Source organism: Stomoxys calcitrans, chromosome 5, assembly GCF_963082655.1.
Source record: "Stomoxys calcitrans chromosome 5, idStoCalc2.1, whole genome shotgun sequence".
In the NCBI taxonomy this organism is placed as follows: domain Eukaryota; kingdom Metazoa; phylum Arthropoda; class Insecta; order Diptera; family Muscidae; genus Stomoxys; species Stomoxys calcitrans.
The window spans coordinates 161,144,527-161,266,422 of NC_081556.1; the positions used below are offsets into that span (position 1 = coordinate 161,144,527).

The 121,896-nt window shown below is 39.0% G+C and overlaps 4 protein-coding genes across 4 annotated transcripts; all 4 read left to right on the forward strand.

Moving 5' to 3' along the window:
* Positions 1-13,348: 13,348 nt before the first annotated feature.
* Positions 13,349-54,233, forward strand: LOC131998026 (mucin-5AC-like; the record flags this gene model as incomplete). The annotated part of the gene is made up of 2 exons (XM_059369986.1): positions 13,349-14,723; positions 54,049-54,233. Coding segments are annotated over 2 exons (1,425 nt in total), but the record flags the coding sequence as incomplete, so codon positions are not given.
* Positions 54,234-54,238: 5 nt separating this feature from the next.
* On the forward strand, positions 54,239-55,477 carry LOC106084591 (putative uncharacterized protein DDB_G0287457). Its single transcript, XM_013248404.2, has one exon. The coding sequence runs from the start codon at positions 54,439-54,441 to the stop codon at positions 55,021-55,023; it is 585 nt and encodes a 194-aa protein (XP_013103858.2). The 5' UTR covers positions 54,239-54,438; the 3' UTR covers positions 55,024-55,477.
* Positions 55,478-56,721: 1,244 nt separating this feature from the next.
* LOC106084589 (probable nuclear hormone receptor HR3) lies at positions 56,722-93,304 on the forward strand. Its single transcript, XM_013248402.2, has 9 exons — positions 56,722-56,867; positions 89,586-89,813; positions 89,892-90,057; positions 90,137-90,300; positions 90,665-90,768; positions 90,827-90,973; positions 91,079-91,322; positions 91,393-91,543; positions 91,639-93,304. The coding sequence occupies exons 1-9, from the start codon at positions 56,741-56,743 to the stop codon at positions 91,757-91,759; spliced, it is 1,452 nt and encodes a 483-aa protein (XP_013103856.1). The 5' UTR covers positions 56,722-56,740; the 3' UTR covers positions 91,760-93,304.
* A 21,682-nt stretch (positions 93,305-114,986) lies between these two features.
* Positions 114,987-117,609, forward strand: LOC106084572 (uncharacterized). Its single transcript, XM_013248356.2, has 3 exons — positions 114,987-115,060; positions 117,055-117,128; positions 117,319-117,609. The coding sequence occupies exons 1-3, from the start codon at positions 115,043-115,045 to the stop codon at positions 117,542-117,544; spliced, it is 318 nt and encodes a 105-aa protein (XP_013103810.1). The 5' UTR covers positions 114,987-115,042; the 3' UTR covers positions 117,545-117,609.
* Positions 117,610-121,896: the final 4,287 nt, after the last annotated feature.

Genomic DNA, 121,896 nt, shown 5'->3' on the forward strand with positions numbered 1-121,896 from the left:
TGTGCTGTATTTCGCTTAACTGGGACTTTATTACGGGACTTTTATTGTTATGTGTGTGCTTTTTTCATGCTGCCAGCCTTTCTCTGCATTTCTCTGACAAACGGGTTTATCGTATGTATGTTGACATGTAGCTCTAGGTATTTACGGGTTGTGTGCGAACCATCAGGCAGAAGATACTTTTCACAACTACAACAACAACAACAAGAGGAATTACAGCAAGTAAGACAGACAAGCACAACAGCAACAGTGTAACAGTGGTAAACATTTAAAATTTACAGTGTCTTCCAGTGCCGGCTAACAAGCCACCGAAATGTTGCCAAGTTTATGGAGTATCTCGACTTGTCTGGTAAGAATTTGTTTGTGTCTTGCCTGAATGTGATGGATTTCCTTTGAAAACTCTAAAGATTCCTGAAATGTTATGAAACTGCAATAAACCAGATAATACATGCATACATTAGGGTGGGTCAGTTGGAAATAATTGTGGCTGTCAGCACTCAAATTGAAATGTTGACATTTTTTTTTAGGAAGCTCTTAAGTAAGCAAGTCTGCATAAGACTCTAATTGCCTGGGTTCGAATACTGTTAAGAACACCAAAACAAATTTGTTGGCTGTGGTCATTGCAGATTTGCCCATGAACATTCCCTTTATGAAAGGGGGAAAACTTTACACATATCATTGAGTGCTGTCCAATTCAAGTTTAAGCTCAATGATAAGGGGCTTCCTTTTTAGTATTGACGAGTCCGAACGGCGTGCCGCAGTGCGACTCTTCTTTGTGGAGAAGTTCTTTAGGAGACGATAACCATAGCTGAAATTTGTTTCTGATATTCTCGCCAGGATTTGAACACAGGCGGGCATGTTAACCTCCATGGGCATTCCCTTACTAAATGCTGCTAACATTTATGAGTATTTCAAGCTCCATTGAATTCAAATATGAATCAGCCACAACGCATTGGTTGTATAAAAGTTTCAGTTTGTTTCTTAATGGAAACTCTGTGGAAATTTTGTATCTGCTTTCATTGTCCATCATTGTCCATTGAATTGTATATCTGACTGACAAAATTTATTCAAATATCAAAGAGCCCACCTTAATGTGCACAATCTTCTATGCATGTCGCTCAGAACTGGTCAGAATGTTGTTCGCATCCAACAAATGGTATGGCCATATTTTTTGCTGTCAGTTAAGATGGGAATCTTGATTCCTAAAATATAAGTACCTTGAAGGCAATGAAAAGTATTTGAATACCTAAACTCATTTAGGTTATCGCAATGAGTTAGAGAGTAGAGAAGAAGTTCTATCAAGTGCCCTTACTATGTAGCTATGTATGATGGTATGATGTTTGTGAAATAATAATAAAAGAGACATTTGAAACAACAATCGTTGAAAAAAAAGGAAGAGAGGTGAAAATTCGGACCCGATCGATCTTAAATTGTTTGGATTATGTTTTTGAAGTCCTTTTACGATTTCAGTCGACAAACATTTAATTTAATTCTAAGTCATAAGGACGGTCAGTAAGAGTCGTGTGGGATTATACTTGTGGCCTCTAAAGGCTGAAGAGGGTAAATGGAGAATTGCTTCGGCATGGTACGATTCGACCCATTTATAATAATATATACATATGTCTATGAAATCACCCTTCTTCCAGATTGATGATTAAGGTAGTCAGCGCAAACGTTTAAATAAAATTTGTTATCATTATTACAACTATTCCATTAAGGAACAGGGACAAACTTCTCACATAGCAATGAGTGCTGTCCAATTCAAGTTTTTAGCACAATGAAAAGGGGTTTCCTTTTTATTGCTAAGTGCTATACGCCTTCGGGGAAAAATTTTTACATGGCTAGTGCCTCACAAATGTCACCAGCTCTACCAGGGGATAACCACCCCTGAAAAATTTTTCTGATGTTCTCGCTAGGATTCGGATCCAAGCGTTCAGTGTCATAGGCGGACATGCTAACACTGTCTTGGTGGATCATGATTTCTGATACGCCATACATCTTCATCAAATTGAATAAGGTGCTCTGCATACACAAAGACTGTTGAGTACGGTGTAGAACTCACTTTTGTCTTGAAACAGGGCTCAGTAAGTCTTTCTTTTAGGTTAGGTTTAAGAAGCAGGAACGACACGAGAACCTAAAGTTGATCTTATTCTGACTGCCAGTGAGGGTTCTATAGTCTCTTCTTAATCAATATTCTCACAGCTTCTGCAGAAGTCGTTACTTGCAACCTTCAGTCAGTCAGCATTTTTTCCGATCAGAAAGAGATCTGTCATGGCGAACACAATGACGAAGACGTCTATTCTAGCCAGTGGCAGCAAAGCGTTAGATCTCTTCAAGTTTAGATAGGGTGACATAATTTTGGAGTGTTCAAAACCCCCGCTTTTGTGACCATCTGCCACTCGTTGCCCTTCGGACCTGATCCTTAAGACTAAGCTCACATTTCCAGTTCCTTTGGAATGCATAAGGTAGTTCCTAGTCTCGCAAGTTCGTCTGTGCTACAATTCCCTATGATATCTCTGTTGAGGGATCTGCGACAGTCGAGAGCGGTTCTTGAATTCAGAAATATGTTCCCAGAGATGTAATGGCTGTCTGGTTTTCTGAGAAGATATTTATGCCAATTGTCATTATGACATTATATCTTAGCCATATCAACACTTCTTTAATTGCAAAGATCTCCGCTTGATACACACTACAATCGTCGATATGACCCGTCCTAGTACTTCAAAGCCCACCTGTTCGTTTAGTTTGGAATCACCCGAATAGACTGCTATGCAACTTCAGGCAATGTGTAATCTACACTGACTGGAGCATCGGATATTGTATAAAGGATATAGCAGCCTCCGTAGCAGCTAAATGACAAAACAGAAGCCTCCTTTAGCCTCACAGCAGTGGTCACAGCATCTAGCCACTATGTCCTGAGGCATTAGGTGAAGCATTAACCCATTAACGCCTGACCCACTATTCCCGTGTCCGATTTGCGTTATACTGACGTAGTATTTCTTTTTTTAAAATTTTGAAAATAATTTAGTTGCAATGCCATTATGTTTTTATAACAAGAAAATCATTTGCTTAATATTTTATGACCATTTAGCGAAGAAAAGTGGATTTTAATGACTTTGGCATGAATTGTCAAAAGTAGTAGGCATACCGCCATTAATTAATTTTTTTTGGATGACGCTTTAATGACAGACATTAAAACGGTTTCCTTAAATCTCATACTTCTGAGAAGTTTTAGAAAATTTTATGTTTGACTTTTTTTTGATACAAAAAATTTTGAAAAAATTTTTCTGAGGATGCTTAGCCCACCCCTCAGAGGCCTTTCAATGCTTATGATGAACGTTATACCAAAACATGGGCCGATATAGCCCATTTACAATCGCAACTGACCTACACTAATAGGAAACACCTTTGCAAAATTTTAAGCGCTTAGCTTTTTTCCTTCGCGTGCTTTCAACAGACTGACGGACAGGGATAAATCGTCTTAGAACGCCAAGACGATAAAGAATATATATACTTTGTCGGGTCTCAGATCAACATTTCGATGTGTTACAAACGGAATGACGAAATTAGTACACGCCCCATTCTATGGTGGAGGGTATAATAAAACCGAAATGGTTACCCAGGTGAAAATTGGTAAGACGAAAGTTAAATCATATATTAACCCAATGATCATGGAACCCTTTTGTGATGAGTCCGATCGGCGCGCTGCTTAACGTTTACTCTTCGTCTTACGTGGTTGAATACATCAGCAATTGTTTATGATTCAAAACCCTTTGACTGGCTAGTGGATCATGATTTTTAATACGCCATGAATCTTCATCAACACCTTTGTCTTTGGGTATGAATGGCACCTAAATCAATTCGACAAAGGTGTTGATGAAGATGCATGGCGTAGCAGAAATCATGATCCACAAGCCAGTCAAAGTGTTTTGATTTATAACAGCTGGAAGATTTTCGTAACTTTTCGCTATCCAAGACTATAGAGGAAGACTTTCTATGGAATATTGTTGTTAAATCAGATTTCCTCAGAAAAAAATGAATTTTTTTTAAATTTTTTTTTTTGTAAAAAAATTTATAAATTTTTGTTTAGGATTTAAGTTTTCTTTGCTTTATTTACCTCTTTATTTTAAGCACTTCATAAAACTTCTCCCAAAAGATAAATAAACACACAATGAAAAAATTACCCCTACCCTAACAGGCAAACAAATTTCAAATTTCCTTTTTAATTACATGACCAACGTGTTTTTCTCAGTGTCATTTTTAATTTCATATACCATTTGGCCTGAACAAGAGAATTGTTAGGAAAACACATCTATGGTATCTAGCGGGGTGAGAGGAAGAGTGAACTGCATGCTATTGGGACTCTCTTTCTCTCTCTCTCTATTGAGAGTGAGATGAGAGAAATGAATTGCCTTAACTGCTTTAAGGGATGGAAAATTAACACACATTAAGGACGGACAGACAACTGTGTACACTCGTGACTTTCCAATGTATGCACTTGGCATTATGCCTACTAACCCTATTTTCCAGCTATCGAGTCCTATTTTCATGTGTCGTTGTTGCTGTTGTTGCTGCTCTGTTTTCTGTTGATAAAAAAAACACCAAACAAAAAATGAAGCACTGGAACAGGGACATGCAAGCAATTTGCACACGCACTAAAACGTTGTTAGCGAGAGGGGGGCTGCTACACCGCTGCGAAAATCTTTATTCTGTGGTGTGTGTGTGTGTGCGTGAGTGTGTGTGTCACTGGAGCATTCCTTAAGACCGTATTGAGGACAACGGCAACGACGACAGCTGAGAAAGAGAGAGAGAGAGAGAGAGTTGCCTGTATTGGGGGAAAGTGAAACGTCTATGAAAGCGTGAGGGTGAGTTTGCCAAAAGAAAACAAAAACGAATTGCAATGCCCTCAAATGGGATGTGCAGTGGCTAACCGCCGTTCATGCCACCACCTTCATCCCGGCCATGGGGCCGCCATGCCGTTGTGCATTGCCACCGACCCGAGCGTGCGACTGTCGTGTACGCAAAAATCCTGGAACTACGGAAAACTGGAAGAGCGTTCGAGTCCTTCGTGAGATTCCCTGCGAGTGCACAGCAAACATGCTGCATTCCGTTGTTTGTTTCCTTGCCATAGAGTCGTAGTAAGCGCTAACTGGAAGTGAAATCAAAACAAAAACAAAGGCCACATTACACAGCCTCAATGGACGTAGTGTGCCACCACACCAAAGGGACAAATCAAACGCAACAACATCATCGATAAGCCAAAGACAAGCTGACACGGTCAGATGCATATTTTCGCCATACGGAATCGGTCAGCAGAGTCATAGTGTAGCTTCCTCCTCTAGCCGTGACAAACAATGTGGCAACTCTTAAGGAGAAAATATCGATTTTCCGCTTCCTTCACTTCCCTTCAGTATCTGCAACACGGGACGAACGTATGAACGAAGATTACGGCCGCGTTTCGGGCGCTCGGCGGTACAGAGCAAAATTGCCAAGTGGAGAACGATGAGGCACGAAAGATTTCCAATTACTTTGACACTGTTTGTGCAGCGTCCCCCTCTCACCATCGCCGCTGTTCGCGCGAGTGACTTGAAATGAATCCCGTTTCCTCCCCCCATGCTCGTCCTCCCCCACAGTGACGGAGTGCGCACACGCTGTGTCTCCGAGCGTGGCTGCAATTCGCATTGTTGCAGCAGGATACACATCCACATCCACAGAGCCAACCAGCCATCCATCCATCCATCCAGTCTGCTTTGGTGTTTGTGCAATACAGAAAAGTGAAGATTGCATTTAAAAAGTCAGTCAGTCAGTCAGTCAGTTAGCCAACCAGTCACACACATACATCAAAGACAAAAAATAAAATAGAACAAATCTCTAAAAGCCCCAAAACGATGGAAATAACACTCAACACTCTACGAAACAATAACAAACAGCAACCAAATGAAAATTAATAATCGAGAAAAATCATTTCGCTAAACTAACCGCGATTCCATGGACAACAGCAACAAATATCAAGAAAGCAAAAAAACGAAAAAAACAAACGCAAATAGTTTCGATTGCTACAAACACTCGGTTTGCTATTCAGGAAAATTCTTCTCGCCCGAAAAAAGTGTATCTCTAGCTGGCAGAAGGCCTCCCTCCGAAAGACGCACAAACGGACAAACCCACTCTCACTTTCGTTTGTTGTGGAGGTCCTGCATCTAAAAAGGACGACGAACAACAACAACAACAACTTAAAGCAATTTCTTTGATTTAAAGCAATCACATCTCCTCCATTCCCTGCATTCGGCAAATAGTCGCCCCCTAACCACCCCCGCCTATGCGTTTTCCCTAGTCCCCCACCAAACTTCTTGTCGGACTTAATTGTTGTAAACATTTTTTTATAAGTGCACTTAAAAGGCTGATTTTAACAACAACAACAACAACATCTATAACAAATATGATTAACTATTAAGTTTTACTCGAAATTTAAAACCAAAACCAAAAACCAAAAACAAAAAAAAAAAAAAAACACAAAACTCCCAATCAAGGAAAAACCAAAACAAAAAACCAAAACTTCAACTTCAACAATCAATCAAAATCGAATATTTCATCATCAAAACAAATCTAGTGAATGCCGCGATTGTATTCGAATTTCGATAAAACGATTTACATTCAAAAAAAAAAAAAAAAAACCAAAACAACAACAACAACAAATATTTATTGTGACCCTGTGTGTTTGTTTTCTTTTTGTGTTTTTGGAGGCATCCATACGTTCGTACCTCCTCTGTGCAAAAACCCCAAAAAGCATTCCATGAAGTTTGTGTCCTGCAAAACTACCACCACAATAGCTATGAACACAACTACAACTGCAACCAGTGTAAATGCATAGATGCGAATGTATAGTAAGTGTTTTTCTATTGCAGTGCATCGGTGTGAAGAGCGTGCTTGTGTGTGTGTGTGTGTGTGTGTGTGTACTTTGAGTTTGCAGAAATTTGTGAAAATCCCAGCAAACCAAGTCGTATGCTGCTTCAGAAAACTCCTTCAACAGAGCAAAACAGATGTTTCGAGTACAGTAATACCTCCATAACTCATACATCAAAATATCAATTTTATGATATAGATGTCGTTCATTTACAATTGGAGTATTAAAATATGACCAATAGTAAAATGTTTAGTGCGAACAAGCTCTCTGCCTCGAGTTCCAACTATTTTTTTTTGTACAGCGCATCCATGTGTTTCTCAGGCGTCCCCACTTCTTCGCTGTCCTTGCGGGTTCCCGTCTAGCACATTTCTTGCTATATCATCGCGCGGTCGGTGTATGATATGACCCAACCAAATCCAATTTCTCTTTCGGATTTCTCCATCGACAGGGGAAGTGTTTGTTCATATTTCCAATTCTTCACTTGGAATACGTTTTGGCAAGAAAACTCGAAATATGTATCGTAAGCTGCGATTTATAAAAAATTTGATTTTGCGGGTAGTCGCTTGTGTCAAGCCTCATACAGCCATATAATAAAATGGAATTCACACTACTGTTGAAGATTCTGACTTTTGTATCATACAACGTATAAAATAACAATTACAGAAACATCAACAAGAAATAATGTAACTGACAACTCCCCGATGACGACCTATGGATTCAGAACATGGTTAACGATTGGAAAAAGTAATGTTAGAACTCTCTCAGAATCATCCAGACTTTACCAAGTCCAGAACGAGATGTCAAACTATAACCTAGACTTTCTCGATTTAAGTGAAGTGGCCGAAAGCCGATGGGTACCACTTCATCTTTTCAGCCATTCAAATTCACCGAATAAACGAGTCGGTCTTTTATTGTCGCCGAAAGCAATTTTATTGGTTGAGTTCAATTATTTTTATATCCATAAGCACATATTTCAATTGACTATGACAGACCATTTGGCCCATTAGCCGAACTTAGGGTAACGTTCCAAGCGCCTCGATCTTCTGCGCTACTTCTAAAACCTCCGACACCAAGTTTTGTAAAGTCTTTCATCACTTGGTGTTTCCATCTGACCTTTGGTCGTTCCGCTTTGCTCGAATACCTTGCCTCCAAAAGACTTCTTCACTGGAGCTTCTTCATTCATTCTGACTATATGACCTAGCCAACGCAACCGTTGTATTTTGATACGTATAACTATGCTAATGTCGTCTTACAGCTCACACAGTTCGTGGGTCATATGACGCTGATACTCTCCATCAATGCAAACTGGTCTATAAACTCTGCGAAGAATCTTTCTCTCAAACACTCCAAGCACTGCCTTGTCTGCTTCCACAAGTATCCATATGCCGTCACTATATAACAACACCAGTAGTATCAGTGTCTTGTATAGTGTAGTCTTCGTATGTCGAGAGGTGGCCTTGTTTCTAAACTGATGCTTAATCCAAAGTAGCCAATGCTTAATTTGTTTGCCAATATTAGTCTTCGCTTTATTTCGAGACAGACAAAGTTGCGAACTATCTCAAAATTGTGGTTCGCAACCTTCTTCATTTACTTTATCTGCTTGTGGGAGTTGAAACCATCCATTTCGTCTTATATCCATTTGCTGCCAGAACCATTTGCACTCTCTTTCGATTCTTTCAAAGGCTGCAGTTATGATGTCTTTATCGTCGGCGAGTGGCATGTGTTTTCTTGTGAGTAGTATGTCATATCTATTCAAGTCTCCATCTCGTATAATCTTCTCCAGCAGGATATTAAAGAGATCACACGATAAGCTGTCTGAGAGATTCTTTCCTCTTCTTACTGAGGAACGAGTATCTCCAAGTGTCATCCTGCAGAGTTGTATTAATTTAGCAGGGATACCAAACTCAGGCATGGTTTGCAATAATTTTGAACGTAAAGGGCTGTCTAATGAGGATCTGTAGTCAAGTTGACATATCCTTCTTTTCCAGGTTTTGGTGCAGTGTGACTATCTTGTCTAAGGTGGATTTACGGATTTAATTAGTTCAGAGGGCAACCCATCGGCTCCTACTGCCTCGTTTTACTTCAACATTCAATACCATCATCAGGAATTGGTTCTGCGCTATGCTCTTCGCCCCCATCGTCGGACAGTAGCAGCTGGGAAGAATGTTCTTTCCATATCATAAGCACACTATCTGTATAAGTTACCAGATTTCCTTATTTTTCTCTGCAAGATGATGTACCTGCACCAAAGCTACCGTGTTGATGTTGAATTCTTTTATTTGATATTTATTTATACCTCCACAATAAGACAAAGTTTTATAAAGGAGTTTTAAAGGAAAGTTAAAAAGAAAAAAACGACTAAAATTCAGAAAAATGTATGAAATCTTCATTTGAATCGATAGTACGGTCCTTATAATTTAATTTTTGAAGATTATTTCATGCATTGAAATTGACCGTGACTGCGCCTAAAATAGTCCATCCGTTTAGTCCAATTTTGGCATACTCTTTGAAACATTTCGGCCGGTATCTCACGTATAAATGATTCAATGTTGTCTTCCAATGCGTCAATTGAAGCTGGCTTGTCTGTATAAACATGAGCTTTAACATAGCCCCACAAGAAATAGTCTAAAGGCGTTAAATCGCATGACCTAGGCGGCCAATTGACCGTTCCCAAACGTATAATAAAAAGTTCACCGAACTTGCCCCTCAATAAGTCCATTTTTACGCACGCTGTGTGGCATGTGGCACCGTCTAGTTGAAACCAGATGTCATGCGAGTCAAGCTCTTACATTTAGGGCAAAAAAAAGTTGGATATCATTTCACGAGAGCGTTCACTATTTACGGTTACGTTACGTTTCGCATCATCTTTGAAGAAGTACGGTCCAATGATGCCATCAGTCCATAAACCGTACCAAACTGTGACTTTTTCTGGAAGCACTGGAAGCTCTTGCAATGCTTCTGGCTGATCTTCACTCCAAAATCGACAAGTCTGCTTATTTACGTACCCATGAGCTTCGTCGCAGTTGGGCCAGTCGAGTATGCCGTTGTCATCGGTTGTGTGTTCTACTTTTCAATGTCAAACTTCCGTGCAGTATCAGTTCATACTTTTCTCAAACAGGTGCGAACTTTTGCTGCAACAAGGAAATGATCCGAATCTATATTTGCTCCTCGGATCCATCTAACATGCTGGATGAATGCCTTACAATCTATTACCCGCAACTCATTATCGGACGTTATCACGTGGAGGATACATTTTCCGACTATTGAACCAAGGATGTTTTCCTTCCTAATCTCGCATTAAAATCTCCCAGAACGATTTTAATTAGTGTCATGGGGCAGCGGTCTTCCTTCGGGGCATAGCCACAAATAAGGCCAATGTTGGAAAGTCTGGCATTATGCGGATCGTGGCTAGCCTCGCATCTATCGGAGTAAATCTGCGACTAACCACAAATCCATAGCCAAATTCATGACTCATGGCAGCTACAGTTTATTTCGTAACCGTTTGGTGTTGTAAAATTTTAATACAGTATTCGTATTCTACTCTCCTTTCATTTGATACCTATATTGTCCCAATCGGTCCACTTTTGATTTTGGGTTGTGTTTTTGGCATACGGGGGAGGGTCCGTCCCCCTGCGGATACCGAAGAATTATATCGCTTATATTTTCTTCCAGACCAACCTACACAATATGCGAAAATTTCGAGAAAATCGGATCTGCCGTTTTTCAGTCTATAGGGAACCGACAAACCGAGTCCCATATATCCGCGATTGGCTAATGTGCCCATTTTGGGAGTTTTTGTGGGGGTGGGGTGACCCCCTATACCTCGACATGTATTTGTATGGCAGATTCGTTATCTACTCCCGGTCCATCGCACTTTCTCTAAAATGAGTCCGGACATTTCAGGACCAGATCTGCTGATCAGGGTCCACTTGGTAAAAATTTGCACGATGAATAATATTACCTCCGACATGTATAGCAAGATTGGTCGAAATCGGTCCACAACCAGATATAGCTTCCACGATTTCGTTTCTTGAGCTTCTAGAGGGCGCAATTCTTATCTGTTTTGTCTTAAATCCAAGTGTGGACCGAATTGATTCATAGCCTGATATACATAGCTCCCATGTAAGCCGAGCTCCCGATTGTTCTACATCAGCCTTAAGAGGACACAAATCTTATTCGATTTGAAAAAAATGTTGCACATAGTATTTTGTTGTGACTTCCAACACCTAAGATAAGTGCTGTATAAAAACCATGGCATCTGCCTATGGGAAAATCATTCATATAACGTGACTAAAACGACTCATGGTGTTTTCACTTACTTGTTATCTTTTCACTATGAAATGCTTGCCAGATGAGCTCCAGCAACCGATAGCAGCCCTTAACCGACACTTTGCGCTACCAAATGGAACGCTAGAACTCCCCGTCTGTACAAAGATACTCTTATTAAGTCTATAGATGTACGCAATGTACGCGATTCTCCTAGAAATCGGGCAATAAACACATATGTCTGAATAAATAGCTGCAACAGCTAATTGTGAACCAATTTCATGTAAAGTGAGAGGCTAGGAGACTTGCTATGTCTAGTTTGAAGAAGGTCGGTTAATTGATATATGCACTGCAGCTAACTTGAATAGCTTCCCACTCCAATTACTACACTAATCACAAATATTTTCTCAAAATTGCTGTAGAAAGATGTTGTGAAGTACTCCCTATTTTATAATACACACGCTGAACCGGGCTAGCAGCGCTGCAACTTTATTCACTCTCGTTTTTACTTCTATTGGATATGACAGAATATTTGTCTGTTCTAGTCAACTCAGAATAGCTTTTCAAGCGCCTCGATTTTCTGCGCTTCTTCTCGCATCTCTGAGTTTTGGTAGTTCCGGTTTGCACTGCCTCGCCTGCTTTCACATATAACAACAGTGTAATTTTCGTCTTTCGAGAAGCGGCCGCTTCTAAACTGCTTGTTTAATTTCAAAACTGATGTCATTCGTTTCAGTTACGGCAGTGCCGAGGTAGTTAAAGTTGCTAACTATTTCAAAATTGTCTTTTCCAACATTCTCCATTTTCTTCATCTGCTGGGGTGTACAAAGCGTTGTGACAATTGATTGGCTTAATGCCCTTTACTTCTCAAAAAAAAAAAAAAAAAAACACCGAGTATTTTCTTGCACTTGTGTACTTAGCATCAAAGGCCTGCGCAAGACCATTCATTTTTGCTTTCAAGACACACTAACTATCATAGAGTAGACGATAAGTTCAGTTATAGAAGAATAGCTGAACTCTTCGTTTCAAAATACAACATTGTATGAGACAATTGAGAACTGAGTAAAACCGATAAACAAGACACCAAGTAACGAGATGAGTGAATGCATAAAATGAGCCCTGCAGCAAAAAAAAAAATGATTGACTCGGATTTATGTGAGTGCACGTTGTATGTATTCGTGTGCATTAGGCTTCAGATACAGTACTGTTTTTTGTATGCTTTCGTAGTACGAAATTCGTACGAAGGCAACGTGGTTGATTACGCAAAAGCATGGGTAATGGGAAAACAAACAGTTTGCAAACGATTTGTGTGATCAGTTCATATTTTAAAAATGATTGCCAGACGCTTTCATTTACAGCGAGTAATTTCTCATAACTCACTGTAGCGGCTATGAATTCGAGACAAAAAAAAATACTCCCAAGTACTGAATGTTGATTGTTTTTCGTGATTATCTGCTCAACAGCAACTTGTTCGTGTTACTCCATCTGGCTCTTCAGTAGTCTGAAACACCATGTGGGTGCAGTGTTCACAAGTTCAGCAAAAACACACACCAATGAAGGATTTGTGGAGGGCTTTGCTTAGCACCTAACATGTTGTGTTAGCCCTGGTAAAGACGTCTGTCTGCAGAATATTACAATTGTTCGTCATGTGATGAGAGAAACCGATTTGTAGTTCTGCGCAGTGCATTTCACATCAGGTTCCACTATCCGCCTTCGATCCAGCTAGATCTGCTACATTTCTTTCTAAAATATCCGAAAGCTCATCTGTAGATGTCGCTAGTGACGCAACGCAAACGACTTGTGTTAGCAACATTTTGCATTAAAACATAGAAACATTTCTCGAGCACATACACAAACAAACAGCATACATATGTATGTGCACATATGAGAATATTGCCAGTGTGTTTTAGGTGTTGTCGCAGCATAAAAAGGACAAATCGAATCGTGAATATTGTTATTTGCATATCGTACTATTGACATTTTTAGGATAAAGAAAAACATGTGGCAGCAATGGTCGGTCGAATCACATAAGCGATCACCATGGCCACATGTCTAGTTTAAGCATAAAATAGACCAAAAAACCCGGAACAAAGACAAGACAAAAATAATAAGCAAAGCAAAAACTCTTCCCCAAGGGAGTAAAACGAAAACTTAACGCACAAACTTTCAAAAGACTTAATGCTCTGAAACAACAAAGTGGAGTCGACCACAGAAAGTGAATTCTCATCGCCCTCATCATCATCACCATCACCAGCATCATCGCCGTCTACGACGACGGCCAGCGCCACAATATCACCTTCGTCATCGGATCACTGGCACACGGAAGCAGGCAGTTTGGAACACGCTCTTCAGGACAAGACATCAGCGAACTCTTCAGACATTGGGAATATTGAGGCAAACGAATCGCAGTCCACCGAGACAGGGTTGCCAAACAGAAACACGACGGAGAAAGCAAATCTGGTGCTGATACAGCAGCCTTTGGGGCCGCTCAAGGCAACCGCGTCAGCGAGTGGCGTTGGTGGCGGAGATGAGAGCAACGTAACCACAACCATAACGACGGCTGCTAACAGTGAAGTTTTGTCGACGGCAGCAGCCAGTGGCGGACTGATTAGCAGCAAAGTTCCCTCAATTTCGATATTTCCCTTGCCCGCCACCACAACGGTGCGCTCAATTTCCACCGCGAATAAGGCCACTTCCCCTCCGTTGGCCTTTATTACGTCCACCGCTGGAGCGAAGACGACCACACTGGTGAGGAGTGTTCCCAGTTTGGTTTTGCAGTCGCAAAGACCGCAGCAACAACACCAATACCAGCAGACCGACAAATGCACAATTTTGAAATTCGATGTCGTCCGTAAGTCAACCAATCTCCTCTCCTCATCGACGGCGACATCTTCGGCATCCGTGACACCGCATGCGGTTGCTGTGACTGCCTCCTCGTCATCTTCCGCAACGGCGCTGGGCAGTGAGACCACACTTGTCATTCCCAGCTCTGCTGTTCACATCACCAATCAGCAAGATCTCGATGAACTCGACGATCTTTCTCAACGCCAGCAATTGCAGCAGCAGCAACACCAACAACAGTCACACATTATCTCCAATCAGCCCATCATAGTAAAAATCGAACCAACCCAGGCATTTCACATTGTCGACGAAAACGACACCAGAGTCCTTAGCCTGCCGCTAACCGATAGCGATAAGGTGGGGGCAAGTTGGATTGATCTAAAGGACATTGCTGGCCTGCAAACGGCTTCGGGGACCACACTCCTGGACGTTTGCTTTGAGCCGGTGCCACCACTCACGGCCACCAGCAACTCATCGGTAACAACAGTCTCCCCAATGACCGTGGACATTCCAACGGATATTCTGGTCAAGCGGCAAACTGTCTCCAAAGCCATACTGTCTTCAGCGTCGGCCGGGTCCGCCTCGCCAGGGCCCGTCTCAGCGCCAACATCATCGGCAGTGGCATTGGCCACAAAAGCCGTTTCCACAGTTACATCAGTGGCATCAACGTCCCGCGAATCATCATACACTGCAGGACACAGCACCAGCGGAGCAATGACAGGTTAGTATCGAAGTCTTTTAGATGTAAGTTGAACGCACCACAGTGACTGTCATCACCACAACATTTCAACACTCGATTCGGTCGCCAATTCATCGAAGCCGGCAGCTTTTACAAAGGCAAAACTTTGAATTTTGATGAATTGAGTGACGAAATGTAAGTGGTTTTGGCAATGAGCGTGGTTTATGCGCTCTTGTTTCTACCCATATATAAAGTGTGACGTATCGTAGACCGTTCAAGATGGCTTGTGGAGATCTCCAGTACATTTAAGAATACTCACATGAGCGAAAGAATGTAAATGAAAAATACTCAAAAAATTTCATAAAATCACTTTTTTGGAACATGCATCAAAACTTTTCCGTGTTCCTCAATGGAATGTTCGTAGCCAAATTTGCGTTGGCATTAGAACCCGCAGACGGACGGACATGATTTGATGAAATTAGAATATTGTGACGATGAAGAATATACAGGGGTGCATTATATACCCACTTAGCGGATGTTCTTGTTTAATTTGTACGGAGGAAAATGCTATCGCCGATTAGCTAAGCGGCTAATCTTATCGCTGTTTAGTAAAACATATGGTGTCATCATTCAACTTGATTGACAAAACTAAAAGAGGAAGAACGCAACATATTTATTCAATGATTTGCCGTTCAGGAATGTCAAAATTTCTAAGGATTTTAATAAAATCACATTTATGAACTCTGAGGAACATTAAATTAAAATTAAAACAATTAAAAGCGTGCCAAGTTCGGCCGGGTCGAATCTTATATACCCTCCACCATGGATCGCATTTGTCGATTTCTTGTCCCGGCATCTCTTCTTAGGCAAAAAAAATAAACGATTTGCTTTGCTATTAGAGCGATATCATGTTATGGTCCGATTCGGACCATCATTAAATTATATGTTGGACACCTGTGTAACAATTCAGCCATTTCGAATGAGAATTGCGCCTCTTGAGGGCTCAAGAAATAAAATAGAGAGATCGGTTTATATGGGAGCTGTATCAGGCTACCATAATAAACACGTATGTTAATGATCATGAGATGATCCGTCGTAGAAAATTTCAGACAAATCGGATTATAATTGCAACCTCTAGAGACTAAAGAATTCAAAATCCCAGATCGGTTTATATGGCAGCTATATCAGGTTATAGACTTATTTGAACCATATTTGGCACAGTTGTTGAAAGTCATGACAACACAAGTCATGCAAAATTTCAGCCAAATCGGATAGGAATTGCGCCCTCCAGAAGCTCAAGAAGTCAAGACCCTAGATCGGTTTATATGACAGCTATATTAGGTTATCGACCGATTTGAACCATACTTAGCACAGTTGCTGGAAGTCATAGCGAATTACGTCGCGCAAAATTTCAGCCAAATCGGATAAGAATTGCATAACACAGCTATATCAGGTTATGGACCGATTTGAACCATACTTAGCACAGTTGTTGGAAATCATAACCAAACATGTCGTACAAAATTTCAGGCAAATCGGATAAGAATTGCGCGCTCTAGTGGCTCAAGAAATAAAGATCCAAGATCGGTTTATATGGCAGCTATATCAAAACATTGATCTAGGCCCATTTACAATCCCAACCGACCTACATTAATAAGAAGTATTTGTGGGCGGACGGACGGACAGACAGATGGAATGTATGTACTTTATGGGGTCTCAGACGAATATTTCGAGTAGTTACAAGCATTATACCCCCGACCTATGGTGGGGGGTATAATGACTTAATTTGTTTGTTATCTTGTCAACGTTAAAGTGCAAGCATTTAGCGGGAACAACTTTTTACTTTGTAGGGTCAGGCATAAATACTCCCAGGTATTACAAACGAACTGCTGTGGTTAGTTTACTCCATCCTACAGTGGTGCGTCATAAATGATCCACTGGTATAATACTCCGTCTTCATTTTAGTTCCAGACTGGTTTAATTAGTCTAAAGGTCTTTTCGGAGTGTTTCATTCCGGCGAAAAACTTGTCCATAAATTTGGATGTCAGATCCCAGAAATCTTTCTTTTGTGGCTTACATTGCCATGATGGGTTCACTTGTCCTTTTCGAGGTGGGTCATCACCAGACGTGACTGAATATCAGATTTGTATTATTGTAATCCAAAATATTTCCCTTTATTTCCCTTTAAGGGGTGGTACCCAACATTCTTGGGCCATCATTTTGGTACATATTCGTACTCTCCTCCCATATAACACGCTAACGAGAAGCAGAAGAAAGTTTGAGAATAAGTAAAGATAGAGTTTGGTTCCCCGATCAGAGCTAGAGATGAGAAGGCTTTACGCCTTAACGCGACCCCAATCGAAACCTTCCCGTCCCATTCACCTCCTAAAGATATGTCTGCAAATTCATCCACCACCTTCATATATTACCGTGTCCAAACAGGTTACCTCACAACTTTGTAGAAAAGTTTTACAAGCATGAAATATTAACAAAAGGAGAACAATCGCAGTAAATGTGGAGCCGGGATGAATTTTAACCACACCAAGAAAACAGTTTGTTGTCTCAACCATTTTTTTTTTTGCCAACCACAACTTGGTTGTTGTGACAACCAACGTTGGTGTTGAGGTTATCGTCTAGTTTATGTTATGCTACCAAAAATACAAATTGCTTTAAGCGTGCGTCCTCGTTTTGTTGCGCTGCGCTTATTCGTTCTTTTCTGCTTGCTGCTACTCTTCCTCAGGGTTTTCTCTCTCGACTTATTACGCTTTAAAATTAGTTCTATTAGATTAGTCGGTGGTCGGTGGTCGATGGGAGATTTGAACTCATGATGTCATGTTTGGCAGTCTTTCACGCATCCTCTAGCCTACCGAACATTTTCTTAATGATGATAAAGGGCAATACTGCGCGCTAAAAAGTTTCTCAATTAAATTAAAATTAAAAAGAGTGTAGAAACCATTTTTTAAAATAAATTTTAATAAGAAGTAAACATTGTTTTGAGCCGAATTTTCTTAAATAAGCTTCAAGAAAAAATAAAAAAAAAATTCGACGGCCGGGGGACTTGAACCTCGGTTTCCGAGTTCTTCAGTGGTATGTGAAGATTTTATATGCAGTACTAACTGCCGGAAGGATAGTTAGCACAACTACCGGTAAGGGGTTAGTAGAACTCCGGTATGGTAGTTAGCACATCTACCGGTAGGGTAATAAGCAAAACTACCATAAGGGTGTTGTACTAACTCTTTGGTGGTACTGCAGAAAATTGTTGATACAATTGGCAGAAGCAAAATAAATTAATTTTTTATTTATATTACTGATGGAACTGATGTATCGGTAAGTGGCTTCATCTTTTAACCCTATTTATTGTATCGTGGTTAAGATAGCTACTGAACTATGAAAATAACCAAACTGTGGATCAAACAATTGATATTGTTTTGACATTATTATCTTTTTGTTCTTATAACCGAATTCCATCCAATGATTTCATTGAATGGGTGCACCCCTCCACCTAACTTTTGTGTAGAATAAAAACTTTCATACGTTGGTAGTAGTGAATTACAAATATGCAAAATAAAGCTAAATCTTTCCGTCATTTTGCGGTTTGAAATTACAATTTGATAATTGTAGGAAGGCTATTAGAGTTGTGGATATGGTTCATATCCAAGATTCCCTTGTTAACAATTATAATTATTTTCTCCTAAGAAAGGCCCATAATACACTGTTTTCAAAAACTAATCCTCGAAGTGTTAACTCCTAGAGACATTCAACAGCATTTCGATTCATGAGTCCAGTTGATGAAGTACCTATTAGGCTGTTGTTGTCTTGCTGTTGTCTTGTGCATTCATGGCGACAACATCAAAATCCATTGCCTGATAAATAGTTTTCCACAAAAATCCATAAACGGAACGTTCATTGGAAATTGCGAAAGAAATCTTCTTGGCTCGGTTGGCTTAGAGACTTGGAAGTACTGTTATGAGCTGTGTTTCACGTTGTATTGTTGCTGTTGTTGTCGTGAGCTCAAACGGAGCTTTGAGGTTTCTTTTTTTCGTTGTTGTGTTTTAATAATTCTTTATCGAATGTTTCGGTTACAACCGACACACTCACACGCATACACAACCCATGCAGTGTGTGTATGTGTAATGCATAATTTTTCTGCTAATGTCATGTGAGGATGTGTGATGTATGCTGATGGATGGCTGGATGGATTTGATGTTGGAGGCATGAGTGCGCGAATGTTGTTGCTTCTCCATATGTTGCTAGTCGTACATGTTGTTGGGGCTTTCGTCGCTGTTTTTTCTTGTTGTTTTTGTTGTTCTTGTTGCCGCTGCTAGTTTCTGAGCTCTTGCACAACATTCTTGTTCTTGAAGCCAATACGAGTGAATATCCAATCTAGCCATCCAAGAATCTCCACCCCTGTAACCAACTGCCTGCTCGCTTGTTGTCTTCACACTGCTTCTGCCTTTGCTGCGGCACATCGTTATGCCTGTGCTTCCATGAGTGTGTTTGTCCATCGGCATGTTATAACTGTATAATTTGTAGTTGACGTTTTTACCGCTAAGGTTCGTAGTACGGTAAAAATCACACAAACACTCCGCTAGACATACACACATACATACACCACAAGTCTTTAATAACTTGTATGTATTACATTGTACAATGTGTGTGCATGTACAAGTTTGTAGCTTAAATTGGCAGCGACAGCAACGCCAATAGCAAGAACAAGAATATTCGGCACACACAACGTAAAGCAACCAGCAACAGCTGCTGCCTAAACAAAAAACACAAACAAACATTTGAGTAGAACTTGCAAGTATTTGTGAATTTGTTTGAGTGTGTTTGTCTACAATGAACATACATTGGCAAAAGCAACAGCAACAAGTCTTTGAATTCTGTTCTGTTGAAAAGAGTATGACAAGCTTGGCTTACCACCACACAATTTGGCTTAAATAAGACGTTAGTATACTAACCAATTTCCATTGAGTTGCTACACCAACATAAACAAAGACCTATACACACGAGTAGCGGGGAAATCTGCCTAGGACAATGTACGAGGTTACTATGGGAATGCATGTTACCCATAGAGACTGAAAATGTAGCTAACACGCAGAGACAGGGCCGCGCAGTTCGATAGAGAGACATAACGAAGGATTAACCGAACTTCAGATAGAAGGAGTAAGGGCCTGTTTCTCGTATAGAAATAAAGTTCGTAAGAACTAACCGGCACATAAATTGATCGGGGGGAAAAATGTGTGAGTGAGCGGTTGGAAATTTCTGCTGAAGGCCATCGAGGCGCAGAGGTAAGCATGTCCGCCTATGACGCCGAACGCCTGCGTTCAAATCCCTGCGTGAACATCAGAAAAAATTTTGAGTAATGGTTATACCCTTACTAATGCTGGCTACATTTGTGAGTTATCCTGTCGTGTTAAATCTTCTCTACCAATTGGTGCCGCTATACGAGGGCCCTCATCATTGAGCTTAAACTTTAATCGGACTGCACTCGTTGATATTCGAAAAGTATCCCCTGATCCTTAATAGAATGTTCATGGCAAAATTTAGTAAATTTCTGCTGGAGGGTTTTCGCCAGTAGAAATTTCTTAATCTCCTGCAAATGATTACTGGCAAATTGTTATTGTTAAGTACACAAACGTGTTTTGTCCGAATATCCTTTTGACAGTTTGATATCTGTACGTGCCTTGAGAACAAACTGCTTAATACAGTTCAGAAGTTGCTACCTAGTCTCTGATAGACATTTTCTGGTGTATGTAATTCGTCTCTGGAATACCCTTCTAATGTACTTGAGAAATTTTCGAAACTACTTCACTTTGTTAGACCAATGTTTAAATATTTAATGATTTTATTTTCATTTCTTTGTCTAATACTACATTTTATTAATTTTTTATTACACTCATAGAAAAAGTTTTGCTGAAAATAGCAAACACTGTCTGCTGAATATTAAATGCATAATTTATGCCCCCATAGCAACTATATTGAAATATGGTCCGAGTTGGACCAAGTTCGGTATGGACATTGAGTGGTCTAACAAGCACAAGTCACCGTTCAATTTTGTAGGACAAAATAATGGTCTTTTTGGTAGCTATATCCAAATATAGACCGATCTGAACTATATACGACACGGATGTCGAGAAGCCTAACATAAGTCACTATTTGAAATCGAATTTTAAATGCGCCTTTTATGAAGCCAAAACTTTAAATCGAGAGATCGGTCTATATAGCTGCTTTATTTAAATCTTTACCGATCTGGGCCAAATTGCAGAGATTTTTTGAGGGGCCTAACACAACTCACTGTCCCAAATTTCAGGGTAATCAGAAAATAAATACGCCTTTTATGGGCCCAAAACCTTAAATCGAGAGATCGTTCTATATGGCAGCTATATCCAAATCTGGACCGATCGGGGCCAAATTGAGGAAGGATGTCGAATGGCCTAACATAACTCACTGTCCCAAATTTCAGCAAAATCTGATAATAAATGGGGCTTTTATGGGCCTTAAATCCGCCGACAGACCGATCCGCCGATTTATATGGGGGCTATATCAGGATATAGTCCGATATAGCTCAACTTCGAACTTAACCTACCTATGGAAAAAAGGATCTGTTCAAAGTTTCAGCTCAATTTTAATCAATCTCTATTTTTAAAGACTGTAGCGTGATTTCAACAGACAGACGGACGGACATGGTTAGATCGTTTATAGATTTTTACGACGATCAAGAATATGTATACTTTATAGGGTCGCAAATGGATATATCGATGTGTTGCAAACGGAATGTAAATGTGTGTCTCAGTGGATGCTTATAATCACAACTGACTGTATACTTTCCATAATCTTTTTTCTTTAAATTAAGAAACAAAAGGTCATGCCTGTCATGTACACATTAGTAGTGCAATTAAAAACAAATTGCGAGCGAGCTCAGCCACATTTCGAAATGTCTACCAATGGATGTCGGGTAGTTTCTCCACAGTAGTATTCCAAAAATTAAAATCATCTCTTCCAAAAAAATGCTTTGAGTAATCATAACATCTAACAGGCAAACATAAAAAATAGCATAACAATTTTTTCAGCAGATTTTTGTACTTAAAACAGCAGATTTTGTTTGCTGATTTAGCTGACCGCAATGTTTGCTTATACAGCAGCCCTATGTTTGCAGAGACAGCAATAATGTCTGCTTTCCCATTTTCAGCAGTCAAAAACCGCTGTTTCAGCAAACATTTTTACTGTTTTGAATAACCAAGAAGTAAACCCAAGAGAAAACCATTTATCTAGAATATGTTCTGATTAAATCAATGCCATTAAAATCCATATTTTAATCATAAATAAGATCAGAATAGCGTCTGTAAAGTTTTATTTTCTATAAGTATATAAAGTATTTATCAAAATTTTAAGCGGCTAGACTTTTTCTAAGTTGTATTCATAACAGTGCTGTTGGGTCTATAAACGTTTCCGATTCAATTAGACCACTAGGTTAGATTAGGTTGAAAAGAGAGTGCAGATATTAAACCGGCCCGTGCCACTATGGACATAAACCTAAGCCTGTAATCGGCTTGTTGTGCACTCTAAAAACTATAAAATAAGCTCTAAAAAGAAAATTTTAAGTTAAGAATTCCGTGCTACTTACAAAATTCTTAATTGTTTTCAATACCACTCCCCTAAGTTGGTTCATGCCTGGTATTGTGTCTCCACCTAAGTGATCAACCTAATTAACATTTGTTGTTTTTTTTTTACTCGATTCATTCACCGATTTATAAAATCAGCTGTATTCAATGAATCGGCGAACGAAAGGAGTGACCAAAAGAAAAAAATTAGTGATCTAGGTCGCTATTGTTTAAGTAAAAAAGATAAAACTTCCAATTACATAATTTATGCATACCATTTTTTAAATTCAATTAAAAAAATTATGGAATCATGTCTTAATAGAAAACTTCAGATTTAGTTAAAAAAACGATTAAATCAGTTAATTTTTTCATTGAAAATTGTCTAAATTTCAATCACGATCGTAATTGAAAAAAAGATCCGCATTCAATTAAAAAATTATTGATTTAATTAATTTTTTTTTTAACAAATTTTTATTTTCTATAAATTTTTTAATTGGAAAAATTTTCGTTATTTTTTCTGTGTACTGAATGAAAACAGCAAATTTTTAGGCTTGGAAATCAATTATCTAAAGAAAGCAATCATTTCGTTAAAAGTGAATATAGTAACGCCCTTAAAATAGAAAAGAATAAAATGAAATAACATTACACAGCAATCAGTAAACAAAAAACAGCTGATTTTATGTTACGATCTGTTTGATCGGGTCGATAAATCACTAACCGGCACCCATCTGCCGGTTAAGGTTTATCGAAATAAGCAAATATTCGGATAAACAAATTCCGTTAGCTAGAAGAATAACGATACGATACATTATAACCGGCTCTAAAATTATCCTTATGGAAATGATACCTATTTGTCTCATATATTATCGAGGCCAAATATTCTGGACAATTGATCAGACCGTACGTTTTTCTGTCTACCTAAGATACGGTATGAATCAAACGAGTAAATCGTTCCCTATGAAATTTTCTTAAATAAGTGGAATCATAACGATACAGGTCTAATATAAAGGTTCTTTGGAATTCATGAGCAACTAGAAGTTTTCCTTCTCATCCGATGTGACTGAAAGTGGACATGTGCAGTTCTGTTACATATGTACACTATCCATAGCTACCATCAACATTAGATGATGTCCAACTCTAAAAGTTCTATTACCTGATAAGCACCTTCACTAATTTATCTTTCAATTTAACTTATTCGAATCTTGATGCACAGAAATCGTTCCAAATTTGGTCATGCCTTGGTTGTCAATACAGTGATTCTCATATTGCTTCTGCTTCTAGAAAGTCATACAATGGAGAAAGAAGAAACCCTGACACATGATGGTGACGGACCCACCATGGCGATTAAGTCATAGTAGCAATAAAACAGTTGAACAGACAAGAGTGTACAGAGGTATTCGAACGGATGGACAGAAAAATAAACACATTTGAAGATCAAATATAGACGAACTCCTAAAGAGATTGGATTCCTTCTCTCTCCACCTAAATTGTCCAGTACAGAACGTGTGGAAAATGGAAGAGCCTCGGCCTTCAAAGGATTAGATTTCCCACTTGACATGAACCATCGGTCAAATCCATAGTTTTCTTCATTGTATCAATCCATTTGTAGCAAGTCGAAATATCGAATTACCACCATATAAAGAACCAAATTCTTGATCATCGTTGTTAAACTACTTAAGCCACTTAACTTACTGAAATTCGGAGCTGCTATATGGAGTGGAATCCTCATAATTTTAAATACCAGCCTAATGGTATAGAACGCTAACGCTTCTATATTGATTGACCTATCCCCCTATTAAATTTCACGAGCTAATTAACTGTTCATATTCTACATCAAGAGTATAGCATGCATTACGGGTATACGTTAGAAAGCGCCGTAACTTCTGAAACACTTTTGGCGCTATAAATACAGCTCAAACTTTCTTCACTCAGGTTATTAGGTTATTTTTATTTTTAAAGAAGTTTTCCCCTGTTCCCTAGTGAAATGTTCATGGGCAAAATTTGCAACTCTTTTTTTTATGTTTCATGTTTTCATGAATAATTTTTTTATCCATCACATTCCAACCATTCACATTCCAAGCCGATCTAATCTGTCCACCTGTCGAAATCCCCATAGCGCGTCAATGCCACCGTATTGCAGAGGTTGAAAGGCCGCCTTTTACGCTAAACGCTTGGGTTCGAATCCTGGCGAGAAAATCAGAAAAAAATGTTCAGCGGTGGTTTTCCCCTCCTAATGCTGGCAACATTTGTGAGGTACAATGTCATGTAAAACTCCTCTTTAAAGAGGTGTCGCACTGCGGCACGCTATTCGGACTCGGCTATAAAAAGGAGGCCCCTTCAGATATAAAGTAGTCCTTCGACGTCGTTTGAAAAAAGCACTTGAGAGTATCACTGCTCGGCGGCAAGTCCCCAAGATTTCACTCGTACAAAATAGTCGTTGGCATCAATGTATTTGGGATTTTCGCTTCATATTCAAACCACAATTATTAGATAGGCCCTCGTCAGCTACTGAGTACAAGAAGAACTGTCAAGTGTATCGCAAATGGAAAAATTGGTAGAATGGGGGGGGAGGGGGTCAAAATGGCACAACGCAACAAAGCAGCACCCAGCTCTTGGTGGCGCAGAAGGCTCGTTACTTGCAAGATTCGTGGTTAACAGCAGTTACAACTCAGATCTTGATGTACGTTGTGTGGCGTTGCTGACGTAAAACTTAATTCTTGGCCCCGTTGTAGTGGAGTGGGTGGGGGAGTGGGGACGACTAGCGGCGGCTGTTACGAAAGCCAAAACAGTTGCGCCGTTGTAGCCAGTCATCGTCTGCGGCGTCGTGGTTAGTGTGTCGGAACATGTTTCAGTTATGTTTAGAATCTAGAATCTGTTTACTTTGCAGCACGCCTGCCTCTCACTCATCCCCCTCCCCCATGGACTCCATGCAGGCAGTTGGCCGTTGTTATTCTTGTTCTGGGCTGGCTGATGATTCTCACTGGCAGAAAGTGGGACGCCTCAAAGTTCCACACGAACACACAAGCACACACACCAACCATGTCAGTCAGTCAGTCAGTTAGCAAGAGGTGAATAGCCGGCAAATAGTTGTAGCCAAAGCGGTTTATTGCGATTTTTTCTAATTTTTCTACCGTTGGACTTCTTTCATCGCTTCACCTTCGCTGGCTGCCTCAGTCTTGCCTCTTGTACTTCTTGTGCATAAAAGTGAGCACTACTAACACAGAACCCGACAAGAAGACGCAACTACCGCTATTCGAAGACAAGAACAACAAGTTGTTGTGGGGCTACTTGTTGTGATAGTTGCGAAACAGTGTGGAGTGGAGGAAGTATTGTCGTCATAACGCTATTTTCTATGCCTCCATTTGCAACTCCACTCGCAGCTTACCTACTCACAGCAGCAGCAGCAACAGCCACGACCACACCAACTATCCATCCATCCATTGAAGCTGCCATCCGCAGTTATGCGATAATGATGAAGGTGTTCATCATTAATTGAAATTTTTCGAGGCCGAAAACCGTTTGACTAATGACTCGAGAAATTTCACCGACATTTGCTCCGTCCCAAAATCTTAGGCGTACTCTTGGCTTGCCATCCATTTAAAAGTTGGTCAAAAGTGGAAACAGTTATGCTGGATAATTGCAAATAGGACTGGCGATTGATTCTTTCAGCTTCTTGTCCTAAGTCACAGCGAGAGCAAACGGTAAGTGTTTGAACTACTTTTTGAAGTGCCACCAAATTTTGCAACGGTTTCTTTTCAAACGATTCAATTTCGGCTTATTTGGCACATATCAATGACATCTCATGTTGCTGTATGTAGCAACAAATAGACCTGATTTTGCACTGCCTAGTGGTTGGTAGGCGTTATCGGCTATTGTTCTCCTGGACAGATGTTTTGTGTATTTCTCAACGGTACAATATGCCTAGCACTATGCTCTGGTGCAATCAAACATCCCCTTGAGGAACATCGCATAAGGTACGGCGAGACTTCTCTAGCACCAACGTCTGACGTCCGATTCAAGACTTTTAACTCAATGATAAGGAGGCCGCTTTTGAAGATGAGGCCGAATGGCGTGCGACCGGTTGACAATTGGTCACATTATTGTAATATTCTTCCAAATTGGGCAAACCTATATATGGGAGCTTTTTCTAAATCTCAACCGAATTCGACCAAAATCCGTACACATAAAGGTTGTTAAAGCGGGAAGAGTTATATAAAGTTTGTTAAATGCGCTTGCTAAGGCTCTGAAGTGAAAATCGAGCGGTTCACACATATATATGAAAGCTATAAATAACTAAATCTGATTATGAAGGGAATGTGTCAAATTTCGTGAAAATTAGTTAACATATTCGGACGAACTTACATATATAAGGGAGCTGTATTGATATGAGAATCGATTTCGAAAAATTTCCATACACATAGTTAAAGCCATAGAAGAAGACATTATGCAAAATTTTGAAAAGAACTGATTTCTCTGAAATTGACCAGTAATCCCAAGAGTCATAAGAAAATCCTCCGTTCAAAATTTCGAGATGGTCGATTGACAAATGTCTACATTATTGCAATATTAATCTTAATCGAACGAACTTATTTATATACGAGTACTAGCTGGTGTTAGGTGTACTCCATTCTTAAAATACTTTATTTCAGCTCGATATTCTCATGATGTCTGATTTAGGTGTTTTCGTGGGTGATGTGGTTCCCCAGACACTTAGCCCTGAAAAATATCAGCATCGTACTCTTCTCTCAAATACCATTTATTTAAACCCGATATTGCCATTGGTTTAAGGGGAGTTTACACGATGAGGCATCCCCCAAACACATGTCCCCAAAATTGGTTATCAAATTAGTTTTCTTATCTCAAATACCTTTCATTTAAGTCCCATATTGGCATGGTAAAAAAATTTTTACCCTTTTGGAGGGTGTTTTGAGGAAGGGGTAGACCCCAGAAAATTGGTCCCGAAAGTGGGTATCAATTTTTGCTCTACCCCCCAACTCCTTTCATTTAAGCCCCACATTGACTTGGTGGGTAAATATGCCCGATTTAGGGGTCCCGAAAATATATCAGATATCAAATGGTGGCCCCATAGACACTTTTCCCGAACATTGATATCAGATTGGTGCTATACTTCCAAAGACCTTTCATTTGAGTTCCATATTGCTATGGACGTAAATTTGTCTTCTTTGGGGTATGTTCTCGGGGATGGGCGGCCCCCCAAACACTTGGTCCCTCATCTGAATATCAGATTCGTATTCTACACTCAAATACCTTTTATTTAAGCGCCATATTGCCATAGTCTGTAAATAAGTCCTGTTTGGGGAAGGGGTGGACCCCCCAGAAACTTTGTCCCAAATTTGGATATCAGATTCGTATTTTACTCGCAAATACCTTTTATTTGAGTCATATATTGCCATACTCGGTAAATATAACCGCTTTAGGGGTGTTTCGGGGGTTGGGGTGTTCCCCCAAATACTTGATCCGACAATTGGATATCAGATGCATTTTCTAATCTTAAAACCTTTCATTTGAGTCCCATATTGTCGTGATTGGTGTATATATGTATTTGGTAGGTTTTGCGGTGGGGCGCCCCCTCTAGCTACCCCATCCGAAATTTGGATACCAAATTTTTGTTTTTAGGTTACTATCAGAGAGCACACAAAATTTCGCTCAAATCGCATTACCCATCTCCGAGATCTGGCGTTTCTAAAAAATTTATGTAAGGGGGAGGGTCAGCTCCCCCTTCACATGTCAAAAAATGTAGTACCCTATTTTAACCATGGGATCACTATCGGTTCAGCCGTTTCTGAGTTCATAAGGAACACACAAACAGACCTACAAACAAACACAAATTGATTTTTATATATAAGATATATTCGTTCAATTCCACCAGCCTTCTAGGCCAAAAAGCTTGTATGTCCAAACTTTAAAAAGATCTGATGAAACTTACGATCCGTGCATTATGACAAATGAGAATAGACAAACATACGAACAGGCAAACGGTGATTCCGCATACATTTTAATGGGTCTTCTTTTCATCTTATGGATGTTACACCCAAATTCATACAATTTATCACACTTGTAAAACATACACACATAGATCTAAGATCCTTTAAAGCATAAAAATTGATGAATGTCATAATACGCTATCTTCGAACTCACTACAACTTTGGGATTTAAAAATAAATCCTGCAAAAATGTGATTTATTACGTAAAACCTGCAAAAAACACAGCATTAAGCATTTATATCTTGAAAAGGCCATAAATCCGTATTTAGTGCCCAATGTAAACGTACTTTCAAGTTCGTCTGTTTGTCAAGTTCTTCGCCCGATATCTCTTTATAGACAAACAAAGGCCAATAGATAAGAATTGTTATGCTATTGGAGCTATACCAAGTTATGAACCGATTAGGGTCATATTTGGTTGGGTTATTAGAGACCAAAGTGGAAGTCATTGTGCAAGTCATTGCAGACAAATCGGATAATAATTGCGCCCTCTAGAGGCTCAAGAAGTATAATCGGAAGATCGGTTTATATGGGAGCCGTACCAGGTTATACACCGATTTAGACCATACTTGGCATATATGTTGGGAGTCACAACAAAAATACTTCATGTAAAATTTCAGCCAAATCGGAAAATAATTGTGCGCTTCATCGGCTCAAGAAGCTAAGATCCGATATCGGTTAATATGGGAGGTTTATGCGATCAGGATAATGTGCGACCAATTATATATGAATTTAGCCATTTTAAGAATTCGATCTTAAATGCAAATTTTGCCCATGAACATTTTACTAAGGAACAGGGGCAAACTTCTCACATATCAATGAGTGCAGTCCGATTCAAGTTTTAAGCTCAATGATAAGGGGCCTCCTTTTTATAGCCGAGTCCGAACGGCGTACCGCAGTGCGACACCTCTTTGGAGAGAAGTTTTACATGGCATAGTACCTCACAAATGTTGCCAGCATTAGGAGGGGAAAAACACTGCTGACATTTTTTTCTGATGGTCTCGCCAGGGTTCGATCCCAGGCGTTCAGCGTCATAGGCGGACATGCTAACATCTGCGCTACGGTGGCCTCGAATTACTGAAATCCTATAAATCGAATTTCATCGTCAGGATTGAATGATTTAAGCTTTACTTAATCCGTGTATAATGTATCGGTCTGTTCATCGACTTGATTTTCTAAGTCCTTAGGGAACACAATTAATACGCAACACTTTTTAGTCTTTCCTAACTGTGTGCTTTCTCTAATGTTGAAAACTTCCCTCTTGAACCAAGGCATGAACTTTTGAGTGAATCTTTTCGATCCTGAAGCACTGTTCGGAGTGCCATAGAGTCGCTAGACTCCTTTCTTTAGAAGACATATTGTCATAGACATTTGTTGTTGTTAATAATATGTGAATCTTGAAGAAGGTACATTGATGATGTTGGTATGAGCATTGGAGCTTTCGTAAGGCAGTAAGAATTGCTTTTGTGAGTCTTAGGAATGCAAGCCGTGGAAAATTGCCGAGCTGGATGGTAATCAAAGATTTGAGCAATCATTCGAAATTATTTGCGCCTACCTTGTTATATGGACATGGACACTTAACAATGTTCCTCATTAACTTGATTGAGTTAACCCACAAAGAAAAAGTCGACTAATGACTTGGATTTGTAAGATTTCATAAACAGTTCTCTAAAATGGGACACTTGGGTAATTTGGCGAATATTCCCTGTTAATCGATAGACATGCCATCTTTTGGCCTGGTCAAAAACGTATGCGAAATATCACATTTGGCGGAAAGGAAATTAAATTGCGAGGCGAATGAGGGAAATGGGGGAGGAGGGGAGGGAGGTTTGTAAAATGGGTCTGCTCATAAACATCCGCCAGAGGATTGTAATGGGGCGCTTGCGGCATCGGAACTGGTGAATGGGCTGACCAACTGGCTGACCGACTGACTGACTGATTGGGGCTCAGTGTGTGTGCTCATTTGTAATATTTTGTATTCATAGAAAAATTTGTTTATGGCTGACCGCCGCCACTATTCATTAATGAAGCAAAGAAATGAACAGCAACAACAACGAGAACCGCAACAATGGACCTTTGTAAATGAAGGAGAAAAAAAAAGAAACAAATCTCCAAATCTTTAGCCAAATACATTCAAATTTCCACCAAACGAAATAACTCCGCAATGGAATGGCTTGCCATGGAGTGGAGTGTTGTGGCCTGGTGTGGTGCTGTAAGCAGTGGAGTGCTGAGGAGTGAAGTGGAAGATTTGATGATAGTTGGCCATTGGCAGTTGTTTGGTATTTTGGTTATTTGGCGGTTGGTAGTATGTTTTTGTTTTTGTTTTTTTTTTTTTTTGTTATAAGATCGTTGCAGTTGTCGTTGGTCGTAGAGATGCCGGTCTGTTGGTCGGTCGGTCGGTGGGTCGGTCGTTAGTTGGCTGACAGATATTTGTTCATATGGCCCTGAACGTGGTCGTTGGACTTGGCGAATTTCGCTGTTGTTGTTTCTTTGTGGCTGTGATGTTGTTTTTTTTTTCTTTCATTTCGACTTCGACGTTTTCTGTGGCCGCTTTTGTTGTTGGTAGTTTTCGTTTTTTTTTGTTATGAATTTTTCTGCTTCTTCTCTTTTTGAAGGAAACAAAAAATCACAGCATTTCACAATTTGTGGGTTATTACAAAAGTTTTGTTGGTAGCGAGCGATCGGGCAAGCAAATGGTGTTGTTGGCATTGTTGTTGTTGGATTTTTTGCACTATCACCTTTATTATACATAAATAGTCGAGCATTGCTGCTGCCGCTGCTGCTGCTGTTGTGTGGTGTTGTTTTTGCTGAGATACACACATCTGAAAGTTTCCAATGAACTGTAGTAAATGTTTTTGTGGTTGTTGTTGTTGCTGAACCCCAACCGGAGCGATTTCGTAACATTAAAAATATGCAAAATTAATTCAGAAAAAAGAAATAAAATTAAAAAAAAAAAAAAAAAAAACTTTGCAAACTCCAGACAAAACAGACATAATTTGATTTTTAGCAAAAGTCCATAGATAATTGCTCTATGATTTCGCAAAAAAAAAAAACAAGCACACACACATGCGCATGCGCGCATACGACGAGGAGCATACATGGACACATCCAAGCACATTGTGTGTTGGGACGCATGAAGTCATAAGAAATTAGATAATATGCATAGATTGGCGCTGGCCAGATAGATGGGAAGGAGACATGGAGGCATGGAGGATAGGATGAATGGATGGCATAGAGCGATGTGCCATATACTATCAGCAAAGTTGATGATTTGTAACCTCTGTGTGTGTGTGCTTTCATTGGTGGCTTTGTCAAATTGTCGCTACGTCGAGGCATCCGTCCGTCTAGTTGATGGCTGGCTGCGGATGGTGGCATGGTTATCCACATTAGCCCAGCGTCAAGTGATGATAGCCAATGTGCCATTCGATCGTCGATCCATCCATTCATCTATTGATTGCCAAAAAATCCGAAATTGGTCAATAGTGCAAAAAATTATTTGTGTGCGTTTTTCTTTCTTGTTTTTGTTTTTGTTACTTTTGACTTAATTTAATCTGAGCAACTGATATCCATAGAAATCGCAACAATATTGTCGTGGAAATTGCCTCGTAGTCGCTTGTTGATGATCTTTCACTTTAGTCATCGGCCAAGAAACAAGCATTTGCCAATCGACCCCTCCAAGGTCTTGACCAGCTTTGTCATTAAAGTAATCGCTTGTTGTGCAGGCTATTCAAATTAGCTGCAGAACTTGGCCAACTCATCAGCAGACATTCAAGTCCCCCTTCACTGGTCTACAATGCCAGTCATATGCCCTACGACCCCTGCCTGAAGAAATGGATGATGTTATGCAAGACAGAGTTGAGGTAGAAATGTAAATTCGCAATCCACTATCGATGTCTTGAAATGTACCCAAGAACTAAGCAAGTCGTACTTTACAAAAGAATTGACTCACTCGCTATTTGGTATTGGCTGTGAAATAAAGTTGACAAAATATCGATTGCACTATCGATATTTTATTTTTTGTCTGCATATTGATTGATATGTTTGCTATCAATACTATCGGCAAAGTAAAATTTTTCAAAATTGCATAAAAAAGCGATCGAACAGTGAATGTATCCTTTACGATACATTGCGTCTATAGAGGGCGCAATTTTCATCCGATTAAGCTAATATTTTGTACAATGATTTCAATCATCACTTCCAACTGACTTTATTAAATATGGCTTTATTCGGTCTGTGAATTGATGTTGCTTCTATATAAATAGATTTCCTGATTTTCAATTCTCATTTTCGTTTGAAATATAGGAGATGGGAAATTACCGATAGTATCGATACTATCGATATTTCATATTAGAAAAATCGAAAATATCGAATGTTGCGATTAGCAGTAGTTTACCAGTTCTACTGTGAGGAAAAGTGAGTACACTAGAAATTTAGAATTAACAACTAAAAAAGCGTTTCGCCGCGCCAACTCTTTTATACCCTCAACAATGGATCACATTTGACTCATTCTGTGAATAACTTTTTCAAATACAGAAGAGATACATTAAGTTTTAATCCGTGCAAGACAGAAGTGGTTCTTTTTTAGCAGCAGATATAAGTTACCTACAGTGGCACCTGTCTCCTTGGGAGGAGAAAATGCTCCATTTACCATTTACTTCAACCTAACATTTTAGAACGGGTGGTGGACGGCGCTTCGAAAGTCCACCTACTGTTCATTACTCAGCCGGATCCAAAGGATGGCTTGTTTATGCATCACAGCCGCACTAAGGACATCATCATTATTGCTACCCTTATATCTCTAGACATTGTGGCTAGACGAATTGCTGCGACAACTGCTGTGAGTCCAAGGGAGCTTTTCTTTTGGTCATGTGACATCTATGGACACTATGTTAACCTTGATTGCTGATAAAAAGTACTGTACCACTATTCCTGATAGAACCCATAGAACGACCAGGTGGGTTTCGGGGTGTACTCTGAAGTACTTGGACTGGCCATATGGAAAAGGTTACCCGACCACTGCAGTGTGTATCAAACGGAGATCCTTGCAATTAAACAAGTGTTGGAATGGCTGTGATATAATGTCATTACGACGACTGTCATTAATACCTTCTACGACAGGAGAACGTATTTTTGAATACAAAAACCGCCCTCAATTGTCGCAGATCTCTCAACGAGTTGTCTGAACTGTTCAAAATTCACCTGTTCTTGGTGCCGGGACACAGAGATATCCCAGTGAAGTGTTAAGCAGAAGAGCTTACCTTACACATTCCAGGGAAACTTGAATCTGTGGGTATGCCTCTAGCGACATGTAAGCTAAGTCTTCAGGACCAGGCCCGAAGGTCAACGAATGAAAGATGGTCACAAAAGGGCAGGTTGTGAGCATTTCAAATTAATGTGGCCTAATCTAGTCTTGAAGAAGTCTACTGCTTAGTCATTGTGTCCGTGATGACAGGTCATTGTCTGATCGGAAAATATGCTAACACACTGAAGGTTGTCAGTAACGACTTTTGCCGAAGCTATGAGGACGTTTAAGAAGAGGAGACTGTAGAACATCTCTAGTCCAATCAATGAACCGATATCGTAATAGACCAATCAGGTTATAGACCAATTTGAATCATACTTGGCCCAGTTGTTGGTGGTCATAACAAAACTCTATATATAAAATTTCGGAACGGTTTTAGAAGTCAATATATCTCTTGCAAAATTTCAGCCAAAGCAGATAATAATAGCGCCCTCTAAATGCAGTCAAGATCCAAGAATGGTTTATATGGCAGCTATACAAAAACATGGACCGATATGGGCTATGTACATTTCCCAACGAACCTACACCAATAGGAAGTATTTGTGCAAAATTTTAAGCGCAAAAAGGAATGAGCAAATGATTATTCCCCCATTCTATGGAGGAGCGTGTAAAAACGGAAGGTATGGATGGCTGAATTGCAACATTCAGCGAAATCAGATAAAAAGAGATCCCTCAGTACACAGAGAAAAATTCACAATAATTTTTCAATTAAAAATTTAGTTGGAAATGAAAAAAATACATGCATTGGAAAAAGTACAGCTTATAGACAAAGTTGTCGAGCGTGGTTAATGTGGTATTTACATCATAGAGGCGTTTTCGCAATAAATTCAGTACAAATACAACATACCAAAGTACGGTCCTAGAAGCCTTCACACCTAATATGGCTGATGAGTAGTTGTAACCAAATTACGAAACGCGTCCCATAGTGATTGGTGTGTATTGCGATCCCTGGTTTTTCATGTCCACTTGCTGATCACTGAGCTCGTCTTGAAAGGGAAACAAACAAAAAATGGAAAATTAATTAATTCAATCAATATTTTAATGGAATCTGAAATACGAAACGCGTCCCATAGTGGTTGGTGGGTATTGCGATCCCTGGCTTTTTCTTGTCCACTTGCCGATCATTGAGCTCGTCTCGAAAGAGAAACAAACCAAAATTGGAAAATTAATTAATTCAATCAATTTTATAATGGAATCTGAAATTGCTTTCAATTAAAAATGTGATTGAAAATTTAATCTTTGCCATTAAGTAACATAAACTATTCCAACATTTCTACAAGTAAATCTAAATTTATAAATAAAAGTTAAAACAAAACAAGTAAAAGCGTGCTAAGTTCGGCCGGGTCGAATCCTATATACCCTCCACCATGGATCGCATTTGTCAAGTTCTTTGGCCGATATCTCTTTATAGGCAAACAGAGGATAATGGATGTGAACTGCTATGCTATTTAAGCTTTACCAAGTTCTGAACCGATTGGGGAAATACTTGGTTTGTCTGTTGGAGACCAAAGTGAAAGTCATTTTGCAAAGTTGCAGCTTTATCTGATAAGAATGTGCGCCCTATAGTAGCTCAAGAAAGAAAATCGGTTTATATGGAAGCTGTATCAGGTTGAGAACAGATTTAGACCATACTTGGCACTTTGTGCCAAATTTCAGCCAAATCGCATAATAATTGCGCTCTCTAGCGGCTCATGAATCAATTAAAACAATAATTAAAAGTTAGAAAATTTCTAAAATTGTTTTTAATTGATTTCACTGTTGAATGACACGATTTCACTGTTGAATGACACCATACGTCCAAAATGACTCTCTTTAGATTCTTTCAAAGGCTGCAGTTACTACTTCCGATGACCGACCTATGATATCGATGTCATCGGCATAGGCGAGGAGCTTGTGTCCTCTTGTGATTAGTCCGCCATATCTATTCACATCTGCATCTCGTATGATCTCCTCCAGCAGGATATTAAAGATATTACACGATAGGCTGTCTCCTTGTCTGAAACCTCGTTTGGTATTGAATGGTTCGGAGAGATTCTCTCCTATTCTTACTGAGGAACGCGTATCAGCAAGTCTCATCCTGCACAGTCTTTTAATTTTTCAGGGACACCAAACTCAGACATGGCTTCAAATGCCTTTGAACGGTAAGGGGGTATCGAAAATGGCTTTGTAGTCAACAAAGAGATGGTAGGTGTTGATTTGTCCTCCTCGGGTCTTTTCCAGAATTTGACGATGTGTGGATATCTGGTCTAGGCTGGATTTACTAGGTCTAAAACCGCATTGATAGGGCCCAATTATCTCATTGACTTTAGGTTTTAATCTTTCACACAGTACGCTCGAGAGTATCTTGTATACGATGGGGAGAAGACTTATTCTTCTGTAGTTGGCACATTCCGTCTTGTCTCCTTTCTCGTGTACGGGACATAGTATGCCGAGGTTCCAATCATCGGGTATGCGTTCTTCCAGCCAGATTGCGCAGATAAGCTGATGCATACGCCTTATCAGCGTGTCGCCTCCGGTCTTAAATAGTTCAGAGGGTAAGCCGTCGGTTCCAGCTGCCTTGTTGTTCTTCAGTCGAGTCACTGCTACTTAGACCTCATTCGAGGTAAACATTCTCATTTGTGGGATCTGCGGTATCCTCTTCGCCGCTAACGTCCGTCACTGGCAGTTGGGTAAAATGTTATTTCCATATCCTCAGCATGCTATCTGTGTCAATTATTGGATGTCCTTCTTTGTCTCTGCAAGAGGATGTACCTGCACCAAAGCCATCAGTTAGATGTTTAATTCTTTCGTAGAATTTCCGGACTTTATTCTGACTTTTGTACATACCCAATTCGCTCGGACTCACGTCTTTCCATTTTCTTTTTCTTTCTGCGGAATAGACGTTTCTCCTCTCTACTTTTCTACCGATACCTCTCCTTCATCTGGCGCGTTGCTACTGATTGCAGGGTTGGTCTATATGCCGTATTCTTGGCTTCAGTAGCATCTCGATACTCCTGGTCGTACCATGGAATTCTTTGGGGAAGCTTCTGGTACCCAAGTACGGATTTCGAGGCATTTTCCATGGAGTAGGCAATGGTTTGCCACCGCGTCATTATATCATCGGAACAAGCAAGGAGCTTTCATCAAGTAGTTGGGTCAGTCGAGTGGAGTATGCCACTGTCATCTGTTGTGTTTGCAGCTTTTCAAGCAGTGTCAGATCGTATTTTCCTCGCCATGTTCAAACGGGTGCGAACCTTAGCTGCAACAAGGAAATGATCCGATCGATCCACAGATCGATCGTACATCTAACACGCTGGATGAATGCCTTCCATCTATCACAACGTGATCAATTTGGTTCCTCGTGCTTTGATCGGGTGACAGCCATATGACTTTGTGAATATTTTTATGTTGAAATCTGGTGCTACTAACTACCATGTTTTTTGCAGCGGCGAAATCTATCAGCCTCAACCCATTACTGGACGTTATCTCGTGGAGGCTAAACTTTCCGACTGTTGGACCAAAGATGTCTTCCTTCCCCATCTTCGCATTAAAATCTCCTAGAACGATTTTAATATCATGGGCGGGGCAGCGGTCCTATTCTCTTTCGAGGCGCTCGTAGAAAATATCCTTGGTCTGCTCGTCCTTATCTTCCGCCGGGGCATGGGCACAAATAAGGCTTGTGTTGAAGAATTTGGCTTTTATTCGGATTGTGGCTAGCCTTTCATTCACCGGAGTAAAGGTGGAGACAAGGTGTTTCGGTCTCCGACTAACCACAAATCCACAGCCAAATTCATACCTTGTGTTATGGCAGCTATAGTATAGTCCGTCAAGTTTGGTGTTATGGTAACGCCATTCCCAGCCCACCGCACTTCCTGTAAGGCGGTAATATCTGCCTTGTACTTAATACATCCACCAGCGCCTATTCTGCGCCTCCTCTATTGAGAGTGCGGAGTGCAAATCATGGTCCTTTTTACGTTTGCGTGGGTCGTCAACGTTGGGGGGTCCGTTTTTACTATTCCTTTGTTTCTCATAGTTTTCCGGGGGCGTGATACTGGTCCAGCGCCCTAACCGCATGGGTTTTGTGGGATTGCTCATGTATCCCTCGTTGTGGGGAGCCTCTTGCTCCGAGATCCGACGCTCGCCTCCAGCCGCCCCTAACCTGGGAACAGACGCTGATGTTGGCCACTGGTTATTTGAAGGCACCAATAATGTTGCCGACTATACTATAAACAAACAAGTGCCTTCGATTTCTGCCTTCTCCTCTCCTTTCATTAATATTTCGTGTATTTATTTTTTGTATGGCAAATATGGAACCAGGAAAATTTATAATTTCAAACTTTCACATGGTCTAATGTGCTTCGGTACATCCTAAAAGCGGCAGGTGTTTTAAAGTTGGTGGTGTTTGGGCGGTGGGTGACCCCAAAGGAACATGTCCCCAAAATGTGCCCCCCAAACAAATGTTTTGAAATTTTAAAAGCATATTGTCACGGCCGGCGGATTTATCCATGAGAATTGGTTGAGCGGCTTTGCGTCGACTTGTACCCAAATTATGATATCATTATGATAACTCAACCAAAACAGCAAAAATATTAGCAGTTTTTGTCTACTGAAAATGGGAAAGCACCCATTATGGCTGCTGCATTAGCAAGCATTTCGGTCAGCTAAATCAGCAAACAAAATCTGCTGTCTTAAGGACAAAAATGTGCTGAAAAAATTTTTATTCTATTTTTTATGTTTGCCTATTACTTGGTTTAATTACTTAAGGCATTTTTTTTAGAAATTTTGTTGGAAGAGATGATCATGATTTGTGGAACACTACTGTAAAAAAGCTACCTGATCAACAGCTTCCGTGTACACGTGACATCGCATCCATTGGTATACATTTAGAAATATGGCTGTGCGCACTCGCATTTTTTGTTATTGCTCTACTTATGTGTACATGGCTAACATTCCCTTCATAATAAAGCAGCAGTCATTTCAGCAAACAACAGAGTTTTCAGCAGTCAGCCTGCTGCTCTGAAATCGCATAACTACTGCTACAACAATTATTTTCAATTACCATTTTTTTCCTAGTACACTTGTCATTCACCTGCTGGAATCGGTTATCTAACTAGGTTTTGCCAGATGGACGGTATTGTTCCGACTTTTTGTGGCTGTTCGGACTCCCGAATGAAGGGTATCATATTGTCGGCCCCGATCAAATCTGATCTGTAGTTTGTTATACTCTCCACCCTGGAGAGTATAACAAACCTCGAAATATTGGTCCAAAACCCTATATACATTTGATCTAACGATTTTTGAAGTTGATCTAGCTGTGTCGTTTGTCTAGGCAAAGAACGATAGCTTCAGGAGTACAACTAGGCGCTTGAAATTTTGCACAAATACCTCTCAAGAGATCGGTTGGAATTGTGTAAGGGCCAAACCGATCCATGTTTAGCGCCCATATAAACCGATCTCAGATTTGATCTCTTAACCCATTAACGATGAATGAGTAGAAAAAGTTTAGCCCGAGCTAGGAAAGTGGTATCGAAATGACATTTGGATTGGTATAAAGTAGACAGATGAAACTTGTTAAAAAAATTTTTTCCCTTCGTTTAAGGTTATGTTTTGGAAAAAAATGGCTTGTCGAAAGTCGGCAATTTTTTATAACCACAAAAATTTCAACAACATCCATGCAAAGTATTGCTCAAATCAACCCATAACTTAACAAAGCTCCCATAAAAACCGATCTACCTATTTGACTTTTGATTAGCGCAAATTTTATCCGATTTGGCTCCCACGTAGTTTTCTGTTATGACTTCTATAAACAGTGGCAGTTGCGGTAATAATCTGATATAGGATGGTATATAAACTTAATGTGCTTTTTGTAACTGAAATTGAATTTTGAATTCGGTTTTTTGAGGATCCCGACTAATCTCGACTTATAGTAGGTAATGAGTTCCCCGACTTCTTACTTCCAGGATCTGACAAGCTTATATCTAACGCCCACAAATTTAATTTACAAAGAAAAGTGACTTAAATAAATAAAAAACGAACTCGATCCGTTTTGTAGCAAAACTTCCCATCACATTGTTGAAGTAACATTCCAAAGCCCATATCTTTTACTAGGCCAAGAGTGTGAAAATTGCCAAGTATTCGAATGGCCCGTTTACCAAAATTAACATTAACCACAACAACAACAACTACTACTAAAACAACATAATTCGCCAACATTCATGGGCTAGGTAGATGGTAGACCAAACGACAAACTCAAGCAAGTGCATGCATTCGATGCACTGAGTGTAGTTCCCATTAGCTAAGTAAGAGTAATGGGCCCAAGAGAAACTTTGGCACTCACCAACAAACATATGGTGATGATGGGGCATCGGTATTTCGACTCTCTTAAAAGCGATTGCAACCAGGAACAGCTGATTTCATGCGATGAAATCGCACAATGCGGCAAAGAGCAGCCGAAGAATGATGGGCCAATATCAAAAAAATAAACACACACAACACAGTTCACAAAAACTGTGAACGAACTCCGCTGGCAGAGGGACAGACATACACCCATGCATATGACACAACACAACTCATCGGCACACACTCGCACATATTCATGTAACAAATTGGAAAAATGTTGAAAAGAAAACGATGAAACATCGGCACAGAGACACATATACCCAGTCAGCAGTTTTTTGAACCAGGCGAATAAAGCACACAAAAGGAAGAAAAACAAATAGCAGCCAACGACGACGGCAACGATGACAGCGACGTCGTCGTCGACAATGTCGAACAACGAAAAGCAGCGCACAGGCACACACAAGCAGCACAGTTTGATGATAATCATAGTGTCTTCAGTCATTGTTGTGTATGCATGCACTCACCACAAGCCATCGGGGCGAGAGGCGAACACACACACACCACTCTCCAACTCGCTAAAGCGACGTTGGCGTCGTGGACATTGGGGACGACTGCCTTACCACATATCGGTCACAGACTCGCTCAGCAGCACTTTGCCACATCAGGTTGAACGGACCGATGCCATGCAAAGAGACAAATAACATAAATAAGAGAACACAAAGGGGATGACACAGAGAGAGAGTGGTTATGCTACCTCTGTGTTGGGAGGGGGTCAGACCTGTGTCCCAGCGTCATTAAGCGGTCGACTAATGTGAAATCTCCCTGTGCGTGCAGAGAGGGCTCGTCGATTTGGCATACATTTGGCCGCTTGTTCGCATTCCCATGACAGGGACTCACTCTGTTTCTCTCCCAATTTCTCTTCGTGCTCCCCACCAGCGGTGGGGAAGAGTAAATGAGTGTCGTTCGGGAACTTCTACTTAGCGGTCAGAGAACGCCGCTGCTTTAGTTGCCAACGTCCCATGTTTGTTTGTCAATCAGGCAGGCAGGCATGCCAGCCAGCTCTCTGGCAGCCACCAAGCGAAAGCAACGTAAGCTACGAGCCAACCAAAGCAACCCAACTAATAGCCAACAATGTTGTTGAGGATGGATGAATGGCACGGCTGAGGCTCGCTGGCTAGATGGATGGAATACAGCGAACTCGATAACATTTTGAGGCAGTCTTTGGCTACACTTCGTATTGAGCGTATCGCGGTTATGTTGTTTTGTGTTTCACTTTACCGCCGCGTTTCTTCTTCTTCTACTTGTCGGGCCACCACCAACAAACGCACCACACCACCACCATCATCATCGTCATCATCACAGTCGTCAACATCACTATTCGAGCGGCACCACAACCATTAATTCTCTCCATGCAGTTTGTGTGGGTCGCCAGCCAGCATTTACGCAAAATAAAAACATTCTGCCGCAACCAACAAGAACAACATAAAACGGAAAATCTAACGGTTTTAATTAATTCATCACTCATGTCGCCTTAAAACAAACTGTTTTAAATTTTTACAACACAACATAATCGGTAAAGATTTTTTTTGGCAAAATTTTCCTTTTCCCATTCGTCGTCATCGTAGTCGGTTCGGTATTTTCCCAAAAAAAAAAAAAAAACAAAAAATTCCCCGTGCAAGTGCAAGAAATTCGTTCCCCCAAAAAATTGAATTTTCAAAGGGGAAGGAGATTTAAAAAAAAAAAATAAGAAACACAGCCACAACAATAAAAACAACAAACATAGTGGTGCATGACGGAAGTGACGTAATTCCTTCCCCCATTATGAATGATTAGAAAAGAAAGAGAGGGAAGGAAAATGTGAAAATAGAAAATTGGAGTTTAAAGCAAAACAAAATCAAAAAAATAAAATAAAGAAAAATTCCAACTTCCTCTGTGTCCCATCGAAGAATTGCTAAACAAAACAAAATTCAAAGTTCAGAGCAAGGAAACGGAAATAAGAAATGCAGTGGCAACCACAGTGCAAATAAAATTGATCCTCGGTGGAGGCTCTTTAGAAAATGCTGAAAAAATTAAAAAAAATAATAATAAAATTGGAAATATCTAGTACACAAAAACTTTATAAAAGATAATTTTTATCTTGTGGTTAAGTGAAGCCATAAACAAAAATTAAAGAAATGAAGAAAAACAAAAGAATTTTAATGCTATACAAATTTAATCTCAATGCAACACCCACACACTCACCCAGGATTATAGTGAAGCATTGAATTCTCTCGCATTTGTCGCACTATGTATTTGTATAAAAAAGTCTAACCAACAATGGAACTGCGCCTCCTCCCCATTGATTGGAAAAAATTAAACGATTGCCAAAATTTATGAAGATTTTTTTTTGCAGCGAATCTTTGAAATTTCTTTAAAACTGCAACCCCACCAAAAGCATTGCCCCTCGTACTATATCATTAATGCGGACTTACTGACTTTTAACATACACACCACCTACTTGTCTACATATGTACGTACGTACCTACCTACTTACATAGCATTATCTATGTACATTCATGCATAGGTAGTTAGGTGTGTTGTAGAGAGAGGGAATTATAAATAAAGCTTTAAGTGCATTTTGAAATGTTTGTTAAAGTTTATTCGTTCTATGCGGTGGATGGATACTTGGATGTACATACATACGTACATTCGAAATCGTCCATACACACATACAGATGTGTACGAATGTACTCTCTAACAAACATACACATCTGATAGCGGCTCTTTTTTCAGTGTTTTGGGTTCTATGAAAATTAGAAACAGAAACAGAAACAAAAATGAAATGAAACACAACTATCAGAAAATAATGCTCCCCACATTCCTTGCTCCTCAAACCCTATGGTCTCCCTCCCCCCCAGGCGAAAGCATGTGAGCACACAAACTCGCACGCACACACTCACTCATAATAAATTAAATCTAACATGGGGAGAGTGCTTGCCTTCCTGCCACATACCGCCGAACGACCAGTCGACCGGCCGACCGACCTACCGACTAGCGACAACGTAGAGTTGGAGATAAAAACAAATAGACAAACAAACAGTGTTATTATTATTATGATTTGTGTTCTGATGTATTCGGTATCTGTGCCTGTGTTTAAAAGTGAGTCTATGTGTGTATGTGTGATGTTCTACTGTTAGTAGAACAAGTACCTTAACTCAGCATAGGTCATTGGTCTTTTTCGGCGTCAACGAACGACTATCGGTTCTGACTACAAAACACAAGCATTCACACACACACACACACACACACACGCTACAAACATGGGAAGCCAGCTCACACTATGCCAGCCAAACAAGCACTCACTCGACTAGTCTCAGCCAATCCCCCTAGAAGATGGGGAGCTTAGTTCTGCCAACGTAACGGCGCCGGCGACCGGCGTCGTTAGTTGCCTATCCCGAATCTCTGTTGTCGTGTACGTGGGCGCTCGTTGCTAGCTTTCGAAAATAACAGTTCTGTGTCTTGCTGCTCTGGTTTTTTCGCCGTTGTTCTTCTCGTTGCCGTTGTTGAGGAGGTTCTATTGCTCTGTTCGTACAAACCTACTCTTCACTAAGCCAAAGCGCAAGCGCATTTCTCACCGTATTTTCCTTTTTAACAGTTGTTGTTGTTCTTGTTGTTTACAGTTGATATGTTTTTTGCTTGTTTTCACAACTAACGGAAAATTATTACAGTTTCTTGGTACGTGCTTTGTTGCTTCTTTCGTTTCCATTAAAGCTGGCGAAACACGCACACACACACACACATCAGAACTCGCTCAAACCATCTTGAATGGCTGGCTCACAAAGTTCACTGGAGCAAATTTTTTTTTTCTATTTTATGTCTGAAATGTTTATGTAGGGAAAATCCTCACGCACGCAAACACACAGCCGCACACAGTAGTGTTGTAGATAAAAGTCGTTTACCGTTGTCGGCGTGCAATGGGCACATTTTGTTTTTCTTTTTGTCGACTTACAGCTAGCCATGCAATGAAATGCACTAAATGTGCTGATGGTGGTAGTGGCCAATATGCTGTTATCCCCATGCCCCAAATAATGAACCGAATACAACATAAACACCTCACACAAATTGCTTGCCTAATTTCAAATGAAGAAGTTGTGGGTCTGGTGGATTCGTAAGCGAGCACTTGTAATGCATGTCTACATTCCTATTGGGTTCATGAGGACAATTGGCATTAGGGAGGCACACTCAAATGTGACTTCCTTATAAATCGCTGGATATCATTGATAAAAACTAACTCCTCCCGTCTATTATTTATAGTCTAGTGCAATTCTTATAACTGCTTAATTTTCATTTATTTGAGATGCGGGTACGCTAACATCGATTTCGCTGTCGATTTTAATCGAATTAGAAAGAACAATTTTGCGCACGGGAAACCACAGGGAAGATTATCTCAATGATATGGAACCTACTTCTTATAGATGAGTTCGAATGGCAACGCGCAGAGCGAGACAAAATCCTACATCACTGAATATCTTGCAAACGTTGCCAGGGCGAGCATTTTTCGATATACTCGCCACCATTCAGGATGTTTATTGTCAAAAGTGGACATGGTAACCACTGCGCACCGGCGACCTCCGATTTATCGAATTTGTTGTCGCTCATGCAAGATTAACACTCTTCATATTTATTTCAAGGACGATATAGTGGTCGTTTTTTTTACTACTTTTCTACCCTCCACCATAGGATGGGGGTATGCTAATTTCGTCAATCCGTTTGTAATAGCTCAAAATATTCGTCTAAGACCCCATGCATTATATATATTCTTGATGGTCAGTGGATCTAACCATGTCGAAGGAGTAAAGCTAGGCGCTTGAACTTATGCACAAGTCCTTCCAATTAGTGTAGGTCGGTTAGGATTGTAAATGGGCCAATCTTGGGTCTTGACTTCTTGAGCTTCGGTTCATAACCCGATATAGCTGTCATATAAACCTATCTACCGATTAGTCTCCTTGAGCTTCTAGAGGTCTCAATTGTTATCCAATTTGGTTGGCACATTTTGGTATGACTTCCAACAACAGTGTCATGTATGGTCAAAATCAATCCATAACCTGGTATAGCCGCCATATAAACCGATCTCCCGAGTTGACTTCTTGAGCCCCTACACGGTGCAATTCTTATCCAATTTGACCGAAAAACTCCATATGTCGTTTGGTATGACTGTGGTCAAAATCTGTTTATAACCTCATATAGCTGCCATAAAAGCCGATCTTTTCAACTTGACAACCTGAGGCTCAGGAGGGCGCAATTATTACTCGATTTGCCTGAAATTTTGAAGGTGGTATCGGTCAGTAAATTGATAAAGTTTGTATTTTATTGAAAAACTCATTCAAAGAACTTGATAAATGCGATCCATGATGAAGGGTATATACAATATATATATTACAGCCCCGCCGAACTTAGCCCGCTTTTACTTGTTTAAATTCACATGCTCATATTCACAAAACTTAAAGTAGTATTACAGTTGGCTGATTTGAAAGATTTCCTTTATAGAACTGTCAACTAAGCCTATTAAAAAGCTGTTTTAAGTTTTGTGAATACGAGTGGCAATCTTTTAAGTATTAGACAGTCATCGAACTGATTGTTTATGACATTCTTTTGGAGATTATTCATGACCACATGACAATTTGTTGTACAACTAATCGGAATGTGAGTGCAAAACTTATGTTCTATCGTTGAACTCAAAGTCCCTCATGAATCTGAAAGTATTTTAACCAATCCAACCGGTACGTTGGTGAGTCAAAGAAGGTTTAAAATTCTCCATAACTTCCTTCGAAAAGATAAAAAAGCGCTATTTCAGTTTTCGTCGTGGCGATAGGTTATATGTCAGCATAGTACGTTGAGTTGCTGTGTCAAGTCCGAACGAGAACATGAAAATATTTTAAAGCTATTGAGCCATACAAACGTATGAATTTTGGATGTTGTTGTAGACACATTTGCATGTGAAGGTGGTCAACATCGTCAAGCTCTTATAAGCTCGTTCCGGTGTATACGACCGATCGCTGCGGGAACATGAAGGCCATTGGTTATTTTAAGCCGCCTATAGCTCGCCTTGTCGTATCGAAAATCATAGGCACTCAGTATTCAAGTAAGAGCCAGTGCCTTTCGGCCTCTCACTGAGCCTTTCCACTCGATATCGCTGATTGTCCGCGACTGCAGTTGAAGCTACTCCGTATGGAGCATTCCACTATCCGCAGCGGATGAGCCCGGTTGCTTGCAGCTAAGCTTTTCGTGACAGCGATGACTACCTCACACATTGTAGCTCAAAGTTCCTGTCTGTGTGGTGCTCAAAAAAAGATGTATTAAATTAAAAAATTAATTGATAACATCGTCTTTTAATTGAATCTGAAACTGATTGGTTTGTTGCCCTTTTCAAATAAAAAGATTCAATAATTAATTCTATATAATAAAAAAAATAATTTCAATAATTAATTCTAATAAATTTAGAGAAAATTAAGAACATGATCTAATCATAAATTAAATGGTTTATTCTTTCTTTGTTGGAGAAACATTTATTGTCGAAGGAATTTTAAACAAGCAGCAGTGTCCTTGAACGCTTAGTTTTCGAAATAGGATTTTTCAAAAAAAACAAAAAAAAAAAAAATTTTGAAAATTGAAATTGAAAATTTGGAGGAAATTAAATTCTTTTTTTTTTTTTTGATTAATTGAAGTATAAATTGAAAATTTCAAGCAAACATAATGAAATTGGATTTAAATTTTTTTCATTTGAAATATTTTTTTTTTTCAAAAACTGTGATTGATGTAATCATTTTCGTGATTGAAGAAGTTTCAATTAAAAAACGATTGTTATCAACTGTTATCAACTCAATAAACCAATTTATTGAAAAAATTTTCGTTCTTTCAAAAACACATTTAACTGACCTAATTAAAGTAAATAATTGATTGATAAACCATTTTTCACATAACTTGATTAATTGCGGATACAAACTGAAATGTATTGCATTAAACTATGTTGTCTTTTTATTAAAACCAAAAAACTAAATATTTTTACAAGCGGAGGGGGTCTTAATGCTACAACTATGCATATAGATCGCATAGGTAAACAAACTTTTTAAGTTAATACACTGCTGCGTGAGCACTATGTAGATGACCAAAAATTGCAAGTCAAATTTTTCAACTGTGATTGCCTTCTGCTTACAGGAAGTTGGAATATCGACAAAGGCCCCACATTGTCTCAATAAGGTGTATAATGAAGAAATTATTTTTATATTGAAATGAATCGTAATGGATACCAACTTCAGCATTTAGCGTATAATATGTCCGAAGTATTGATCCACATGAAGGGGTGCTGTTAGGTAGTTGTGTCTCTGTCAATCAATATTTAATATATGGATAATCAAATATTCTAACACCAAAAGTGTGGTACACACATTAATGTGCATAAATAAATGCCTCATTTTATTTCTGTAATGTTCTCTATTTTTGGGCACGTTCGTATGTATCCAATTCTTTCATTTATATGATCATTTCGTGGATTTTTCTGTTTTGCACTCCTCAAATAAATTTAGATTTTTTTAAAAATGATTACAAATCACATTTTCCACTCTTAAGATGTTGTTCTTGGCCAAAATTATTATGTTCTTCAACCACGTGTTTTCTTGAATTACCTCAGGGAGCCCTCCAAACATTTGGAAGTGACTTTCTCACTCCCTCCCAGAATAGTCACTTTTTAGGTGCTTTTTATGAGAGTTTGAAGAGATTTCATGATTTAAAACAACAAAATACATTACTATCGGAATTCTATCATTCATGTTTCGCTATTCGCTAATTAGTTTCTCATAAACAACTGTTATTGATTCAAATTTAAAAATAGATTTTTTGTTGTTGTTTCGGACGCCATGTCAAAAAACCCTACACAAGAGAACGTAAGGTTACTAAGCCTTCTGTAATGAAGAAAGGCGCGTAGCACAGAGGGATGGCATACGCCTCTCAATCGTAAGGTTGGCTGTTCAAATCCCAGTCAGGGAGAATCATGGCAAATAAAATCTTCAAATATTAATCTCGATTCGAAAAAGACTTTTTTTAGACTCTATTTAATCACTCATGGGCCAAGACACTAATTAGAGTAAAAAATGATATCGCCTGAGATTGTTTTCAACTTCATTGAGTGCAGATTTGGTGACTCGCACTATAGAAACTGTTTGCAGGGATGGACAAATTCAAAATATTTGTATGTATGGGAGAGAGGCAAGAAATTTTGTTTTGCATTCAGTGGTGTATGCGTGCATTCACTAGGCTCACTTTCACTTCTGTTAGGATTACAAGTGTGTGAGAGAGAACAAAATATCACCAATCAAAATTGGTCCAAAATCGATCAAACATGCCCGCAAATTAGTTAACTAAAACAAGTAAAAAGCGTTCTAAGTTCGGCCGGGCCGAATCTTATGTACCCTTCACCATGGATCGCATGTGTCGAGTGCTTTTCCCGGTATGTCTTTTTAGGCAAACATATGATAAAAGGAAAGAATTGCTATGATATTGGAGCTATGATATAAAGTTTTCTTCGCCCGATTCGGACCACAATTGAACTGAATGTTGGAGACCATAGTATAGAAGTCGTTGTGTAAATTGTTGGCCAATTCGAATAAAAATTGCGCTCCAGAAGTAAAATCGGGAGATCGGTTTATATAGGAGCTGTATCAGACTATACACCGATTCAGTCCATAATGGACACGCTTGTTGAAATTTCTAAGAGATGTCGTTGTACAAAATTTCAGCCAATTCGTATAATAATTGCAACCTCTGGATGCTCAAGAAGTCAACATCCCAGATCGGTTAATATGGCAGCTATATCAGGTTATGGACCTATTAAAAGCATATTTGGCACAGTTGTTGAAAATCGTAACATGCAACATTTCAGCCAAATCGGATAAGAATTGCGCCCTCTAGAGACTGAAAAAGTCAAGATCCAAGATCGGTTAATAGGGCAGCTATATCAAAACATGGACTCATATGGCCTATTTACATTCCCAACCGACCTACACTAATAAGAAGTATGTATTTGTGCAAAATTTCAAGCGGCTAGCTTTACTCCTTCGGAAGTAAGCGTGCTTTTGACAGGCAGAGGGACGGACATGTCTAGATCGACTTTTAATGACATGACGATCAAAAGAATATATATACTTTATGGGGTCTCAGAGGAGTTACAAACAGAATGACGAAATTAGTATGCCCCCATCCTATGGTGGAGGGTATAATAATAATTTAAAATATATATTTAAGAGCTATATCTGAATCTGATACTATGTAATATCTCTAATGTCTCATGCTAAATTTTGTAAAGGTCATACCAAAATAACGATGATTTCAGCCATTAAAATACATATCGGATGAAAGGTATATATAGCATCTAAATTTTAATGTGAACCGATGTGAAAAATAAATTTACACACATGTTTAGACACTAAATTAAACATCTCATTCAAAATCTTGAAATGAGCGGACAAAATTGTGGCTTCCACAGCCATTAAAGCCACATATCGGATGAAAGATATATATGAGAGCTATATCTTAATCTGAACCGATTTTGATGAAATTTGGCAGATGTATTGAGACATCAAATCATACCCCATTTATCAAATTTGGTAATGCTCTGAATAAAAATAAATATTGGTGGTAAACCCTCTGATGGGGTATCCTGTTTGCCTTTTTATTATAAAAAACGCTTTTTTGAGGATTTCTGCAATAAACGAAAAACAATGTTTTGTGGAAACTTTCGACAGTGAACGAAATTAGTACCCACCTTAAGAGTTGCCTAACTCTAAAATTTTACTTTTCCCAAGGAAGTAGCAACTTTTCAACCAAAATTTTGTCTTACAACATCAAATATTTACCACTTTCAATCTATTGGTCTATATCCGTGCATTTTTCCAAATCGTGATGATCACGCCATTACAGTTTCTGGATGGCGACCTGTCATAATGCCCACCGGTTATAAGACCCAAAATAAATATTGGGCGTTATGACCGCCCATAGCACGGTGATAAGGCCCAACATTAAATTGAGCGTCATTACCGCCTAACTTTAATAAGAAAAACCAGTAAGGAAAGGCAAAAGTCGGGCGAAGCCGAATATAATATACCCCTACCCCTACCCCTACACCTACCTTACAATTATAAATTCGGGCAATGTATAAATATATATGTATATGAGAGCTATATCTAAATCTGAACCGATTTTGATGAAATCTCGCACATATGTTATGATCAGTAACAAAACAATCCATGCCAAATTTTGTGCAGATTGGTTACAAATTGTGTTTATTACAGCCTTATAAGTGTAAATCGGGCGATACATATATATTGGAGCTATATCCAAATCTGAACCGATTTTGATGAAAACTAGCAAATATGTTAACATCAGCAGCAAAACAATTCGTGCCAAATTTCGTGCAGATCGGTTGAACATTGTAGCTACAACGCCTAATTAAGTGCAAATCGGGCGATACATATATATGGGAGCTATATCTAAATCTGAACCGATTTTGATGAAATTTTGAAGATATGTTAAGATCGGTAAAAAAACAATCCGTGCCAAATTTTGTAATTTAAGTGCAAATCGGGCGATACATATATATGGGAGCTATATCTAAATCTGAACCGATTTTGATCAAAATCAATAGCGTTCGTCCTTGGGTCAAAAAAGTGATATGTGCAAAATTTCGTGATAATTGAACAACAAATACCACCTACACTTTGATTACAAGAATCAGAATCAGAAAGTGATTCAGAGTCGATCGGTATACTTATCAATGGGTCTAGCTCTTCTCCTTCTTAGCGCTGCAAACAAATGCACAAATCTATAGTACCGTGTACCACAGTAGTGGTGTAGGATATAAAAAGTTAAAAGACTTGCATTGTATCATCAACTGCTTGACAAAAGGGGCAACGAATTTTTCATCACGCTAAAATAACTGAAAAAGTTTAACTTGATGGTTGTGGGTGTTTAGTTGATGCAACAACGTTTTCAGTCGATCACGCCAGTGATACTACGCCGTACTCAATATTCGTAGGATATGCAGAACACCTTAATCAATTTGGCAAAGGTGATGATGAAGCTAAATTGCATATGGCAAAATTGTTGGTTAACACAATAACTTTTAACATTTCAACGAAAAGTTAAACTTTACAGATATGTAGCATTGAAAAATCTCGATATTAACGCAAAAATTAAACTATCGATAGGTTACCAGGCAATTTGGTAGTAGCTTCATACATTTTTTTTATTTTTACTATTGGGTTAAAATTGCCCACATTGCGCCGTGCGAATTCTAAGACTAAGGATATCTCTTAGCGAATAGCTCAAAAAAGGAAGAGTGCTATCCTTTTTGCCAAAACAATAGTACAGCCATCTATTTTTTTGGTGGAAAATTGGGCCATTTAATTTAAAGGCGTTGTTGTAATGTAATGCTTAAAAATAGTCTGTTTACCGTGCTTTGTTTCCTTAATTTAAGGATTGATTATTGTTGTGACCAACCCTATGACCATTATAAACTCTGTGAGGCATGCCTCTTATTGACATGGAGCTGCTCTCATAATTTCCGAGTTTTTGCAAGTGCTTTCCCCACAACACATCTATGCATGCCTAGATTTGCTCTTACTTGGATGAGATTTTCTCTGCATTTTCCTCTCTACGAGGATGGTAGATGTAAGTCACCGTCGATTTGCTGCAGCTGCGCGGCAACAGCACGAGCAAAAGGAGTGAGGAGCCAACGGACACTGACAAAAAAATCAATGATGACGTATGCACGCGTTTGTAGTGGGGCATACACAAACTTGTGTATAACAGTTTTCCTTGCCGACAACACCACCACCACCACCATCACCACCGCAGTCAAACTTTTCTCCCACCCCTGCGGTCTCATGCAATGCCCCACCACCCCGTCGTCGTCGTTGTCATGCGGCACTAAACCATGCCGTAGTTATTTATATTTCATAATGTAAGTCAGTCGGTACATGGGAATGAATGAATGGCCGCGTATTCGTGTATGTATCCAAGCATGCATGTTTGTCTGAATGTAGGAATGGTTTGTTGGATACCGGTATGCAGTGGCAGCTCCAATGTGGCATGTAAATCACCACAGTGTCTTGCCTTTGCCTACATGAAGTGGAAGTGGTTTGCATTGTGCAAATGCTCACCCACTGAAGACGTAAGTCGTAGTTGAGATATTTGAGTGGGCAATTTTAACCAGGTTTGGGAATTTTGACCCCAGACCCCAGGCTAATTTTATAAGAAATCTTTATAGAAGTCAATGCTCTCTGATATCGCTGATAAACCCTCGCATGTTGTCATTATTTACCACCATTGCAAAAATGTTTGTGAAGTTTACGCAGGGTCCGCCCAGTCCGATCATCCTTTTGATGGCTCATGAGGAGAGTCAGACCTTATACAAACAAAAAAGTTGGGGGTTATTTAGAAGTGCGAATTCTATGTAATAGGGTACTACAAACCTTTTCTGTAGGTTTGTAGTTTCTTTGGTAGTATTAGTGATGGCACATTAATGATGAAAAATGGCGAGAGATTTTTGGGACAGATTGCAAAGAATCCGAAAAACTTACGAAATTAACCGAGAATAAAGATAGACATCTACAAATTGGTGGCGGTACTGACATACTTCTCTTATTTACGGACTCACAGTAAAATTTGATGCAAAATATTTCATACTATGCTCTTTAAGTTACGTTGGAGGCCACCGTAACGCAGAGGTTAGCGTTACGCCTGGGTTCAAATCCTGGCGAGAACATCAGAAAAAATTATCCCCTCCTTATGCTGGCGACATTTTTAAAGTACTATGCCAGTTAAAACTTCTTCCCCAAAAAGGTGTCGCACTGCGGCACACCGTTCGGACTCGTCTATAAAAACGGGGTCCTTGAGCTTAAAATTTGAATCGGCCAGCACTCAGTGATATGTGAGAAGTTTGCTAAGGTTCTTTAGTGGAATGTTCATGGTCATATTTGCATTGCATTTGCTCCTTGAGTTTAATAATGGGAGATCATTGTTCGATTCGCCGAGGAGCAAAATTATCACTTAACGATGCCAACTAGTAATTGTCACATGGATGCTTTAATTTTCCTTAAACTTATTACAGGTACATAGCAGTTAATTTTGGGATTTATGATGAATGTTTTTGTCATCACTCTCCAAGAGTTAAGTTTTCGGCCAAAATCGGCACCAACTCTGAATATGAGTTTGAGATCTCTATCCATGCGAGGACTCTTTAATCACATTTTTAACTCCTAAGTGTGGATAACAATGCACTCTCCAGTTGTGGGGATATTGAAAAATTTGTTTGACAAATTTCATTCGTAGCCTATGAAATGCTTCAACAACAACACAGTGATGCCTAAATTTGAAGGTGTTCTTTGCTGTGCTATTGTTGAATCCAAACATTGGGTATATAAACCTAAGCTGGACAATATTCACAAAACTATTTCTCGCCACATACCGAAAATAAGAGGATCACGTTGAATCTAAAGGTGCATTTTTGCAAACATTTTCCGTAGTCGTAACACTGTTTGGATTTTTCATTCAGTAACAACAACAACAACAACAACGGCAACAACCAGAAAGCAGAGGCAATAGCAGCACAAGCAACATAAGTGTTGTTAAGCTCAATGGGTCATAGAACTTTTTCCATTTTCCACCCAAGTTGAAAGGAAGAAACAAAAAAAAAAAAAAAAAAACAAAAGCGGAAAAACACAGCAGGCTTTTATATTCTCTTACTCTTTGGTTATCGACTATGACGAATGAAGGGTGCAGAGGGCATTGCAGTGCCCATGGGTAGGGCGAGTTGCCGTGTGACTATGGGGGGCTGATTTGTGGAACGCCACAACCACCCCCATCACGCTGCAGAGCAATGACAACGATGTGCTTATTGATTTCACTGCACTGCCAGGACATGGGGACACATTGGGAGTAGTGGGGATCGCTCACTGAGAGGACTGTAGAAAAAAATAAACAAATGATGGCTTACAAGTCCTTCGCTTGGGGTGCATGACAATGGCAGTTTTAAAGAGATTTGCATGCCATGAAAAAAATTGTAAATTGGATTGCTTTTAAATTTGCGGCTTTTTTTTTTTTTTTTGTTTTAGTGAAGAAGAGAAAAAAACGAAGTTTTGGAAACATTTTGAACTTTCTTTAAAACATTTCTTTGCCAAAGAAATCTATTTTTTGTTTCGAACACAATGGGATCTTTTATAAATGCCGGGAATAATGCGATGTCAAAGACTAACAAATGGCACTTGAGGCCTTCCAGTTGGGCCTGAGTCTGAGCAAAAGTGTGTAGCGGAGCGGGTGAGGGGTTTTAGCTTTCTTATTGCCGCCACCGCCATCGTCATCACCGTCGTCGCCTAAGAAGAAAGCGAAGATAGTGGGAAAGTGAGAGACAAAGCAAACAAGCCACAAAAAAAAGAAAGAAAGAGAGAGAGAAAGAAAGAAAAGAGAAACAAAAATTTATTTTATTACGTTACGAATTCCACCAAATGTCTTCCGGAATAAATTGTCGTGAAATTTTCGTGTTTTTGGATATTTTGATTTGGAATCAAACAAAGCGGAGAAATCGACAAAACAATAATGATAATAATAACAACAGCAACAACAACAACAACAACAATAATAACAGCATTACAAGTAACATCAGCGGCGATACAACAACACCAACAGCAGCCACAACCACCACCACGACTGCAAGTACTACCACCATCAATCGACAACCCAACAAACAAAATTATTTGAATACATCAGTGAGTGGTGGTACAACGGCCACAGCCACAGCCGCAGCGACAGCCACAGCAACAGCTACAGCTACAGCTGAGGCCGCAGTGAAAGTGATCAAGTGCAAAAATACGACACACAATCAAAACAATAAAATAACTATTACAACATACAATAACGACAAAAACAACTACAACAACAACAACAATAACAGAATTACAAAAAGTAACGAACCAAGCAATAATACTAATACAACACAACTAAATCACCAACATCATCAACTGCAGCAGCATCAGCAACAGCACTTTGATTTAATGAAAAATCAAATTGAAATCCTCCAAAAGTTCAGCTGAAACTTTCTAAATCTCCGGAACTAAAACATAAACCAACCACCCAACAGCCACAACAACAATTACAGTCATACGAAAGAAAGAAAGAAAGCACTCCTATGATTCTTTCACATTTTATTTTGTTTTGTAGTTTTCTCTTTTAATAGTTTTGTGCAAAAAAAAGTCTCTCTTCTGCGAGCAAGTGATACAACAAAGCAGCGATTGTCTTCGTCACGGGCGACAATTGCTTGCGTTCATCGATTGTTTGGTTTTGTTGTTACATTCTCTACTCAACTCTCCTCTCCTCTCAGCCTCATGTTTCTGTTAAATAATTACTAAAAAAAAATTATCACATAATAAGGAAGAAGAGGAAAGCGAAATAATCTACAAAAGGCTTTAAATTTAGAAAATTATTAAAGGAGTATCTAGTAAGAAATTTAAATTTAAAAATAAATCAGAACAAGTGTCTTAATTACAAAAAAAACACATAACAAAAAAAAATTAAAATAATACCTAAAATTATATTAGTTATAACAACAACAACAACAAGAAAAAGTAAATTAGCCTATACACATAGAATAAAAAAACAAAAACGGAAACCAATATTGCAAAAAATAAATAATTAGCATTTTTTAATAACAAAATAATTATACATACATACATCTAAACAAAATTTAACCAAAATTGTACCTATCACTAAAGAGTTAAAGCAAAAACAAAAATTATATAAGCAAAACAACAAAAACAAAAAACCCAACAATAACGGAAACAGTAGCAAAATTTTATATACAAAATAATAATAACAACAACAACAACAACAAATAGTGGACTGTGATATTACAAATTTCACATCAGATATAACGCAAACACAACAACAACAACAACTAAATAAAATATCCCCCCTCCCCCGAATTTTATAACGTCACACAACAATAAAATTACGCGCTTAATTGGCAGCATTCAAGCGACAACCCTACATACCCCTCGAAACAGAAGAAAAAAATCACAACCAGAGCCTCCTGCCTCCCCATTTCTCTCTCTTTCACTCTCACATTCTCTCGACCCCCTCCACCCACAACAAAAGAAACAACAAAAAAAAAACAACAACAACAAATTGATCTACATACAAAGCAACCAAGCAACACAAGTGCAATGTTAAAAAGGGCCGCCTAACATAAGGCCAGAAAAACGAAATACAACAACAACAAAATAAAGTCTAGCAAAAATTTCAACAACAACAAACATCAAATGTTTCATTTCAACCAACAATAATTACAAAAAAATACATATATAAATAAACAAAAAGTAGCAACAACAATTACATAGCATTTAGCATTTATTTATATAAAAAAAAACAAAACAAAACAAAACAAAACATAAAAGTTATACATACAACAAATACAATTTGTTGTATTTTTTCTATAACAAATCTCCGTTGATAAACATACACAAGACATAGAAAAACCTAAAACTTACAACCATAAAACATGCCTTAACGTATATCCGACAAGAAAATAAACAAAAACTTATAAAGGAAAGTTTAATTTAAGCAAAAAAAAAAAATTAAAAAAAAACCAAACGCCGAGCGCATAAAACGCATTTAAAACAAAACAAAATAAAAAAAAACTAAAATAAAAATTTCTTAAGTTTTTCGAAAGAAAATTCAAACTCAGTTTTTCGTTCAACACCCCCTTTATACACGAAAACACATACACTCAACAACACCAAAAACAGAACTATAATGTATACGCAACGTATGTTTGATATGTGGAACAGTGTCACATCCAAGCTGGAAGCACACGCAAACACTTTGGGCCAGAGTAATGTACAATCGCCAGGACAAAACAACTCAAGTGGATCGATAAAAGGTAAACGACTGACTACTTTGTCTACTTAAAAGGTGCCTGAATGGGTGGGTGGGTTGGTGGTTAACGCGATTTGATGTTGGGGGGAGTGAGCATCATCATCACCACCTCCACCACCACTCATCAATCCCAACAATTTCGTATTTTATAAGTATTCTTAGGTTTAAAAATTTCCATCCATATCCATACTCAGGTTTCGTATACACTCTTCATGCATCCATACCACTCTGCTTTCTTGTGAAGCGCGAGTCTTAAGGACGTCAAACTTTGTTTGTGTTTTATATTTTCATTTCTTTAGGTTTTGAGGTACAAAATAAACATCTCAGTTCTTCCCTTCCCTTTGCATTGCCATTAACTGTTGGCTGACTGTTGCTTCTTTTTTTTTTTTGAAGTTGGCATCGGCATTTCTGGTTTTGTTGCCAACAAAGACGAACCATGCATTTCAACCACGGCTGGGATCGAACATTGCACGACCGACTGGCCAGCAGCAACATCGACATGTTAATTATTTTTGCCAAGTTGCCAAATCATTTTTAAGGAAAAAAAAAACTACGCTAATCCCCTCTTACACACTCTCTGTCGCGCGCTCTCTCTCTCTCTCTTTCTCTCTTCCACTCATGCAAGCACACGCGTCCAAGTACCACTTCACGTAAACAAAGCCAAGTGTTGTGGAGTGCGTGTGCAAGTGTAGTTTTGTGAATGTGTGCGTGTGCTAGGGAGAAACGCTTAAAAGTTACCTCAACAAAAGTTTGTCACACACACGCACACACAAACAAACATACATGGTTGCGAAGTAGTGAAAGTCATCATAATTTCCCTAAACACAACAGTTAGCCCTCGCGTAAAAGGCTTGTTCGATAATTTATGGCAATGGGGAAGCTAGAACGGACATCTATTGAAAAACTGAAGAAATTCTTTTGTAATGATATCGTATAACCCATAATCTGGGCTTTCAACAACTCAAGACTTCACTAAACTACAAAGAAAAAAACTTCTCTAACAAATGCAAAGATTAGTTTGTAATGCCGAAAAGCAGACGAGATGGACCATTGTAAGGTAAACCGATCGATTCAGAATCAGTTTCCGATTCGGTTCAGTCATACCCGTATGTGCGTTCGTCCGTCTGCCCATGTTCAAAGTATAGATTCCATTTTTTGATAGCATTTGCTTAAAGTTTGTAGCAGGTGATTTTTTTCAGCTTAGGAACGAATCCTATTGCAATTAGAAGAAATTAATTTAGTTTAATGTCTACCGATCCTCATGAAATTTGACCCAAAGCATTTCCTTTCCCCATATAATAAGGCAATAGCAACCACAAAAACTCAACCGATCTTCGTGATTTATAACTCTTCTGCACAATTCTTCCTTTTTTCATCAAAATCGGGATGATGTAGCTCTCATAACAATACATACATAGGTATTACTTATAAGTAGACATTGGAAACATATGCAAATGCATCCCCTCCTAATGCTGGCAACATTTGTGAGGAACTATGTCGTGTTAAACTTCTCTCCAAAGAGGTGTCGCACTGCGGCATGCCGTTCGGACTCGGCTATAAAAAGGAGGCCCCTTATCATTGAGCTTAAACTTGAATTGGACTGAAGTCATTGATATATGAGAAGTTTGCCCCTGTTCGTTAGTGGAATGTTCATGAGCAAAATTTGCTGGGCCAAATGTTTGACAAATTTTAACGTACCTTAGGTATAGTGTTTTAAAATGCCACGATACAAAATTTTTACATTGTATACTTTTTCCAAATGTATCGGTTAACTTTGCATTGCTACATTTTGGAAGTCAGCCTGTCTGTGTCAAATTTGTTACAGACTGGAATATGTTTGGATATAGCTGAATTTTAAACAGTGATCACTTAACGTTTTTCACGAATTTGGTCTAGATTGGATCATTTTTGGATATTGCTGGATTATGGGCTTACGACGTATGGGGGTTATATTAAGATATCGATCGATCTGAACCTATTTGCCATGGATGTCAAGGATATCGACACAACTCATTGTGCTAACATTCGGCGAAATCGGGTACTAAATGGGCTCTTTAAAGGTCGAAGAATTTGAATCGGGAGATAGGTATATATGGTAGCTGTATTCAATAATTGTCCGATTTGAACTATACTCGGTACGTATTATGAAAAGTTTAATGCAACTCAAATTTAAGCGAAATATGCTCATAAATGCGGTTTTATCGGCCTATAACTTTAAATCTTAAGAACGGTATTTATGGGGGCTATATTAAGATATAGATCACAACTCGTTGTGCCAACTTTCAGGGAAATCGGGTAAAAAATGTGGCTTTTTTAGACGTAATAACCCAAATCGGGAGATCGATATAAATTTGAACGTTGTAGGTCCACAGGATGCAATTAGACTATATTAGCTTCGAAAAAAAAAATTTTACATATTTGCTTTTTTAAAAATTTTATTGAAAAGAATCTAATGAGATTTGCTTTGAGATTTTTATACCCTCCACCGTAGGATGGGGGTATACTAATTTTGTCATTCTGTTTGTAACTACTCGAAATATTCGTCTGAGACCCCATAAAGTATATATATTCTTGATCGTCGTGACATTTTATGTCGATCTAGCCATGTCCGTCCGTCCGTCTGTCTGTCGAAAGCACGCTAACTTTCGAAGGAGTAAAGCTAGCCCATTGAAATTTTGCACAAATACTTTTTTTAGTGTAGGTCGGTTGGGATTGTACATGGGCCATATCGGTCCATGTTTTGATGTAGCTGCCACATAAACCGATCTTGGGTCTTGACTTCTTGAGTCTCTAGATGCACGTGGTGTTTTGGTATCACTTCCAACAACTGCGCAAAGTATGGTTTAAATGGTTTTGCACGACTTGTTTTGTTATGATACCCAACAAATGTGCCAAGTATGGTTCAAATCGGTCCATAACCTGATATAGCTGTCATATAAACCGATCTTGGGTCTTGACTTCTTGAGCCTCTAGAGGGCGCAATTCTTATCCGATTTGAATGAATTATTGCACGAAGTATTTTTTTATGATATCCAACAACTGTGCCAAGTATGGTTTGAATCGGTTCATAACCTGATATAGCTGTCATGTAAACAGATCAGGGGACTTAACTTCTCAAGCTTCTAGAGGGCGCAATTCCTATCCGATTTGGCAGAAATTTTGCGTGACGTATTTTATTCCTACTTTCAACAACTGTGCCAAATAAGGTTCAAATCGGTTTATATGGGATCTTGACTTCTTGAGCCTGCAGAGGTCACAATTATTATCCGATTTGCTTGAAATTTTGTACGACGTATCCTCTCATGACCATCAACATACGTGTTTATTATGGTCTGAATCGGTCTATAGCCTGATACAGCTCCCATATAAATCGATCACTCTATTTTACTTCTTGAGCTCCCCAAAGGGCGCAATTCTTATTCGAATTGGCTGACATTTTACACAGGTCAACATATAATTTAATTGTGGTCCAAACCGGACCATATTTTGATATCGGTTTAATAGCAGAGCAAATCTTTTCTTATATCCTGTTTGCCTAAGAAGAGATGCCGGTAAAAAAACTCGACAAATGCGATCCATGGTGGAGGGTATGTAAGATTCGGCCCGGCCGAACTTAGCACGCTTTTACTTGTCTTTTTCTTTTATACATTTCTTTATTGCAACATGATTTTGATATTTTGAAATTGTTGAAATTTTGTTTATTAGAGTGCTATACTCTTTAACTGGATTGGACCGATCGAGATACGTGTCCGTTTGGAAGATTTATGTGGAACGATTATCGACTATTAAGATTTGTGCTTTTCTTCTCAATACCTTTCACTTGACAGCCATATTGGCCTGATCGTGATAGTTGCCCGTTTTAGGGGTGAGGCGTTCCCACATGCTTTTTGACATTATTTGTTTTTGGGTTGACCAGAAGTATGCAAATCCGTTTAATCATCTTCAACATGTGCGTGATGCCACAGATGTAGCGTTTTTTGTCCCCTTCCAAATGATGGGGTTATACTAAATAATTTCGTCCGTTTGTAACACCTCGAAATACGTATTTATCTAAGAGTAGTAGTGTCCGTCCGTCCCTCTGTCTCTCAAAAAACCGCTAGCCACTTAAAATTTTACGCAAATACTTCTTATTAGTGTAGGGCGGTTGGGGTTGTAAATGGGCCATATAGGTCCATTTTTTGATATAGCTGCCATATAAACCGATCTTGAATCTTGAGCCTCCAGAGGGCGCAATTCCTATCCGATTTGGCTGAAATTTAGCAATGGGTGTTTTGTTATGACTTCCAAGAATTGTGCCAAATATGGTTCAAATAAATATCTGGTGGAGGGTGTACTATTGTAGATTCGGCCCGGCTGAACTTAGCACGCCTCTTTTGAGGAAACACAAGGAGGAGATTGAGGAAACCTTTTAAAACTGATGAAAATCTAACTGCTGCCAAAACTAAAGGGGAGATAGGTATTGAAAAATACTTTGGCATCTTTGGTTTTGGATTTTGATGATATATCTTTGATATTTTCCACTCAACTAAAATCTCAGATCTCTCAACTGGTATAACTATGCATGAGTGTGCATGTGTACGTACGAATGTGACTATGGCGAGGGTGGTTTGTTGGTTGCTACTTTTCTTCTTTGGTAGATTTGAAAGTTTTCACAATTCCCGACACGTCGAATTTGGTGGTCGTCTCTTGGTTTTTAGTTAATTCATGATTTACAGTTATTGCCGCTTCACGCATTTCATGTCATTCGGGCTGAGTTGACGACGTCTGCGTCGTTGGCCAACAGTCGAAGCGGCAGCAGCGAGAGTAAATGTGAATAAAATTTCAGCTGTAGCGAGTGAAGTCGTATGAAAAGAAAGCAAGAAATGCGGGACAAAAGAAAGGCTGTCTGTCACTTGGGCAAGGGAAAATACCAACAACGGTGGGAGAAAACAAAACATAATGAAAAATTAAACAAAAAAGCGCGCACGCACACACACATGCTCACTCACAGACCCCACATAAGGGGAGCGCAGCACGTAGTGGGGTTTTTGGGGAATAGCGCGGAGGCGAGGGTGCGTATTCAAGAAAAAAAAAAAAAACACACACACACACACCGAAATAATTTGTGCGCTCAGTAGAAAATGTTGATTGTGAATCTGGGCATAAATACAAACAAACGCACGCACGCACATGCAGACGCGTGTGTATGTTGGTTTGTTTGCATGCCCGTGTATATGTTGCCGATTATGACAATACCCCAACGATATAGTGGGGAATAAATTCGTTGTTCATTTGTACATTGGACGCAGCAGGTTTCTCCAGTGTGGCGGAAAGAAGAGTTAGGAAGAGCGTGAGCGAGAGCAGCCAGGGAGCGTCGGATCGAATATGCGTAAGAAAAAGTGAAAGAAATTTTTGTGTTGTTTTCTTTTCTCATTTCTTTTATCGAAAGTTGGGAGTGTGTGAAGTGTTTTGTTTAGCAATCGCCGAATTTGTTGATGAATTGTTGTGTTTAGATACGCGCGCTCTTCCAACGGAGAACGAGCGAGCGTACGAGCAAAGGGCAAGCAGACACAACAGGCGAAGTATCTACGGGCGGGATAGTTTGGCAGAGTTAAGTTAACAACGAAGTAGTAACACAGTCAGACCGACAGATGGGCGCACGGACGGACGGAAAGACTAGCTAGCCAGGGCACATATTTCTATGATGAGGGTTCCAACGACAATGCCTGTACATTTTGTTACGGGTGTGTGTGTGTGTGTGTGAGTGCGTAAATGAGTATGGCGATAAAAAGCACTATTACATCAACATCAACCATCAAATCGACGATAGCAGCAACGATGAAAATACAACAACTACATTGCCAACAGGAGCAACACCCCACCAACAACGACATGGGCCCATGCGACGATGGCAACGACGACAACAATATCCACGCAACGCAACGAAACGCAGCAACCAAGTCCCACTATCATAACGCTCGCTCTATTATGTCGTTGGTTTGATTGTTCCAATCAGACGAACAACGAACGAACGAACGAACATTCGCTTGCACATAGATTTGCGTAGTGTCACACGAACCACACACACACACACGAACACCCATACTCACGAATAATTAAATGTGGATTTTGATGTATGTAAGCACGACTGTATATCTGGATACGCAAATGTTTGTTGCCACAGCGCAAAGCGTTTTTCGAACACAACAAAAAACATCAAAAATCAAATGAAAAGCGGAAAACGACTTGGTTTTGGAGCAGGGCAAAAACGAGAGTCACAAGGAAACAAACAAACCAACAAACAATCTCCCGAAGACAACAGCAGCAACGACAAGAACAAAAGTAGCATCTATGATTACGGCCATAAGAAACGGAACGAAAACAAAACCTTAGCCATTAGATGGTGGGAGGGGTCGACGGGGGTGGGGTACTGATAAACACCATAAAGCACAAATTCACGCACTAAGTTACTAGGTATGTCTACATTTCTTTGAGCACGCAAGTACACACTCACACTGGCTCTCACATGTATGTACATACATATATATGTCCGTGTGCACGCTCATTTCTTTACTCTCGACGGCATGCTCTCACCAGCCGCCAATCGACCGAACGACCCATAGTAAAAGTCTAAAATCAACAAAAATAAAAAAAATATATATATTTTTCGGAGGTCATTCAACCCAAAAACAAGAAGAAGCAATCCCCCACACACGTACACACAAAGGCACTGCTTACTGCCTGCGAGCACTGACACTCAAACAAATGCAGGCGCATCGCAACGCCGCTACTATGAACGACAACGACAACGACGACGACGACGAATCGTCATTTGTGTGAAAAGAACCTCATCAACATTCATGTCTGTATGTCGGTGTGTATGCCCGTATTCCCGTTGCTTGGGACGCACATACATACATATGGATGTGTGTTTATTTTGTTGCTCTCCGCTGTCAGATGTGGGGGAGGTGGGAGATGGGGCCGCATAAGATCGCTGCTGAAAGAGCCAAACAAAACAGAATTTTATATTTCTTTCAAGCCCAACTCTTCCTCCCTCACCATTGCCGATAAAGTCACCAACAGCGGCATTCTGCCATGGGAGAGGCAATGGGTTTGCCAGAAATAGTATCAGCATAGAAGCGACCGATCAATCGTTCAATCAATATGCCATATTATAAATACAAACAAAAACAAAAACAGAAACACCAACAACAACAAGACTTCTATTCAAATGCCTACGAAAAGATTTAATGACACTGCAACTTTAAAATTGACACAAGAAGTTTTCAGCAATCATGCGACCTCAAAGGGTGCACGCCGGCTAGAACAAGACCCCAATGGGCATGTGGAGTAGAATGCGTTATTTGGATCAATGTTGCCAAAATAAATACAGAGGATGGGATGGTGGACGAATTTCAGGAATGGGGAACAATAGATGAGACTTTAAAAATCTCATTTAGAGCACACCCTATGCTATTTTCACAATGATAACGATAGGCAATAAGATGCCGCACAAATAAGAGTAGTTTTGTAAAATGTTAATGCAGAAAGTTTTTAAAACTTATGGTGATTTCGATTCTGAAAAAAATGTTACACTACTGTTGCAATTATACGGGATAACATTTTGCAAATGTCGCCCCCAATCCTCTCATAGTGTTACACTTTTTGCATTTCCAATCGATCATGTTCATATGTAGTCATTTCGCCCATATAATATGGTAAAAATCGCATCCTCGTCTTAGGATGAAGAACGTTCTAGCAATGCATCTAATATACCGTAAGATCAATAAAACGCGTTCACTTTTTCATTTTTATATATTTCTTCAACACAAAATTTGTTAGAATGATAGCTGCTGATTAAGTGCGACATTCTCCACCGTTGACTTGGCACGGTGTAAGAAATGCAACACTTTCCACTCTCTGTAGGCAACACCATTACAAACGAACACTACACCCGGTGGTGGGGTTATATTTTTTTTTGACAAACTAACACAAAATTTCGATTGCAGTGCAACATGTCGAAAAAAGCTACACTTGGTTGCACAATCGAAATCACCATTACACATTTTGTGTTGCGACTTCACACAATAACTTATTGTGGTTTAATGCACTTTTGTCCGCCAATGACAATAAAAAGCATGCGAATGTTTCAAGCTGGTTTTGGTTTAATTTCAAGTTTCTTGGAGTTGTGGTGACTTATGGACACCAATAAAAATTCACATGGACTCGACGTAGAAATAAATTCTTCATCCAAACTTATGGTAATTGGGATATTGTCACCAAATTTTGACCATCATCTGGATCTGCATGGTCGGGCTGTGAAGTTCCAATTAAAAAAAATCATAACTTGATCCTGGAGTTGTGTGTTGGCACTCTTGTGATGTTGTTATTTGAGGGCCAGTTTTGTTTTGTTGTGCGGGCTCCAGGTTTCCTCACCATTTAAATTTTTGCACTTCCTTATCTTCCAGTATGAATCGCAGAGTATCATCTACATAACTCTATCTCAGACCCATTGTTTTCAATAACAAACAAAAACAGTTTGCAAACGATTTCATATTTAGAAAATGACAGCGAGACGCTTTTATATGACTTAGTGTAGAGCAAGTAATTTCTCATATCTCACTGTAGCGCCGATGAATTCGGTGGTTGTTTTTCAAAATTATCTACTCAACAGCAAATTGTTCGTTTTACTCCTTCTTTAGTAACTCGCTCTTCAGTAGTCTTGAAATACTACATCATGAGTGTTCAGCGTTCACGAGTTCAGCAAAAACAGTCACCAATGAATGGTTTTGTGCAGGCCTTTGGTTGGAACCCATTCCACAAAAATGCACCTATTAAGTTACTACTCAATACCCACCCCATATTTTGAAGCTGCAATACGAGATTCCATTTGTGGTCGGAGATACATAAACACATTTGGGTCACAAGCACTCAAAAAATCTTGAGCCTAAACCCTAGTTAAAAATTAACTAAGTTTTGGAAATAGTGAACTTCCTATGGCGCTAAGGCATTTTGTACTCTTTACGAGTTCATAAATTTCATAACAGGTAGGAAAAATGTTTTACATAGCATTATTTCAATGCTAACTTTCCAAATATGAAGTAACGAGCATTGAAACTGGAAGCTGAAATTATTGAAATAAATCGCTATTCCCGAACTCTTCGGAGCATCCAATTGGAGACTGGCGGACACATCTTAGTTACACAGCCCATTTAGTTTTGCCTGTCTTCCAACCCCACGATATCAATTGCCTGCTGCTGTTTTGAAGAACACGAATTTAATATGAAACATTGCAATTATAAATTAAATGAAACTTTACCTTTTGTCGCAGCCGAGAGTTGAACCTAGAAACTTTTGTTTACATAGCAGAACCAGACCCGGGTTCGAGTCTCGAAACAGAAAAATTATTGTTAATTATTCCATTCTTTAAACTTGGGCCCACATTATACCGCGGGGTCAATAATGGCACAATCATCATCATCAATCATCATCATCGATTTAACTTCCTGGACCATCAGAGGTCTTCAGATTCTTCAAAAGCACAAATATGATCCGATTTAAATCGGTCAGTTAACAGACTACAAAAATGTATATAGTCAAGCAAGCATTGTCCTCGAGATGGGCAATGCGTAAATACCCAAAAGGTATTTACCCGGTAAATGGGTAAAAAACAATATTTACCCAAAACCTGGAATTTATGGATTTGCAGATATTTTGGCAATCAGAAACATTGTGCAATATTTATATATTAATTTCATATTCTTTATAGATATTTATACATTTTGATATCAAGGCCATAAAAACGCATTTTTTATTCGATATCGCTGAAATATAGCAGCCATTAAGAGAGATCTGCCTATGTAAGGTCTTGAGCCCACAAAAACCCATTTATTGCCCGATTTCAATGAAATTTAGAACAATGGTTTGACGAGAGGCCACCAGTATCCGTAGTGAATATAGCCGAAATACAGACCAACCTGACGATTTAAGATCTTCAGCTGAAAAAAGAGGCCTTTATTCCTCATATGCAAAAGTGCGACAACCGTGCGGTATATGGTCGAGACCAAACCACATGTGGATGCGGCTTCCATATAAATCGTAGGTGCTTCGTTAGCTTCGTCCCATTCACGAATTGTTATCATTCAACCAAGCAACTTCACTAATTAATCGTTCGGGTTTTACTGTCCCCCATGCAAACATAGTTAAATTTTTTCAACTCTGCCCATCACTAATATTGATGGATCTCTCGATTCCCAAAATCTATAGCACTTGTCTGTGGGCGAAAAAAATGACTTTCGCAAAATTTGATGACAATTGGACAAGCATTTCTAGCTGTACAATTACTTCAACAATACATGGATAGACAGACGGACATGGCTCGAAAACTACGAAAGTCGATCAGGTTCTTCTCCTACTTACCTTTTCATGAAAATATGCGAAGCTAAAATACCCCATATAATCGAAGTGGTATGGGATATAAATTCATACCCTAATTACTATGTATGATCACTTAAAATTTATTTTTCTCTCATTTTATCCATTTTCTAGTTTAAGCTATACATTCGATAAAATATCTCTTTACCAAAAGTTTATCGACTAGTTGCCACTTAGATGTTGCCACGTGTTAAATTACTTGATTTTTTAAATACCCAACTAAATATCCGAAAACCCTTTTTAACCCTGCCAATTGTGTGGGTTAATCGGGTAGAATCCCACTTCTATGTATTCATTATTGAATTTTCATTCCAAGCCTCATTTAAACAAAATCACAACCTGCTATTGTTTGCGAACTCATACACCTCAAAGTGAACAAAATGTATGGCACCCACCATAAATGGTTATAATGATGCGGGTAAAATTGCAAAAAAATACAAATTTTTGCCAAAAAAAATTCCACTAAGGAACAGGGGCAAAATTAATGATACTGGTGGCCTAACCAAACGTTGTGGTGGTAAAAAAACAACACCTGAAATTAATAACACGAAATCCAAGCAATAGTGAAAATCAAAGTTAGACTTGAGATAGCAAAAAGGTTGCTGCGCCTGCACGTACGTGGTGAATTTCCGAACATCGATTTCTCTGATGAGAATAACTAGTAAAATGATCGTGTTTACTTCACGGAGCAAACTCACGAGAATTTGATCTCACGAAAGTTAATGCGACTTATTACCGGGAAAATATTTTGCAAGCTGCTTTGGAGCTGTGGGCACGCAAACGTTTCAATCGTGGACTATGTTCGTACCACACAAGTCACTTAATTGTTTTAATTCATTCTAATGGTACTCTTGAAGAATAGCACCAAAAGAGAGAAGTTGTGATTATCTATTATTAGATCTATAGTGAATATCGAAAAGATAGGTATTAATATGGTTAGTGTTGAGTTCCCCTTTGAACTCTCTATTGATATTTTACTCCAATATCAATAGTGGTCTAAAGATGCTACATGTAAAATTTTAGCTGAAACTTTTTGCAATCTTTGAAGTTATAAACAAATGACTAAAGGTACCATTTTTGAAAGTTTTCGATTCTGTCCGTGGTATTGATTATGTGGCATTGTTTTATTTGTGCGGTGTTTACTGCGGACACGTTTTGCTACGTATTCTTTCACTCTCTAATACCATTACTTTAGCTCTATACTACCATTGTTCGGTCCATAGGCTTTTTTAATAGGTGGTTTAATAGGTGGTTTAACTTATTTCTCATGTATGTTAGAGGTCATAACAAAACAATATGCACAAAAATACAGCGAAATGGTATACAAATTGCGGCCTCCTGGGGCTCAAGAGTCCCATTCGGGAGATCGGTTTATATGATAGCTATATCTAAATATGGTCCAATATAAGCCATCCTCAACGCCTCCTGCAACTCACTGTTCCAAACTTCAGCGAAATCGAGTAATGAATGCGACAATCATGGGCTTAAGATTCAAAATCATATTAAATCAAATCATGGACCCTATTCGGTTCGGATGTCGGTCTGCATAGTACAAGTCATTGTTTCAAATTCTATCGAAATCGGATAATAAATGCGGCTTTTATGCATTTATGGCCGCTCTTTCCATACAAGTCCGACCACAGTGCATTCTAAAGTAGTTGATTAAACCATACCTAATTTTATGAATTAAATATCCCTGATGTTGTACTAAATGACTATCTAAGACACAAAAAAAAGTTAATTTTCTCAATTTTGAGCCAGAGTTTGCACTACGTAATGCAAGACATGAAAATTTGCAATTGATCTGCGTTAACATTTCCATGCCTGGGCGAGAAGTGTGCTACAGCATGCGTAGTGTTTTGCATGAAGTTTCTGAACGAACGAATGACGACAAACAACAACGCAACGATTACAGCCACGAACATGAGGTACGACTGCATTATGCTTTGCTAAGTTTTCCTCGGAACCAATGTGTTGGTATTGTTGACGATTGGATGAGTGTGTGCGTGTGTGTGTTGGGTGTGCGAATAAGTTCGTGTTGATTGCAATGCATGCCAACAGAGTGCAACCCGCATGTGTGTTCGTGTGCGAATGTGTGCGAATGTGTGGGGCTGGCTGGCTGTATGCATGGCGTTGTTGTAAATTTTGTTAGAGCCAACTAATGCAAAAGTAGGACAAAGTTGAACAGACGAGCCAAGGACGGATATTAGATAGAAAACAGCAGCAAAATATGTGCAGCAGCAAACACACGAACATACAACGACGACGTTCAACGTTCGACGTCTACAATGCATCCAAGTACGGGCACTACTTGCTGTACAAGTACGAGCGTATGTGTGCCAGTGTGTTCGTCTATTTACAATGGAAAATATTGTACTTTGTTGCTGGCAATGTTGTTGCCGCTGCTGGCTCTGCCCGCCCGCCCGCCTGCCTGCCTCCCTGCCGGTCTTAGTTGTTGCTGCTGTTGATGTGTTGTTGTTTTGTGGCGGCTATTTGTGGATGTTACTATTTTTTGTGCATTTATTTTTGTTTTTATTTCACAGAGGTTGAGTGACTATCTGTCCGTCCAACCATCTGTCTGTTGATATGTCTGTCCATTTATTTGCGAGTTTTAGTGTTGATTTTCTCAAACTGAATTAAAATCTGGTTTTCGATGCATTTTGGGGGGTTCTGCTGATATTTTTGTTTGTACAAATCCATGCACATCTGTGTGAGTGTGCATATACACTTTGTGTGTGTGTGTGTGTGTGTGTGTGTATCTGTGTGCCTCTATCTTTTCAAAGTAGAGTTGAACTTCGTTTTCTTAGAATTTCCAAAGTTTTTCGATGGTCTAATGCAGTTTTTGCTGCTGTTGTAGTGGTTGTTGTTGTCATTGTTGTTATGTCTGTGGCAAAGACATACATACATACATACAACCCTGAAAGATTTCAGTGTGTTGCCAATGGTTTTGATGGAACAACAAATGGAGGCAAAACAAAATTCAAAACTAGTTTCTAGCGAAGTTTTATTTTGGTTAGAAATGTTCATCCATGTTGGCTTAGTTCTGTTTTAGATATGCATGGTTGCCACACAGTGCTGGCACCTTTGTTGCCTTAGATCCCTGGTCCATTAATCACATCGTACCTCGAACTTGCAGAGATTTTTTTTGCGTTGCAGGCACTTTTTGGGGGCTTTGGGGCAAATGATTTTTTTTCTCATTGAGATCGATGCATACACCGATAATAGTTTTATGTTAGATCGCACATATACATATACAAATGGCCATTGCATGCCTACAAACATGAGCACACATATCCAAGTGCATGCATTCCTATTTACTTCTATGGTTGAATTCGTTTCGGAGTCGTTGTCTTTGAACCGCTTGTCATTGATGGCCATAACTTGAATGTCTGTCGGTTCGTTTGGCTGACTGTCTGCCTCCTAACGCCGTGATCGTATTTGCGTGTTTATTTAAGCACACACACACACTGACACAATGAACTAGGCTCATACATGCCTACATGTGGTATTCTTTTTTCGCTTTACTGGCTGATTATGAATGTATTGAAGTGCATACATCCATCCGCAGTTAAATATTTGTCATTATTACGAAATTTTAGTGTTCTTGCGAAATATCTTGGCCAACAAACCTTGTATCTGTTGGCGGGAGGTGTTTTCCACACACACACACACACACAGTCACTCACATTGACAAGCAGCAGCATGTGTATGCTTGAGTTTATCCATCGATTTACCTTAACTATCAACGATAGACTTCAATCATATTTCAATCACCTCTTAGTGCTAAGTGCACAGCAGTCATTCTGTGCATTGCTCCTTGGCCACTGAAGCGCTAGTAATTTGAACTTGGCTGTGCAGAGTTCGTATGGACTTCTGCGTAGCCCTTGTCAAGGAAGTTGACAATTAAGCAAATAAGGAAAACTAAACGAAATATCGCACTCAAAGAGGAACTCAAAAACTGGTGAAATAATTATTATTTGCTGACATAACATGGCCACTTTTTTATAAGGAAAAATCGTCCATGGACCGATTAAGACATAAATGGCATGGCTTTTAGAGGTCCTAACATAACCTCACATGCAAATTATCAGCCGAAATGGAACTTCACCCTCTAGGAGCTCATGATTTCCAACCGACATGGAGGCCACCTTAGCGCAGAGGTTAGCATGTCCGCCTATGACGCTGAACGCCTGGGTTCGAATCTTGGCGAGACCATCAGAAAAAAATTTCAGCGGTGGTTTTCTCTTCCTAATGCTGGCAACATTTGTGAGGTACTATGCCATGTAAAACTTCTCTCCAAAGAGTTGTTGCTCTGTGGCACGCCGTTCGGGCTCGGCTATAGAAGGGAGGTTCCTTATCATTGAGCTTAAACTTGAATCGGACTGGGCTCATTGATATGTGAGAAGTTTGTCACTGTTCCTTAGTGGAATGCGCATACGCAAAATTTGCAAAAAATTTGCATTTGATGTCCAACTCGCATTTACAAGCCTAAACAATCGACAAACTTCAATAAGAAGTGTACCGAAGTCAAAAGCTTTTTTTACCCTTCGCCATAAATGGAATTATACCAAATTCATACATTCCATAGCGCCGCCAAATAATGGCAAAATACCCTATATAGTAAATACAATCTTGAACGACATGACATTTTAAGTTAGAATAAGCCAGAAACTGTCCATGCTTAAATATAATTCCCCCACCCAGAGATATAAGTTTTTATATATAAGCAAGCACTACACTTTTACCTTTCAAGGAAACCGTATTACAATTCTTAACAATCGTTTAATAACTTGCTATAGTCTAATAAATATTTTTGGCTATTTTATGGGTAAGTTTTTTCGTTTGTTTTTTTCTAGACATAAAGACATAAAGCTCCCAACATCCTTGTTTGGCGAAAATCTCCGATATACCACCAACTATTCAGGATAATTTCTTTATTCCATTCGATAGATGTTTTCACATAAGCCATGCGTCATACGCCACCCACAACAAATCGAATCGCCAAATTATGGGAGTTGCGAGCCATATGGCACCTCCTTGAATTTCCGACTCCTTTCCACTGGACTATAATCGTGGACATAGCACGCATTTCTGGCTTGCAATATGAGAAACCCATGGCTTTTCCTGATAAAGCATCTTTTTTTTTTAAATACTGCTGCTACCCAATTTTGACAAAGTCCGATATAGGTTCAAATATATATTCACCATAAATATTTGCTATAACAAGCACACAAAATTTTCTTCGCGTATTCATTTTGAAATGGCTACAACGAAATATTTGTTAGTGTCCAAAAACCGAAAACGTAGGTAAAAATCGTAAATTATTGTCCTAAGCCATTAACAAAACAAAACCTGTAGAAAAAACCGTTACCTGATTTGGAAATAACGCTTCAAATTGAGGTAGAAACAACAACAAATAAGTGCAAACAAATGTCGCACAGTGGGATAGAAACGAAAAAAAAACTTTTCAAAAATATGCCATTTGAAAACGGATTGGGATAACTCTTTGAAATTTGAAATGATTAAAGCTGAGTCTGTATGTGCCCCAGGCGGTGCGGGCATCTCTTGGCAGCCCCCTAAAGTTGGTCACCTCATTATTTCGAAAAATTGATTGGGCAGCCAAATCTTTATTTGTAATCTGATTTTCAAAATTGTTTTGCTGGATAGTGCTCAAAAATCCCTACAAAAAAGTCAGCTTGAGGAATACATTATCTCCCCTAGTTTCGGGTATATACGAGTTTTAGTTTCCATTTGTTGAAATTTTGACCGAGATTGGCATTTACGAAAGCATTTGTGATTCGATTTGCATTTTGATGCATGATTTGGATTGGTGTAAAAATTTACAATGACTTTGCCGCAGTATGAGTCAACATTCGATATTTCACTTAAAAGTACTACAGTTTGGAAGTAAAAAATGTGAAAAAGAGCATTTTTGGGTCAAAAAATGTATTTTCACTGACTAGCCTTTATTGAAAAAAGTTGCTTAGGTGCCTTAACTTTTCCAACTTTTTGGTAAGTGGAGTTTGAACAAGATATGTCAACTTAATATGCATTGCTGTATGCACTTCAAAATTGGCAAATTTTTATGAAAAAATTGGAAAAACCCCTCGAGTTCTCAAAATGCAAAACTCAGATCCCCTATTCAGGGTAAAGTTGCATGCAAAAAAATTGCATTTGCACCAAACAATATTTGTAGCCTCCACAGCAAATTTACTAAGAAATGCCGATTTTGAAACCATTTTTGCCGGAAAGGGGTATTTTGGGGATTTTTGTAAAAAAAATCGGGCAGAATATATTTTTGGTTTTTTCTTCAAGACACTTTTGTCTGCGAAATTCAAAAAGAATTATAAAGATATCTATATTCGCAAAAAGAAAAAAAAAATTGAAAATCGTACCACAAATGAAGATTTGGCAGCCCGAAAAATTTTTCGTAATGCCGAGGTGAACATTTTAATGGGCCAACCAAGTGGCCAACCAGCCCGGACCAACTAGGGCCTTGAAATTTTCCACATGATCTCGATAACACCTCAGATTTAACCATTACAAATTTCCAAGAGTTATTTCTATCTGTTTTCAAATGGCATATATTTTACAAGTTTTTTTCATTTCTATCCCACTGTGTTTCGTGTTGGCTGGCATAATTATCAAATTGTAGAAAATTATAATAGAAACAAGTAAAAGCGTGCTAAATTCTTCCGAGCCGAAGCTTATCCTCCACCATGGATCGCATTTGTTAAGCGCTTTGTCCGGTATCTTCTTATAGTCAAACTATAATGGATAAGCACTGCTATGCTATTGGAGCTATACCAGGTTATAAACGGATTCGGGCTATATTTGGCTTGAATGTTGGGGACCATAGTAGAAGCCATTGTTAAAAATTTAAGCCAATATGAGTTTAAGAAGTAAAATCAGTTTATATGGGAGCTAAATCAGGTTATAAACAAATTCAGACCATATTTGGTACGTTTGTTAGAAGTCATAGGAGAGTCACTGTGCGAAATTTCAGAGGCTAATTATATCGTATTTTCGTATATTATCGGTTTATACTCGTATGGGAGCTATATGAAGGTTTGAAACGATTCGGACCATACTTGGCACTTCTATTGGATGTCATAGAAAACGTCATAGTACAAAATTTCAGCCAAATCGGATAAGAATTTCGCTCTCTAAAGGTCCACGAAGTATGATCGGGAAATCGGTTTATGTGGGAGCATATCTAAATATGGCTCGACCCATATACAAACTCAGCCGACCTACACAAATAAAAAGTTTTTATGCAAAATTTCAAACGCATAGAGATGCTCCTTCGAAAGTTAGCGTGCTTTTCACAGGCAGACGGATCGACTTATAATGTCATGCCGATCAAGAACATATATACATTATGGCATAGTTTACATCCTATAGTGGTGGGTATAAAAGTTGTACGTTGTATATCCTAAAGATTGCGACATATTATGTAATGTGAAGTTTTTTAGGCTACACACACCACACATTTTATGGATGTGGTGGAAGTGAAGTCGAAAGTTCGCTTTATATGGGAGCTATATCAGATTATGGTTCGCATCACCCTTTTCGTGGATGTTGGAGGTCCAATAGTGAGATGGTATCGAAAATCAACTAGTAGAACAACTGGCGTTGAGAACGGATAGCGATGGCTGTTGAACTTTTGAATAGTCAGAGATGGTCCGGGGGCCTCTTGCCAAGCCTTTAAAGTTGGTCACCTCGGCCTTCCGAAAATATGTTCGGGCTGCCACATCTATTTTACAGTCTTTCACCTCCACTTCATTGGGCCTAGTTGTTGCAAATTTTGTTTCGATTGCTGAAATCATGAACCAAAATGGAAATCAATTGACAAAGAAATCAAATCCTAAAGAGATGGCGGAACAAGCTATCCCCTAACATAACATAGAAGTTTCTCTGTTTCAATATACGAAAATTAGTAGAGTAGTTTGTGAAATTCTGATCGGATTACAAAACTGTTCGTTTAGAGTTTTTGCCAAACAATAATTGAAAAAAAACCAACCTGCACAAACAAAAGCAAAGTTGCCTTACAATGCGCCAATCTCGACTTTTTAGCAAAAACTTCAGTTTCCGCAATTTCAATTGTTTGGTCCTACTAATACTGCTGCCCGTCCAGAGACAAGAAGTAGGTGCAAAGAAAGAATCTCTTTTTCTTTCTTTCTCTACTGGGCTAAGAAGAAAGATGTAAACCTGTTTGTTTGGCTGGCTGTATGTTTGTAGAACATAACCGTTAATTGAGTGGCACAAACAGTTAATCTGACCGAAGGCAGCAAAACATAGCGGACCAGTGGCTTAGCACAGTTTGCTGCAACAAGACACCGTTAAACGCGACACACACCAGCAGAAAGACAGAAAAACCAGGAAAGCCTGAAACGAGTAGAAGAAGTGGAATGGAATGCATATTCGCTCTTAGTCAAGAGCGCAAAGTTGTTCGCATTTTGTTTATGCCCAGTGCAGTTAAGAGCGAACATGGCAGACACTAGCCTTAAGAGTGGCACCAGAATGAATGAAAATGAGTGAGCAAAGTCGAATCCAATTAAAGAGTTTGTTTGGTTTTTCGTTCTCAGGCATGGCCAAAAACATAGGCCAGAAAGTCAGAACAACAGCAGCAGAGAGTGATGCAGTGGCGGGGTTGGGAGGTGGGAAGGTGATGTTGCAGTTTTTGGCGGCTTGCCGAGTTGCTTGGCTGCAGAACAACCAACGCGAACGGCCAAACAGCCTGTCCAAGCACTCATTGTAGAGCTTCTGAACTTCACTGCTGCTGCGGCTTTGGTGTGCTTGGCTGCTCATTTTTTATTCTCTGAATTGTGTTTTTGCTTCTTGTGTGCTGAGTGCCAAGTGCTCTATACTTTGTGTGCTGTGGGGATGGAGATGGAGATGCGGCTGTGTGGTGTTCTGCTACTGTTGCTGCTGCTGCGGCTGTTGGCTGTTGGCTGGCTGACTGGTTGCTTGGCTGGTTGTTTGGTTGGTTGGTGCAATGACCCCACTTCGCGTTGACCCACTTACGATGTTGTTTTTGCGAATATAACCGAAGTGGGTATGCGGTGAATCGGGCTCATAGCGGCTGCCTCCACCATAACGAGAATCGGTGGTTTGCTTGGCCGTGTTGTTTTGCTTTGTTGGGCTGCCCATTTGTTCGCTTGTGCAATCATCGTCAGTCAACTTGGCGATGATGACGACGATGGGTGATGGCGGTGCGGCGAGGCGAGGCGCGGAGTGGCGCTGGCGTCGAGTGTCATAGAATGGTGATGAAGATGGTTGTTGGGGTTTCGCTGTTGTTGTTGTTGGTGGTCTCGTTGTTGTAGTGGTAGAACTCATAAATGTTCGCAAATATTGCACATCCACACGAACACAAATTAATGATGTATGCCTATCCATACATACATGGACAAGTATTTATGTTCATTAGGAGATACTGCCCTGGCAGATGTGTGGTGTATAGGTGGATGGATGGATGGATGCATCGCAAATGTGTTACAATGCACCATGTATTGACAGTGTTTTTGCTGCCGGTATGAACCGGTGAACATTTTATCACTAGGCAGCCACAAGTCCCCGCTTTAAGTTTAAAATGGGTTTTTAACTAAGTAAGGACTGCCGTATCGAGTGAGGCAAATATTCCTAAAGGAAATAATGAAAATGCTTGGGTTCTATTTAAAACTTGGTATCTATTTTCAGCTAATGATTTATTTAAATCTTATCAAACAGTACTGAAGGGAGTTGGAGATTTTCGTTCACCAGTTCAATTATCAAATACTCTTTTGACCCGTGAAGGTCCAGTGCAGGAGGGCAATTCGATAATAACGGGCTAAGTTCCACCGGGCCGAATCTTACGTACACTCCACCATGGTTCCAAGTTCTTTGCACAGTACCTCTTTGAAGGCTGGTATTATGTTCTCTTTTCGCGAAAAATTTTCGTGATTATTTTTATTAGATAATACATTTTGAATCAAATAAAACCAACTTATTCCATTCAGTGGGGTATTCCTCCATGACTTATGAAACAATTTTAATAAAATTATTATGTTATCATTGGGATTTTTTTTTTCAACTGTGAAAAACGAACATAGAGCCATAAGGCAGCAATTAAAAAAAGATAATAAGAGCTCAAGTATTAAATTGATAAGAATTGCTTGCCGAAGGTGTTCGAGACATCTAATCAAGAGCTACAAAGGTTTATATGGGAGCTTTCTTAGCTTATGGACCAATTCGGGTCATACTTGGTGTGGATGTTGGCGGTTTAGGTGGAAATCATCGCTCTTTTGTTAAAACTTGTTTGTTTTCAATCATTTTCATTGAAGTCAATTTAAGATTCAATAAAAAAAATTGTTTGATGTAATTAATTTTTTAATTTAATTTAAAATTTAATTTAATTTAATTTTAATTTAATCTCCATTTGGTTTTAAATTCAAATGTTTTCAAAAAGTTTGGTCAAAAGGCTAACCGGACTGCAGTTTCTAGGATTCCACCCTCCATCATCAGTGTTCTTGGTCAAGTCACGCAGTCAATCGTAAGTTCTTATGAGCTCAAGCAATAACTTCGTAAACAGTTGAAAAAAATTTAAAAATGCCAAACATCAATAGAACAAGGACTAAAAATTGTTCGTGCATTTTTTTACTGATCAGACAGGGAGACGGGTCAAATCGCTCCAATTTTACTTGCATATTTGGAATAGCTTCCACTTCCAATAGCTTCCATTAAAGACCACATTGGATAAAAATGAAAGTGGGATATTTTGGAGTATCCATAGGTAGGTAAGTGTTCGTTTCATCGCATTCGACGCGTTCTTTGAATGACTTTTCCGTTCTTGTCATGACCTTGGAAGGCATAAAAAAGTTAAATTCCGGCCAAATGGGATAATAATTTTGTCCTCTACAGGGACAAGAAGTCAAAACGGGCAATAGGTTTATATGGCAGCTATATCAGGTTATGGAGCGACATAGACCATACTTAGCACGGCTGTTGAAAGATATAGCAAAACTTTGCGTGCATTTGGGCTTTGGTTTTCAGCCCATTCGGGTGATAAATGCGCCTTCTAGAGACTCAAGAAGTCAAATCTGAAGATCGGTTTATATGTCAGCTATGTCAGGTTAATCAATATTTCGTTGCAAGAACAGTGAAGGTTTAAAATTTTCAAAATTTTAGGCCCACATACTTGACGACTTCATGGCCTCCACATGGGTGGAAATGGGTGGAAGGCGCAAAATTATATGGGAACCTTCGCTTCTTACACACACGGGTATGCCTGTATTCACCTGTCTAATATTCGTTATGTAATCAACGCCTTTCGTTTATGTATAATGCGGCAGGAATTTTTGGGTCTACTACCACTAACCATGCTCTGAATCTGGAGCTCGCTAACAACTCAACTACCAGCGAGCTTTTCCTAATTCTAAATTTTGTGTTATTTATGATATTAGTGTTGCCAGAAATGAAAAAAACATGACTATTATTGGGGTTTTATTTGATTTTGCTGCTTCTCGTTGCGACCGATTTTGTTGCTATTTATTGCCCGTCTGGACGTTGGCGCGCTTGCAATTTCCACCACTCTTTAGTATGCGTTTCAATTATGTTTTTGTTGCTGTTGTACTACTTCTTTTATCCATTTTGTTTTTATTTCAAATTCGCAGCCGACTCGTGGGGCTTTCTGTGTTCGATTGCCTGGCTTTGTCCGAGTACGCGAAGCCAACAGGCCCAAGAAAAGCAGCACCAGTCAGGCCCCGGTGCCAGAGTCATAGCCAAAGCCAGTTAAGTGGATGTGAGTTGGAGTGGAATGTAGTGAGCATTGTGCATCCATCCACCCATTCACATCCTCATATTCATAGCCACTGCAAGAAGAGTGGCGGTAGTGGTCGGTCGGTGGCAAAGGCTGTGGCATACAAGGAAGATGCAACGGTACCCAGAGAGACTTGCATGGGCTGCAATTCGAGCGATGCATTGGCACACAAAATCCACACACACACACACACACACTCACACATGCATGCATGCATTCTCTGGCTGATGGGCAGTAGGCATGTGTACGAGAGTGATTTGCTTGGATAAATGAATGCATTAGACTTGCTGTGGCTTCATTCCCAACAGCAACGACACCAACAACAATAAGAACCACAATAGCAGCAGCAGCGGCAACTACGGCAATAGCAACAAAACAAAGTAAAGTTCTTAGACAATTTGACCCATATTTTTACACAGCCATTGTTGCTGCTGATCCGTTGTAGTTGTTGCCGTTCTATGGGTTACCGACAACATCGATTTTCTGCATGTGGGTATATGTTCCCGACTACATCTACGTATGACAGAGTTGGTGTGTGTGTTGGATGGCACTTTGGTTGTTGGTGCTTTCTTTGCTATTTCTTTATTTGCGTTTCTTTCGCTGTTTTGGTGCCTCAAAATGGGAACATCATTTGATGGCTTATTTGACATTAGGTTGCTAAATGAAATTGCATCGATTTCACTTTATGCAAGTGAGTCTCACAAACACACACATGCACAAAGATGCATAAAACTTCCTAGCAAATTGGGATTCTATCGATTTTTGAACCTTTTAGAAAAATTCTTTTACGAAAAATTCCAAAATATCTGATTTTGCTCTTCTAGTTTAGTCCTTTTGGTGAAGAACTCTCCCTGCAGAAGATATCGAATTGAAAAATTGGAACAAATTCCTCCGTTCATTTTTTTTTTTTAAGCGAAGGTAATTTTCCCGATTTGCTAATCGCAAACAAGGATTGTCAATTATATTGTACACCAAATACCCATACCCAAAATGAGCTCAATAAATGAAGGCTACATCTGTCTATTATTCCACTTTGTCCCGCTTTTATAAGTTTACACTTCTTGTGTCCTGCACCACTACTGCGGTACTTGGTATTGAAAATGAAAATTTACCCGTGAGCATTCCAATAAGGAACAAGCAAACCTCTGTGCAACGCCGTATTTAGGAGGCGTCGAGTATTTTGTATTTACGTATGAATGTAATAAAACTCGTTTTATATCTACTTTCCACTCGGGGACTCATATATGCACCCATATATGACCTCTTCTACTGTGGAGTAGGGTATACAAATATCGGCTCTTCCTCATTTTGGCACACACACTCTCTTGCTAGGAATACTTTTCAAGCCTAATTGCCGCTTTTCCAACCCGGAAATCCCACTTTATAGCCAAACTGCAGTGATCACGTTATGTATAAAGGCTTACATTTCGAGAAATCTTTTCGTATATCGACAAATTCCTTTGTTTTACTTAAAGAATAGAGCCTTATACTTAGTTCCACTTTCGCCAGAACTACTGCCAAAATTCAATATAAAAAAGGGCCAAATCTTGGTAGCACACCACCATTCTGCTAAAAATGTTCACAAACCTAGTTGATGGGCAGGCATGCATTTAAACTGGTAGGGGCCATAGAAGACTAATCGGGAGATTGATTCATAAAGGAGCAATACCTGATTATAGACCGATGGGACAATACTTACCATGGGTGTGAGAAATCATAAAAAACTACTACGTGCAAAATTTCACCGAAATCGGGTACCAATTTCGTCTTTCAGGGGCTCAAGATGTCAAATCGGGAAAACTGTTTATATCAGAGCTACATCCGGTTATAGACCAATTTGAACATAAGTGCTAATGTTGTTGGAAGTCGTTACAGAACACTTCGATGAAAGTTTTAGCAATATCAGATAACAATTGATAACCACCGCCAGGGGTCCAAGAAGTAAAATGTGGAGATCGGTTTATATGAGTGCAATCTCAGGATGTTGAAAGTCGTAGCAAAACACTCCGCAGAAATTTTCATCCAAATCAGGCAAAAACTGAGGCTTCTGGGGATTCAAGTAGTCAAATCAAAGGACCACTTTATATGGGAGCTACATCCAAATTTCAACTGATAAAATCTATTTGCAGTTGTGGTGATTGCTACAGACGCTGTGGTGATTGCTACAGACGGACGACTGGATCAACTCGAAATGCCAAGATGATCAAGAATAAATATAGGTATACTTTATGGGGTCGCAGATTCAAGGTGTTACTAACGGAAGGACTAGATGAGTATACCCCCATAGGATGGGGTGAAAAATATTCATTTGAGACCCTATGTTTTGAGACGATTTAACGATAATCCTAACTGTCGAATGAGTCAAGTTAGAGATTCGACAGCCGGTTGGGCCAAATCGGTTCATATTTTGATATAGTTGTCAAATTGACCGTACTAGCGATGGACATTTCAGTATCTCGAAAACTCAATTTTTAAGCGTCTTGACTCAAGTCTTGCATGTAGTGTGCGGTCCATAACTTGATTAAGATGCAGTTCTGTTATGACTTCAGAAGAAACTCTACTTGTTTAAGTTTCTGCATATAAAAACAGAACTTCATGGTGGAAGATACATACGTTTGATATATAAATGACATTGTAAAAGTATACTTATATACAGGTCTGTTCCGATTTCCACGAGAGTTTGCGAACACAAATCGTAATAAATTCGTGCGATGCAATTCAATTTTCAATTTAAAGGATATACAATGCGTAAAGATACGGCATTTGAAAAAGTCGATTAGAGATAATTTTGAACACATAGATGGCATTGTAATGAATGGGATGGGACCACTATCGTATATTATATAAAAAAGTACATATATCCCAGCAAAGTGTGTGTGTGGATAATTTAATCGATAAATATATTTATTTAAGGGTAGACTGATCCACAATGACACTTTAAATACCAAATTTTAGGAAGAAAAAATTGGGTCTCTTTTGACCAACGACACCTATTGATCACTACATGTAACTAAAATACAACTGAAAGATGGGACCATTTTTACTAACGACATCTGGCAACCAAAAAGCGCAAATGATATCTTTACATATTTGATGTCTTTGTCAATTGATTTACATTACATTTGGCAACGTGTAACGTTGGCAACACTTAAACAGCTGTGGCAGAAATGAGTCAAATGTTGTGCCTAATTGCATATGCCATACGTATATTTGTGTCAATTACTTTTTATCTGCTACAATAGAAACGTTTAAAACTACAACATTTGGATAGTACATTATCAATATTTGGTCTTATTTTGTTTTCAATCGATAATGATAATGAAATGCAAAGCGAAACATCTATTTTGCCACACCACCGTTTATTATCACAGAAAAAAACAAAAAAATCGATTTCAATCACGAAAGTAATTGATCCAATTAATTTTTTAATTGAAACTGCTTTAATAACAAAAATGATAATTTTAATTACAGTTTTTGAAAACGGTGATTAAAAAAATATTCAATTTCGAAATTCAAAATTTGCATATACAATTAAAAAAATTATTTAAAAAATTTGAAAATTTCAACAAATTTTTTAATTGATCCAATTACAAAAATTATTGAAATTTCCGAAAATTCCAATTAATTTTTAATAGGATCAATTAAAATACTAATTGCATACATTGAAAATATTCAAATGATATATCCAAACTTTTGCGAAAAGCACAGTTTATAGGGCGCATCATCGATTTCTATACAACAAGGGTCACTTAGGTTAAGCTTCTGGAACATAAATTTTAGGTTTATGTTGGGTCCGTTATCATCGCACAACCGACAATTCATGGTTGTCTCATTAAAATGTATTCTTTAATCATAAAGAAGATTGGAATTGCGTCTAAAAATTTAGTAGTGAAGTCAAAAGACTGTTTATGTGGGTGTTTTCTCTTATACATATACATAAAGTATTATAAAAATTTCGCTGTTGGGTCTAAGAAAAAATTCTGATTCAATAAAAAAAGAACTTATAGCTCAAATGCCAAAAGATAATATTTCCAAACACATTTGATATTTAAAATTTTTTTCAAATTCAATTAAAAATGATTGAATCAAAAATTTTTTTTTTACATTGAAAATGAAAATATTTCAACACAATAGTAATTGAAAAAAGTTTCAATTGAAAATAATGAATCAATTAATTTTTTAATTCACAACGGTAAAAGTTTCAATCACGACGTAATTGAAAAAAAGTTTAAATTCTATTAAAAAGATTATTTAATCAATTAATTTTTTAATAGAGAATTGCGTAAATTTCCCGGACGATCGTAATTGAAAACAAAACTCAGATTTAATTAAAAATTCATCAATTCATTTCAATTCAATTAATATTTTAATTGAGAATGTTTTTATTTCCAATTTATCTTTAAGTAAAAAAAAAATCGTGATAATTTTTTCTGTGATTTTGGTCTTTTGAAAAAGGTTTGAAAATGATCCAGAAATTAGTGCATTTATTTTCAGATCGCAGAGGCAATTCCGAGCGATTTTAAACCGGAACATTTTTGCGATTTCCGATTACCGGAACATAAATTCAAGTTGAATTCGCAAAATTCTTGGAATGCAAGTCTCCTTCTATCCTTTTTATTGTATATTGTGCGATTACATGCTTTTAGCCCTATTCACAAAAAATTATTGAGGCTTTATAGGTATTTGCACCAAAAACCGTATTCACAAACCTTTAAGGGTTTAAAAAAGCGTTCTTCAGTGAGCATAGGTTATTGTAGGATCTGACCGCCTTTAACCAAATAATAATCTCACTTATGATAATTTCTGCATACACTCGCAAAATAATAATACTATATATTAAAATATTTCCCGATGCAGTAACGATTTTTTCGGCACTAGCTCTATAACGTTATCAAAGTAGAATAAAGAATCGCACTTTCGTATGCAAAAGTTGTAGGTTTTTGCATACGAAATGTCACTTTGGGTTTATTGTACAATAACCGTTTTATAACTATTGTGCACTTTAATGCTTCATTGGTAAATTTTTGTGAATACGGCTGTTTGAAAATAAGATTTGAACTTCAGTCACATTTATGTTCGATTTCAAGGAATGCCATTTTATTGACTCAGTACTCATTTAAGTCCCTTGGATAAAGGTCTGATGCTATGGGGCTTTTGTATTACAAACGACACAACATACATATGTACCTACCTACCCGTATGGGATCTAAACATTATTCTAAAATTCGCCCTTTTTTCGGTTAAGTAAAGGATTTTCCTATAATTTGGCAGATTGTGCATTTCAACTGCAGGCTGCTTTGCCTTTCAATTGCAAACAATGGGAACAATAACAACAACTACATCAATAGATAAACAACAAAACACAAAATTCTATTCGAACGCAACAAAAACCATCCACAACGTAATCAGTCAATCAATCATACACACATCCATGTTGCCATCCACGCATCCATACACCATCTATCCATTGAATCGTTCATTCTGCCCAAGAGCTGTTATGCGATAATAATTCCGCGTTGAGAGATTAACCAGCTGGTGGAGCCTCTAGCGGCCAACCAGTTTCTCATGCCTACTCAGAACTCTCATAGTTCTCTTCGAAGAGCATTCTCTTTTTTGGGGCAACATAAATTCTTGAATGCAGGCAAAAGAGAATTGTCTCTGCCAAAGATGGCCTCTATGAATGTGTATGTGTGAGAGAAAGACAGAAAGAGCAAACACACCGAAGCAAAGAGAAATTTCCCCCATGGCAAAGAGCATTGGCGGCAGGCAGTACTGTTATGAAATATCATGTAATATTGTAAATTCTTCTTCTTCTGCGTGCTTTCTTTGACGTTGACGGCTGTGTGAGGCCTTTGTTGCTGTAGCTGCTGTGGCGTTGGTTGTTGTTGGCGTTTCGTTCAGGTTTTTCCTCGGCGTCAACAACAAGAATGAAATGTATATGGGGGGCTTGCGATTGTTGTTGTAGTTGTTGCTGGTGTCGTTGTTGTTTGTTCATTTAGCGATGATATGGATATTATTCCGAGTAAAAGTTCAACGACACTTGTACACACATTCATACTTGCATACAGAGGCGCGCACACACACACACATTCGTTCGCACTCATCATCTGTCACGTTTACACCAGCGAAACAAAATTTCTTCTTGAACGAAAATGTTTTGCTTTTTTTTTTGCTGAGATTGTAAAAAGTATGAATGTTCGAATGTTTTGTTCGTCAGTTCTTTCTTTTACATCAACACACGCACAGCCATACCGCCATTCCATGCATGTGTGTGTATGAGTGCGGCGTTGATGAATATTTGTAGATGTTTGCTTATATGGCATTTCCATTTCATCTTGCAAAAATTGATGAAATTCGTAAATACATAGTTGAATTTCTTTAAAGTAACGACAGAGAATGAGTGAGGACATTTTATCATGTAAAAGAAATAATGAAGGTGGGAAAGTGTGGCCAGGATAACACATATCCATGACAAACGCTTTCTCATTCTATTGTACCCATTTGAATGATAAAGACGGTTGTAATTTACAATTTCTATTTTTTAAGAGAAAACATTTCACATGCATACACTTTTTTCAAACCCATAGGCTTATGTTCTTGTGCTGCAACCGAATAATGTGCAATATTATGTGTGTACTTAACCACCACTGGACTAGACTAACGCAAACTTATCTACACAGAAACACCAATGAAGCAACTCATCAATGCAGTCGCACAGTGGCATGCAATTGGAGAGGTGATACATATACCAAATTCAATAACTTTTGTGCGCATATCGATTTGCGTAAGAAGTTTGGTATGCCGTAAACTAAAATGGGCACCTTATCCCATTAGTGCAAAGTGTCCGTTTTATCGGACGTTTTTATACCCTCCACCATAGGATGGGGGTATACTAATTTCGTCATTCTGTTTGTAACACCTCGAAATATTCATCTAAGACCCCATAAAATATATATATTCTTGATCGTCATGACATTTTAAGGCGATCTAGCCATGTCCGTCCGTCTGTCTGTCCGTGTGTCCGTCCGTCCATCTGTTGAAAGCACGCTAAATTTCGAAGGAGTGAAGGTAGTCGCTTAAAATTTTGCAAAAATATTTCTTATTAGTGTAGGTCGGTTGGGATTGTAAATGGGCTATATTGGTACATGTTTTGATATAGCTGCCATATAAACCGATCTTGGATCTTGACTTCTTAAGTCACTAGATAGCACAATTCTTGTCCTATTTGGCTGAAATTTTGCACGACGTGCTAAGTTATGACTTTCAACAACTGTGCTAAGTGTGCTTTAAATCGATCCATAACTTAATATAGCTGTCATATAAACCGATCTTGAATCTTGACTTCTTGAGCCGCTAGAGGGCGCAATTCTCACCCGATTTGGCTGAAATTTTCCTTGAGGTGTTTTGTAATGACTTTCAACAACAGTGCTTAGTATGGCGCAAATTGGTACATAACCTGATATAGGTGCCATATTAACCGAACTGGGATCTTGACTTCTTGAGCCTCTAGAGGGCGCAATTCTCTTCCGATTTGACAGAATTTTTTTACAACGGCTTCTCCCATGACTTTCAATATACGTATCTAATATGGTCTTTATCGATCTATAGCTTGATAGAGCTCCCATATAAACCGATCTCCCGATTTTGGGTCTTGAGCCCCTACAAGACCCGATTCTTATCCGAATGTACTGAAATATTAGACAATGACTTCTACAATGTTCAGTATTCCATTCATTACTGGTCCGAATCGGACTTTAACTTTATATAGCTCCAATAGCATAACAGTTCTTATTCATTATTCTTTGCTTGCCTAAAAAGAGATACCGCGCAAAGAATTCGACAATTGCGATCCATGGTGGAGGGTATATAAGACTCGGTCCAGCCGAACTTAGTACGCTCTTACTTGTTTACCATTTTTTTCGAATTTCTCCCACTGTGCGACGTGTGTAAATTGAAGGCAATTCGGGAACGCGTTTGCTATAGCCGAAGTTAGAAATTCTTCGGACACATTTTCTTTTTTTAGAGCATTCATCAACTTTGGATATAATACAGCACTTATCTTCAATAGATAAACTTCTACGTTTTGCCATTTTTTTGTGTGTCGTCCACTCACTACACCACTTATTATACCCACTACCATAGAATAGGGGGTATATTCATTTAGTCATTCCGTTTGCAACAACGAAAATCCATTTCCGACCCTACAAAATAAACGATTAAACGATAACCGTCAATTGTAGTCACGCTACAGTCTTTAAAAATTGACATATTGAGTTGAAATTTTGCACAGGCTCGTATTTCTTCTAAAAGCAGGTTAAGGCATTGAATGGCCCACATCGGATTATATTTGGATATAGCTGTCATATAGACCGATATGCTCGTTTTGGGTCTTAATCCCGTAACAGGCTCACTTCCGATTTTGATGAGTTGTTTTTTAGCCTCCCGATATCCGACTCAAATATGGTTCAGATCGGACCATATATAGATATAATTGTCATATAGACCGATCTGCCGGTTTAGGGTCTTTAGCCCATAAAAGTCGCAATTATTATCCGATTTCGCTGAAATTTGAAATAGTGAGTTGATTAAAGCCTCCCAATATCAGACTCAAATGTGGTTCAGATCGGTCTTTATTCGGATATAGCTGCCATAACGACCGATCTGCTGATTAAGGGTCTTAAGCCCATAAAAGCTACATTTATTACCCAATTTCGCTGAAATTTGACAAGGTGACTTGTATTAAACCTCCCGTCATCCGACCAGCATATGGTCCATATCGGATTATATTTAGATATAGCTGCCATATAGACCGATCTTCCAATTTAGGGTATAAATGTCATAAAAAGCGGATTTATTGCCCGAGTTCGCCGAAAGTGTGACTTGTATAAGAGTTTTCGAACCTAAATCAAATATGATCCAGAGCAGCCCCCATTTGCATGTTACTTTGGATATGGTAGTGGAGTTGTTATAAAAGAGGAAGGTTAATTTATACATGGTGGCGGGTCCAATATCCAATAACTTAATACGTTTTTACTTGTCTTTAACTGGCATTATTCCTGTTTTATTTGGAATTTCCAAATCAGTCGTCCGACCACTATAAAAAAAAAATATTTTAAACCAGTGGTGGGCACCATAACACATATGCATAGTATTTGCCAGCCCATGGGCATATAAGCATATACATAAGTCCTTCCATACGTGTCCATTCATCTGGAATAATGTGTGTGTGTGTTTGCCCATCACTGTTTTAAACTGACATTATTCCTTATGCACCACAGTTTCGTTTGTTTTTGAACACGCAAAGCAAACACAAATCATTGTTTGGTGTATACGAGAAACTAGGCAGTGGTAGTGGCCATTGAAAGTGCAGCGTATTTAACAGCAATTTTTTTCGTGGCTGTCTGTGAGGTCGTGTTGATCAACATTGAATAAGTTTTGATCAGTTCCTCTTTTTTGTGTTAACTTCAAAAAAAAAAACAAAGTTTGCCAAAAATTCGTTATAGAAATATTAGGTATGGTGAGAAAATCAACTTGCACTTTAAAAAAACTTCCTTACGGAGAAGTATTCTTTATAGAGATGTTATAAACGGTAAAAATTGCATAAAGAAGTAATAGAAGAAAATGCCATCAAAGCATTAAACCCTGGGTTTTTTTTTGCTAAAAATATAGATTTATTGAAAGTTGTAGAGATAGTTTTGGGGAGAAAAAAAGTCAAAATTCGGAAGAGTTGTTCTTAAATGTACAAGGATTTTGGTTAAATATCTCCCAGGTTCGTTTTTAAATGTTAGTTGTGAAAGGGATATCCAACTAAATATTTGGGTTAACTGAGGCTATGGTCTGGCCTTTAAAACAATTAGCATGACATGTTTAATTTGACGTCTCGATACGTGTGCAAAATTTCATCAAAATCGGTTCAAATTTAGATGTAGCTCCCCTATATATATTTCATCCGCTATGACCTTAGAAGGCCGTAGTCGCTACAGGGATCCGGCCCGATGGTTACTTCATCAGAATAGGATCAGATTTCGATATATGTAGCTCTTGTCAACATCGTTTATCCGTTATGCACTTTAAAGACTGCAGTAATCACAGTGTAGGTCTGATCATAACAAAATTTCATATTCCATTTGATAAGACCTCGTATTTGCCTCGACGTTTTAGGCGGATTCGATGGTTTTGAGTATTATGCAACTTTTGCCTTTCCTTACTTCTTCTTAGATATATTCGATCTGATTTATTTTGGTCATTGAATGAGTTTTGGAACTTTAAACATGGCTCTCTGTTAGACCCTCTAGCAGCCATAGTGATCTTATGGAATCACTTGGTGACGTTGAGGGTAGTTTGTAATTGAATTGGATTAGCAATATCCCCAACCCAAAATGGGGATGTTTTGCGACATCGACATTTGATTGTGTTGACTATTTCCTTAAAGAGACGTAATATCCTTACTATAGCGTTTAGCTCAAATTATTTGAAGTTTTTTTATAAATGAGTTTTTTTTTGTGCTTTCAGCTCAAATTGAAATTATCCCCTGCAAAGTTTGTGGAGACAAGTCATCGGGTGTTCATTACGGAGTCATAACATGTGAGGGCTGCAAAGGTTTCTTTCGACGCTCGCAGAGTTCTGTTGTGAATTATCAGTGTCCCCGTAACAAGCAATGCGTTGTCGATCGTGTTAACCGCAATCGGTGTCAATATTGTAGACTGCAAAAGTGCCTCAAATTGGGAATGAGCAGAGATGGTGAGTGATGGGAGGGTGATTGAATTGCCCACTACAACTGCTTCATGCTTTATTTCGTCCTTCCGTCTTACTTTTCAGCTGTAAAATTTGGTAGAATGTCTAAGAAACAAAGAGAAAAGGTCGAGGATGAGGTGAGATTTCATCGAGCCCAGATGCGAGCACAGAGTGATGCCGCGCCCGACAGTTCGGTATTTGATACACAAACGCCATCGAGTAGCGATCAACTACATCACAGTTACAATGGGTAAGTAAATAGATGGCGCCAGCCCCCAACAACACCCAAACACCCCAAAATAATCGAATGCTGGCCGTTTCCATTTCAGATATGGCTACTCAAGCAATGAAGTCAGCTATGGCAGTCCGTATGGCTATTCAGCGTCGGTGACGCCTCAGCAGACAATGGCCTATGATATTTCAGCCGACTATGTGGACAGTACCACATACGAGCCACGAAGTACAATGATGGATCCCGAATTTATCAGTCATGGTAGTATAACAATTAAAACCAAATCAGTGCATTTCATTCTCACACTCGCCCTCAGAGTCTTTTCTGAAAGTCGAAAATTCGAATTCATCTCAAACCTTGTCATACAGATCATCATTAGATTCGGATCAGAAAGTCTGAATAAATGTCTCGACCAGCTAGGGTCCTGGGGATCGCACCACCGACGATCCTTTGGGCCGCAGCTAACCCATACACTCAAACACAAACACACACACACACACACACACACACACAAACTCAAATGATCTAATAACAAATTTGCTCTTCTCCCTCCCTTTTTTATTGTCTCTTGCTCTCTCTCTCTCTTTCTCTTTTGCTCTGCTTTTGTTTATAACCCCGCTCACAGCAGATGGCGACATTAACGACGTTCTCATTAAGACCTTGGCGGAAGCGCATGCGAATACCAATACCAAACTGGAGGTGGTGCATGAAATGTTTAGAAAACCCCAGGTAAGACTTGCACATCAAAGACTCTGCCATGCTAAGTGTTCTTACTCATCGCTTGCAGGATATCTCAAGAATACTTTACTATAAGAATCTGGGCCAACAGGAACTGTGGCTGGACTGTGCGGAAAAGCTAACTCAAATGATACAAAACATCATCGAATTTGCCAAATTGATACCAGGCTTCATGCGTCTAAGTCAGGATGATCAGGTGACAATTGGAACATCGCCCCCCCCCCCCCATCCAAAGTTACTTGCAATTTTGTAATACTTTTTCCCCTCCCCTCTCTCTCTTTCTCCCAACACACGCGTTTAGATTCTTTTGCTGAAGACCGGATCATTTGAGCTGGCGATTGTGCGGATGTCGCGTCTATTGGATCTCTCACAGAATGCGGTCCTGTATGGCGATGTAATGCTGCCGCAAGAAGCCTTCTACACATCCGACTCTGAGGAAATGCGCCTGGTGTCGCGAATTTTCCAAACGGCTAAGTCCATAGCCGAACTAAAACTGACTGAAACTGAATTGGCTCTGTATCAAAGTCTGGTCCTGCTCTGGCCAGGTATGCTGTAGCATCGCTGCCACCCATAAAAAAAGGGCTCCCTTTAAATGTGGTTGTTTTCTTTTTACAGAACGCAATGGTGTGCGTGGCAACACGGAAATCCAGAGGCTTTTCAACTTAAGTATGAATGCAATAAGGCAGGAGCTTGAGGCCAATCATGCACCTCTCAAGGGCGATGTGACGGTTCTTGATACATTACTCAATAATATTCCCAATTTCCGGTATGAAGTCCATGAGATTTTCTTGTGGTTTTTCTTTTTTTATTTGAAAATCCTTTTCCTATTTTTAATTTTTTTTCCGAATGGTGGTTTTTCAGTGACATCTCCATACTGCATATGGAGGCCCTGAGTAAATTCAAGCAACAGCATCCGAGCGTTGTGTTCCCTGCCCTATACAAGGAACTCTTTTCCATAGACTCACCCCAGGATCTCACATAACAGCAACAGGTGTACGAAGATACCACCACTGCAGCAACCACAACAACAACATCAGCAAACAACAGCAGCCTAGCAGCAGCAGCCGAATCTGTATCAGCAGCAACAGCATCCACAGCTCTCATAGATGTCCCGCAGACGTCACTGACGGAACACCACGCCTCGTTGGCCACAGCCACAGCCACAACACAGCAACAGCAGTCTTAACAACGTCATAGGTCTTAGAAGGCGACGCCACCATCAACACCATCGACGACATTGGCAACAGGAAATTCTACATTTCCATAGCAAAAACAAACAACAACAGCTCATTTGATCGATAATGGTAGCCCGTTATTACACACCGACAGACAGACACACAGACACACACATGCATACACATACTTCCACACCGTGTCCGGTGGTTCCCCCGCAACACCACAACACCACAACACCACCACACAGCCACAACTGCTCTTCTAAGACCGACCAATCCACACCGCTTTCGGTACCCCACTCTCTGCCTTTCATTCTCTTTTTTGCCCCCTGATTAGCAGCCAAAACTTGACCTCCAGCTAGATAGTCTCGAATAAAAAACCTTTGAAAAGGCCGGAGGTCATTTTCCAAACCAACAAGCCCAAATGCCGCCAGTGCCCGCCTTTATTTTAGATCACGCATGTCACGCCATTTCCCAAATTCTACACAGACTGATGAGATGATACATTCCTTCCTGCCTCCTTGGAAGTCTAGACGAAAAGGGACGCACGGCTTGCACCTGGTTACGTTGAAGTTCCTCAATATTGCAAACACAAAAATCTTTCAGGCGCAAAGGCACCTTTCCCACTGCTGAGGCCCAATCCTTTGACCCACTCACAGTCAATGACGATGAGCAATGACGCCTGTGAAGTGGTAGTGGGCGGCATAGTAGTGGCCCATGATCAAATCAAAAATGTACTTAAAATTTTCCGATTGCCAGAGAAGGATGACCATATTTGAAATAAAAAACGTAGTTAAAATTTCTTTGTTGTTATTAACAAAGTTCTGTTAGAAGTTTTGAGCGGGGGAGAATGAGAATGGGTTGGATATGAGATGCCATTTTGTGATGGCATCAAGGCTGTTGCAGCTGAGCAGATTTTTACCCCAATGACGCATCTTTCCAAGCGGCTTGCGGACAGTTTGAGTTGTTTTTTCTCCTTTCTTTTCTTCACCTCGGCATTAAATGCATCCACAATGAAACTTCACACACATTCACTGATACGCCACACACACACACACACACACCACACCACGTCACACGCCCACATGCAAACAACAAACGAACATGCATACATTTATTTACCAATCTAAGCAAAAAAAAAAACAACAACAAAAATTGTGAAAGGGATACAACATCAACAACAACCAACAAAAAACGTTAAAATTTAGAATTTTAGAAGTAAATTTTTTCCAAGAGACTTTTGTGTTCTTCTTATTTCTCTTTTGTTTTTATTTTTCATTGATTATTGCTGTTTTTAGTTTCATTTTTACATTACATTTTTGGCCTTAATACAAAAAACAACAAAAAACAAGATTAGTTTAAATCAAATTTATTAATAAAAACAAAACAAAAAATATATACATATTTAAATTAATATTATATACATATATATATATATATATATATACATACATTACATATATATACATACACATATATATATATTTACATTTACAATGTATATGTAAAAAAAAACAAACAAACAAACAAACAAGCAAGCAAACAACCAACCAACCAACAAAAGTTTGCATAATTATCCTTTAACATAATATCAATTAACAATTAATTGATTGATCGATTAATCGATGACGAGCAAACGATCACAGAGTTCGACATACTAACCTTTCCTCACCACACACACACACACACACACACAAATACTGTGAGTTAAACGGATACCAATTTTAAATCCCAATCCTATCACCACATTCTATGTACCTTTCCCCGTTCCGATTTATTGCTCACACTGGCACAGTGGAAGCCCTCGGTATGCCTGAACGTTCCTTTTTCAAATCAGAATGAAGAACATTTTCCCTTTCACACATTTTCCAACAACAACACAGCATTTGACACTTGTGCTCAAAAGCGAGACTTAAAATCCAATATAAAGAGAAAAAAATGTAAATTTTACTAAATTTTGAGCAGTTGCTTATATTGAGAGTCGCCGTGGCGTATGCTCGTGTATGACGCTCAACTGTGATTGTGTCGATGTCCCGGCCAGAACATCAAGACATATTCAAACGAAGGTCTTTCCACCGTACACCCCGTTACTAGCGACTTTTATGAGTATTTCACCCATGCAAGAGTTCTCTAAACAGAAACAAAATCGGTTTCAATCACGAAATTAATTGATCCAATTAATTTTTTAATTTAAATTGCTTCAATCACATAGATGATAAGATCAATCACAGTTTTTGAAAAAGGTGATGGAAAAATTTTTCAATTAAAAAAGTATTGAAAATTTCAATTAATTTTTTAATTGATTCAATTAAAAAGATGATTGAAATTTACGAAATATCCAATTAATGTTTTAATTGGATCAATTAAGTTGATTGAAAACATTGAAAATATGCAAATGTTTTATTATGTAAAACTGCTGGAATACGAATTTGAGGTTTATGATCACTCCTTAAAATGCAGCGGAAAGTATTGTTTCCCGAATTATAAAATAAAGAGTAGCAAGGCGAGTTTTGATCTAGCTGCCGACATAGACTAACGGTAATTAATAAATTTTTATTGCAGCAACTCTGTGAATTACATGCAACAGAGACACATTTATAACGAATATGTTATCATTAGATCGATGCTTAAGAAGATCGTACGCCTTTAATATGCATATCTGGATCATAGAATTTCGTCTAGAAATTTAGTCTAAGGAGTCTTCGTAATATTTTTTTCTGTGTATCATGAGGTGTGACTCTGCGGCAATTAGTTTTTCCGAAAAATTGAAGTGAACGTGATTTTTTAAACTGTTAACCATCGGCTTTAATGTTTCCCAATTACAAAATAAGAAAAACACAAAATCATTTCTAAAGGTAAGGCCGTATGTTCTTGCAGTTGCACTGGCTACCTGTATAGTCACTCTCTGAGACCCTATCCTTTTTTTGAATGGCAGACTTTGTGTTGCTAAAGTTCCGCGTGGACTCCAAAAGCCCTGTTCTTAAAGAAAAAAGTCCCAAGAACCTTAGTTGTACTCACCATTTCGAAAAGAATCATGTGCTCTGACTGTTCAAAGGTCAATTTCAAATAACCCTAAAATGTGATCAAGAATGTTTTCTTAATGTTTTGCACGTCCATACAGATGTTAATAAGATTCATAACTTCAACTCGAATTGAAGACAACCGAAGAATCATTGTGACCATGTTATGTGCTTAAGCATCCTTTGTGCAATATTTTCAATGACAAATTGGCAGTGCTAAGCTGAGCACACGTATTCCCATTCCGGAGAATACATTTTGACGTAATGCCGGCAATGTGGCAACGCAAATGCACCTGCTTAGTTTCAGTGGATGGGGATGATCACGGTAACAGTAATTGTGGCCCCTGTATCTCTTGGGAAAATACACTTCAAAGTTCAAACTGTGGTTCATGCGTCAAACTGATGTTCCCCATCAAAGCAGATAATGCTCTCAATTCAGACTACATGACAGATTCGACCACAGATTACATCTACAAATTCATCTCCTTGTCTACTGCCTTGTCTATCAATAAAAATGCCTATGCTTATAACAGAACTTTGAAACAGCACAGCAGCATCAATGTCTGGCATAGAACTTAGGATAATGGCTTTTTTACAACCTCATATTCCTGTAACAAATTTGGATGAGTTTTTATTTAAGATTAGACAAAACCATACATGTAAGGTGATTCGAAAAAAACCTCACGCATAAACGATTTAAAAAAAATTCATTTCAAAGTGGTTTGTGCGCGACCTTTTTCAATATTTAAATGGAATAAATCTTTTTTAGTCATTAATAGGCAAAAGTTCTTTCATTCGTGCAACAGGAAATAATTTTTGTGAACTCAAAAACCCAAAAAGTCATCGCCCTAATAAACATATTTCTGTAAGGCGAGTGGTGGCTGAGCTTTTGAACTTATTTCGAGTTATTGTGAGTATATTTTGCCAAGGAAACATCTTTTAGCAGGTATTTCTTCTTTTTATTTGTGGTCTCTTTTGTCTGTGCCACTAACGAGGCGAACATAACAACTTTTCGAATTTAAAAATCTCGCTCTTCCCATCGTTTCTTATACAGAAAACGAATCATTGTCAAAGATTGGGATATTTGAACGTTTACGCAGGTGGTCACGTATCGCGACTTATCGAAGTCCAAATGCAAGAAACCTATGCCCATATTCACAAAACCTAATGCAGCTTTGATGTAGGTATATAAAGGAAATCTGCCAAATAAAAATATACATTAAGCTACACCACAGAAGATTTGCTACAGGAAGTTACATTGACAAACACGCGTTGTCTGGGTTAAAAGTTCTGCAGGATGAGATCATACTAGAAGATGCCTCACATAATATTATTCGATCCCTTCTGCAATCGCGTCTACGCACCGGGATCACCCAGAATCATTGCTGAAAAAGGATTGCTCTCCCACCACAAATATGTGGCCACAATAGCAGCAAAACAACTTCATCGATTCATTCATGTCACAACAGTGCAGAAAATGTGTGGTTGAAAGTGGTTTTAAAAATACAAATTTCCGATTGTTTCCATGTTAATACATGGAAATTTTTGGATTTAAGTATGGCCATTGAAACTGGACTAGTTTTCTTTCAACCAACATTCCGAGTAGTAGAAAGAGTAAACTGAAGAATAGTGTGATCCTTAATGGCAATGACCATTCAACATGTTGTGAACGATTAGGGGCCTCTCAAGTGATTCCCCAGGGGAAAGCTCCATAAAAATTTTTGATATTTTGTTTGATTTTCTAGCCTAAATATTTATTTGCCTGTCGGCAGCACTTGTTCAAAATCCTTATTCAATTCAATGCATTTTACAATGTGGAATGTAGATGTAAGTGCGACATGAGTTTTATGTTAAAAAACGTAGCATATTATGGATCGAAGAAGAAGAAGAAATTATGCTTTTTTGGTAAAGAGGAAAACCTTTCAAATAATCCACAGAGCGACTGTTTTAAAAGCTAGACTGTACAACGCTTTGGAAATCAAAGATTTCTCATTTCGAGAGATAAATAGGCACAGCTTAACTAGTTTCCAAAGTTCTTCCGCTACCTATCTTTGCTACCTAGCTACCAAAAATAAGCAAACCATAACCAATATGAAGTTATACATTAATAAAATATTACACTTCATTACAATATTTGAAATTTCATTCCGAAAATGCCTTTCGAAAATATTCAAGTCATTAATTTTCTTCAATAAACAGTTTTGATATGCCCATAAAATATAATTCAAGATCTTAATTCGGAAATTATTAAAATATGGTGTAGTTTATTTAACATTTGATAGCCGAAATTCTCTGGTTGGTTGGTTTACGATTAGCTTGTTCGCTATAGCATTTGAAGGATGAATTCACCATTTCCATGCTCAAATCACAAAAGAAGTGAATTTTGCAGAGTCTTAATGTAAATGCTAGTGGCTAGAACTTACAGATGTTTCCACAACTGTTATCATATCGACCGAGTTCTAATCATTTTGTTGCTGCTCCACTTTGAATGCAAATAAATTTTGAGAGATTAGTTAGAGCAACCTGTCTAGCCCATGTAACTCGTCAATAGATAAGAGATGCATAGTAAGGATCAGAACATTTTGATGAATAACTCCTAAATGCGAAATGTTTCAATCTGTTGCTACCGAAAGTGAGCATAAGGGTTGGACTAACAATCTTTATGATTGTAAAAGACTCCATTTAATATTCATACCTATCACAGTAGAACAATATTCCTATTTTCTCCAAGAAAAAGCTGTATATTTCCAATAAATTAAGAAGGATTTTCCATAGATTTCCTATTGAGAGATCCACGTATCAAAGATTGTAATGCTGAATGTATAAAACTAACTCAATTTGTTCTTAAAACTTGGCCGGTCCTTCGAAGGCAGGTGCAAAACAAATGTCACACAGTGATACCATATCGATAATGTTTTGCTACAGTTGCGAATGATGGTGGAAAAAGGAGAAGAAGATGATAAACATCCTCGAATACTGTGTGGCTTTTCACTGTGGACTCCAGACATTCACACTCACACACATACACCTACACATATACATATACAATACACACAAGCGCATATACATACATTCACACATACATATGTTATTATTAAAACAACAACAAAACAAAAGAGAATAAAAGATGAGAGATGAAAAGTAATGAAATAAAAGAATTATTACAATTTATATATATATATAGAAATATATTTATATATACATACATATATGTAGTATATATACATATATTATTGTTAAACAAATCTATTTTTAAGTTTTTAGTAAAAATTAATAACAAGAGGATGAAACAAAAGAAAACAAAACAAAATGGTTAATACTTTTTTAATTAGCATTATTCTGATTATTATTACGATTATTATTATTATTATTATCACTATTATTATTATCATCATTATTATTATTATTATTATTATTATTATATACCATTAAAACAAAAACAAAACAAAACAAAAAAAACTGGATTATACATACAAAAAGGAAGAAAAAAGAAGCAACCAAGAAAACACAGAAAAGTGAAAATCTATTAAAACAATTTATGCAGTAAACAGAAGTAAAATGGAATATTATGTTACATATATGTAAGAAACAAACGGTAGTAGAAGTAGGATTGTAGAGGAGTTGAAGGTATAATGCACGCTGAAATATATTCAGAACCCCCATTTAAGAAAACAATGAAACATTTTTCAATAATAATTAAAAAGAATGAAAATGGAAAACAACATAAAAATAAAAGAAAAACAATATTTTGCCTTTTATTATTAATGATGACAAGAAAACCAGAAAACCAGAAACAAAAAGAGAATATCCCCTAAAAAAACAAAACAAAAGAAAAAAACCAAAGCTGATATATAAAAACAATCCCTAAAGAGAAACAACAACAACAAAACACAACAGCAGAACAGTCAGTCAAAGCCATTATTAGACCATACAACAACCATACCATAATCCACGCATTCATCCCACGAATCTTTTGCATATGAACCACAACCAAACACTGTCCAACTCTTTCAACTAATCCTCGGTACACTCAGGCATGTATTCATTCATTCATTCACTACTGTGGAAAGTAGACATAAAACGACGACAACAAATAGACTGATTCGACGCAAGGACAAAAGTTTCATTACATTGCATCTCAAGAAGATGAAACATTTCCCCATTATTCATGAACGTTAGGGGTTAACAAACCTCTCTTTTTACACCTAAAGGGCTATCAGAAGTTCCAAACTGTTTGCAAACAGTAACAATACGCTGACAGAAAGAAGACTGCTTTCATCTTACAGACAGACGAACAAAAGCATCATGACAATATCATCTCATTTCTGGCATAGAAGCACCTATGGACAATCTTTGTTCCTACTCATTCCAATTTTTCAATCGCTATGAATTTCCAAACATTTTTGCTAACACCAGTCCAATGTTCAATCAGTTTTTAATTGCATGTAAAAGGGTAGTTCGTCAATATTGTCTTGTATTCTTTAAAGCACAAGTAACATACTGTCTGTCCATCTCTCTTCTTCATAAAATTTATATACAATATCAGGAGTCTAAAAATTGCAAATAAGTTTTACCATAAATTTTCCAGTAAGGAACAGTGGGAACACTTTTCTCATGTCTGTGAGTGCGGTTCGATTCAAGTTTAAGCTCATTGATAAGGGACCTCGAATGGCGTGCAGCAAAGCTCCACCTCTTTGTAGAGAAGTGTAACACTGATGAATTCCTCCAAATACAAAGGGGATAACCACCAATGAAAATGTTTTCTAATGTTCTCGCCAGAATTCGATACCTAGTGTTCGGTATATTAAAAATTGCAAATTTTGCCCATGAATATTCCACTAAGGAACAGGGGGAAACTTCTCACATATCAATGAGTGCAGTCCGATTGTGGTTTATATCCGAGTCCGAACGGCGTGCCGCAGTGCGACACCTCTTTGGAGAGAAGATTTACATGACATAGTAACTCTCAAATGTTGCCAGCATTAGGAGGGGAAAACCACCGCTGCACATTTTTTCAGATGGTCTTGCCTGGATTCGAACCCAGGCGGACATGCTAACCTCTGCGCTACGGTGGCCTCCGCTACGGTGGCCTTCGGTATAGTCGGACTTGTTAACAAATCAACATTTGCAAATATTTCACACTTTCCCTGAAAGCTATGCCATTCGCTTTCTACCCATTTTTGTACAGTCAAATGTGAATTTTGCAGAAAACAAGCAAAAAACATTCAAAATGCAGCTGGGTCGAGATTCTACTACAAATTTTACACAAATGAATCACTAAGTTTTTGCCAAATCAGACCAAAATTTGGAATTTCTTGGGACCGTCGAAGACTAATCGCGAGATCGGTTTATATGGTAACTATATCAGGTTATTGGCCGATTTTGACCAAACCTTCCGCGGATGTTGAAAGCCACAAAATTATAGCCAAATCAGACAACAACTGCGGCTACCAGGGGCTCTAAATCTCAAATCGGGAGATCGATTTATATGGAAGTCTTATCAGGTTATACACCGATTCAGATCATATTTGGTACAAATGCAAATTTTGTCCATGAACATTACACTAAGGAACAGGGGCAAACTTCTCACATATCAATGTGTGCAGTCCGATTCTACTTTAAGCTCAATGATAAGGGGCCCCTTTTTATAGCCGAGTCCGAACGGCGTGCCGCAGTGTGACACCTCTTTGGAGAGAAGTTTTACATGGCTTAGTACCACACAAATGTTGCCAGCATTAGGAGGGGAAAACCACCGCTGAAATTTTTTTTCTGATGGTCTCGCCAGGATTCGAACCCAGGCGGGCATGCTAACCTCTGCGCTACGGTGGCCTCCATATTTGGTACAGTTATTGCAATTCATAACAGAATACTTCGTGCTAAATTTCAGAAAAAATCGGTTAAGTATTGAGGCTTTCAAATCAGGAGACCGGTTTTAAATGGGAGCTATATCAGGTTATAGACCGATTTAAACCATACTTACCACGGTTGCAGAAGTCATGAAAAAAGTACATACAAAATTTTTTGCCAATTCGGAGTATAATTGATTACGTTGTCAAGTCAAATCGAAGGATCATTTTTATGGCAGTCATATCCACATCTCAACTGAAATGGCCCATTTGTAATCCCCTACGACCTACATCAGTAAGAAGTGTCTGTGCAAAATTTTAAGCGGTTATCCATATTCGTTCGACCACTATCGTAATTTTCACAGACGGGCGGACGAACTTGGTTAGGTCTATTAAGAATATCAAGACGATCAAGAATAAAAACACTTTTAGGGTCGCAGATCAATATTTCGAGGAATTGATCAATATTTCGAGGAATGACTATTTCGAGAAATGCATATTTCGAGGAATGGTATACCCCTATTCTGTGGTGGTGGGTATAAAACGTAATGAAATACGAAATGTTCAACGCTATACCTCGCCTATGGACATACTCAGCAACGCGTAGAAAAAGTTCTTAGACTCCTATATGGCTATACATATGATTTCGTGCTTGCTACTATATTATTCTGGCAATGATTTCTAACTGCCTCCGTTCTGGTTTTAAACTGCAGAAGTATTGAGATTTCCAAGTTGGTTCCATTAGAAATATTTCAACATAAAATATTTTTATCAATTGCGGACACGGTATTTTACACACCTACGAACAAATGAATTCAGCGGGCCATCCAAGGCTATAATTGCAGTCTGCATTCCGTACAACTACCGACATACGTAATGCATAACATCCCATTAGAGTTTTATTTGTTGATTCATGAATTCCTTTTATAAAGTCACAAGGATATTTATTTATTATTCCAAGCATGCGAAAAAGTGGGTGGGGGTCTATAGGCCAAAAGAACTTAAAAATGGCTGCACCTGAGGAAACGTTTAAAAAAATTCATAATTTTTCTTTCAAAGTTCTTGTACAGCAAAGTAAAAGTCCTATAGTCAGACAAACGTATGTATGAAGAAGAAGAACGTAGCTATCCTATTGTGACGTTGGTGTTCTGTTCTGTTTTTATTCACCACATAGTTCAATTTGATTTCTGAAATGTTTTTATTTCGTTAATAATTGCTCTTAATGTGATGAGTTTTTGATTGCCACTAACACCATCTACATTACTACATCTACATTACCATCTACATCACTACAACTATCATCATTCTCACTACCATTAGTTATAACAAAAAGATAGACTTACGATCATTAGCCACATCATCACCACTTTTTATTGTTCTTGTGGAGTGCGAGTTAAATAGTGGAGTATTGTTTTCGTTTTAGGTAAATCAATTTCTTTTTTCAATTAGAAGAACTTCATCTGAAATAAAAATAACACACATTCACATACACACACACACACATAAAAACAGAAAGAAAATAAAATAAACAATAAAACCAACAACAACAACAACAAATGCATATTTAACATAACAACAAATAATAAATTCAATTTATTCTTAAAAAACAAAACCTAAAAAAAACCCAAAATAAGCAACAAAAACAGAAAAAAAAATAATAAAGTGTATCTGAAATAATAAAACAAAAAAAGAAAACATTAACAATTGACCCAATGCAGTTTCATTTTTCGTCCTGATCACCCAGAGCCCTAGGAAATCACTTGCAATTGTTGGCTGCAACTTTCGAAGATTACCATTTATAAGTAGACGGAGTAGAAGTGATTTAGTAATGCGTCCCCAAGGGTTCTCTGCGTAAACAAAAAATGGTAAGGTTTTGTGGATCATGTCCACATCGTCTATACTCGTTCAGCCGAGTCAATCTTTGGATGCCCAACAACATGGACTTTTTATAATCCAAACATTACAGACATATGGACTAATTTGGATCATATGCAGATGATGCATGCCAGATGCGTATCGACAGGTCTCCTACAACTAACTACAGTCGAATCTGATCTATTAAAATAACAAAATTCGGAAATATTGTTTCAATTATTCGATTAAGCGGAGTGTGTTTCATTGAAATGTGGTCTATTTCAATGAGACGATGTACAATTAACCCTATTCGACTGTATTCCAAATTTTAGCGATATCAAAATATATGTATGTCTCTTATAGGCTCTTTAAGCTTACTGCCAAGACCAGTAACTTGCATGACAACCTTGAATGGATGGGAGTTACTGACCCACCCATTCAACCTTTAAAGCAAAAAGAAAATCCTATAACCATAAGAAATGCCTAAAAGTGTAGCATACTTTTAGGGTATTCTTAACAAATAAGAAAAACATATAGAGAGACAAGTTCATCCCAAATGTTTTGTTCCAAAACAGGCAAATCATTTTTGGGAATTCATCCACTTTCTATATTTGGAGTAAATCTGTATTTTTATTGAAATAAAATTTGAAGATTTTTTTCAAAGCCATGTTTTGTGAGATCTATTCGTGGAAGAACTGCTCCAAGTTGCTATTTTTGGGCCTTAAAATAATTTTCATGAGGTAATATTTCGCAAAGAAGTTCGTGGAATAGCATACCGATCGACACAAAATCACTTTCTGATTCGACTAAGCCATGCCCCTTTTCTGTATGTCCGTTGGTCTGTCTGTCCATCCATGGTGATTTGTGTTCCAAGTACAGATCGCATTTGGCACAGGTGACATTTTCGCCTTGAAGACGAACACTACTGAAGTTGGAAGAAATCTGTTGTAATTTAGATATAGCTCCCATATAAATATATGTTAACTCGATTACTAAATACAACTATTTTAAGAGTGTGGCCATTTATCATCCGATATTCAGGAATTTTTGGCACATGTAATGCTCTTAGGTCTATCAAAACTCACTGTTTCAAATCTCAATCAAAATCGGATGAAAAATGCTCCTTTTGTGGGGTCAATACTCTATATCGGGAGATCGGTTTACATGGCAGCTATATACAAATATGGTCCGATCTGGACGATGTTCGACATAAAGGTGTAGAGGAGTATCAAAACGCACTGTCAAATTTCATCCAAATCGGATGAAAAATGCTCCTTTTATGGCCCAATACTCTATATCGGGAGATCGGTCTATATGCATTTGACAGGATTGGGTAAGGATCCACCAGAATGCCAAATTTCATCGAATTCGGCTAATAAATTGATCTTTTATGGCCGCAATACCCTATATCAGGAGATCGGGCAGTCGCTCTATAGGGCAGCTATATCCAAAAATAGTCCGATCTGAACCACACTTCACAGAAATGGGTAGGGGTCTACCAGAACTCACTGTGCCTAATTTCATCGAAATCGCCTCCTGACTTTAAGTATGGAGATCGGTCTAAATAGCGGCTATATACAACTAAAATCCGATTTTATGAGATCAAAAGATCAGGTTTATATACAAAGAATACGAAATCATCAAAAATTGTTTAGAAAAAATATTTTATACCCAAGATATTTGCAAAATTATAAATACCCAGCTTTTGGGTATAAATGAGTACCCAATTTACCAAATTTACCCAATTTACGGGGTAAATACCTTTTAGGTATTTATCCATTGTCCATCTCTAGATATGCAGGAAGGCCGGCAAGACGTTTGTACTCGTCAATAAAAAGGAAATCCCTTATCATTGATTTTGAACTTGTATCGGACAACACTAATTGATATGAGATAAGCATTCCCGCTGTTCCTTTATGGAGTGTTCATAGGCAAATTTGTCTTTGTTATGTGGGATAGGTAACTGAACTGGTGGTGTCACATCCAGGAGCTAGCTGAGTAGGTTCATTGATGTTGGGCACTTTGTTGACGGCTCTAGGCTTGAAATGGGGCCTGACTCCGAGGAGATTCCACTGAACTTACGTCTCGGTTGTTTGGTGGTTGGCGACGGAGAAAAAGAGCAACGTAAGGACGTTACAATGGTTCGGATAACATAATGTCTTACCATAGGTGGGGCGATTGGAACCACCCTTAATATGTTAGAGCACTGGAGACAGTTCTAGATGTCCAACTTATAGACGTACAGAGTTGGCATGAGGTAATTACTGCGGCTATGAGAGTACGAGAGTGTAGATGGAAGCAGGTCATATCATATCAGGCCTGGAAAGGAACGGAAGAACTTTCCGACCGAATACCTAAGACGACACTTGAGATTGAGTGCGAGGCACTGTTGCCAGTAGCACTGTCTTGGATTGATGGAACTCTGGCATTGCCATCTGGTAGTTCATGTTACACACTGATTTTTGCTTACGGCTGTCGGGTCATAACAAAGATCAGGGAATACATGAAGTGGTTTAAGAGTGCGAGAACGTCAGTTGCGATTGACCCGAGGACGTTCAGTGTGAATATCAATCAACGGTAAGATCACGAAAAGTTTTGGAGTGTAGGAAAGAGATAAACGCCTTCTTTGAGAATGGTACGATCCGCATCGTTTGGATGCCGAGTCATATCGAAGAAAAGGGGAACGCGAGGGTAGACGACTTGAAAGTGGATCAGTGATAAGAGGATGCAGAAAATTCAATGGAGAAATCTGCACAGTGGAAGGCTATAACTGAGGGGAAATATGAAGGAGGTCAATATGCAAATGCAAATTTGCCCATGAACATTCCATTAAGGAACAGGGGCAAACTTCTAACATATCTATGAGTGCAGTCCGATTCAAGTTTAAGCTCAATGATAAGGGACTTCCTTTTTATAGCCGAGTCCGAACGGCGTGCCGCAGTGCGACACCTCTTTTGAGGAGAAGTTTTTACATGGCATAGTACCTTACAAATATCGCCAGCATTAGGAGGGGAAAACCACCGCTTATGATGGTCTCGCCAGGATTTGAACCCAGGCGTTCAGCGTCATAGGCGGACATGCTAACCTCTGCGCTACGGTGGCCTCCGGAGGGCAATGCAGATTTTGGTAATATTACGTGACACATAGGACTGCAGAGTAGGAAGACGATGAGATGCTGGAACATTTCCTATGCCAATGTCCGGTTTTCACAGCTAAAAGCCTCCGGCACTTAGTTGCAGATGAGAAACCAGACTTGAAACAATTGACGGGCATAGAGTGTAGAACGATTTTTTAGGTATTTTTAGCGATTGGGGCAATATGGGTGTTATTTTTTACAACTTTCGACGTGGATTAACTCAACAACAGTGCACCAATGAACATAATTAAATTTTTGGCGATGAAGCTCCATCAAGGACTAGTGTTTGTCGATGGTATGGTGAATTCAACCGAGGTCGTAGTTCATTTCAAGACGAAGATCGTGAAGATCGTCCAAAAACAGTCTTTGTCCAAAAACCCTTTATGCTGTGCACCAACTGATATTGCAAGATCATCATGTGACCTATCGTGAGATTGAGACAACTTTAGGCATCAGTGGGACCAGCATACATTCAATATTGCATAAACATTTGACCGTCAAAAAGTTCTTGTTCGCCTTGGATTCCACACAATTTGTCAATTGCTCAAAAAAAGGATCGTGAGAATTGGTCGATAGAAATGCTCCAAAAATACGATCGCGGTGCTTTGAAACACGTCTATGATATCGTGACAGGTGATCAATCGTGGATTTACGCGTATGATTCACGAAGTAAACAGCAGTCGAATGTATGGGTGTTTCAAGATGGGCCATATCCAACAAAAGTTCGAATCGAAGCACTTCCAAGGAATTGATCGCCTGTTTTTTCAGAAAAACTGGACATGTAGCAATCGTACCACTGGCACAACGCAGAGCAGTCGATTCTAAGTGGTACACAACCATTTGTTTGCCAGTTGTCTTCCAAGAAATCAGGAAAACCAACCGCCGAAGACGGATCACTCTTCACCACGACAATGCGAGCTTTCTCACATCGGCTGAAACAACTGCATTTTTGAGCACTCAAAACATCGATTTGAAGAGTCATCCGCCGTATAGTCCTAACTTGGCACAGAATGACTTCTTTTTATTCCCGCGCATAAAAAATAAAATGAGAGGTCAAAGTTTTTCGACACCTGAAGAAACGGTTGATACGTTCAGAATGCATGTTCTGGAGATACCTCAGTCAGAGTGGCAAAAGTGCTTCGACAATTGGGTCAAACGCATGCAATAGTGTGTAGATCTGTAGATAGGGAATATTTGACGCCGCCGGCCCATAAACCGCACCAAATCGTAATTTGTTCGGGATGCAATGATGACTCATGGAGTACGTATGGATTGCTGTCTGACCGATAGCGCATATTTTGCTTATTGACGAAGCCATTCAGCCAGAAATAAGCCTTCGACTTAGGGCTCTTAACGTTGAGGCAACTGACTCCGAATTTTGGTACAAAATTTGTATAATTTCGACTAGTTGTTTGCTCGTATATCTTTTCATCATGAAATGGCAAACCTTACTGAAGAGAAATATCAAAAGAGCAGCAAAAAATACGGCGTCCCCTTAAAAAAAACCTTTATACCAAATTCATACTCTTCTTTTAAACACCTTTCATTTGATAACCATTTGGCCCCAATCAGTAAGAATTTTTTTCCATTGGTCCTTTTGGAAATTTGAAAATTTTATTCCTGAAGATATAAACGATCCCCCACCAACGAGAAACGTCAAAACTGTTGATTAGTGAAAACACTTTGCAGAGGCGCTCTAAAAATGGGATACTAAATTGAATGGTGGCTAATGAAATACCATTTCGAATTAATTGCCATCGCTAGGAAAAGTTTACAGCCTGCCACGGTAACACCAATTTGACTGATGCTATTGCCACAATGGACTACTGCCGCCTAGCCATATATGATGGATGTCGTGGCAAGGCATCCTCAATTTAAACCGGTTCGAAAAAGCGGTAAATCTTTTAAGGACACATCTCTCACCCATATCTCAAAAACTGAAACTGAAACAAGCAGCTTTGAATTCCCCATCATGCAAGAAATGTCGCAATGACAGTGCCCATTGCTGGTTTGTGGCACAATCTGCATCTGCTGACAGCGAACGTGCGCCAAAATGCGCTCTGGTTTTTCCCAAGTGGTTGCACATGCGCGCTGAGCCACGATGCGATAAAACGTTTTCCAATAAAAACCAACCAAAGCGGAGCGAGGCAAAAACAAAAAATAGGCGACCAGCTAACAAATGAAAATAAATAAAAAATCCATAAAAAGTAGTGTCGTCTATTACAAAACTTGCAATGAATGTTACGATCAATGCTAGCGTACCATAACCATCAACCCAACCACCACTACCACCACCACCACCACCACAACAATAGCTGGCTGTGTTACATAATGCTCACTACACATACACTCGAAGAAAACCATTGAACGAACACTTCCTCAAAAAGAGTTTCGCAGAGTTGCAAGCCAAGTTGGATTCCGGATAATTGTGATGTGGAGAAGGCAGCACAGGAAAGCACATTCCGCAAGAATAGCCAACTCCACGGCAAGTGGCGTCCAGCTGGCAGCATCCGCCCTTGACCTAAACCATTATCCCTCCTTCGATTGGCAAAAAGTTGCATCGCCAGACATACGGACACAATGGTAAGGCAAATGGCTTAAGTCTACTGCGGTTGGCTTAAAACGCCCGTTATGGCGGATGAATTTCTTGAGGCTGCTTTGCTGGTCGCTCTTTCGCTTGGCTGCATGTATGGGTGTAATTGCCACTCGTTATGGCATAGGCCTCCAAGATTGTAGGCCGTGTCTTTCAAACGTTGCGCAACAATAAAACGACGGCTACCATGGATGGTAGCCATCGGAAAGCTGTCCGTGGCACTTGGCATTGTTCGATATTTCCAATTGGTGCAGTTAATGCAACCTGAAATTTAATAGTGGCTTATCTACGACGGCTGGCCAAAGAGCCACCCAAACCGGATGTGGACAAAATGAGTTACGTCTATGCCAGAATGGGCAAGGCTTTGCCAAAAAAAAAAATCTTAAATGCCACATTGTGGCCAGTAGGGTATTTAGAACTGGTATTGTGAGCACACAGCTTGCAATGGCCATTTGCAGCTGTTCCAGTGCCATGAAGCGGAAGCGATGCTCCTTGGTTTGCTGAAAGTTGTGACAGTTTTCTTTACGGCTACCTACTCCAAATGATGCAAACGAAACCGAAAAAAAAAACTTAACAAGGAAGTTGATGGGGTTGGCTAGATAGAGGGTTGTCATCCCTCTTGCCGCCAAATCGTAATCGAGCTAACAATTCAAGATTCCCAATGTGAATGTGACAACGTATTGCGATGCATTGGCTACTTAAAACTGCACTTGGGGGTTGCAGGTAGACATATGCAAGTGAGTGATTTTGTACCAATGCTCACGAGATAAACATTTTACTAACGCACGCTCACGAGGCACAAATGTAACTCACGCACGACCTACTAGACACTTACAACTCACGAAACAATCACGAGGCATTCAACCGTTAGTCGTAATTTTCTCTTGAGTCGCGATTTTTTCGTGAGTCACGAGGCACAAATGTAACTCACCCACGACTCACAAGACACTCACAACTCACGAAACAATCACGAGGCACTTAACCGTTAGTTGTGATTTTCTCTTGAGTCTCGATTTTCTCGTGAGTCGTGAATGCTTCGTGAGTTATGATTTTTCTCGTGAGTGTTGTTTTCTCGCGAGTCACGATCAGTGTCGTGATCATGATTTCACTAATGAAGGATAAATTTTAATTCAATCACGGTCACGCACGATCACTTGATTGCATTTGGATTTCACTCACTTATCACGTGACTCACGCGTGACACCACAACTCACGTGCACACCGCTGATTGGAGGAGATGTGCAATTGAGAGCATTTGAAATGATTTTAATGGATGTCCCATTAGAAAACTGGCACCAAGCTAGACTATCTGGTACTCAGTTATGCCAATCGAGGAGTTTTTGTTATTCGCGATGCCTTCACTTACTTTCGGCAAGTAGCTGGAGTCACCATTTGTAGCTGCTATTTTGCCAAATTGCACTTCAAATTTAGGTAGCCCATTCAATGCACACAGTTTGATTATCTTTGTAGCATGTGCTTGCAAACAGGTGGCCCCAAAAAAACCCAGTGAAGAGAAGACAATCAGTTTTTGAAACTCAGGTAAGTTCAAAAGCCTAGCAAGGAAATTACAGGGAATGGCACAAACAAATTTGCGATAAATAATGAATGAATGAATTTTTTTTATTGCGCTTGCGGTACATAAACAAAGAATTACCTCCGTTCTGCTACGAATTGGGAGTACGGAGAAATGCCCAGTGAACTTTGTGGTCGACGGAGTCTTGCGGAAATGACGGCCAAACTGAGACGGTCACTAATGTTAACTCCACCACTATAAGGTGGGGGTTTATTATCCTCGTCATTTTGTTTGCAACGCCTCGCAAAATTGGTCTGAGACCCAATGAAAAATACGACTTAGCCCTGTCAGTACGTCTGGCTGTCTAAACTAGAAATTTAGCATGACGATACACTTGTGGCAATTATAGTACACATTCCAATTTCGGTATTGGCCTTTTATGCACCGTTCTCCCGATTTTGCTTCTGGAGTTCACTGAGTGCTTGATTTCCCATCCGATGACGTTGAGATTTGGACTGGCCATATTAAGTAAAGTTTTGTAAGTTTTTAGCTGAATTTGATGTTGTCACCTCCAGATAAGAAGAAAGTCACTGATTTACATTTATTTTACCATTCTCTGACCACTGAGTTGAAACTTGGCATAGACAATGTGTGTTTACACACACAAATTAAGTTCACACATGGGCTAAATGGGCCATATCTCGAAACAACCTCATCTTACATCGAACACCTGATTCGACTATTTAGTTTACAAAAGGCCTATTTTTGATTCGATTTCGATGAAAGTGGATATTGAATGCAAAATTATATAATATACAGGGTAGCTAACACAAAGTGTTACCAAATCAAACAGCCTTTTTTTTGTGAAAATATTTGCTGCAATTTTTGTATAGACCTGGCTGTGTGTCAGTTGAAACAAAATGTGGGTTTTCTTTGTTTTATTCCAAAATTCGGGTGACGACATGTGAAATTCCTTGGGGATGGCTAGACGACGTCAGCTGAGATATTGGAGTAAAACAAAGAAAAACTACGAAATTGACCTATAGCCGGAACTATACAACAATTGCAGCAATAACATAAGGTCAAGAATCCTCATGAATCCTCGTTATGGCCCACTCTCGTACAATGGCTTTCTTCAGCAGGTATATTTCTTGGTCCTTACCTTGCCCTCTAAAATGGCCCAAATAGAAAAGTCCATCGAAATCGAAGGCCATTGTGTGGGCGACAAGAAACGAGGAACATTAATTATGAGTCATTCTTGGTATACACGTGCTTTATGAGAAAGTGCCGTGTCTTTTTGGTATTGTCAACAACCGAAATGTTTGTATCCCCACAGCTCCAAAGCAGCTTCCAGAGCTTTTCGCGGTAAGAAGCCGCATTAACTTTGACGACAAGCTCGATGAAATCGATTGAAGCGCGGCGTTAGGCGATCACAGCCACCCATACCATCGCTTCAGATGAAATGCTACTTCGGATGGCCGTTCGTAAGCTTAAATTTTCGTACGTTCAAATTTCTTTGTTCAAATGAGAAATTCTATTCTTCAGAGTGTTGTTGAAGTTTTTTTTTTTGGATTATGACCATGGCTTTTGGCAACGCTATCGAAGCATTAAAACATTTTATGGTGCGAATCACAAACATTTTGTTCACTTTCAGGTGTTTGAGCTCACCAACAATAGCCGCTTGTGATTTTCCAGCTAAATATAACGCAATCACACTATTCCTCCTGAACCTTCCTAAAAGGAAGGATATTCGCAAACTCTCCTTTTAAATAAACTCCGATTTAGGTTAGGTTGACAACAGAGTGCAGATATTAATCCGCCCCATGCCACTATGGACATACACTTAAGCCAGTAATCGGCTTGTTGTGCGCTCTAAAAACTATAAAGTAACCTCTAAAAAGAAAATTTTAAATTAGGAATTCCGTGCTACTTACAAAATCCTTAATTGTTTTCAATACCACTCCCCCAAGTTGGTTCATGTCTGATATTGTGTCTTCACCTAAGTACCGGTATCTGTTGGACGCGAAAGCCGGGCAATGACAAAGGAAATGCTCCAACGTCTCATCATCTTCACAGCATGCCCTACACATGATCCGATTTAAGTGTCTTGGATTTGTAAACGATTTAAATGTCATGGATCTGTAAAAATGGTGTTCTGGCCCCGCATGCCCTACACATGCTATCACTTGCCGCTCCGATTTTACGTAAGTGAGCTCGTAGTCCTATGTGTCCCCTTATGATACCAATAGCTATACTGACCTCCTTCTTGCTTCCTTTCAGTAATAGCCTCGTTTTCTCACAATTTTGAACCTCGCCATAGGATTTTCGTCGTCCTACCGACCGTTTCGCTGTTCCACAATGTTGCATGCGTATTCGTCGCCCACTCCCTTAACTCGGTCTGCGTCGACCCGAAAGGCTTTGGGTTAACCAAGTTTATTGACAGCCATCTGGTCTTCACCGCCAGATCGTCTGCCCTTTCATTTACCCTTACTTCGTTATGGCCCGGCACCCAAACGATGCGGATTTTGCCTTCCTCAGAGACCTTAACGTCCTGGTTGTTATTGCCCTTATGGCCATTTTACTGTTGGTAAAGATGTTCACACTTGACGTCCTCGCACAACACCACTTCGCGCATTCCGTGAACGCCCGGATCTCCGCCTGCAGGTCCGTATTATGGTCAGGCAGTCTAAAACATATCTCAGTCACTGGGTTCTCAATGTAAACCCCCAGGCCCACTCTGTCCTCTAGCTTTGATCCATCCATGTAACATGATTTTCCAGATGGCAATAATAGGGTTCCGTCAATCCACCCGCACTCGACTTCAAGGTTCATCTCAGGTATCCGAACGGAAATATCTTCCCTTACTTCCAGGTTTCCTATCGTCACGCCACGATTATTCCGCGATGGTATGAGCTGTTCCCTTCCTCAATCCATTCTCCCCTCGTCTTAAGTCTCATAGTCGCAGTGGCTGCCTCAAACTTAATTTGTATGTCAATGGGTCGGATATCTAGAATAGTCTCCAGTGCCCTAGTGGGCGTGGTCCTCATCGCTCCGCCAATGCCAAGACAACATGTTCTCTGAACCTGTTGTATGGTCCTGATGTTGCACTTTTTCTCCATAGTAGTCCACCAAACTACTGAGGCGTAAGTAAGTATTGGTCTAATCACGCTCCTGTAGAGCCAGTGGACTATCCTAGGATTCAGGCCCCATTTCGAGCCTACGGCCCGTCTACATAGTGCCCAACATCTGTGAGCCTTCTCAGTACGCTCCTGAATGTGACACTTTGAATTAAGTTTCCTGTCCAAGACCACACCTACATTTTTGACTTTGTCAGATATCGAAATCGTCTTATTGAGGAAATGTGGTGCGTTAAATTGGCCCACATTTGTCTTCCTCGTGGACAGGCATATTTCAGTCTTCTCTGGGTTAAAATTGAGACCTCTGGGTCTAGCCCAGTCATATGCCATATGCAAGACTCTTTCGGACCTTCTGCATAGCTCGTTCGGATCCTTACCCCTTAGAAGTATTATAACATCGTCTGCGTAGAAGACGGGTTCAAATCCCTCCTCAGTCAGCATCCGTAATAGGCCATTTATGGTGGTCACCCATAGGAGTGGCGATAAAATGCCCCCCTGTGGCGTGCCTTGTGCCACTTTCTCCCTTATATTTATGCCATGGGACACACAATTTATCCACCTGTTCCTTAGCATATGGTTTATCCAGTCTCTAAGGACTGGGTCCACCCGGTACTGGTCTAAGGATTGGATCAGTGTGTCGCTCCGCACATTGTTAAAAACCCCCTCCATGTCAATGCATACCGCCAGTGTGTACGTTTTGGCATCGAAAGATTCTTCTATTTTATGCACAACCTCGTGCAGGGCAGTCTCCACCACCTTCCCTTGACATGGGCATGCTGTTTGTATTTGAGCAGTTCGCTGGATGTCATACTCTTTATCATGGTGTCTACAATACGTTCCATGGTTTTGAGTAGAAAAGACGTAAGGCTTCTGGGTCTGTAGGCCTTTTGTGTCGCATAACTTGCCTTGCCGGGCTTGGGTATAAGCACCATGGCATTGGCCAGACGAGGCGCCAGATAGTCTGCCTCTTTCTGTAGTAACGCCGGAAATATTCCATTAGGTCCGGGTGACTTAAATGGTTTGAAGCTCCTCAAAGATTCCTTCACCATAAATTCCGTTATCATAAACCTTCGATCAACGTCATTATTCCAAGATTCCGGTGTCTCCGTGAGTACCTTCGTATCCCGTGGAAAATGGGTTTTCATTAAAAGCCTCAACATGTCCTCCTTTGTCACTGCTCTAACTCCCATGGTGTCTACTAAAATTTCAGTTTGGACATGAGCTTTTGAGGTTTTTGACGGCGTCATTAACGCTATCGACCTGTTCGCAAAAAAGCTTCCAGGAGGCACGTTTTGCCGCTCTGGTAATCTAATTGTATTCCTTGAGCCGTGTGTAATACTCATGGACATTTGACGAAACAAAATATCTGGAAAATACGAAGAACACCGAAAGAACCACCTTCAAAAGATACATTTAGAACTCAAATTCTGAAAAAATTTTTTTATTTCTAGATAAGTTGTTTTTTCAAATGTCCAAAGAGGCCTTATGCGTACCATCCATCCATTACAAAAATATTCACTGGGTTATGGGTTATAGCCAGCTTAAAACAAAAAATCTATTCAAAATGAAAACTCTGGCAGGCCGTCTTTTGTTTTGGAAACTCTATTAAATTATGTTGTTGCAAGTATTGTTGTTGTAGTTTTCTCATCGCAAACATCGTATGTGCTGCTGGCGGGGCATGCCATTGTGTCCGGATGTATGTATGTTCGTCGTCTGGCTGTTGCAAGCGAATGTCTTTCAACTGCAAATTGAAGTGGCAGCAACAGCTGTGAGCAGACAACAAACTGGCCATAAACTCGTTGCGAAGAAATTGCTGCTGCCTCGATTCATATTTAAACGCAGGTGACTTCAAAATTTTACTCGTAATAGTAACGGATCTCTGTCACGGAAAGGTTGTGTATGCCACGGCCACGGTCGAAGAAAAACTCTAATCCGATTTAGGCGTATCTTAGTTTTTTTGCTTGAGCTTACCCAACAAACAATCACCGAAAATGTATTCAACAAAAGGAGTAAGTGTCCGTGCGTATGTGTGTGTGTGTGTGCTGCTATATATATGTATGTGTGTAATATGATAAAAAAAAACGTGGAAAAAAAGTCTTTAATTGGCCCAGGCCAACAGATTCCCAGACATGAGACAAGGCCGAGACTTTTCGCAATGGCAAACAAGAAAACTGCAAAAATTGAAATGTGATCATTTAAAGGAGTGCGGAAGTGGTGGCACCCGGAAACACTTCCACTGGCATAGTGAAATGCGGACCAGTTTCAGTTTCGTTTTTAGTTTATGTTGTCATATATTTTTGTTGTTGTTGGTAACCACAAACATGGCTACTCAGGACTGTGGATCGTAAATTAAAAAATTATTGGAGCAGAAATAGATTTTGATTCCCCAAATTCAAATGGACAAACCAGTTTGTTGGAAATACTCGAAAAATGTGCAATCCGATGAACTTGTGTCGAGTCGAGTCGCGTCATATCATATCATAATAGATTAGTAATGACAAGAAATTTTATGAGAATGCCTAAAGGATAACTTTGACATGGCTATGACTACAAAAAATAAATATAAGAAAAAAATATTAATTATTGATACCTAAACAAGAAAAAGTTGGGCAAGGCCGAATCTCATATGCCCTTCAGCACGAGTCGCATATTTTATAGGACTTTCTCTGCGAGATTTTTTCAACGACAGCAACCTAAGTGCAAGTTTAAAGGTTTTCAATTCATAAAAGATTGAGCCCTGAAGCTGCTCCATAACTGAAATTGGAATATCGGAGGGCCCATTTCATGGGTAGCCTATTTCATTTAACATAAATTTCCCCACTAATATTCCATTAAGATATTGGAGATACTTTTCTCATCTCAATGAGTGCAGTTTGATTAAAGTTTTAGCCCAATGATCGGGGACCACTTAGTGCTGAATCCAAACGACGTGCTGTATAACGACACCACTTCTTAGAAATGTCTTATATGGCTGAATACATCACTTATGAGAGGGAAACCACTGCACGGGATTTGAACTACGCGTTCAGACGTGTCAATCAAATCAACAGCTGGACCATAAAAGCGAAAATATTCGATGGCGACGTCTCATTATTTTGCATCAAATCGTACACTCGTTCTGCTCTTCTTTAACTTTTTTTTAATTCCCAGAGAAATTCTAATGCAATGCAACGTTTTTTCGTTAAAACTAGACACCTATTTGCCACATTTTCATAAAATCGAAGTTTGTGTTTTTTTTTTTACTTTTTTTACACAATATTTGCCTATTTTTTATCCTTTTACAATTGTCGTTACGGTTTTTGCTGGTTAAATGTTGGCATCTCTGCCTAGGGGCCCAAGAAGTCAAATTGGGGGAAACGTTTATATGGTAACCATACGCGGTTATAGAAGAATTTCAGTTTAACTTGGAAGTCGTATATCGCAACACGGACTGAGTTCGGCCATATGAAATCCAAACTGGCCCATATTAATAAAAACTATTGGTGTTAAATTTTGACGTCAGCTAACAGACGCCCGGACATCCATCACCCTTTTATTGCCGAGTCCGAACGGCGTGCCGCAGTGCGACACCAGTTTGGGGAGAAGTTTTTACATGGCATAGTTCCACTCGACAGTCACCAACATTAGGAGGTGATAAACAGAGCTGAAATTTTTTTCTGATGTTCCCGTCATGCTAACTCCTGCGCTACGGTGGTCTATGTGCCCTTAGACGGGCGAAGTTTTAATGCCCAAAGTCTAAAGATAAAAAATCCCCACAAATTTGTATAGGATGCCATCATTTGATTCGGTTTGAATGAATTTAATTATTTTATTTAAATATTTAGTTTTATATGAATGTAATGTATACCGAGAATATCCCAAAATTGTCAAATGTTAAATCTCCTTGCATTGCCAATTTGCGGCCACCGTGTCGTATGATTGTTAATATCCTTTATTAAAAAGCGTATCACGTATGCGACCCATGATGCCACAGCTTTTAAATTCGTTTGTTCTTATCTTTCAGATCATAGTCCTTGTTTTAGTGACATTTGCTGCACTGATGCTGGCAACGGCTTATCCATCAAAAGACAACCTCAAGTAAGTTAGCTCACACAGCAAACTACGATTCGAGTCCATTCAAGGTCTAGTGTTGAAAATAAGGAATATTTTCTTTTATAAACTCTTTGACAAAAGGGTGGCTTTCTCAATTGCCTTCTCAAAAATAAAATCACATCTTAAATCTTTCAAATATTCATTATTATTTGTCTAACATTGTGATTTCTTCTAGAATCCGAATACATGTTCCGGTCAAACATCACACCCACATTCATACGAAAACGGTGATTAAAAAGGTGCCACTGCCCATTCCGGTGCCAGTCAAAGAGCACAAAGAGCATAAGGAGCACAAAGAGCACAAGGAATATAAGAAACATCTCATAGAGGACATCGAGGATGACTTCGAAGGCTATGACTATCCGAAGAAAAAGCGACGAACCCGACATCCTTTTGTTTAAGTTGTTGTTGTTGTTGTTGATGTGAGCTCAACTCAAATGGCGGCGGTGCAATACCAAGTGCAATAAATTCCAAACTAATATCAAAGACAACCAACAAATATTGTATATACATGCACGGGTGTGTGTATCCATTTCTATTCTGTATGAACTTCAAGGTGTATTCTCTAAGATTAAGATACTACGTTAAGATACTCAATTTTTAAACAATAAAAATTACAAAAAACGTAGATTGAATGGAAGTGTTACTTGTGAGAAATTTAATTGCCTGTATCGAATGGCAAAAGTTTGCAATACCCAAAATATCAAAATTACATAGATGAACATTTATTTGAAAAACAAACAGTTTTATCGAAACGAAACGACGACAAAATTTGTTAATTTTCCTGCAACAATTTATCTTGAATATCAACGATCCAAAGTAAAAGCCAACTAGAACAACAACAACGATATTATTCACAAGTAAAGCAAAAAGCCATCTAACCAACTACCTTATATGAGCTTTGCTGCTGTACTGCGCTCCGGTGTGTTGTGGGGGTGATATAATTTTCTTAGCTCGGGTTCGCGCGTTTACTTTTTCTCCTTCGTTTACTACTGCCCTCGGTTTTTTTTCTCTGTCTCTCTCTATACTTTCTATATTTTAACACCGTCATTATGACCAGTACCTATCCAAAGGTATGGAAACTTGTTAAAGTCATTCCCATACTCAAAAGCAATGGCGAGTATAGACCAATTGCGATACTGTCGTATATGTTTAAAGTTTTCGAGAGACTCCTGCATATTCAATTTCGAAACTATATATCTGAAAACAATCTTCACGACAAGCTGGGTTTAGGCCAAACCACAGTTGCCTCACTGATGTAGTTGAGATAATCCTTGAAGGCCTTGATAATAGCGAAATTGTTTTCCGATTCTTCTTGACCACTCGAAAGCATTCGACTGTGTTCATCACTCACCACTCTGCGCCAAACTGAGGAATAACCTAAATTTTTCTGCCACTGCCACATGGCTTATATCCTCGTATATAACGCGACGATCGCAATATACTTCCGATGGAATTCATGAATCATATTTACTGCCACTACAAAGGGGGGTCCACAGGGCTCTATTCTTGGACCTCTCCTCTACTCAATATACTCCAATGATTTACCAGATCAGGTCAAATTTGCCAACGTGCAAATGTATGCCGATGACGTGCAGTTATATTTATCAAGTCGGTTGTGTTGCCGATCTTTCCAGAATTCAGATGTGGGCTACTAGAAACTTCCACTTGCGACAAAGTATATTCCATACTTCCAAATCTGTGGGTTATTCAACACTTTACACCTTTGAAAGCCCGTATACTTCTTGTTAAAGACTATGTTCTGCTTCTGCCTCTTTATGCTTGATTACGACTGCATTTAATAACGCAATACGCTATATGTATGTTTTGCCTTAAAAGTACTAAACATATATATGGGAGCTATTTTTACATCTGGACCAATTTTTTAATGGGTAAAACTGTTCCTTCAAAGATGTAGAAAAAACTTAGTTTTTGGGGATCTGGATGTACTCCAAAACTGGATTAAAAGATGTATTTTGAAAATAGGGTTAGCGCTAAGAAATTCAAAATTTTTTCTACATCCTTTTCAGTGATTTTTTTTTAGCTTTTTTATTGTTGTGTTGGTTTTATACTCTCAATGTTTTATAAGTCGGTTTACAAAATTTAATTTAAATAAGATCTTGGGAACTAGCATGAAAAACTCAACGTATAGAACCAAATAAGCAGCAAATAGACCATTCTGCAAGAGTATGGCAGAATTTAGAATTCCCTGGGATATCTCTGTGGCCCGGCAACCAGAACAGGTGAATTTTGAACTGTTTAGCCATCTCGTTGAGAGATCTGCGACTGTCGAGGGCGCATACAACCAAACAGACATTCTGGTCCTAAATACGAGTAGTATTCTGAAAATACACCCCAAAGTCTAGAGCGAAATATGGGGACTCTAACTTGGAAAAAACCAACGTTTATCTCGGATACAGAATAGATTTTCAAGAATAAATAAACACTTCCACTTTCGCACACAATAAACACACTTAAATTAGGTGTGCCCCGCATTCATCCAAATTCGCACACACGGTTGATGAATGCACTCCTTTACATACTGGTGCCCAATTAAAACTGTTGCTTCTTGAGTGCTCTTCATTAAGTGAAATTTGTATTATACGCCACTTGAGTGTTTTTATTGTTAGCCTCCCATGCGCTCACCCTCTCTCCCGCTTTTGTTGCTCATTCCGGCTCACTGTTGTCAGAATACGAGAGTTGGCAAACAAAAGCATATCAACATTAGGACACACACACAGCTACAGCTACAGCCACGGCCATAGTCACTGATACTTGGGGTTAAGTGAGTAGTGTTTAGATTATATTACCCAATGGGGAAAATTGTCATACTCTCTCTCTCTTACTTTAATGGGTTTTAGTATCTTTTGTCTTGTTAAAGTGTGCTCTTTGCAAAGATGCCAATCTCACTAGTCATTAGGCTTGATGTGCAGCTTTTGAGTGGATAATTCTGCCCAAATTTCTATAGAATTTATATGTTTATTTATTTATTAAGCTTATAGTGAATAAAAACATAATAATAGACCGGTACTATGTTAACGAGCAATTTTTCATTCAAACAACTTTCATTTAATGTTGTAATTTAAGATATTGCCATAGGGAGTAACATTTCCTTTGTGGTTCCAAACGAAATCTCGATCTGGGAAACCAGTCAAATGCTATTCCAAAGCAAAAACACATTTTTCTGCTTAACTTTAGGAATCAAAGGTTTTTGGTGTTCTATTTGTAATAGAAACAGATTACCCTATGGTCTGAAGCCGGACAATATCCGATTGTATGAATTACTTCAATACCAAATAAATTTAGAGCAAGACACGCAAATGCTAATTTTTGCAAATTTTGTCCATTTTTAGAGTATTGACATTAATTTTCCGTACTTTTTTGTAAAACTCCCAAAAATTGGGCTTTTTAACCACGGTAACTCTCCACACTTTCCTGTTCGAGAAATCCCTTCAATAATTTTGGGCCAATATGGAACAAATATTGTGGCAAATCTCAGGCGAATCGGGTAATAAATGCGTGACTTCATCAAACGGGCGGACAGACAGTCGGGCGGGCGGACGGACATGGCTAGATCGTCTTAGAATTGTATGAGGATCAATATATACTTTATAGGGTCTAACATCGAAATTCCGATATATTTCTTCGGTGATAGGTATACAAATTTCTATCAAATAAAATTTCGTTTAATTTTAGCTCTACATTGGAGAAACAATTATTTTATAATTCCTAAGCATTTTTCCTAATGGCATTGTTAATCTGCCTTAATGCATGGCTTTGTGGGGCGACCGTCTAGCCAAGTGGGTATCTCTAAGAAGATTGTCGGCATAGGTACGTATGTTTGGCCTACAACTAATGTAAACAGACCAAAGATGTGTGAGTGAGTAAGCCTTCACATGCCAATGGCTTCGTGTAGAGTGCACTGCACTAAACTGCAAAGCTGGCTGAAAATGTGGACGCATCTCTGTACTCAACAATGAAGCGAAAATATTACGCAATCCAGAGAACGAACTCTCCAGTGAGTGAGTGGCCAGTGCATGTTGCCACAAACACTTAACACTTCACTGAGTTATTTATTTACTCTCTCGGGACTCTCTCGTGACTGGCATATTCACCATGGGCATAAACATTTGCATTTCGCATGAGAACCCATCGACGCACACACACACACACGCAAACACACAACCATCCATCTATGCACGTTCCGATGTTTGTTTACTCAGACGGATATGTAATTGCGTGCAAATAACCCGAAGTGCGTTAGGAAGCTGGCCCAGGGAGGCAGTGAATGAAGGAAATGTATCGACGACGATTTGTTTACGTTTCAGGAGGCGTTATTACTTCTCGTTTCGGTCTTGTCGGTGGGTTTGTGTTTGGAATACAATTATCTTAGTAAGCCGATGCTGTTGGAATTTCAATGATGTCGGTGGGATATGTGAATAATGCATGCATCCATTCAGCCCCCAAAACAAATGAGTCGCCACATTCTCAATGGGACATGGTAACGGCCATTTGCATATGGAATTCATGGCAACATGGTCTGCAACACCCATTCATTGTTACTTGTGATCTCCAGCAATAGAACACTTCACGCACCAGGTGTGCACGCTTGTACTGGGGCACATTTCCTTGCACATTACTGTAATTATCCCCCATAAGCGTATTGACATCTGTGGGCCAACACGGGGATTGTCTGGGCGAAAAGATTTCCAATTTCTACATAGTTTTCATGCAAATGGAAACATAATTTCTG

Coding starts and splice junctions, on each gene's coding strand:
- LOC106084591 (XM_013248404.2), top strand. CDS start 54,439: ATGTCTTCCGGAATAAATTGTCGTGAAATTTTCGTGTTTTTGGATATT.
- LOC106084589 (XM_013248402.2), top strand. CDS start 56,741: ATGTATACGCAACGTATGTTTGATATGTGGAACAGTGTCACATCCAAG. Junction 56,868..89,585: donor CTCAAGTGGATCGATAAAAG/GTAAACGACTGA, acceptor TTGTGCTTTCAG/CTCAAATTGAAATTATCCCC. Junction 90,974..91,078: donor GTCTAAGTCAGGATGATCAG/GTGACAATTGGA, acceptor ACACGCGTTTAG/ATTCTTTTGCTGAAGACCGG.
- LOC106084572 (XM_013248356.2), top strand. Junction 117,129..117,318: donor CCATCAAAAGACAACCTCAA/GTAAGTTAGCTC, acceptor GATTTCTTCTAG/AATCCGAATACATGTTCCGG.